General features: G+C 37.5%; 6 protein-coding genes and 1 long non-coding RNA gene across 19 annotated transcripts in view; 5 read left to right on the plus strand and 2 right to left on the minus strand.

Moving 5' to 3' along the window:
- The window catches only part of tnnt2a (troponin T type 2a (cardiac)), an 11,629-nt gene extending 7,790 nt beyond the window's left edge, over window positions 1-3,839 (plus strand). For all 3 annotated transcript variants that reach the window (XM_027016513.2, XM_027016512.2, XM_027016514.2), the window contains exons 14-15: window positions 3,069-3,109; window positions 3,750-3,839. In XM_027016513.2, coding sequence (XP_026872314.1) covers window positions 3,069-3,109; window positions 3,750-3,783 — 75 coding nt within the window. In that variant the 3' untranslated portion in view covers window positions 3,784-3,839. The remainder of the gene's footprint in view (window positions 1-3,068; window positions 3,110-3,749) is intronic.
- A 19,658-nt stretch (window positions 3,840-23,497) lies between these two features.
- LOC113581378 (C4b-binding protein alpha chain-like) lies at window positions 23,498-37,229 on the plus strand. Of its 9 annotated transcripts, none has more exons than XM_035521371.1 (13): window positions 23,498-23,950; window positions 24,334-24,470; window positions 26,441-26,623; window positions 27,061-27,160; window positions 28,507-28,580; window positions 28,687-28,869; window positions 30,091-30,267; window positions 31,061-31,123; window positions 31,275-31,334; window positions 32,264-32,311; window positions 36,133-36,169; window positions 36,668-36,740; window positions 36,821-37,229. In XM_035521371.1, the coding sequence occupies exons 2-12, from the start codon at window positions 24,413-24,415 to the stop codon at window positions 36,723-36,725; spliced, it is 1,041 nt and encodes a 346-aa protein (XP_035377264.1). In that variant the 5' UTR covers window positions 23,498-23,950; window positions 24,334-24,412; the 3' UTR covers window positions 36,726-36,740; window positions 36,821-37,229. The 9 variants fall into 9 exon arrangements, 8 of the variants coding, with proteins under 8 accessions (XP_035377264.1, XP_035377269.1, XP_035377266.1 ...); XM_035521376.1 differs by having other exon boundaries at window positions 26,444-26,623; XM_035521373.1 differs by having other exon boundaries at window positions 24,381-24,470.
- An 8,639-nt stretch (window positions 37,230-45,868) lies between these two features.
- On the minus strand, window positions 45,869-46,517 carry LOC113581401. Its single transcript, XR_003411066.1, has 2 exons — window positions 46,354-46,517; window positions 45,869-45,981 (listed from the first exon to the last, which is right to left on the minus strand). It is a non-coding gene; the product is annotated as an uncharacterized LOC113581401 (long non-coding RNA).
- Window positions 46,518-49,365: 2,848 nt separating this feature from the next.
- On the plus strand, window positions 49,366-61,759 carry atp6ap1b (ATPase H+ transporting accessory protein 1b). 2 transcript variants are annotated; one of them, XM_027016503.2, is made up of 10 exons: window positions 49,366-49,535; window positions 50,058-50,184; window positions 51,315-51,389; window positions 51,804-51,994; window positions 53,582-53,613; window positions 54,594-54,679; window positions 54,863-55,110; window positions 55,436-55,486; window positions 55,867-56,104; window positions 60,375-61,759. In XM_027016503.2, the coding sequence occupies exons 1-10, from the start codon at window positions 49,411-49,413 to the stop codon at window positions 60,579-60,581; spliced, it is 1,380 nt and encodes a 459-aa protein (XP_026872304.2). In that variant the 5' UTR covers window positions 49,366-49,410; the 3' UTR covers window positions 60,582-61,759. The 2 variants fall into 2 exon arrangements, with proteins under 2 accessions (XP_026872304.2, XP_026872305.2); XM_027016504.2 differs by having other exon boundaries at window positions 54,863-54,897.
- Window positions 61,760-67,750: 5,991 nt separating this feature from the next.
- On the plus strand, window positions 67,751-81,441 carry itih6 (inter-alpha-trypsin inhibitor heavy chain family member 6). Its single transcript, XM_027016520.2, has 17 exons — window positions 67,751-67,830; window positions 68,939-68,974; window positions 69,396-69,550; window positions 71,981-72,091; window positions 72,446-72,693; window positions 73,022-73,191; window positions 73,278-73,394; window positions 73,497-73,668; window positions 73,777-74,054; window positions 76,923-78,153; window positions 78,793-78,834; window positions 79,111-79,173; window positions 79,286-79,306; window positions 79,436-79,471; window positions 79,678-79,791; window positions 79,951-80,325; window positions 80,937-81,441. The coding sequence occupies exons 1-17, from the start codon at window positions 67,804-67,806 to the stop codon at window positions 81,203-81,205; spliced, it is 3,465 nt and encodes a 1,154-aa protein (XP_026872321.2). The 5' UTR covers window positions 67,751-67,803; the 3' UTR covers window positions 81,206-81,441.
- Window positions 81,442-90,510: 9,069 nt separating this feature from the next.
- Window positions 90,511-94,742, minus strand: ccn5 (cellular communication network factor 5). The gene is given in 6 exon segments (XM_027016498.2): window positions 90,511-91,124; window positions 91,127-91,373; window positions 91,561-91,781; window positions 92,822-93,070; window positions 93,487-93,703; window positions 94,602-94,742. Coding segments are annotated over 6 exon segments (1,020 nt in total). The 5' UTR covers window positions 94,668-94,742; the 3' UTR covers window positions 90,511-91,104.
- Window positions 94,743-103,281: 8,539 nt separating this feature from the next.
- ada (adenosine deaminase) lies at window positions 103,282-120,541 on the plus strand. 2 transcript variants are annotated; one of them, XM_027016495.2, is made up of 12 exons: window positions 103,282-103,588; window positions 111,023-111,104; window positions 111,410-111,471; window positions 111,930-112,052; window positions 115,285-115,428; window positions 115,668-115,783; window positions 116,502-116,626; window positions 117,786-117,857; window positions 118,217-118,318; window positions 119,079-119,146; window positions 119,772-119,901; window positions 120,160-120,541. In XM_027016495.2, exons 1-12 carry the CDS (start codon window positions 103,560-103,562, stop codon window positions 120,262-120,264), a joined length of 1,158 nt encoding a protein of 385 aa, XP_026872296.2. In that variant the 5' UTR covers window positions 103,282-103,559; the 3' UTR covers window positions 120,265-120,541. The 2 variants fall into 2 exon arrangements, with proteins under 2 accessions (XP_026872296.2, XP_026872297.2); XM_027016496.2 differs by lacking the exon at window positions 111,023-111,104 and having other exon boundaries at window positions 103,283-103,588.
- The last annotated feature ends 1,184 nt before the right edge of the window (window positions 120,542-121,725 follow it).

A 121,725-nucleotide genomic window follows, 5' to 3' on the forward strand; every position in this document is an offset into this window, starting at 1 on the left:
TATGAATATGTGAGAAGTAAGTTGGTAAAGGACTCCAGGTGTAATAAAAGTTTCTAATTGATCTTCTGATAGTGTATGTAATGTTCTCCAGATATAAGAACAGCATAAGATCTTGTAGTCATTGTACTGCTCTGGGTGGCCTGGGCGATTTTCGTTTTACAATGATCTGTCTGTGTGCTAATAATGATGAGAAAGGAATTATCTTTTGTTGTCTATGGGTAAGATTGTCCTCATACTCATCTCTGCACTTTGCTCAATCAAGGCTGCAAATTTCAGATATAATATCAAATATAATTAGTCAGCCATAGATGATGAGGACCCTGAATAGTAAAGCTACAAGTCATCTGCAAATAATGAAACATTTTGTTTAACTCCCCAGTGTGGTAGTACCCAAAATCATGGAGTAGATTTGCGAATTTCAGGTAATGGTTCTTTTCCGAGAGTGAACTGTATAGGGTGAGTCACAACACCAGTCAGTAGCCACCAGAGGCAGGCCACAAGCCGGGAGCTAATTAGGGCTTATAAGCTTGATCTCCCTCAGATGGCCACACCTTATAACACCTTTACAAATGCTGCTCTTTACAAGGCCTTGGTGTGTGACACGTGTGCTAAGCTTGCTGGTAATTAATATTGGCTTGGTCAGTGGTCTTCCCTCTCTGTATATGTGTCTAGTTGTTTTTTGGGGAGAGTTCCCTGTTCTATCAGTTATTTGTCTACCAGTAGTTCCAGCTGTGTGAGTGAGGTGGTTAAAGTGGCAGTTTTTGACTAGGGCAGACCCTGGTTTAAGCCCCACTAATCAATTGTGCTGTGGCACCAAGCACTCTCTTGATTTTTCTTGAGTTTCTTTCACTTTCCTAGGACTGTATTGGGCAGAGTAATGTGCTCAGGTGCCCAAATTCTGTCAGTTTTATCCACTTTCCTGTAGTGTTTACATCTTTTATTTGGTTTCTGCTGCTTTTCTGTACTCCCCTTTCCTTACACCACCTCATCAGAACTTGGGTTCATCTAGGAGGTCCCTCCCTCCTAGAGTATCTGCTAGGGGTATCTGCTAGTTTTGAATGTAACATTGAATTTAACTATTCAGTCCTTTTTACATTTCATGACATAAAATTAATAGCAGGCCGTTCTGCACTCTTCCCGCTACTTGGTGTATAGTTCATACCTGAATGACATAAGCTTTATGGACACATCATTACTGTCTACCACACCAGAGTTCCACTATTTTCAAAGACTAAAGCAAATCTTTAAGCAAAATAAAAACAAAACAAAACGTGCACACTTAATAACAACAGCACGGATATAGACTAAGGTTGAATTTTCCCATTCAATTTATTTTAAAAAGATCAAAATGTCAATCAACCACCCCAAGATGAGCCCACTTACTAATAGGATCCAAAATGGTGCAGGAGAAAAAGGCTAGATGAATTTATCATGTCCAGAGTAAATAATCTAAATAAAAGTTAAACTTGAGAAGCCTTCAAGAAAACAAAATTGATCTTGAACTGAAATCCTCTCTGCTTTAATTCTTTTGAAGGCTGCTCATTTCTTGGAAAGGCCAGCACTCAAATCAGAGTATATCCTCAAAGGCTGCCCTTTACACTGCAGCTGATGATGTCTGGCTCATCATTGTGCACGTTCCTATTCCTGGTAGTCATTGTAGTTTAGTTATGTTATCATGAGATTAAGCATGAGAGGGATTTTGGAAAAGAGGTTTTGGAAAAGGTTGTTAATAAATCAAGTAAATGAAACCGGATGGACTGCTTGTTTATGTAACACAACATTTATGGTGACAAGGATGTTTCATGAGTTACAGTGAGCATAGGAGCGACACCGAAATTTTTGTTCTTGTTCTTTTTACGTAAGCAAGTTGCAAAGTGAGGTAGTTGTGGCTAGAGGCATCAAGATAGATTCAACCACAGAAGCCGCACCAAATCTAGTGGCAGGACGTATGCACAATGCACAGCTCTCATCGCCCTCACTGTTGAACCTTGGTGCGTAGGATTTGTGCACTGAATTCATGCTGTGGACGGAATCATATACGCTTTTCAAAATAGCCAATGGAATAGTACATGCTCTGGATGTAGTACAAAGATCTACATTATTGTGTTGTATTGGAGCAGACCAAACATTTTAGTCCTGAATTGCCTAGCTTTCACTCAGAAATTTACCGTCAAACCAAAATAAGTTTAAAAAAAGTGATGTATGCTGCATATATGATCCATATATGTCTATGGGTATACATGTCTATGGGCTAAATGCATTTACCAGGGTTTTGTAAACTTGTTGCTATTTTTACCATCTGGAAACACTCCAAGAGGTGATAAAATGGATAAAGGAGTCAAAACGGTGCTATAAATTCCTCTGCTGCAAATACCAAAGAAGGTTCACTGCAATGAGAAGATGACATACATTTCCGATGCCTGTACTGAACTGTAATAGAAAAAACTTTTTGTTTTCAATGCCCTCTGTTCTATTGTGGCACATTAACAACAATCAAACTTTTATTTGCTGAAACATTGATGATGAAATGTTTTATTTCAATATTTTGATTAAATTCTTCTTGAAATTTCAATATAGAATAATCTAGAATCAACTCTTGAGAAAAGCTCAAGATACAGCCTTCCAAGATTTAGCATCTGTCCCAAAGCACAACACTGCACTTCATGCTGTTTATACACATCCCTGCTGTCTTTTCTTTTATCGTGACAAATTTCAATCTATAACCACTGAACATTTTAGTGACAACACTCATTTACCTGACTCTTCTGTCCTTTGTGTCATGTTCTGTTGTCCTATATAAATCATTTTAAAATTGAGCCATCAAAAGTGTTTAAAAATTCAGCATCTCACCTAAAGTAATAAGCTAACAGCACTCTTTAGGATGGTGTTAACCCTTCTATCCTATCCATCATCCTGCCACTGAAGCCAAATTTCAAGCAACTAGCAAAGCTACATATATATTACTGATAGACAATACCCACATCCATCGATGCCATGTTTTGGAATGGGCTTCAAAATACTCAACATTCACAACTTTAGATTCTACTTCATTTTGCTTTCTCCTTCAGATAAAGGTACTGAGGAACAGAGTGAGTGACCATCAGAAAATGTAAGTTTGTTAATTACATGTACATTACACGTTAAAGGTTTAGGCATGTGCACCTGTATTTTTATTTATGCATTGGTTTGCTTATTAATTTTTTAAGGTGTTTATGACATACATAGTAACAATTACTAAATTTCTACATTTTTCATAAAAATCTTATAGAAAAGTTGTATTCATCAGAATTTTCTTACACACTGCCCCCTTTAAGAGGGTACTAGTTAGTATTGTTTAAATTTGTCATAAACCATGTCACAATTTCTCCTAACCCTATATATTTTTGCAATGCATAATTTTTACGAAGAATACAAAGTTGCAGTGTCTGTCATTCTAAAAAAAAGGGAACAAAGGAGTGCAACATTTTTCATCTTTTTGAATTATAACATCAATGTTTAATTAAACACCTTTTAGCCATTTTCTATTCTGAAATACTAATACTGAAGGTGTATCATGTATCTGTTCTTTGTTTTTAAAATCAGTCAGAGCTAATTTAACCTCTTTAATTTCATTACTGATACACCTACATTATTGGCACATGGTACACAAACTCTTGTTTAGGTATCACTGTCATTTTTTGTTTTGTGTGATAGTTGATTCTGTTTTAAAATATTATAAATGCTAATACACTACATTTTTCCCTTTTTAGGTCAAAGAGAACCAAAAGAGGCCTTAGAAAGTGAAAACCATTATATGTTTATGCAAAAAAAAAAAAAAAAGTTTAATTAATTAAAATAAACAAAGCTGTGGAAGAAACATCACCAAAGTACAGGAGCATTATTTATAATGGAAATAAAAATACAGCAGAAAATGATTCTGTCATCCCTGAAAAAAAAAACACTGCATAGTGAAAAGTTATATTTGCATAAATATAACTGACTGTTCTAGATATTAGTGTTGATTGGTTGGTTGTTGGTTAAAATGATTTTATCTATAATATGCACAATTCTATGTAATATGATTGGTCCTGTCTGGTTTTCAGGCAGAAGGGTGCCAAGTGCAAATTCATAAGAAATGAGGGTTTTAATTCAATTCTGAATTCTAAAAACTCAGCAGGGCAAAACAGGACAGATGCAGATGAAGTCTAGGGGGAAAAAACAGAGTAATCCAAAAATTGGAAGAGCTGGGTCAATTCAGTAAACAGGGAAATCTGATCTGATTAGGTTACTTGGAGGATCATGGGAGTAGGAGTCCACAGAGGCAGTGAGAAGACATATCGCATCATTTGGCAAAAAAAAAAATTGAAATAATTTTGTTAAATGTATAGGGCTTGTTTGAAAATGTGTTTTTAAAATAAATGAATGACTGTAAATAACAGTAAGATTTATTAAATATTGCACTAAACAAAGTAGTTATCATTTTATCCCAACAGTACATGGACAAAAGGTCCATGACGAGTAGGTGAAGCATTTCAGAATTTCTCCTTAATTTGCAAGTTGAGATTTTATGCAAAATACTGCATTGGACAGTATTCCTATATGACCTGTGGTAAAAAAATAAAATAAAATAGTAATAATAAAAAATTAAAAATAATAATAATAATTGAAACAATTTGTCTTATATTTCAGTTAGTGTCTGTGCTACCTTAAAAGTTTAAATGAGAAAAAAAAACTATTATTAAAACTGAGTAAAAATGCAACCTTACTAAACTTTTGGGTGAAGTTTTTCATTACTTGAAAATAAGTTGTAGTAGCCAAGTTGTCTTTCAATTACAATTGCATTTTGCAGTTCTATGAGGTCGACAGATTAATTTCAGTTTCAGTTGTTTAGTCATAAATTCTTCTCCATGTCAACTTATTATAAGCAAATATTTGAGTAAACTGGACTTTCAAGGATAACATCTTTTTTTAAAAATACATTTTAAGTTAGTTTAAATTAGTTCACAAAACAAATAATTTTGTTCAAATATTGTATCATTAAAAGATTACACAGCACAGTAATGTTAGTTTGCAGAACAAATGCTGGGGTTACTTAGTCTGTCAAGTTGGTAAATCTTAAATTTTAAGCTAAATAGATCAAACTTTTTTTTAATCAAGAACCAATTGGATAAAATAGAAAGCAAGCTGCTCAGTAATTTATTAAAACAGGACGGGCTACAACAAAAATATTTCCAATTATAATTGCCTGGTATGATTCTACTTTGTAAGGTTGGCTCAAACCCAGGTCAGCTAGGTAATGACACCAACAGCCTACTGGGTGAGCAACCACGCTCTAACAATAGTGGGCCTGTGTGGAGAACAGTTAGATGTTGGATCAGGTAAAACAAAAGGAAAAAACTAAACACCACACCGAGCATAGAAAAAGGGAGAACAAAGGACGCCACAGGAAGAAATGGAACCCCCGATGCACTGGGGAAAACCAAACTAAAACTTCCCAAACAAAACAAGAAAATGGGGAGGAACTTGAATGGCTAAGGGAAGGCTTGGGAGACAGACTCGAGAGGGGACATGTAATAACACGAACACCCTTGCAGACAAGAAGTGAGGTGTAGCACAAGGGCTAGCAGACCTCGATACCCAGATTTACCAGCTATGAGCTTGGCTCAGAACTATGGAAAAGACCCAGCACTGAATGACTGGGTCACTGGGCTTATATAAGGTCTAGCCTAGCTGTTGGGTGTTAAGCCTGATTAGTGGTGTGCCTGACTTGAGGCCTCCCTCTGGCCGGATGGGGCCTTGGCCTGGCACCAACCCTTACAGATTTAAACCTTTGCTGAGAGGAATGTAAGGGTGTTAGCAACCTGAACTGCAGTTTGCTGAAAAACAGCAAACCTCAGTCAGGTTCAACATTTGAATAGGATGTAAAACCCTAAAAAATTAAAAAGCATTACAAAATACATCAGAGACATTTTTACACACATCCTGATTTCTTTATTGCTTGGATAAGATGTATTTGGAACTTGCACAAAACATAAACCTTGGCCAGAGTGCCTTAAGACAGCTTTGAAAGCCTCAAAGTATTATAGGATGTTTTACGAAAAATTAAATGGCTAATTATCTTCATATTTCTAGCAAATCAACTCTCAACAATGACAACTATAATAATATCTTCACATACATGTACTACTCTTAAAGAAGCCCAAAGCCCTGCAAAAGAATGTGGAATGATGTGGAGAGAAATGTTTTGGTATGTACCTAAATGAAATTGTAGAAGGGATAGTCAATATATTGTACTTCTGAAAAAGTGAACAACTGCATTTACAAAACATAACTTTCTGAGTTCTGAGAGAAAAAAATACAGTATTGTGTAAAAGTGTTAGACCACAATTCGATTTGTTGTTTTGTCACGGTGTGCTCTGCATCTAGAAGGAGGGACACTACCACTCATTCACACACACCACACCTGCTCCCAAGCACTTGATTACTAATCCTGTGCCACTGTCCTTAGTTTTTCCCCCTCTATATAAGATCGCAGGTTTTTGGTTATATTCTAATAAAGAGACTGAGAAATAAATATATGTGATAATTATACCATTAGTCAAATGTTAAATCTAATGGTGAGACTTTTGCACAGTACTGTGTATATCTTATGCCTAAACTGAAACACACAAAAAAAATAAACAACAACAAAAACCCTACAAACCTGCATATAGCAAAAATATTTTTGTAACATTGAGCGATCACGAAGCAGACGAAAATGCTGAGATTTATTATAGGCAAAGTCAGGGTTATAATAATAGTCTAGAGTCAATTTACCAGCATGAACAGTACCGGGAAACATGACACACAAGAAAAACAAGAACGCACAATAACAGAACAGGCTATAATGAGGAACACAAACTACACAACACAGAGACTAAGTACAATCAGAGGCTTAGACTAACAATGACCAGTGACAAGGAAGGAATAGATCCAAAACAAGGAAGCACATGGAAAAGAAAACGGGAAGTGAACAAAGACACAAGATAGGGTTGCCAAGGTGGCAGGGATGCTAGAGAGGGGGCCAAACATGACAGCTTTCAAGTATTGTACTGTCACTTGTTCTGTCAAATTGCCCATCCCTACATTATAATCATCTCCAAAACTTTAGTTTCTAAAAAGTAAAAGGCCATTCATCACATTTATCAAATAGATTCTGGTTCAGAAAATGCAGTGATGTGCACAGATAGTTGTAGTTTAGGGGAAAACCAGAAGAAGGCTAAAGTGATTTTAAGGTGGAGGGTTATAGAGCATTTGTCCAACTAGCTTTGTACTTTATCTATGTAGAGTTGAATTTTCAGAGACTGCACCCATGCAAAGGTGTACTTGGAGATTCATGCATATTCCATATTAACGGAATACAGGCGGCCAAACAGGTATGCAAATTCTAGTGGTAAATCTGCAATATTCTTAACAACAATGGCATCTAGGATTATTGCAATGTTTGTGACTTTTGTCCGAGTAAGGATTCCAATTTTTATATCTTTTGTGTATCATTCCTCAGCGTCCGTGTCCTGAGAGAGGGAGAGGGAGAGAGAAAGAACAAGCAAGAGAATGAACATTTAATGTATTTATATTGTGAATCCAAGAAATAAAGCATGCATAGATACTAATCAGATTCATCTGGTCATCTGGGGATGCATAAAATGGTACCTACTTACTGCTGTATCACACCTGAGACCTTAGATAAAGCAAAATAGATTTAGTAGGAAAAAGAACTTCCGTGCACAAGAAGGACCCAGTCTCAGTCACAGAGTAACTGAGAGTTGAGAGGCCTTGAACAGACTCTCACACACAACTTTATATCTCCCTCGCCATCCATGGTTGCATGTGTCAGAACTAGTTTCAACATTCCATATTTGGTAAGTACCGTTCTTACACAGATCATCTTTTTTAGTTTCAGTAACTTTCCACTTAGGACTTGGAGTTATTAATGATACTCTTTAGACTCATTCTATACAAACATAAAGTCTTAACTACTAAAATACAAATGCATAATACTGAAACAAATTTTCATCACACTGTCATGGCTGGCCCCTGTCATAGCTTCCATATGTAATATCCTAGCCCTTGTTTGTATTTCCTAGTTGTTCATGATTCCTAGCCTTGCATTAATTCTAGCTTTCATTTTCATAGCCCCTATTTGTTATCATTTGCTTTTTGTTTGTTTATTTATAATTTATTCCTGGACTCTACATGTTGGCTCTATGACTCTGGATTGTTACAACGACTACACCTCTAGATTTATCCATAATAAATCTCACTCTTCTCTGCACATGCATCCAGTCCTTACCACTCAACTTTACGCACACGTCCCCCCCATTTTTCTCATTTTTTTACAACTTCACTGCACAACAAATTTGTTTCAAGTATTGACAGAACTAAGCATCAGCAATGATAATACAAAATATGTTTCAAGTTATCACATCACAAATGTTCCTGGAAATAAGCTAAAGCTGTTTTTTATGACCATAGACACTCATATTGTAGCAAGCATAACTAAAAACATTTGTAAGCATATTGATGACATTTCATCTTCATTATGATAGGGTGGAACCCAATCAGTGGTCGGATATGAAAACAAATCAAATTTTATTTATATAGTGCTTTTTTACAACAGATATTGTCACAAAGCAGCTTTACAGATGTCTGAGTCCAAGCCTCCAATGAGCAAGCAAAGGGTGACAGTGACAAGGAAGGACCATGGTATGGCAGCTGAAATGGGTTGAGGCTCAGTAACAGCAAGACATCAGGAGTAGGTGTACCTCGGCAGAAAGACAGAAAACATTATTATTAGGCATGTCCAGGTACAAGGGTGTGTAAATTATGGAACTATAATGTGATCTAGCTATGCCAGCATAAAAGGATAGAGCCAGAAGGAACCACAGGCATGAGGGAAACCTGGAACATCAGCAGTCTGGTGCTGTCAGTCAACAAACTTGTGTGACAAAAGAGAGCTGCAGTGACAGCATCATAACATCTCAGTTTACCAGAACTCTCAATGCTCATGGACCCCCAGATCTACACCTTTACCTAAGATGGGAAATTGTTAATAAAATGCCTGACTGTACAGGTTTTCAGCCTAGCCAAAATTATTTAGAATGTGTCTAAATCTCGAACATTTATAGGAAATGTATTCCATAGTGTGGGAGCTTTATCTGTGGTAGATTTTCTTATTCTTGGTACTAGTAAAGAGCCTGCACATTTTGATCTAAGCAGGCGTGTTGGATCATAATGCACTAGGAGTTCTCCAAGGTACTGTGGGGCAAGACCATTGCTTTGTAGGTTATTAGAAGTATTTTATAATCAATACAAGATTTTACTGGGAGCCAATGTATCGTAGCTAAGATAGGAGTTGTAACGCTAAGTGGTATGAAGGCGGACGCATGTGCGGAGAAGAGCGAGATTTATTAAGGGCAAATCCAGAGTCATCAGAGTAGTGCAGGGTCATAGAGCCAATACGGAGAGTTTTAGAATACATAACAAAAACAAGGGCTAGGATAATCAAAGAAACACAAACCAAAAGCACTCGAAGGAAAACAGGGAAAGCAGGCTACAACAGAAGACGTTAGGGATAACGAAGGTTAGAATAACAAAACAGGCTAACAAACAAAGGCTTTGAAACAAAGACAGGCTTACATACATCCAGTATATTCAAACACAAACGTATGTATTCAAATAAACAATGAACAGCCAAGACACAGGGAACATGACAGGGTTTAAATACATGAACTTAACAAGACTAGAAACGAGGGACAGGTGTAGGAAATCAAAAAAGGGCTGGAGAAAACAAAGCTACAGCATGGAATTAAAATACACAAGACAGGGAAAACATGGAAGCTGGGAGGGACTAATCGTAACAGAAGTGATGTGTTCAAATTTTCTAGTTCTAATAAGAACTATGGCTGCTGCATTTTGAACGAGCTGGATCTTGTTTAGACACTTAATGGTACAGCCAGATAGTAAGGCATTTCAGTTCTCCAATCTTGAAGCATGGACTAGCTTTTCTGCATCATGTTAGAAAGTATGTTCCTAATCTTTGCAATGTTCCTAAGATGGAGAACGGCAATCCTAGAAATATTATTTCCATGAGCTTCAAACAAGAGACTGTGATACATATTTAACTCCAAGATCTTTAACTGTTAGAGATGTGATTGGGAGGCCATTGAGTTTCATTAAGTAATTAGAGAGCAAGGACCTAGCTGTCTCTGGACTTAAAAGAAGCACCTCTGTTTTGTCAGGATTAAGTGAGAGAAAGTTTCTCAACATGCAGTGTCTGACGTCCTTTATGCATTCCCCAATAATACTAAAATGTGAAGGTATTTTCCCTCATCTTGCGGTGCCTGCCTCATCTTCAAAAAAGAACCGTGAGTGGGAGAGAGCAAGTGATTGTGTAAGTAAACAGACATTTATATTCCCTCTGTGTGGCCGTTCGGGAGTTCTCCTCTAGCATAACAATATTTCAGAAGGACTCGAAATAGCTTTGTAACGACGGTGCAAATCAGTAGCCTGCTGATAGTGAGGCCCCTATTGCTCAGACGTGAGATTAGGGACGTCTAGGAGACAGAATAGGCCCAGACCTGGGAGGAGAATCAGTCCAAGAGCGAACGGAACATAAGATACATTAATGGGACTAAATTACAGCAGCGCATGCATTGAGAGAGTAATAAAATGGGATCCCAAAATACTAAATTAATGCAATATGACCCGTCCGAGTGGAACCAGCCCTTACATAATGACATGCAAAGGGACTACGAGGAGAGTGCCCTAAGGTGGTTGCCCATATGGGTATATTATTATGGATTCCCTCGAAATGGGAGCTTGAGTGTGAAACTGCTTAATAATATACTTAGACGTATGGAAAACCGACCAGGGGATTCTGGTCAGCGTAAGGTATGGGATAGACACCATGGGAATATTATAGCAAGTCTTAAAATGTGGATAACAGAAAAAAAAAAAAAAAAAAAAAAAAAATAATGGGAGGGGGGGGGGGGATCTAACTCCACTTCTCAGTGTGTGTCCTCCAGAGCCGATCCCGATCTCGACTCCGCTCCACCGCAACGGAAACCAGCAGCCGTGGTGCCTGATCCAGTGGCAGCGGAACGTCCACCCGCCTATGGACTGCCTCATGCGGGACTGCACACTGGTCTCATAAAAGAAGCCCAAGCCATAGAACGAAGGCATCACCCTCAGAGCGGTTAACCAGGAAATGGATGCTGACACCTCATTCGGACTCAGCAGACTGGCTGAAGACTAAGCCAGACATCATGAAGCTCAAATTCAAAGAACAGAGCAGACAACATGGATCAAGCCATGCTCACCATGATGCAACAAGTGGCTTCCAGGGGAGAGGACGAGAAAGGGAGCAAGATGCTCCAGGAGGGAGAGACGTCATGGAGAAATCGATGTTACAACTATGGAAAAGAAGGACATTCTTTCAGAGACTGTCCAGACCCAGACAGCCAAGCTGCGAGAAATGATCTGGAAGAGGTGGACTGACGGGCGGAGGAGAGGTGGGACGGCTGTAAGGGACCACCAACCCCATCAGAAAAAAAGGAAGTGCCAGATTTTTATTCTATGTATTCTCAGCAATTAAGTAAGGGACCCCTAGCATTACCCCAAGTAATTTTAACCATTAACGGTAAACAATTGAAGTTTTTAGTAGATAGCGGTGCAACGCACTCAGTAATTCAAGCCAATGGAATTAATGGAATTAAGCCAATGTCTATAATGGATGCGAGTGGAAAGGTGGTGCATGAGAGAATGTCTGCGCCTCTCCAATGTCAGGTGGGGGAACGAAAATTTCGACATGGGTTCCTTATTTCCTCTGTGTGCCCAATCAACCTGCTGGCTCTAGATTTGATGTGCAAATTGAGTTGTACTTTAGTAAGATCCCCAAAGGGACTCAGTGTTACCTTCACAGAAGGCAAAGCCAATGCACAGATGGTGCAGCTGGGAGAGGGGGAGCCGGGATATATCTACGAGTGGGGGTTGCAAGGTGGGTCAAGGAAAATAACCGAACACATGATCGAAACTGCCAGAAGGGCAACTAAGGGAAGATTTAACTATATGAATACTAAATGCTTGCATGTGACTGCATATGTTTTTGATGGTCCAGATGAGCAGTACGCGGAAGCTTTCTTCCATCATAAAAACCTAGAGACCATTAGAACTAAATATTTATATTGGGATGATGATTTTGTAGCTGCGCAAGCTGAACTGTACGGTGGTATGATGTTGAGTACTCCATCCCTCATGTCTCACTAGAAAGAAATAATCCTTTTAGACAATGGTGGGAGGTGGGACCGTGGATAAGGCGAATGAGTTATCTCCACAGATGGGAACCCACTGAACAACCCACTATTCACTATAATTCAGGAGCAGATGCATTCCGAATGACTCTGCCGTATGTAATTACTGCTAACAGAACTGTAGAGCTTACCTCACCTCATCAGAGTGTACCATTAACTAATTTTGCAGCATTAGAATTCGAGCATGATAATTTACTTGAGCAAGGTACCAGATATCTTATGGGCTAAAGAGAAAAATGATGTGGGATTAATCAAAGATTGTGAGCCAGTGCAGATTACACCAAAGGGCGTATACAGACTGAGACAACCCCAATACCCATTAAAAAAGGAGGCTATAGAAGGTATCCGACCTGTATTCCAATCCCTTCGAGATGCCGTACCACCATATTTCCTGTTAGGAAACCAGGGCGGAGTGGAGATTTGTACAAGATTTACAAGCAGTAAATGCAGCCATACAAGCGAGGGCGCCTGAAGTGCCAAATCCGCACACCATATTATCACAAATACCAGTCACAAATGACAGTCGATGGTTCACCGTTGTGGATCTGGCGAATGCTTTCTTTAGTGTACCGGTACATCCAGATAGCCAGTTTTGTTTTGCTTTTTCCTTTGAAGGAAAACCCTACACGTTTACGCACCTCTGTCAGGGCTATTGTGAATCACCAACCATTTATAATACAGCATTAAAACAAAGCTTAGAAGGTCTTACCCTTCCTGCCGGCACAACTCTGCTGCAATATGTAAATGATTTATTATTGGCAGCGCCAACAGAGGAGTTGTGCAAGCAAGCCAATTTATGCCTGTTGAAACATTTAGCTGCAGAAGGGCATAAAGATAGTAGAGCAAAATTACAGAACTGTAAACAGGAAGTAACTTTCTTGGGGCATATTATTAAGGGGAATACACACAGGCTGTCTCACAACTGAGCACAAGCTATAATTTCGCTACCTAATCCGACCACAAAGAAACAGGTGTTGTCTTTCCTGGGCATGTGTTCCTACTGCCGCATGTTTATTCCATCCTATGCAGAATTGGAGGGACCGTTACGAGCCATCATTCCCACTATAGCCAGGAATGCGATGCAGCTGGCCTGGACCCCAGAGGCGGAAAAGGCATTTGTAGAATTGAAACAAGCACTACAAAGCCTGCCTGCCCTAGGTTTAGCAGATCCCAACAAACCTTTCACTCAGATGGTAGATGAGAAAGGTGGCTATATGACATTGGTTCTATGCCAGAAACATGGAACACATCAAAGACCGGTAGCTTACTTTTCGGCAAAATTAGACGCACAAGGGCTACCAGCCTGCATCAGAGCAATAGCAGCTGCTGAGAAGGCTACTACTCCCATCTTACTGTTTTAGTCCCACACGCAGTACACCGAATACTGCAGGACCAAAGAGTGTCACACTTATCAGCCCAGCGGTGGCTGAGATACCACACTACCCTCTTAGACATGCCTAATATAACTGTCAAAAGGTGTATAACACTGAACCCAGCTACACTCCTTCCTACAGAGGAGGATGGAGATCCACATGACTGCACAGCAGTCTTAGCTGAAGTATGTACACTGCGGGTTGATCTCTTTGAAGAAGCCATAAGTAACCCACACCTATGCCTCTATGTGGATGGGTCAGCAAAAAAGGACGACACAGGGGTAAAGAGGGCAACATATGCTGTAGTAACAGATCATGAAATACTTAAAACAGAAGTATTACCATCCTCCTATTCAGCACAGGCTGCAAAACTAGTAGCACTGATGGAAGCATGCAAACTAGCTGCAGACAAAACTGTTAATGTCTATACTGATTCCAGATATGCTTGGGTGGTAGTTCACGATTTTGGAGCCATATGGAAACATAGGCAATTCCTAACAAGCTCAGGCAACTATATTAGACATCACCATCTTGTCAATACACTGCTAGAAGCCATTTTGCTGCCAAAAACAATTGCAGATGTTAAGTGTGCAGCGCATAGCACCACAGAAGACCAAATCAGCAAAGGGAATAATTTCGCAGACAAAGTAGCAAAGGCAACTGCAACTAAAACCGCTGTGCAAGCAGTACAGGAAACAGCTGCTACCCCGCAAGCCACATTACAGGAGATTCAGTCAGGGTCTACCGCCACCGAACGCACCAGGTGGAGACAACTAGACTGCACAGTGTCCGATGGTGTTTGGACACACACACCTACAGGCAAACCTTGCCTACCCAAATCATACATGCAGGGCCTAATTAGAATTGCTCATGGGTGTAGCCATATGAGCAAACGGGGAATCGTGGACAGCATATCAAAGTACTGATTTGCGCCAGGACTCACAACACTTGTGCCAAGACTCACAACGCTGTCTTGTTTGTGCGCAACACTCCCCAAAAGGAACCACCACACAGACCCCAGTAGTGGGGCACCCGCCAGCAACTGAACCATTTCAACATTGGCAGGTTGATTTTGTTGAATTAACCCAAGCAGAAGGTAAGAAGTATATGCTGGTGTGCGTGTGTATGTTTAGTAAGTGGGTAGAAGCATTTCCCACTACCAAGTAAGATACACAAACGGTAGCTAAAATGTTCCTAAGGGAAATCATTCCTAGGTGGGGCCTACCAAAGCGTATCTCAAGTGACAACGGCACACTGTTCGTACATCAAGGCCTCATAGAACTAACCAAACATCTAGGTATTGATATGAAGAAACACTGCAGTTACCACCCCGCTAGCGCAGGGGCGGTAGAGCTGGCTAACGGCACTCTGAAAGTGGGATTAGCAAAAATGTGTCAACAGACAGGACTTAACTGGGCTCAGTGTTTACCATTAGTCCTGTGGCAAATGCGAACTAGACCCCAAAAGAGCACGATGCTCAGTGCCTTTGAGACGGTTTTTGGCAGACCACCCAATACAGGTGTAGGGCCTCCACTGATGGATAACGTACTCCTAACCGATTCCATAGTACAGTACTGCATGTCATTGCACCATGCTCTGTCAGTTGTATCCAAACAGGTGCAAGTTGTCCTGCCAAGCCCTGCAGACAAGCACCTTCATGATATCATGACATCACACACACTGTAAGAAGACTCCGACACCAGCCCCAACTCCAAGCAGCAGTATCCCAACAGACTAGGTTGGAATTGTGCTGAGTAGGGTGTTGAAGGCAAGGCGTACCCTTTCGACACTCGGAACCGTCAAGAAACCTATAAGATGGGTGTGTCAGTGCTTGTGAGGTCTGGCATAGTGTCCACTTGAGTACATCTGAACGTATAACCTGGGATACCTCTTCCTCCCGTTATTGCACCAGGCTAAACAACGGATATTTTAGCACCTCTAACAAGGAATAAATCCCATGGTATCAAGCCTTCAATAAGCCATTGCAGCAGACGATTACACGTCATCTAGAAGAAAACATCACAAAGCAGTGTCAAATCATTAGGGTTCCGTCTGATTCTTATGATTATTCTGAAAACAGAAAATAAGCATGGGACATCAGAACCGATAGCGAAGTTAAACAATCAACCAATCTTACTAATGCCATTCAGATAATGTTATGAGGAAACTGGAATATGACTAATCCTAATGGTAGCTATCTGTGCTGTATAGAAAGGGTGGGAGCTGACATTTGTGTGCCACTGACACGCAGAGAAAATCACACACAGCTATCACAGTCAGAACACAGACTACATATTAATATGGACTGTAATTCCTCTGAGAAACACAGACGTAGGAGAAATGAACATGACACTCTCTATGTGCCAGGTTATTAACCAGACCTCAAACTGTTCCAGCCCCACTAACCCTGCACCACCAAAAATGATGCTGCATGTGGCAGCTAGAAAGGGTGAGATATGTTTATGCCAAATGAAGCAGCAGGTGCCGGTAGGTTGGTCCAGATGCGTCAACTATGTGCAGGTGCACAGCAATGGCACTTGCAGTGACTCCAATAGCAGTTCCCTGTGGAATTGCTCCATGACAACCCTGCAGGGATATCGGAATATAATGTGGGTCTGTGATTCGGTGGCCTATGGTGAATTACCACATAATTGGACTGGTTGTTGTTATCCAGCTATAGTGCGCCCAAGGACGCAGATGTAAACACTTCCCCATGCCAAGCAGCACAGGGCGAACAGAGACATAACCAGCACAGACTATCGTGGTAGAATTCTGAGGGACCCATGGACCACTCCGGATGAAACTATTGGCTGGTCCCTATTTCTGGGCGGTGGTACAGTAGCAGCCCTGCAAAAGATCAATGGCTTAGCTTATCAGTTACTGCAAGTAGTCAATGACACCTTAGCAGCCATAGTAGCTTTAAAACTAGAACAGCAAGCAATAAGGGCAGCTGTTTTGCAACATAGAATGGTATTAGATCTCCTAACCATGAAGGAAGGAGGGGTGTGCAAAATGATCAACATTTCTTGCTGTTTTTACATTCCAGATCTCAGCGCTAATATTACTGATTATATGAATCATATGTGATCTGCCATCACTCCACCGCCTGCAGTTCCAGGTGGATTCTGGGACTGGCTAACGGCTTGGTTGGGCAGTTGGGCAGCGAACCTAGCGGCTATAGCGTTGCCCATTCTGCTACCCCTTCTTCTTCTGTGTATCCCTCCTTTTTTGTCACTGTGTGTCAGACGTCTTTCTAGTGTGTTCACCACGCCAGCTCTCAGCGGTCATGCCAATGACCAACCCCACGTCTGTGAAGACATTTCGCTCCCCAAGATGGGTGGTGCTGGTGACCCACATGAAGACATCGTAGTGTTATTTGCTGAATAAATGTGTGATCATGTGTGATATAGAATCAAAGGGGGAGATGTCGTGGAAATTTACTTTGCTTTACTTTGCTTTATGTTTCTATAGTCACAGCATAACGGTCTGCAGATAAGAGTGTGAGTCAGGGACATCAGCGGCTCACATGCACGCACTGTTCTAACCATAGAGATAGAACATAGAGATAGAGGAATCCTTGAGCGCTCAGACTAATCAAAGCAAGAATTAGCAGATATACCGTAGGAGTCGTTTTTTTCTCTTTTCTATTCGCTTTGGGCATTACTGCCACTGTCTGTGTATAAGGGGAGGGGAACTGTACTGCGGTTCAGTTCTCTTTCTCTGTTATACAGGAGACAGAACTCAATAAAATTTTTACTACTCAATGCATAAAGCTGTCTGTGTTTGATGAGCTCTCATTTTTCCACCACACAGTGCAAACTAGCACAGTGTATAATGTCACCTAAAGGTAGCATATATAAAGAAAAAAGCAAATGCCCTAGAATGGATCCTTGTGGGACACCATAGCTAACCTTGCTGTGTGCTGAGAAGTCTGAATTTATGTTAACAAACTGGTAGCGACCGGTTAGATAAGATTTAAACCAGCAAAGGGCTATTCCCCTAATCCCAAACAACATCTAGTAAAATGCTGTGATCTATAGTGTCAAATGCTGCACTGAGATCAAGCAATATAAGCAAAGTGACATAACCCTAGTCAGAAGCCAACAAAATGTCAATAACTACTTTAATCAGTGCTGTCTCTGTACTATGATGAGTCCTAAACACTAACTGAAAAACTTCATGTATCTGGTTCTGATTAGGGTTGAGAGATAAGGTGTTCAAGTGGTAATAAGTGCCTTTCTATACTTGAGAATGCTCTCCTTCCATGCAAGCTGGCAGACTTTCAAGTGTTTTGTTTTAAATTGTGAATGTGATCATTATACCAATGTACAAATTTTTTGTCTCTAATTTTTTTATTCTTAAGTGAAGCAACAACATTGACTGTGCAATGAAATATTGATTCTAAGCATTAAGTCATTAAGTCCTGTGTGGTTTGAGGGAATCCTAGTCGCAAATGATAAGTCTGGGAGATTCGCAATTAACTTGGTCTGTCATAAGACTGGCTTATGTTACAGGAAAAAAGAGCAGTGACCTCCCTGGAAGGATGGATACCTTTCCACCCTAAAAGACCAGGCTTGCCCTTCGAATGTGTTCCAAATATCTATAAACCCCCCATTTTTTGGTGAGCACCACTTGGACATCCAGCATTCAGTTAAGATAACCAGCTGTCTATTATTTCACTGTGCCAGATTGAGATGGGACCAGAGCATACTAGAGCATCGGCCATTGCCTTCACTAATTGACACACCTCTGCAATATTATTTTTAGTAATCTCTGAATTGCAAAAGTGTATATCATTGGCTTCTACATGAATAACTTATCTTAGAGAATATCTTAGAGAAGATTACCTGTCCAGTGCTCTAGCCCCAGTATACAGCTAACTACTGCTGCTGGTGTCTCTAAAGGCCTAGCTAATTTCACATGTCACAAAATAAAGTCCCCTATATACCCTACGTGCACCTCCAGTTTAAGATCAACTTGTACTTGTTCATTTTAACACTAGTTATCTGTAACATCCAGGCTTATTTTTCCATCATATAGGTTCCATTTGATCTCATCAAATACAGAAGAAAATGTCAAAAAGAAAATTGTGGTTTACAATGTGTATTTTGATGCTGGAGATTCATTTTCAGTCATAATCTACCTTTCCTGATTCAGCAGGGTCTTGTCTAATAAACACTTTTGAGCATATACATCACCTTACTATGTTGCTACACTGTATTTTCCACTAGGTGTGCTGGACATCTCCAAAGTGTCCAAAAACCTCTCCAAATGCACACAAAGTTATCAGTCACTACACATCGAGAGTGCATGATTCTTTTTGCTAAAACTTCATGTTCAACAACTTACTAAAACACAATATTAGCTTTATAACTTCATTGTTAAAAAACAAGCTAAACAAGCTTCATTGCTATTAGGCTAAAAGGTTATGGTGGGGGAAATACTGTAATACTGTAAATACTGTAATACTGTAAAGAAATAGTATGCTTTCTCATTTATACTTACATTTTCTAGCAGGATTACAAATTTTTCCAGCAGTGAATGGAAACATCCAGTGATCTGCAATGCAAACATTGTAACTAGTCCATGCTAGAAGCCACTAAACCATATCTCAGCTTCCAGCTTATAATTACACCTAAACAACTCCACATAAACTTCAGCTAAAATATACCTCTTCCTTTCCATGATGTCCAATTGTATTGGCAATTAAATCATTCATTAAAACTATTTATATATCTGCATGTTTCACCAAACAGTGTCACACACATGCACTACACTTTATCTGTTTACAACGCACAAGAGTATGCAAGCTGTGTGCACGGCTGTAACTGGCTAAATGGGTAAACAAATAAGGCAAGTGAGGCATCTACATTTTCGTCTAAGCATCCTCTATTTGTTGAAACAGCTACAAATCACACTACTTGCGCCTGAAAAACACTTGTGAAGTAATTTGATAGACCCACCTCCTTTCCAATTCACACCTTGTCCGCTGTAGCTGTGAATTGCTGTCACTCAAAGAAAATGGCTCTTTATGACCCAACAGAAACCATAGAATCTAAGAAAGGAGAGTCTTCTATTCAGGATCACTGCTACATGAGTATCGTGCATTTTGTGGTAACCACAGGATTGCATATTTTGTCTTAGGTTATAAAGGAAAGAAACACGTTTTTGTACAAAGATGTGAACAAGCAAATAAATAACTTTACTAGCATTCTATATACTTTTTAATATGTCACGCAGTTGCTTTGATGATAATTTAATTTTGTATGACAAAATCTGAAGTTATATTATATTAGAAGCATGTTTTCAAAGCCCATTTAAAAGGACAGGCATGATTGTTGTGCAAATTTACCAAAAAGCAGAGTATTCAGCATGGGATTTCTGGTGAACGGTTGCCATGTAGACAGCTGAAAATCAGTAAGCAGGTACTTATAGTAGTCCTAAGAAATTTTGTGTTGATAGATATACTGTATTTTAAGAATATTTGATGCTATCAAGTGATTTATTTGAGTATGACAGATCAATTCTGCCCACAGGACTGCTAGAGGGCGCAGGTGCAGTAACCAGATAACCAGAGCTCTTTCAACAGGCTTTTCAGTGGGTATCTTGCTGAGTGGGGCAAACCTGTTAGACAGGTGAATGGGAGAGGTGTGCTGCTCCCATTGGAGGGTCGAAGCTTGGCTATTTCATTGTAATGTCACCAATTCACCCCGCTGCGAAGGCTGTAGTGCCAGAGTTGAGGGCTTGTTAACATTGCCTAAGGCATCCAGAAGTTGTACTTCTAATTCCTCGATAGGTCTCAAACTTTCCAAGGTCTGGATGCACACCTCTAGCGCTAGAATCTTTTTCATCAGACTTTTAATTAATCTATAGTTCTCACAAATAAAACTATCCCTAACGACAGACAAAGAATAGTGGCCATGAAAAGAAAAAGAAAAATGTAAACATTACTTACATTTTAGGTGGTTCTTTGGGTGTAGTTTTTGATGACAAAGTAGCTTTCGGTGTCTAGTGGAAATTGCCAGTTTCCAGGTAGAATGTAGTTATTTATAACTGCTAAACTGTTAGAGAGCAATAAAGGGGTAGTATGCCTAAACAGTGGTGTTGGCGCGAAACACCATGTTTCAAATGCAGGAAGCAGCATCCTGGACCAACACATAAGTATATAAATCCAACTGAGTGTCATAAGGATTATAATCAGTTGTCAACCATAGATAATTACTATTAACAAGGGTTTTCACCTGAGCTGAACAGTTACGCAGTCAGTAACACATCTTACAATACACAGGCTGATCAGCACACAGCCACTTTTATGAATAGCACATGTCCTGGATTATGTACCAGTACATTGGTCAGTCTCTGTTTGTCTTGGATTGGAATTGCCTGGGATGGAGGTGAGATCATTGCTGGGAATCCTCTGTTGTCCTCAACAGTGGGTGGTATTACTGAGAAGAAGGCATCCTCTGGATAGGTTCTAATCAGGAACCACCTTGACTCTGCCATCTACTGCTCGTCATCACTTGGGTGCATTGTAATCCCTAAGGGTTGATTGACTGGTATATTTTTCTACTTCTTGTCCCACCTCTCCTGCTGGAGTTTCAGCTTCTGCAGCCCATCAACAGTGGCTTGCATGGGCCCACATCATACAGCCCTCTCCACCAGGGTTGTCACCAGTTTTTCAACTGTTTGGTCCTTGACCACCACCCAATCTCCAGGCTTTAGGTCATGCATCCCCCCCCCTTTTGACATATGGTTTTTCCCATGTGACAATTTCACCATCTGTGGGAAATAGTGTCTGAGGAAAAAGGCCTTCCATCAGGGCTGACCTTAGTTTACAGCAATCATGAGCCCAACCTGCTTTTTCATCCTTGGTCGCAGTCATCTGAATTTCCTGTGGAGCAAGTGAGGGTGTAACAGAAGTGCTGAGTATAATTCTTACTTCATCATATGGTTGTTGAACCATTCTTTGGGCAGCTGTATCAGCATGTGTATTTCCTGCAGAAACTGAATTGTCCTTGTTAGTGTATGTCCCACATTTGCATACTGCATTGGCTTTTGGTAGCAGAAGTTCATCAAGCAGTTGAGACACGAGGTTATGGTGTGCTATATGGGCACCCGAGAAAGTGAGGAAATTCCGATGTTTCCAAATCACACCAAAGTCATGCACAACACCAAATGCATATCTGCTATCTATGTAGATTGTTACAGTTTTACCTTCAGCTAGTTTGCATGCTTTGGTCAAGGCCCATAAATCAGCTGTATGCACTGAGAAATGTTTCCCTTGTTCACTAGATACAAGATACCTAAAGCACTTTGAGATTTTGGCCACCAGATGCTGCTAATGTGCAATCTGTCAAAGTTTCGAGCAACAAACTTTATTTTGATACAGGTAAGAAATCTTCAGAAAGCTTTGTTTTGCCATAACTATACACAAATAAGAAAAGAAACAAAGAGACTAAACATAAAACAACAGGCAAGGAAAAAGCAGTCCAAAGCTAACATTAACATGGAAACAATCAACAAACCCAAGCATAGGGAGTCAGAACATGGCCCACAGAACACAAGCATTGTACAATGACCAGCAATAAAAACCAGGAAACACAAAGTTTAAATAGATAAAGTAACAAAGGAAACACACCTGAGAACTATCAAGGCCGGGAATTAATGATGAAACAAGAACAAATCCAGGAACCAAAACATAAGCAAGGAACACACGTCTTTGCGTTGCCATGGGAACGTTGAGCCTTGTGATTAATTTTCTGATAGAAAATTAAATCTAAATACTTTTTTGCATCATAGTTTAATTTTAGTTTAATTTTAATAATATGGTATATATTTTTACGAAGAAAATACATTGCTGTTGCTGTCACGGTACAGCCCCTCCTCCCAAACGTCGGCGTGCGTGCGTGCGTCAGTGTTTGCCATTCATAATAAAGGTGTTAATTTACTTATTGTACATAGTTCAGAAATGTCAGATACAGAGAGAGTTATTCAAATAAAAGAATGTGTAAAGAACAACATTTGACCACCCAACCAAGATGAACAATGTGTAAATGGATCCGAAGTTATGGCTCAAAAATCGTGACAAACATCCTTACAGAGTACAGTAGTAGCAACCTGTTCCTTTTTTCATAAAGGGGGCTGAGAGATGGGGGAGGTTGCCCTCTCCCTTACACACACCAAGTGTCTGTGCCTTATAGACACTTGTGCGTATGTAACTTGCCTCTGAGTCAAATTCACAGCACAGCAATTCCTGCAATCATTATATTGTTTCTCTAACCTATCCAGGAAGATTTGCACTACAATAGGGAGCCCATGTTGAGTATTCCTCTCAAGTTCCTCCCAATATACAGCTTTATATATTACATAATAAATGATGGTTTCAGGTGTGCATTACAAAAGGAGCAATTTGGGCTGATATCTCTTTTCAACTTAAATGGGATATGTGTAATGCTTATGTAATTCTTGTGAAATACTTGTGTAATATTTTTGAACGATTTCCTTTATTTTATTGGTTACTCTAAATTTGTAGGGTAAAGTCCAAATATTTGTCCTGTTCAGATCAGAAATATTACACAGTTCTAATCTTTCACAAATTTGTTCCAGTAAGACATAACAAAGGGAGTAAGACATGACAAATTTTTGAAATATGGCACGAATACCCTTTTGTTTTTGAAACCATAACAGAAGCATATTTTCCCAGCTGGGGTTTTCACTTGGTTAAGATTCTCAACATAAAACCTACAGCATTATTACCCCACGCTAGGTTCTGCCCATTACTCTTAAAATGGAAGCTATGACGCATAGCGACTTCGCCTCAGTGAATTGGAATGTACTAATCTTTTATACTTTTTAAAACGTATTAAGTGACGGTAGCTCCTTTAATGTAAGAGAGTTTATTGTTGGCGTTTTATGAGATTAAATATCAGAATGTTAGCGAGAGGACGTAAATAGAAAGAAGTAGCAGAAGCAAGATAAGGCAACCCTTGGACCAAATTTATTTTCTCTAGACGTTTGAAAGGAAGTTAAGCTTCCTGAATGGGTGTGGACATCTTCCGGGAATGATTAAGATCTACTTGTGAAGAATCGCGTAGGACCTAACCATAATTCAGTATCTAACACTTCTGATACGAAACACGGCTGTTATGTCTGTCAGTGGGAATACCTTTTTCTCATTTTACGTTTTTTGTTGTTAGCCGTACTTCTAACGTTAGCTATTAGCTACTGAGTTGGCTCATGATATATATGGTAGGTGGAGACGCTAGCTAGCTAGAACTGAGAATTGACTTGGTAGCTGGCTAAACTGAAACTGGTCAGCAAAGCAATGATAGGACTGTATACACTGTTTGGTTTATGTTAATGTGTAACGTTTATTTAAGTAGAAAATAGACAGATTTTCGTGTAATTTAGTAATCTAACTAGCTAGCTAATTAGCTAACCTACCTATTGTATAGTTAGCTGACTAGCTACATAGGATAGCAATCATAAACATGAACTGAACCTATAACTTTAGTAACTTATGTTATCCTAGCCATACGATGCCAGTCTGATTTGATAAACCACTTGTACTGTATTTTTGGTTTTGGCTAGCAAACCAACAAGCTCATTGTTTTTCGCCTTATCTAACCTAGTCATTCAACCAGACATTATTTATCCTGTGTTCGCATCATCGGATTAGAGAAATTTGTAGCTAAAATAAGGTGAAAGACCATGTCCCAACGAGTGATCGTCCTTTTCACATGTCTCATGGTGGTTACAGAAACCCGAGGTAAGGTCTGTTGAATCGTCTGTTTATTTCGTCATTTTAATTAAATGCTTAGCTTTAAACTGAGTAGGCATTCGGATTGTTTGAGTATTAGTTCCTCTCAAGTTCCTCCCAATATACAGCTTTATATATTACATAATAAATGATGGTTTCGGGTGTGCATTACAAAAGGAGCAATTTGGGCTGATATCTCTTCAACTTAAATGGGACATGTGTAATATTTGTGAAATACTTGTGTAATATTTTTGAACGACTATCTTTATTTTATTGGTTACTATAAATTTGTGGGGTAAAGTCCAAATATTTGTCCTGTTCAGATCAGAAATATTACACAGTTCAAATCTTTCAAAAATTTGTTCCTGTAAGACATAACAAAGGGAGTAAGACAACAAATTTTTGAAAAATGGCACGGATACCCTTTTGTTTTTGAAAGCATGACAAGCATATTTTGCCAGCTGGGGTTTTCACTTGGTTAAGATTCTTAACATAAAACCTACAGCATTACCCCACGCTAGGTTCTGCCCATTACTCTTAAAATGGAAGCTATGACGCATAGCGACTTCGCCTCAGTGAATTGGAATGTACTAATCTTTTATACTTTTTAAAACGTTTTAAGTGATGGTAGTTCCTTTAATGTAAGAGAGTTTATTGTTGGCGTTTTATGAGATTAAATATCAGAATGTTAGCGAGAGGACGTAAATAGAAAGAAGTGGCAGAAGCAAGATGGGGCAACCCTTGGACCAAATTTATTTTCTCCAGAAGACGTTTGAAAGGAAATTAAGATTCCTGAATGGGTGTGGACATCTTCCGGGAATGATTAAGATCTACTTGTGAAGAATCGCGTAGGATCTAACCTTAATTCGGTATCTAACACTTCTGATACGAAACACGGCTGTTATGTCTGTCAGTGGGAATACCTTTTTCTCATTTTACGTTTTTTGTTGTTAGCCGTACTTCTAACGTTAGCTATTAGCTACTGAGTTGGCTCATAATATATATGGTAGGTGGAGACGCTAGCTACGTTTGTCCAGGTAGCTAGCTAGCTAGAACTGAGAATTGACTTGGTAGCTGGCTAAACTAACACTGGTCAACAAAGCAATGACAGGACTGTATACACTGTTTGGTTTATGTTAATGTGTAACGTTTATTTAAGTAGAAAATAGACAGAATTTCGTGTAGTTTAGTAATTATTATCTAGCTAGCTAATTAGCTAACCTACCTATTGTATAGTTAGCTGACTAGCTACATAGGATAGCAATCATAAACATGTGAACTCAACCTATAACGTTAGTAACTTATGTTATCCTAGCCATACGATGCCAGTCTGATTTGGTAAACCACTTGTACTGTATTTTTGGTTTTGGCTAGCAAACCAACAAGCTCATTGTTTTTCGCCTTATCTAATCTAGTCATTCAACCAGACAATATTATTTATCCTGTGTTCGAATCATCGGATTAGAGAATTTATTTAGCTAAAATAAGGTGAAAGACCATGTCCCAACGAGTGATCGTCCTTTTCACATGTCTCGTGGTTACAGAAACCCGAAGTAATGTCTGTTCAATCGTCTGTTTATTTCGTCATTTTAATTAAATGCTTAGCTTTAAGCCGAGTAGGCATTCGGATTGGTTGTGATGTTTTATTAATGCTACTCAAATGGTGGTCATAAGAAAGCCCTTCCTTTTTTGCATTTGTGTAGAGTAACAATGTATCTGGCACTACATTCTTTCTAATGTTCAGATATAACAGGAGAAGTGAAACAGTTTTGTGGTCACTGAAATATTGTCCTCCTTTTCTCATAAATATGTTTAGAGTTTCATGCAGTACGAATTTGTTCTGGGTAAAAGTACAACTTGTGCAGCTTCTAATGTAGTGAGTCTAATATGGGTGACATTGAGTTCGACTTGAAATGCATCTTAGATTGTTTGTCATGGAAGTATTGTATTCAGGTCTTGGATTTTTTTTATCTCCTCAGCAGAATGTGAACGTCCCAGTGTTGGGGGAAACAGGATTTTGATTGAAGAGCCAACAAATTTCCCCAGTGGATATGAAGCAAAGTTCAAATGCGCAACTGGTTATAAACCAGTTAATCCAACATCTTCCAGTGTAATTACCTGCAATGGAACACAATGGACAGTCCTACAACTTGAATGCAAAAGTAATTCTTCTATAGAAAACTTCCTATTACATACTATCAGAATGGCTGTTTACCTGAAGTTTAGTATTTTTAGTCCTGTTGCGAGTGATTTGGTTTGTTAATTTATATGTGCAGTGTTGTCTCTTATTTTCAGCTCATTTATCTTATATTTACTAATTCTCAGGATTCCCTCTAAGAATTAGTTAACCAATACAAGTTGTGACATGCTAAATGCTTATTAAATGGATCAGGAAGTAAGGGCGTAATGGTTGAAGGGTTACAACTACTGCAGTTTTCCAGGTTTATGGAACTCATTTTAAATAAAAGGAAGTCATTGGCTAATTTAGAAATGGTAAATGGAGTTTCAAGACAAAGAAAGCATTTATATAACAGGTAAAAAATCTTCCATCTAACGGTTGTACAAAGTATATAATATTGTGATATTTTTATGTTTTTAGAAAAATCCTGTGGAAGCCTTGGTGAAATCCCCAATGGGATGTACATATATTCAGATGGACTTCAGTTTGGTTCAACTGCCACAGCGGAATGTAAGGTTGGGTGAGTGAAATCTTGTTTTATATTTATATATATATATATATATATATATATATATATATATATATATATATATATATATATATATATATATATATATATATATATATATATATATATATATATATATATATATATACACACACTTACACCATCAACATTAGTTCTAGCCAAAGGTTCTGTTAAAAAAACAACACAAAAACCCTGCATTGGCATTTGTTGCACTTCAAGGCTAGCATTATAGCTGGTGTGTTGGTCTGAACATTTACAACTGATGGAAAATTGCTTAGTAAAAGGGTGGAACTAGTTCAGGCAGCTAGTGGACTGGTTCGGTTCACAAACTCAAAATTGCTTTGTTAGTTTCCTTAACATTTTAAGAGTCGCAATACTAATCTATTTGTGCTAGCTAGGGACACTTTTCTGAGTAGACAAATAAAGCACTTTTGTAAGTCACTCTGGATAAGAGCATTTGCTGAATGCCATAAATAAAAACAATGCACTTAATGTGTATTTGTAAACTATTGTCTAAACATGTTTGGTGCAGTGTGCAGTGCAGTGCAGGTTTCTGAACCACAGTAGTGAATCAGATGAGAGCCCATAGCATGTACTGCTCATATAATTCTCATTTTAGCAAGCAAAGAAAAAGCTAACAAATCTGTTGTATTGAAAGCTGTTACTTTGTCTCTGCTTTTGACATATGCGTTAAGGGTCAGTTCTGAGATGCTGGTCTCTGTAGATATGCAGATAAAAGAAATTATTCCCAGCTAGTTTTATTTATTCCCATCAACACATTTTTCATGCAACAGTTCAGCATATAACTGCTGTGTTAAGAACAGAAATTTGTTAGTGTTTCATTGTTACCTAATTAAAAATTCTCCATACTTTTTATGAACTGGATTTACAGAATGTTTGTATACCTTGCATAAGGGACTGAAAAGAATGTGCAGTTTTAGGATATAAGATACATAAATTTCAGCATCATATGGAAAGAGCAAGTGTCCATTCCCTTTGTTGATTAATGAGAAGCTTCTTTACAAAGTATTTGCATTATATAATTATATTGTTCTGTTAAAAACTGTCCTTTAAATGGACAGATGTATATTTGAATGAATTCATTTTATAGCAAAATTTACTGTGGTATTATTAGTTGTGATATGGCATCATGGTTTTGTCAGGTGCAAAACAGCATTGTGACAACACAGTGAAAATTGGGGTAGTGTGTGGCTATGAAATTGTGCATATGTATTCTGTAATTATACCCTCTAAATGTACTATACACTAAATTCTATACATTTAACCTTAATGTGGTTTTGCATCTGGAACTGATTACAGTCGGCTTCTACTTGCAGCTATAAACTTGTTGGAGACAATACTAGAAATTGTTTCAGTGACGGATGGTCTGGCAGAAACCCTGTATGTGAAGGTTTGTAATTTTTCTAAGCTTTTTAAAAAACTATGCTAATCTTCAAAGAAACTATATTTTACCAGATTGTTTGAAGCAATATTTGTTTCAATATGTTTCTTCTTAGTGGTGAAATGTACAAAACCTCCTCACATAAAAAATGGAGAGCTTGAAGATCTAATTAAGGAGGAATATGAATATGGAGAAGCAGTCACCTACACCTGTGAATATGATTTTACCCCCTTTGGAAGTCTAACAATATCGTGTTCTGATGATGGCACCTTTCAGCCTTCTCCTCCTGAATGTTTGAGTAAGTGTGGATAAAATATACAAATATACAAAAAAGCACTTTTAGACAACATTTATTTAAATGTTCATTTTTTCCATTTATGTTTTGCAATTTCCTTTTGAAATATTTAGTTTTTGGAGTATTTTGAGTATGGTATATGAAATGCAGAATAAAATGGATATTTGAGTTTATAATGCGGCATATTTAGAGATGGCCAAGCAATATTTATATATCTGGGTTTTTTTAATATTGGCATCAGCCCATAAAGATGCTCATTATGGAACCCTGCATCTAAAATTAATCTTTGAAAATGCTAAGATGATTCATTGGTACCCACCTTTTAGTACACATCTCTCAGTAACTGAAATAGAATGAGTTAGTACCAGCTTTGCATTTACCAGAAAGCAAATGATTAAGCACTATAAAATTCTTTAGGTTTTATCTTTGCTGATCCTAAATAAGATGTAACTTCAGTTTTCGTAGTTGGAATGATTCGTCATCATCTTTGTATTTAAAGTTCTGAGAGACTTTATAAATAACCAAGTTGGCTGTACATAAAGCACCTGCTTGTTTGCTTGGATCTACCAAAACAAAGGTGTTTTAAGCCCAATATGCAATAAAGGTTTTGCAATCTCTGTAGTTGGTGACCTGTAACAAACAGCCATTTACTTGAGGAGTATAGCTATATGTGGTTTTATTGTTATTATAAACAACATGCATCTATTAATTTATCTGCCAAAAGAGTAACACTGACTTAACTCTATTTGTGGATTAAAGGTATATTAACTTGGCTAAGCATTTTCCCTCCAGTATTTTAAATTAATTATGGCAAAAAGCTAGCTGTGTGCCTTAACATTTGGCACATAAATCTTGATTCACAAGAGTCGTGAAGGTCCATGTGGCCAAAATGAGATCATGCAGACATGCACCTGCCTGATGGTGCTGCGCTACTGTCTCATGCTATATAGTCATAATTTAAGATAATTCCCATATAATGTTTTCTTTTGGGTAGTAAGTAGTAACACAGGTTAAAATGACTCCAAAGAAATAACAAATTTTTGAATGCACAAAAAAATGTAAATTATAAAGTGATGGGAACTTAAGTGACGTTATATTTTAGAAATTTGTAAAGCTTAGCCGTTTTTGTTATTTCTTAAAATATTCCTAATTATTGGCATTGACTCTTGGAAAACCCATATTGGCTGGCCAGTGTTTTCATTATTCATATTTCTCTTTATCCAGACGTGACCTGTAGTGAACCAGACATTCAAAATGGAAACAGAGTTCAGGGAGCACCACCACCCTACAGATATAAACAATTTGTCGAGTACCAGTGTAACAGTGGCTACAAAATGGAGGGGGCTGGTTACCTGACATGTGAGGAAAAAGGATGGAATCCACCACCCCCCAAATGCCGTCGTAAGATTAACCCATGTTTTATGTTGAGGCTTTGAATTAATCTAAAAGTTAGTATTTGGTTGTCTGTTTACAATATGTAGACTGGGTCTGTGACCCACTGAAATCACTGTCTGCTTATTTGGGGATATTTATTGGTTTTCAGGATTTTATTGTGGATATATACACAGCATTTTTTAGTCCCATGGTATCTCCCATACAACCCTCCCTTTACTGGATGAACTTTTCTTGTTGTGTCATTGGCTTGCTGCACAGTCATTGCTGAATGAATATGGAGGGCTTTTTTATAATAAATAAGGAGAAAACACTTTACATTTTATACACAGTCATTATACTTTGGCTCTCTATATCCCCAAATAAAGATGACTGATGCATGCATGGACTCTCATACCGTGTTGGTTTATTCAAAATGCACTTTTACTAACTTTGTCAAATGCAGCAACTTGGTGAAGGCAGTGGTTTGCAGGCTCATTGTATTTATGCACAGCAGATAAAATCTTTTATTCTACTAATTTTTCACAGTACTCATGCTAATGTAAACTGGCAAGAGTAACTTTTGTCACTTATCCTTGTGTATCTCAAGGAAATTACAAGTCATTGTCCTTTTGCTTACAAAAGTCTTTGTATTTTACATTTGGACTACTTAATATAGCAAAATTAATTTTCAAATGACTAATAGTATGGTTCTCCATGTATGTATTCTCTAGCCTTGTTTCTAGTAGTTTTGTGTATTTACAATTGCATGCTGTTAAATTTACTTACATTTCTGACTCTGCTATATCTTCATGGTTTTTAGCAATTGCAACCACAAAACCAAAACCAAGACCATCTCCTGGGACCTTAGAGACAATTCCTGGAGGTAGACATTAAAGAAGTAACAAACATCAAAATGTAACAAATAACTTGTAGTAATCAGTGACATGAGTGCTGTGAGAAATGTTTGTTTTGAAAAATTTGCCCCGTACAGTTTGTCATGGTTTTGGTTTTATGTTGTACTTCTTTTCTTCTAGGTTATGGCTCTCCAAGGCCACCCACAACAGGGCCACCCACCACCACACCACCATCAAGTGGTAAGTGCCCATGGATCACTTCTATAATGTGTAATAGTAAAGTTAAGGCAGTGGTAGCTGTGGGTATTTATATGGGCAGTGGTAGCTCAGTGGTTAAGGTACTTGACTTGTAATCGGAAGGTTGCTGATTAAAGCCCCATCACTGCTAAGTTGCCACTGCTGGGTCCTTGAGCAAGGCCCTTAACCCTCATTTGCTCAAATTGCTCAGTCATAATTGTAAGTCTCTCTGGATAAAAGTGTCAGCTAAATGCCATAAATGTAAATGTATAAGGCTGTTTTTATAGTGTTTAGTAAAATCTGCCAGTGGAGAATGCCATGCATATTAGAGTTTATTTCTACAATTAATTCATACCATTTTAAATCACTTAGTTAAATACAAGTATATTAGAAACTGGAATAACATTGGAATAACATTCAAAATGCATTGCTGATCCAGAAGCCAAAAGCCAGCCAGGGCTACAGTTAGAGTGCTAATACTATGCACAATATGCATTAGTCATCCTCCAGTTCATCAATGGTCAGTTTCAGGAAACATGACCACCATTGGTTAGATATTTTAGGATGGTGGGCCAGTCTCGGCTCAGTGATGACACACACACACACAATGCCAGCTACACTGCTGTACCTGACACACATCCCACAACACCCATGATCATGCCACTTCCACTGCAGTGTCACTCACATGTTGTCTGTGGTCCACCACCCAGGTCGTTTCTGTCAGCAATGCACCTGTGCTTAGGGACTGATCAGTAGTGCATTGGGTAAACGGAAGATGACAAAAAGCACATGGCAGTCAATTAGTTTGCTCCATTCACATATGACATCTACAAATAGACAATGTCTGTAGATGCAAGCTAGGCATACCCAGTGAAGTGTCTGTAAACAATTTGCTCAGCATTGTAATTAATTTTTTTTTTTTTTTTTTGTAGGCAGTGGTTTGAAACTTGCATTTGGACTTGGAATACCTATTTTGCTTGGTAAGTGTGCTGACTAGACATTTGCATGATCACACCTTTACAAAATCATGTTTTCTATTATTGTTTCTTTTTCAAATATATGTAGACAGTTTTCATAATGGTCTACATATTTTTATAATCCATGCAGTGAAACGCATTTGCCAAATACAAACATGACAGGTTACTGCTATGGTTACGACCAGAATCAAGTGACTTGGGTATTATATTTGCAGGATAATGTATTGGAATGTATATTGTATTGTTCCCCCATTATAACTTAAATTTAGTTTACAAAATCATGTTTTCTATTATTGTTTCTTTTTCAAATATATGTAGACAGTTTTCATAATGGTCTACATATTTTTATAATCCATGCAGTGAAACGCATTTGCCAAATACAAACATGACAGGTTACTGCTATGGTTACGACCAGAATCAAGTGACTTGGGTATTATATTTGCAGGATAATGTATTGGAATGTATATTGTATTGTTCCCCCATTATAACTTAAATTTAGTTTAAAAGATTATCCCCACATAGACGGAACACTACATAGGGTACCCATTAGGGAAACTACAGACAGAATTCAGACAACACTGGCTTGTGCCAGAAATGTATGATAGGGTCACAATCATCACGTATACTATCCAAAACATCAACAATAAGTAGACTAGGAGTACAGTCACAGCTATTGAGTGAAATACTGAAATGTTCATTGCTTTACGCAAGCTTAATTTATTCTGGTTCATTAATATTCTGTGACCATTACTTTTGGTTTCACCTGAAACAGTGGTGCCAAACCAGTCAACATATCTGTTTAAATGCTGGTCCTACTAAATACAACACTAACTTCTGATGTAGGAAATTGCTATGCTTTGTTGTACCTTTTCCTGTTAACAGTATACATCGGTTGTACACTACATTTAAGGTGCACTATGGGTAACAATATAGTGAACTATATAGAGAATCTGAATTGTCCACTTGGAATTTTGCAACACTACAAAATGGCTGACACTATAAATGGAACATTTGGGTGCAATTTCAGATTCGCCATGAATGACTGAGAGTGTAAACTCTGGCAGTACTGTGGTATTTTGGGACCATAGCTAATATTGAGGCAACAAGAGTAGCCAATTTTAGCATCATTAACACTTGCCAACCAGGTTGAGGATACCTATGCCAACATCAGTTCCTTGTCATCAAGCAATCATTACCTAGGAGAGTTCATAGCACAAATATTAGTGATTAGTGAATGTCTTTTCAAGCTAGTGTGAAGTAACTGATGAGCTTTATGCAGAAAAATGTAGGACGGCCAGATGACCTAGATGGCCAATGGTTAATATTCCTATTATGGAGAGAGTCTTATATTCTGCATGGCTACACCATTCCCACATTGCAGGGATGAGTTCATCAACTTGGGGCACACTCCCAATGGCCTCACTGCCATCCCACTTCTGACCCCATGTGTAACCCTACACAGGGCTCAAACCCAGGAGGTAAACATGAGCTCTGACCACCGGACCAAAGAGCCAGCTGTCTGGCTTAGCAGCCAGAGTACCCAAGTGGCAGTCTCTGTCACAGTTTGGCACTGCTTTTAGATGTGTGTCCAAAAGAAAGTCACACAGAATGCAATGCTAGCCAGAATAAACAAGGATTGTGCTCACGAAATAAGCTTTACAGAATTTAACTCAATAATTTTTTACTGATAAATGGGATTGTGGACGTAGCTATAGTTGGGCATTATTGAAGTTACAGAATAACAACTGAAACTATAAAGCATCGCTAAATTGTCTTATTTCAGTATGCTGTGATTGTATCTCTAGTCTACTTATTGTTGATATTCCAAGCAATTTACAAGATGAAAGGTAAAATGATGTACAGTATTTCTGGCACAAGTTCAAGTCAGTCAAATTTATTTATATAGCACTTTTTACATTATTGGATTGATAAAACATTTAACCAAACAGAATATTTTAACCAATTATTTGTAGGGTGCTGTAATCACACATTCAAGCCTTTAGCTCTCCATGTACACATTCCTTAGGCAACAAAGCCTAAAACAGTAAATGAGAAATTTGTTGTTAATATTTTTTTTACTATGATATCTGGTGATTAAACACTTAGCTAAGAGTATATTTTATAGTTAAATGCAGGCTCACATAGCTACCTAACTTATCATAGCTAATGTCACTTGGGTAATGCAGTCTTCACTTGGTGTATAACATTACAGGTTACATAGCTAAGTAAATTAATGAATGGTACAGTTTAATTTTTTACGCGGCATTATCCATCTAATTCACACAAATGCATTTTCCAAAGTATGAATACAAGTGTTATTTATGTCATCGGCAGCTTATGTAGTTTTTCCCCTCCCAGGTGGACAGCACTTTATCAACTACTATTTGTTATTATTATACTAAATGTATCAAGTTTTTGCATATTTTAAAATATCCTAATTTGAATTTAGACCTGTATGATGGTCTGAGCTCTTGGTTCCATTTAATGTGGCCTACAGGGATTTCCACTTGTCCACTTGTTAGGAATTTAGCTGCACAGGGGAGAGTAGCATATTTGACTATAAGCAAATCAGAAACTGCTAATGTAAAAGACAATTGTCTGGGCCATCAAACTCACGTTCACAAACTCGCTCATGTTCCCCCTCAATCTTTCTCTCATTCGCCATCAAGAATGCCCAAAAGAATGACTGTGTGTGACAGTATGACACTGACAGTAAAAGGTTTGATGGTGAGTGAGAGAGGGTGATTTTCAAACTGCCTAATGACCTAAAGGTCCTCTTATACATTTGTAATTGCATTTTAATTTTGGCAGACTTGGTGTGAGATGGTAAGGAAATGCAATTGCAAATAGATGATTGTTATTCCATGTTTAATGCCAGTCATACTGTTACAATAAAAATGAAAGGACTTTATTTTAAATTTGTTGGCCAGTGTACACAGAACATTTATTTTGAATTGTCTTTAATAAAATAATTCAACATGGGAATGCAATTGTACAAATACCACTTAAATAGCAAATTTGCATTTGGAATTTGCTTCAAGAATATGCTGCTATATACAAGTGTCAGTAAGAGAAAGCTATCATGCAGACTTAATGCATAAAGATTTTAGTATTTTCTGCATGAGACACACAGAGGTATGCAACCGTATTCTATCCTGTTTTTGTGACAAAATGAGGAGGCAGGATGCTGAGCCAAGTCTCCATAACAAAAACAGACGTTTATTGAAGCACACAAACTGAAACCAAAACACGATATATGACAGTAGACAAAAGGACACCACAAAGGGTAAAACAGATAGCACTCAATAGGTAAGATGGCTAAGTGTAAAGCACATCATGGATCGCATATACACAGGGTCAAACACTGATGAAGGACTAATACAAAACAGGGCCTTAAATATACACGTTAACAAGGACAATAAGTGAGGACAGGTGTACCAACCACCCAACTAACAAGGGAGGGGCATGGGGAAAGGCACAAACACACACACACCACGTGCCAAGAGGCTACGTGGGCTTGGTGGGCGGAGTTGAGGAGGGGGCCCTTCTACCCTGTTCTATTTTTATTCCATAAAGTTAGTCCTGTCCCTGTTGCCAGTCCAGCATAAATACACTGAAGAGCAGATTAATGTTATTACAAGCAATTTAACAGTATAGTGCAGTCCTTGTCAAATATTTTACTATTATTAATATAATATTAATTACATAGTTGTGAAATTATCTGATTGTCATTCGGCCCTTTCATATTCCTTTGAAAGAATTGTACCCATTCATTGTACCCATTCATGAGCCATTTGTTTGACATTCAAATCCTCTCTTTGCAGCAACTGTTGTATTGGTGTTTTTCATCAAAAAGAGAGCGTAAGTGTAATGTCACTTTCGGTTTTTAGAGGTACTCTCACCAAGCACATTATTACTCATGTTTTGACACCTGAAAAACACAATTTTATCTTGCCTATTCGCCAAAGCTGACCTTTGACATTTTTTTAAATATCTCCAAAAGAGGGCTAAAGTGCAACACCTTTCATTATATTTTATGATTGTTAAAGCCTCTGTTGCTTTCTGAATTTGTAGATCAATTGCATTGTATATTTATTTATATATTTGTTTGATTTTATTTTTCAATAAGCACACACCATGCTTAGTGCCCCAAAAAAACATAAACGCACCTAATAAAAGCAAGTTTCTTTGGAACTGACAAAAAACCCTTAAATTGTATATCCACCATTGGGTTATGCTGAGAAGATTTTAATGTAGTTGAACAAGGTGACTTGGGTTTTTATATTGGAGAAGTGTACTATATGTTCACAGGTATTCTGCCATGCTCTAAGTGACCATTAATGCACTTTTGGCTTGCAGCTCTAGGAACGAGCGCACTCTAAAGGTGTCCACAAAAAACGAAGATGCAGAGTATTAGCAGCCCCATTATCTGGTAAGAAAAGTAGAATATGAATCTTCTTTTTCAAATTGTTCTTTTTTTTTTCACTTAGTTTGTCCTAATACCTTTTCTAGGCCTCCTGACTCTTCTCTGAATGATCCCAAGCCTTTCGTAAAATGGAGGAATCCCTCATGAATAATTTCTCTGTATGTTCCTCCAGGATACCAAAAAACTCACCAGAAAAATATCTCCGTTCATGTGATGTGCAAGTTTTTTTTCAGCAGACTAGCACGACTGCAGTATTTCTGTATGTTGTTTAAACATGCATGTGATTTTTGGTTTTGATTAGAACTGTGCTTCATCTTTCCATAAAATTGTTTAGAAAGTTTAGCTGTATTGTTTAAACTGCAATCACCTCCAGCTGCACTAGAAGCCATGTCACCTGTATAGTTGGCAAAACAGTACGTGGATCAACATGGCTCAAATACCTGAATGACTGCTGACTTTGGACTATATTAATTTTGTAATGCTGTAAACATTATAGCCCAAATAATTTTTTACCATAATCATTAGTCAATGACTGAAATATCCCTTTAGGGCTTTGATTAGACTGTATTTATTATTTATTTTTTCCTTCCCACATTTCCCTGAGAAAACATCTCATAAAAATGTGGATAACAGCATCCTTAGAAGGTGAAACACCAAGTATTCCAATCATACTACATATAACAAGATCAAATATCAATAGTTTTACACAAAAAATTCCACTGATCCTTTTGTTATCTTTATCTGTGCTTTATTTGGGTACAGTGATGAGTGACATGTCTCAAATCCCCAAAGTGCTACAGAGAGCTACTACAGATTTCCCTCTCACTCGCTTACAAACACGCGCGCGCGCGCGCACACACACAAACAAACAAATGGGAAAAAAAACACCTTAGAAACCATATTTTAATGTGACGAATACATTAATTGATGTTGATCTTGGCTGTTTCAATTTTTGTCAGTTTATGTATAGATTTGTTTTGTTTTTTTAATGGGTAATGTTACCCATATTTAAATTAATTTTAATAAATTATTTTTCATAACCACCCAATAAAAAAAGAGCTTTTCAGATTTTTTTCTGATCTTTATTTCAAGGTTATGCTTGGGTGAAGTAAAGGCATTAGGTGACTTCCCTATTGTAACTCAGTTCATCTTTTCTCTTACAAGCAAACATAACACTGGCCATCAGACAGGTGGCATCTGAGCCAATTCAGGATAGTCCTAGAGAAACCTACCAAGTGCTCGGGTCTGTGTATTAAATAATGCTCCAATGTCAAGAATTAATGAGTGATCAGAATCAGCACTCTGCCACAGTAAGTTGCCAAAAACATTAGAGGTCAGGAAATTATCTGACTGAATAAAAACATTTTCTAAAATGTTTGTTCAGAAATATGAGGTTCACTATATTCCTGAGATTAAAATGGCTTGATGTGCTTTATTATGCAGTGGGCTAAACAAAGAGGGTGCAGAAGTTAGGAGTTAACAATAGCTAAAATATCACCCAAGATGAAGGAAAAATATTTTTTTATAAACTTTATCACCGATGAACGTCTCTTGTGTCCTTCAAATATAGTAATTGTGGGTCCGTTCGAAATCGCTTGCTATACTTAACGCAAAAGCAGTACGCGAGGTATTGTGTCCGAATACTTAGCATTCATTAAACAGTACGTGGAAAGTCCCCGGATGAGACACTGCATCAGGATACATTTTGGCTGTGCCCCAATTGCGTACTACACACTAATACTGTATGGTATATACTGATTTTAATAGTACAGGTTTAGCACGTTGGTACACTAAATGTACTACTTTATTTCTTACTAACTGGTAATGAAGTGTTGCTATGCCAACATGCATAATTGTAAGATACAAGTTGTTAGATTTTCTTTGATTAAAAAAATGGAAATTAATGATTATTTTTACCGTTCTTCTTTACGACGACAATGACGGTACTGTAAAACAGTGCTGCTTTATTTACTAACCTTGTGTGTAGTTTCCAGTTTTATTTTTAGAAAGTTGTTCTGTGAATTAAACCACAGCCTTCACAAGTTTACCACGGGAAATGGTGATATTTCACATGGTATACGCTGACAATAATATCCACCGGAGTACGTCCCCTCTGTGGGACTGAGTAGCGAAACATTTACAACACAGCTGTGTTTAAGGAAAACCAGCAAAACCGGAATGAAAGGCAGTTGGGCTCAACAGTGATCTGTCCAAATTACCAATAGAATCAATGGTCCGTGGACATCGGCATGTAGCCAGGAATCGGGTTTCCTGACGTTTATATGTAGCCTACCTGATTTCAATATCAGGACATATGCTAAGCAAAGCCTGAAGGCACACAAAACCTAGACACTTGGTTATACAATGGCTATTTGTATTTTAGTTGTTATTTTAAAAGTTGGAATTCAAATTAACAGTTACTAACACTATTAATAACTGCCTCAGGCTACTAATAGACAAGAAATTAATATCTTACCCAATAACGCAAAATCAGAGGCTAGAGTTGATTAAATGTGTGGGATTAATGGTGGTGTTGAATTTATACGCTTCTGTCCGAATGTAGCTGTGTGATTTTGTTTTTTTGCTTTTTAATTTCAGTAGCCATTAAGCACTGCTCAATTAGGCTTCATCGCTCATTCAGTCTGTATGAACTGTTGTGATCTGATCTGATCTGCGTTAAAGGCTAAGCACCACCTAATGGACCACCCTGAAGATTGCACATTATCATAGCTACTAAAAAAAATGGAATATGTGAATTAAATGAATATAACATGATGATAATTTCTTTTAAAATGATGAATTCAAGTAAATTGACGTAAAAACCCGAAGTCGCTCCAGCAATTCCAGAAAGTTGCCGAATAACATCACAATCAAACACCATTATGATTAACGTGGACTGCACATTTTCCAGTGCTGATTCTTCAGATTCTGAAGACATTTTTGAATTTGATAAATCTGCAATAACAGTGGGGGTGATTGAATTTCACTGTTGCTATACAATCATTTAGATTTGAGCCAGAGATCGAAGAAGCTGCACCAGAGAGCATTGAACAACCTAACCAGTAGTCGGAATTGGGAATTCTGACTGGTAAAAACTCTTTTATGATGGCTATTACACCCTTTTATGATAGCTATTAAACTGAAAATAATCCTAAAATTAAAATTATTACTGTCTGTTAACAACTACACTGGACAACAACAAAAATGCTTCTGAGTTAATAAGGTGCAGTTCTTAATGATTTCAACATCCTAAACGCAGATATAGCCATGAAAATCTGTTATTGGCTAACAATAACTCCATGTGATCCATAAGAGACATTGTATTAGGTACAGCTATAAGATAAACATTTTTAATATTTCAAAATACTGAGAAATATTGCATCATATTGTATCAGATCATGGTGATCATACCCAAGAAGGTCTATTGCATCACTGCCTGACGTAACATTACGCAATCGCTGATTTAAGATTAGGCAATAGGGAGATATATAAAGCAAGACACCATAGGACAAGTAATTTATTTGGTGCTTCTTGTGCTAAATGTCATGTTAGATGTAAATGCAGCTGCGTTAGGTTAAATGTAATTCCAGCTGCATTATAAACACTACTGAAGTGATACAGATAGTGTCAATCAACAAGTATCAATGCCTCGTAACTATCAATATTGCGGACAATTTTTTTTTACATTTGTGGGACTTTTGCAAATCAGCAGAAGGACATTGATCAAATGCAAAAGTGAAGAAGGCATATTATCTGTATTTCAGATGCAAGATCGGTGAGCAGGACAAGTCCTCGGCCCCACACATATGTTGTCGTACGTGTGCAACAAATCTGTCACAGTGGATGAATGGAAAAAGAAAGAAAAAGAAAGACGATGCCCTTTGCCATTCCGATGGTTTGGAGGGAGCCCAGCAATCACATAACTGACTGCTACTTCTGCATGGTGCCTCCTGGTTCTGGAGGCATTACAAAGAAGAAGAAGTGGGCAACAGCATATCCAAATATACATTCTGCTATCTGACCTGTTCTGCATGGCGAAGGACTTCCTGTTTCCGAACCTCAGACAGATGTTTCTAATGATCCTTTAGACCATGATGATGGAGACGAAATGACTCTGGAGTTTCCTGGACCTTCAACGTTGGATGATCATCAGGAAACGGATTCGGACTTCAGTCAAGGTGCATCATATGCGCCGCACAGAATAACGCCGGAAGAACTGAACGATCTTGCTCGTGATCTGGAGCTGTCCAAGAGCAAAGCAGAATTACTAGGCTCAAGACTTCAGCAATGGAATCTTCTTCAGGAAAATGTACAAGTGACATTGTATCGAAAGCGGCATCTGTAGTCAGAGCCTTTCTTCAGAAAGGTAGATAAGCTTGTGTTCTGCTCTGACGTCAACGGCTTGTTGAATGCCCTCGGAATCCAACATGACCCACAAGAACGTCTTCCATCTATCCCAGTCGGACATGCTGTGGATATGAAAGAGACATCTGACAGCAGCTGTGGATTGTCTTGAATACAGCAAGTATGGCTGGCATATCTGTTCTGACCTTAAGGTCAGCTCTGTTGATGGGTCTGCAGCTGGGATATACAAAGTACTGCTGTTTCCTATGTGAATGGGAGAGCAGAGCGCATTCTTTGCACTATGTGAAGAAACACTGGCCCCTGAGGAAGTCTCTGAAGATTGGAGAGAAGAATGTGCAGCACTCAGTACTGGCAGAACCGGACAAAATACTTCTACACCCCCCCCCCCCCCCACACACACACACACACAACACACATCAAACTCGGTTTGATGAAGAACTTGGTAAAAGCCATGGATCGGAATGGATCAGCATTTAAATACCTGTCTGAGAAATTCCCTTGGATCAGTGAAGCAAAAATTAAAGAGGGAATTTTTGTGGGTCCTCAGATCCATTAACTCTTCATAGACGAAAAGTTCGACTATCTGCTTAAGAGTGACGAGAAAAGGGATTGGGATGCATTTAGTCTGGTGTCAACTAACTTCCTCGGGAATGTCAGGGCTGGAAACTACAAGTACAGTAAACATAGGCAGGGTGAAACTATTGGGCTGTAATCATCAGGTGAAACTAGAAAGTTACGTTTGTGAATATACATCATGTTGGTTTGATAAAGTTTGATGAATATGTAGCGAATTTTCTACTTTTAATGAATTGTCAGTTACAGCTGTTAAACTTAATTGGGGCACCACCCTGTTTAACATGGAAAATGCATTAATTTTAATGAATGTATTAATGACTAATAATTCAGTCTCAACTCATGAAAGTTGCCAATTTGATACAAGATTATTTCTCGTCTACCAAACATAATATCACCCAGGCTCACAAACATAATAAACTAGGTAGGAGGATCAGGAGAGAAAGCCATTGTGAACAGTGAAGTGGGGAACTAATTAAGAGTTATGAGGCTGTGTTACAGGTGAGGGGAAAAATGAACTAATCTAATTTCATTAATAAATACTAAAGATAATAATGATACCAACTGGTAACAAGTAAATGTTGGCTCTTACAACTCGCTGGGGAACAGTCTGCAGATGCATGAGTGTGTTCCGTTGGATCAGCGTGGAAAGTGCAAGGGAGCATCCATTTGACTTCGGGCATCAAGTCAGCATGCCAGAGGATAAGACCAGTCTTTCATCCAACTGCCTGAATGGCAGTAAGAGTAGTGTCCTTTCTGTGAACAGTCTGCTGTACCTTGTAGTTCTTAACATTCCGTGACGATGTGGAGACCAGCGTTCTTAGACCAAGGAATTGGATTTTGGAATCTGGCTCTAGTGAAAGTCACATAGGCCTTCAGACACAACAGATTCCTCTGCTCACCTCTCAACTCCACTCACCAACCCAACTTCTCCACCCTACTCAACTGAGGGGGTCGAATTTGTTAGCTATCTTTTGGAAGAAACGAGGCCTGTCTAGGTCATGCATATTTAATAACCTCTGTTCACAATTGGGGGGTAAGAATTTAAGGGATATCGGAATACAGGAATACATAGGATCCACGACCAATCAATTATCCTCAACCTCCCTATCAGGTCTTCAAAGCCACTCTGTAAGAAAGTTTATTACTCTGCAAGGACACATGGCACAAACTTTACGACCCCAGATCTGGTCTGAGGAACTAAAGACCATAAAATACCCTGCTTGGAATTTAAGGATGACTACACAACCTGGAATACCTAGATTAGAAAAATTTAATAAAAGTCCATATTTATGATGGACTACTCAATTTTAACCTCTCCTAATCAAAAGGCCTTCCTGTGAGCATTACAAGAAGACAAAATTGAAATAATGTTTTTGTTGACTTCAGGGGATGCAAAAAGATTTCTTTGACTGCATGCACTATGAATCCACAGCACCCCTCAGTGTCTATACTAGGTTCCCCATCTTGACTGACTAACCATGTACAGCCCAACAATTAATTGTGATATAACAGTCCAGGTACACTTAATTCTGAATGAAATGTAACTAACCATCACCACTGAATTGAGACTTCCTCCCTCTAAACTCCCCTAAGTCTTGTTATCTCAGCTATTCATGAAATTATTATCCCCATGTTTGACCCTATTATTGTAGTATTTGCATATTAACCTGTACACTTGTAACAAAGGCTGAAGACAGCCACCATACTCAGGGCTCAAACCCAAGGCTGACAAGAGGTAAGCATGAGCTCTGACCACTGGACAATAGACAAAGGAAGATTATACAATCATGCTCTATATCTTTGTCTCTTTTCTATGCTCTTCTACCTCTCTAAGTCTCTGTCTAGTAGTGAATGTAACTGCTTTATTATTCTGTCCCCTTCGTGCATACTGGCAGGAATCGACAGATAGCTAAACAGTAAGATCTGGAAGGCTTGAATGAAGACAAGTACCAAAGTAAACTTTAGCGTTCTTTACTGAAGGTCTTGAGCAACATGAGCTTCCAGTGTTTTTTTCTTTGTAAAACTGAAATAAATATAAATGTATCATTTACTAATACAGCTCGTACTACCATATGCAAACCAAAATGCATTAATGGTTTAAACAGTACAAATGACAAATGTCTACTGCATATATAGGACTTACAATAAAAATGTAACAAGGGACAGCTTAACAGTATAGTAGGAAAGGTAAGCAATTTGCATGGGATAATGATAAACTACATTGTAATCACAAAATAATTATAATTATAAAATCTTAGTAGATAACATAAATAGGCAACATAACTTGCAGTAAAGCTTCTCCAAGGATCAACACAAAAGGCTTGTAATGGATAAGGAACTGCTCTGATGCGTGAGTCGCACCCTATATGCTGTCTGCATTATGGCTGTATTGAATTATGACCTCTAATTATATGACTGGAAATCACCCAATAGAAAAATAAGAAGAATAAATGAAGCCTTCCTTCCGCTGTTAACAAATGCCACATGATGGCGCCAAACATTATGAACTACATGTAAACATGGCACTTATATATAATTGTCTGCTTTATATTGCTTGTAAGAACATCCGCTTTCCATCTAGAAATACGTGGGCCAAAGGGCTCAGGTGAATTAGGATAACTGATCCCAACGGTTAGAGTTTAAAAGATATATATCTCATAAGCAAATACTACTACCTAGTTGTTTTATTCCCCTCTCTTCGTTTGGTTAATTTGTATTTTGTATTACTCCACCAAAGCCACATACGAGACAAAGAAAACATGAATATGAGCAACGATAGGGATAATTTCTCTCATGCCACTTCCCATAACTCAGGCTTATAAAAATCAACGCTCCAGAACAAAGTTTAGGTTTTTGTTTTAGTTAGATTAATTCAAGTAAAGAAGTCTGATCCTCTTGTGAGAAGAATCAAGTGCTTAGGATAGTGTCTCATTTTATCTTACCTGTCTGTCTTGTATCCAGTTTGTAAGTCTGTCTTAACTAATTTAGTTTGCTTTCCACTACTCTGTCAATGTAAAATCTTTTTGTGTGTGTGTGTGTGTGTGTGTGTGTGTGTGTGTGTGTGTGTGTGTGTGCTGTTTGTAGAATTAGGATTAACACTGTCTGGCCAACAGTAATTGGTACTTGTCTAGTCAGCCTTAGTTTAGTTCCAGGACACGTTACAGCAGTGGTCCACTTATGGGCTACACCTGTGGGAACATCTCCAGTCCAGCTCGGATTTCTCAGTGAATTTCAGCGTAGTCCTTAATAATTGGATCAACTTGCTCTGCCAACTCGGAACAACTTGGGCGATAGATCAGGGTCGCTGGCAGCTCAGAGAAAGTTTGAAACCCGGTGGTACACGCTCGGCCCGAGACCTGCATAGCCAAAGCTCACCAACACTCTTTAGCCCCTTATTAACACTTAAAGTAAGAGCTGTGGTTTCCATTCATATGCTAGCTCGGGGTGTCCGCAATTGAGCTGTATTTCCCATAGAAAATTTGGTCCAGATTATTGTTTCCTCCCCTTGTTAGGCTAGGCAGCAATAGAATCTCCTCTCTTGTCAGGCAACTCTCTGGTAGCTAGCTCTGTAAGATCTTTGGATAGGTGAGCATTAGCTCAACGGTTCCACAGCCTCGCTCCTCTGTCTTACGGACACATCCTGATGTATGTAGTTGCTATTGTAATGTCCATTGTCGACCAGAGAAGGATGCCGCCCCCTTGAGTCTTAGTTCCTCTCAAGGTTTCTTCCTCATGCTCTAGGGGGTTTTTCCTGGGGGCTTGGACTCAGACACGTGTAAAGCTGCTTTGTGACAATGTCTGTTGCAAAAAGCTCTGCATAAATAAATTTGACTTTGACTTTGCCGAAATTTCTAGTCCCACAGGTATAAGCTCCACAAATATGTATATATATAAGTTCTACAAAGTTCAATATGTTTATCATGGTGTTCATTATGACCTCAAATTGTAATAAGATGAAGTAATATGTAGTTATCTTCAAACCTAATCTTCAAATTGTGGTGTTTGTTTCTATTATTCTGGTAATTTGTCCATTGTTTTCTTTTCTTGTCCTATTCATTGTCATGTTGCTTACATCATGTTTATTGTAGACAAAATAGGAAAAGAATTAAAGTGCTTTTTTAATCACTTCGCATATTCTACATGTTTTTAATGCTTCACTGATTGCAAACTCCATTCAAGGACCACAAAGTATGAAATTGTCCAATTATTTTATTTTTGCTTTAATTTTGTTTGTGGTGAATCTCCTTAGAATGCCTTAAAGGAATTTCCCCTCTGTCGTTACGACAGGCGCATCCTGCCTTTTGACCTGTTAAAAATAGAAGGGTGAGAGGGTTAGTTAGGTTTGTAAATGACCTTGGAAGAATAAGCAAAGCTTGCATGAGAAGCTAAGGATTTTTATTTTTCCTTGAGAAAACAAGTCAGTAGCCTCTAGCTAAGCAAACTGTAACAAATTCAAAACTCATTTTACATTCTTGTTTATTTTCTCATCTTTTAGTATATGAGTATATGATATATATATATATATATATATATGTTCGCTCATCACAATTTTTTTCCCTTTTTTGTAACCTACACTGATTACGGAAACCTGTTTTTGTTTGTTGAACATACCGGTACAAATATTCTGGTCAAGTCATCTGGAAAGGCCTTCAATGCAAATGCAACTAAATCTCATTACCGAGCCAGTTTGAGAATCATGTCCACTGAAGCAGGAACAGCTGGGTCCTTTTGGTGTTCATGTTGCGCACACAGGTTTATAAGCCCAGCAGCGCAATCAGCTGTTCTTGTTTGAAACCATTGACGCATAAGGCCAGCCACTGTTTATACTGTCATATCGCCCGATTCCTTAGCACACTACAATACCTAGCAGGCTGTTCGTCACCCAACCCAGGACTCAACCAATCAGGAACGTCACGTCAGCTCACCATCACCCGAACATTGAATTTACCTGTGTGTCATTTAGAAACATGTATATAATCTCGTCTGGACGTTCGTTATGTTGCGAAGTATTGCCTCTAGTGTTTTCTAAGTATGCCGAGCTTTATTTATCTGATTTTTGCCTGTCCCTTTTGGATCGTCTTTCTGGTTTCGATACAGACTGTTTTCCCACTATTCGAGCTACTCCCAGCTTTGCCCATTTTGTTTCGAGCTTTTTCCACTACGTGGAACTACAAATAAAACCCTGTCTTTTATCCGAAAACGTCTGGTTTTTGTACGGCCCGTTACACATACATTCATTAGTTTAACAATGGTAAGGTTTCTGTGATTTCTTTCTCTTTTGATAAATTTGCTAAATCTCTGTTTTAGCCCCACTCAGTTCACCGCAAATCGTGTTTTGTTAATCTTGTTTTGTTAAGTTTGTTTTGCTATATCTCTATTTTAGTGAATTCAATAACTCTGGTGATTATTAATATATTCCTCACTTTTCTTCATGCATTTTTTCCCCATTTTTAAAATCTGATTACTCAATAAACTTACCATTTGCTGCAAAGCTTATGATTCATGGGTAGTTTTCCTAATATCAAGTAGATGAGAAATAACCACATTCGAACTTGTGGCTTTAATTTTTCCTGCTAATCATGGTGGTGCCCCAATTCATCTCAACAATTTTGCCAATTTATTGATGTGTACACATTTCTACATAAACCTTGCCTCTCTCACTTTGTTCGTTATGTTGCGAAGTATTGCCTCTAGTGTTTTCTGAGTATGCCGAGCTTTATTTATCTGATTTTTGCCTGTCCCTTTTGGATCGTCTTTCTGGTTTCGATACAGACTAATTCCTTGTTCTTAATGCCACTGCCTCCAAATCATACAATATAGCTCACCACCATCATGTAAGCCTTCCTTTTCCAGTACCCTTCTTTCACACATCACTCTTAAAATATTCTGTACTCACTTCATCTGGCCTGTACTTCATTCTTCATGTCCTTCTACTTTGGACAGTTGTTACTTTGGACTGTGGATCCCAAGTATTTAAACTCATCTGACTCCACTTGTATTCCTTATATCCTCACCATTCCACTGTCCTCATGCACGTGTATTCCATTGTGCTTCTACTAACTCCAGTTCCTCGTCTCTCATACCTTCACCCCTTCAGGCTCTACTCAGTCTTCTCCCTGATCTCACAGCATCTGCAGACATCTTAGTCCATGGAGATTCTTGTCTGATATCATCTTGATCTCATCAACCTGTCCATCACCACTGCAAACAAGAAAGAGCTGATCCTCCATATTCGTCATTCCTACCACACACCTCACCATTGTCACACTGCTTTAATACATATCTTACACTACTTTTAAATACGTCTCTGTTCCTGCCTCTTCTATAAATATGTATTCACCACAGACATTTGCAAAATCCACCACCATCTGTCCTTCCACATTTTCTTGACATCATCTCTTTTCCCTTTACCAACATGCCCATTGACATCCAATCACCACTCTTTCCTCCTTGGAGAGACTCAAAGAAATCATCTTTCATTTCCATCTTCAGCCCAACCTGCAGGGCCTATCCATTAACAACATTGAACTTGCAGGGTCTATGCATTAACAACACTGAATTGCAGGGCCTATGCACTGACAACATTGTCAACTTCAATTTCCAACTCTGTCCTACATTCTCCTTACCTCTGGCACACCTTTATCTTTTCTCAGTCTCACTAATATAGTTATTCACCCAAAATGACAGAATTGCCTTGTTTTTGACTTATTGTCTTGTACTGGATGCACTCCAAGATGTCCAAAGATCTATATTTTACCACAAAATTGCATTTTTAAAAAGGTTTTTTTTGATACTTAGTTACTTGAACACTAAAAAAAATGCATATATGAAGTTAAATATATTTCTCTTTGGAAAATACTAATTTTATAGGTCTTTTTTTTACTAAGCAAAAACAAATAATAAAAAAACTGAATTTTTTCTTATATAGTCTTGTGTCCTGACTATGACCATAGTGCCAGTGCAAAATTGTATTTCCCAGCCACACTAGTTGGTCTACTGAATGTACACACAAAATGACAGAAATGCCCTGTTTCTGACTCATCACCTAGTATTAGCTCTGCTCCCAGTTATCCAAAAACCTATAGTTTACTTCCAAATTGCATTATTCTTAAAGTGTAATATATCCTGACTATGACACTATCAATAAAGTATTAGTGCAAAACTGGATTTCCCCAAACACACTAGTTTGACTACAAGCTGTACACCCCATATAATAGAGATCTTCTTTTTGACACATTGCATCCTGTTGGTTATGATGATTTTTAAAATGTTCAAATTTTTTTCCTTGTTTTTTAATAATGTAAAAATAACACTCCATTGCAAAACACCATGTCCCAGAAAAACTAGTAAAGGCTCTATATTGTCAAAATTAATACTTGCGTTTATGTGTTTTATTAATGTAATGTTTATTATACTCATAATTTCTGCCTATTTAGCATTAGATTGACTAATATGTTCCATAAGTAAAATACCAAAAATGCGGTGTTTACCTTTAAACAGTAATGGTAAAACAGAATATTAACATACTTTGTCTCGCTTAAAATTCACAGCGTCCCTTAATTCGACTTATTTAAATTTCTTTCTTTCTTTTTTGTACAACCGTTTACAGATTTCCCGTGTGGGCTTTTATTTGGACGGAATGGTCATATGACTTTCCAGCACTCGTTGCTCATTTCACGCAGCTCTCACATGATATTCGGCGTTAGCAATAAGTTGCACGTGACATCTTAAGAGGATGGCGGAAGTTGGTTGTTTATCTGTTACTGTATCTTCCATGGCTTTTATTTCATTTGTTCTTGTTATTATTTCATTATGTCCTTGTAAAGCCCATGTGCCATTAATCATATGGACCAGCGAAGGGTATGTAACGTTAATGCGCTTTTCTGTTCACCTTTATTTTCCTTTTCCGAGTAAACTCAATAACTATAAAAGAATAGATGGCATAGCCTACATAGTTACTTAGCTTGTAATCATCTTCCTGCTATAGCTAACATAGTGGAATTTAGACTTCCAAGATGCAGTCAGTTTGAAACCTGTGATTTTCTCTTTACATCTATGTTTGTTTATTCAATATCCGTTTTGCCATGTCCCGCATACGATAAATCAACTTATATACGAGCGAGGATTTGAATGTCAGGCAAACATCCAATATTTGTAAGCAAAGTATTTGTACTGTGACTAATATAGTTAGCTAGTGTTACACGGTATAACTGTTAGGGAAGTGTGTTAGCCAGAGATGTAGCTGAAGCTGGTTATGCTAACTTTCAAACAACGTTCAGTTTCAGAGAAGTTGTCTCTGGTATGAAGTTGGTGTCCTATCTTCAAGCTGCCGTGACACCTTTGGCAAACTGAGTGTTTACTAAGTGCTGTTTTTTTATGTAGAGACAGTTTGCCAACCCTGACAGAACCAGCAGCTGGAGAAATTGTCTCTGGTATGAAGTTGGTGTCCAGTCTTCAATCTGCTTTGACAACTTTGCCAAACACGGTGTTGCTCTTTCTGCAAGACAAGGTGAGGACAGTCTTGCCAATTTATAAGCACAGATGTACCTTCATGGATATACCATCTATTACTCTCAGTGTCATATGACTCTGAGGCATCAACTTGCTTCCTCTTACTGTTTCCACAGGGTAGACTAGAATTGTGTTAAAACGTTGTTGGAGATTGGGGGAGGGGGTGTTTTATATGTGAACTAATCTTTTATTTGTGGAACAGTTAATTAGAACATTTTAAAAGTTATAGACTCAGAGTAAAATGCTGATAAATTAATGGGTCTTGCTAGTATATGGTGAGAAAAAGATAAACTTTTACAGTAGTATATAGTGGTTTTTCTGAGTATTAAAATAAATAATTTTTTTTAGTTTTCTGCAACTATTTTAAACTTGTGAAGGCCTTGTTAATTTGCTGATGAATTAAATGTAACAAGTGTCTCACAATGTCAGTTGTGAGCAACCACTAGAGTGAGGCCACAAGCCAGAAACTAACAAGGGCTCATTGGCCTGATCTTCCTGAGGTGGCCTCGCCTATATAACAGTGTGACATGCGCTAAGCTCATAAGTGGTATTGTTGGCACCAAGGACTCCCCCCCCCCCCCCCTTTTCCTTTGATTTTCCTTTTTTTTTTTTTGCCTTCTCAGGAGTGTAGTGGACAGAGCACTGTTCTCTAGTGCCCCCACTCTTTCAGTTGTATCCCTTTGCCTATAGTGATTATACATTTTTGGTTGACTTTTGCCACTTTTTGCTACCCTTCCTTGCACCACCATATCTGCACTTGGGTCCATCTGGGAGGTCCTTCCCTGCTAGAGTATTCAACAAGGGCACAGTCTGTCAGGGTGCTTCACCCCTGATCATCCCGACTGCCCTGTTCCCCTGAGGATCAAAACTAGGAAATGGTAGTGTGCAACCATGCTGGAATGTCCTATTATAGTTCTATGACTGTAATATCGTAAACATCTCCCATCTGCCCAAGGGTTCAGGAGTTTGCAAATGCATTAAAAAGATATATAAATCTAAAAATATATGAGCTATGTGAAATGTATATTGGTAGAAACTTTTTTTGTTTGTTTTTTGTACTCAAAAGGTAAGCAATTGAGAGCATATACTGACATATGTCAAACTGCCGATCTCTTCTTTTTTGTGCAGTTAAGCTTAGAGGATTTCACAGTATACGGTGGGGTGTTTGGAAATAAGCAAGACAGTGTTTTTTTACATTTAGAGGTGAGTGTTTTGTATAAATGTTTTACTTTATATGGTGAATGATATGTGAAAAAAATAGTACTAGTAATTGCATCGTAAATGGATACATCCTATGCTGTGGAAGAATTGCTGATCTGAACAGTTTGCACATTATGATCAATTTTAGCAAGCTGTGACATATTGCAAATAACCTGCACTTGTGCCGCTCATACCCAGCTTGGCCTGTAAATGTGTAATGCAATATGAATGTAATGTCTCCTTACCACTGAGTAACCCACCTTAATCCACTTACTAGGAAGAATATTATTTTAATATGTATGAGGAGAATAGGAGGATTTCTCTCTGTATGCATGTATGTATGTATGTATGTATGTATGTATGTATGTATTTATTTATTTAATAATTTATTTATTTAATAATTTATTTGTCTACCAGTCAGCATTACAGGCATCTACTCCTCTGGTACTGCCAGCCCTAGCCTTGTCTACAACTGATTCAGTGGAGGAACTTTTCCAGGAGGTACTTGGGATTCCGGCACTCCATATTGTACCATCAGCACTGAACCAGCTTCAGCTGAACACATCACAGCCTTCTTTTCTGGTCATCAGCCTCCCTTACACTCATGGGTAAAGAATGTCATTTGAAATAGACCTAATTATTTGGTATTATGTGTTATTTAGAATATACACAGTTATTTGGATGGTATAATATAAGATGAAACATTAATTTATTCAACCTTTATTTAAACTGGGAAATGCACTGAGGTAGATGCCTCATTTTCAGTATAACCAAGTAGAAAATTAAGACTCTAGTCAACAAATAATAAAAAATAAATTAACAAATTTGTAAAAAATAGTGAATAAAAATTGAATAATAAAACAACCAAATTGGTAAAATAAAAAAAGAATAATTACAAATGCAAAATGGTTTAACACATGTATAAATAAATTAATAAAGTAAATGAATCAGCTAAAACAAGGACAGAAGTGAAATGTGAAATTTTCTGTGCCATAAGTGAGGTAAAATGAGAAACCTTTAGATTGTTTTGCATGTTATTCCTGATTTCGGGCGCACAGTGAATAAAATTGCATTTTCCAAAGTCAGTAAAAATCAGTCTGCACCTGCAATAATAATATAATTCTAGCAAGGACCCACATTAAAAGACAACAATAAATTGTTAGGAGGCAGAAAACCGGTACAAGCATTTTAAATAAATATAGTGTCTGTCATGCCTTGTAGAAAGAAATGGCCACCCTAATTTGGCATGCAGCTCACATGGCAAGTATTATAATTATTGGCAATAATAGTTGTCGCATTCTATTTTGAGCATAAACCAACTGTGCAGATTGATAGAGTCCAAATCTTGAGAGTTGCAGCTAAAACATGCGTGTTTAAAATGTTTCCATTAATACAAAACAGGAAATGAAAGTTGCTTCAGTTAAGATTCTTCTAAAAAATAAACCTTTTTTTTCCCCTTAATTTGCACACAAGCTTAAGCTTAATTATATTCACCTTGAAATTCCAAGTTACTTGTACCGTTACTATTTAAATAATACTCAGTATCATAATTTTTTGCTCAAGTAAACATTAATTTAGATTTATCTGCATTAAGAACTAATAATGGTTAGTGAGTGCAACTTTAAAGCAAAGTAGTGCTGAACAGACCAAAAGAAAATGTTGTGGTGGTTTTTTGTTTTTTTGTTTTTTTTTTTCCTTCTTCCTGTAAAACCAGATTAGTATATGCTCAAAATGGAATGTGATGAGAGGAATGATTTAAGATGATTATTTAGTAGAGATTCATATATTCATTTTTATATACATTTTTAAAAAATAAGTTTTGAGGTCAGATGCCCCACCTACTTTTATGTAAAGAGTTACATAAATGGCTTCTCAGCTCTTGGGAACTGTGCCAGTTAAAACTGAAAAATTAAAAATATATGTAGACTATGATTGGAATGGCAAGCTTGAAAAGATAAACTTCATGCCTATCTTCCCCAAACAAGTTCATAATTTATAGCTAGTAATGTATTCACCAAGTCACCAGAGAGCAGTACAGCTGAAATGAGGCTTTGGCATTACGTGGATGTCAAGATCAGTAACGGACAGAGTGGATCCTGTGTAAACATCAGATAGGTTACCAGCGAATGCACAATAACGTATAGATCTGCAAATTGACAAAAATATTTGAAATGCAAATTTTGTTGCTTTGACAGTGTGCAGTCAAAGGAGCTTCTTAGGAAAAATGGTGAGTAGCTTCTATATTTTGTAACCGTGTGTGTGTGTAAAATTAAAAAATAAAATAAAATATATATATATATATATATATATATATATATATATATATATATATATATATATATATATATATATATATAATATAAATTTTCCAGCTGAGTATCTGTAGTAAGAGATGTACAGTTGTTGTGAAGTACACAGGACGATTTGGACAGAGGTCCTTCATCAGCTATGGAAGCAAAGTGCTTCTGAATTAATGGTACAAGGAGCCAGTTCATATATGAAAAAGTAGATGTTTAAATTCTAACATTAATTCCATGGGGTTCTAAAGTTCCAAGAGTGTAGATCAGTTTTCTATTTCATTGCTGCTATAGCGACAACTGACAATGCAAACAAATGTTATTAATGCAGTGCCCATTTGTATAAAAATGCCTCGACACTGGAAATGACAAATCCTTAATTCTGATGGTCCTAAGGTGTCCAAAGGCCTTCCCTAGGTTTCTCCAGTATAACGCTGATTACATCTCTTGCAAGTAATACAGTAGACAATTCCCTCAGTGATGCTTGAGGAGGAACGGCTGATGACAATTGATCCTTATGTATTAGGACCTCTGTCCAAAGCTCCCTGTGTGTAAGACCTGAGGTGGAGACTTCACAAGGCCTCAGATGGTATCTAGCCATCACTTGCCTATTTTTCCTGCTTTCCACACATCAACTTTAAGAAATGACAGGAAATGACTGTTCGCTTGTTGCGCACGCCATAACAAGTGCCATTGTAAAAAGATGATCAGTGTTATGGCTGATCGGTCTCTGTCACACAGATCAGAAATGCACACACAGCCTGTGCTCACTATAATGTCAGTTTTATTTGGTTTCACCTCCTAAAACTTCTGTCCAAATCTGTTTTTTCTGGAAACCTTGTGTGCTTCACCTATATCGATTTGTGTATGTGTATTACTGGTGTAGTTAATAATTGCCCTCTCTTGGCAGATGAGATCATTGGAGATGTCCTGACTGTCTTTACAGCTCATGGTGTACCTTACACTGCTGTTTACACTGGTCTGATGCCTTCCTATGTAAGACAACACCGGGTCATAATCTGACTTGTGACAGCAATGTTTACAAAGCGCATTTCACCTTTTAGGATCTCACTGTGTTGAAAGTATATGACGGATCCTCAGTACTGAGCACAACGATTTGTCATGCATTCAAGGCACCCATTAAGACTTTTTTTTAAAACTACTGTTCTTCCTTCATAGGTGACTCATGACACCGTCACATCTTTGACTCAGAGGTTTGTGGGACGTTCTCTGCTACAAGCACGGCGAGACCCAACTGTCAAACCACCAGTTACTTTTAACAGTACTTTGGGTCAGCCATGCATTTTGCTCTGGGCTGATCATTTAAATATCAGCCATGTGAAGGGACCCTGGTTTGATCTGGGCCCCTTTACTTTCATTAACTCTGTCTCTCTGGATGGTTCTTTCTGTAATGAAACATTTTCCAGGTAAGAAGATTTATAGAATATTTAGTTTTAAAATAAATGTTTCTAAAAAATTTCATACAAAGTGAATTGTAAAGTGTGTGTGTGTGTGTGTGTGTGTGTGTGTGTGTGTGTGTGTGTGTGTGTGTGTGTGTGTGTGTGTGTGTGTGTGTGTGTGTGTGTGTGTCAGTCACATCTTTAGTCCGAGTTACAGAAACTGAATATTTGTGCATCCTAAAACTACATATTGTAAATTAAGCTTCATTCTTGTTTTATATGAATATTACTTTAATATTTACTATATCTGCAATCAACAAATGATTTATTTTAAGGTTTTGTTTCCACCCAGACTTGTCCTGAATTACCAAAATGTTCTGAGTTTCAAGTCGTTCCAACTCACGTAAGTGTTCAGAAAGTTCACTGGTATTCATTATTGCATTAGTGTGCTGTGACATTTTAATTTTCATTAATGCTGTCATATCTCCAAAAACAAAGAAATCATGAAAATGTCACACCCCACTTGATCATGCACTCTCAATCTATGAATAAATAACACATTCTATAATATTGAAAAGCTCTCCATTGCAGCATAATCTTCACTTCACCTGTGCAGGCAGTGGATTTAACCAATGCCATCAGTAGTTATCATATAAAATCCAAAAATGTCCTTCACAGTGGACCTGGCAGGTTAGAACATGGTGTAGATTTTTGTCTTTTAGATAGCACAGGGAACTGATAAATTCTGAAAAAGGAGTGAAATATTTCTCCTTTAACCACCAGCTTTTTGATGCGCAAGATCTTCTTTCCTGTGTCTGCTCGAAACTGGACAGTCATAGAAAAGGTGGAGCTGAACTATGATGGCCAGAGGGCTGTTTTCAACAGTAGCCGTGGTATCTATTCTCCTGCTGAGTTTTCCTTCCACTGCCAAAGTGTGAGTAGCAGTGAAAGCCCACTGCTAGTCCCGAGCAATGCTAAAGACAATGCCTCCCAGTGGAACATCCTCTTCACAGACTTTCAGGTACCATCACACAAACTATTACAGTATATATGACATTATATACTGGATAACTGAACAGGCAACAGAAAGGTGGTTTTCACTGGGTGGTCTGAGAAGCTTATTTAGAGACAGTCCAACAGCAAAAAACACAAACATTGTAGTAGTTGCCATGACACCACAGAGACTCCTCATTAAAATCTTGGCCTTATTTTTTTCTCCTCACAGTCATTATCATTTTATTTTCCCAAATTTGAAGCTGACCTCCAGTGCAGGCTAACAGAAATGTTAGGCTGTTACATTATATAAGCTTAGTATATTTCTGTTTATGTTGGTTTGCTACATAGGCTGTCAAGAACAACAAAAATAATTGCATTTGCCTGCTATAATTGTAGGCACATACTCTTTGTGCATGGGCAACAAAATGCTGCTTTTTCCTGATTGGTCAGCGTGGCGAGGTTTGTAACACCTATCCCACAACCCCTTGCACTTATGGTTGCTCTTAGAGTACATTTCTTTAGAGGAAGTGTGTAAGCTGCCTTCCAAATCATGGTGTGCGCCAGACAAGCGGACCGAGACCCCCTGCGCAGGTCAGTCTTGGTCCAAAAGAGCTCCTGTGCAGTTCATTTCAGTTATGAATGCAATATGCACCAAAGTCTGGACCAAAGGCACAAAATGGACAGACCAAACACAGGATGCGATGTCACAAGGTATGGGCCTACAGTGTGAGGGCACAAAACAACACAATGAGCCCAGGCCAGACATGAACCAACAAAGAGGTAAAATGCTTCACTAACGTGTGAGGCAAGTGTGTTTGTACTGTAGTGGAAATAAATGCATAAAAGTAATTTTCTAGAAGGTTATTAACTTTACTTTCTGCAGGATTCACAATAACATTAACATTATTTTGTTGGTTGAAGGGCTGTAACACCTTAGCAACTCATAAATAACTTGAGAGTAAAAGTTAAGAAGTTACAGTTGTGTTCCATTAAGGAAATCTGGTGATGTTGGCATGTTGTGCTAGGGGAAAATGTGCTTTACCTCCATTGGTAAATTAAAAAAATGGGCAGGCTTTGTAGTATATAGGTGCTAGAAGCAGAGAGCTGACCTCTCTGGTCCATCCATCCACATATACTAGTTCTAAGAAAATGTAACAACCTGCATACCAGTTTTCAGCTGTCAACATGCAACTGCCAGAAATCCAACACTGAATACACCATGGTTTTTTTGTTTCCATAACAATCACGCCTCTCCTTTTAAATGGCCTTTTAGAAAATGCTTCCAGTATAAGAGAACTTCAGATGTTTTAATAGAAAATTCAGTTACAATCGTATTACTTCATAAGCATTTTCCAGATGCAGCAGGGATGATTGGCAGCAATTGGCAGGACAAATGGAGCTCACTTAGATGAAAATGTAGACACCTCACTTGCCTTGTATTGTCACCCACTGAGTGAGGTTGTGCAATGCGCATTTCAATACATTGCTGGTGCCCTCTAACCTGGTAAGTGGTAGCGCATGCTTGTGACAGTGTTTGGTAAAACTGAAGCGATCATGGATATATTTTTTTAGTGGATAATTTGATTGATTGCCAATATTTTTGGGCTTAAAGTAAGCCTATTCATTTCCATTAGCTTCAATTTTCCTGTCTTAAGGTTTTGAAAAACATTGTTGCCCAACAACAATGACAAGCATAGGGCTTTATTCTGGTTTCTAAAAGCACAATACACAAGCCGCGCTAGAGTGGGCAGTGATTTTTACTGCTTGCCATATGGCAAGCAGTAAAAATCACTGACCACTCTAGCTGAGCGTGCATCCTTGCAAACAAGTTGGTTTAGATACAGAAGGTTTTGATCCTACTCCCTATCAATTTGTTAAACAGGGTTTTTCAAAGCATGAAAGATTCAGTCCTTACCCCATATACAAAGTGTTGAGTAGCTAAAACTTTGGATGACCAGGCTCTTCCTTTTTGAACCTGATGTAAGGTTGTCAATATTATCCTAGATCTTAATGTTTTAATACTAAAGTTAAACTTGTAAGCCTTGATATAGGCCTGTTATTTATGACTCATATAAGTGACATCAATAAAAACTGCCTATTGTCATTTAAGAAATGTTGACCCCACATGATGACAGATTTTCATGCCTTTATAACGTCTAGATTAAATGACAGCAACATGTTGCCTACTACTGGTAATCCATGTGACCTCTTGCAGTTTATTTGATGGAAGATATTTGTTGTATAGCTCCTAAACTCTTAAATAGTGCTACCGAAAGTAGTAAAATGTGATACAAATAGTTTTATTATTATTATATTCACCTAACCTGTTAGATTTCTTATTCAGTTTTTGTACCCCAGATAGCACTAGCATGTATATTAAACATGCTATTCAGAAATTTGAGTTTCACTGTATAGGTTTATTTGAATGAATTTATTTACAGTGGTGCTTGAACATTTGTGAACCCTTTAGAAGTTTCCATATTTCTGCATACATTTGACATAAAACTTCATCAGATTGTCGCACAAAACCTAAAGGTAAAGTGAACAAAATGAAACAAATGAGACAAATATACACAGTCATTTATTTACTGAAGAAAATGATCTAATATTGCATATCTTTGAGTGGCAAAAGTGTCTGGTGTGACCCCCCCACACACCCCCACCCCATGTGCAGTAGTAACTGCAACTATACATTTCTGTTAATTGTGGATTAGTCCTGCACGTTGGCTTGGAGGAAGTTTATACCATCCTCCATACAAAACGGCTTCAGCCATTTCCTCCCATGAACTGCTTGCTTGAAGTCCTTCCACAACATTTCTATTCGATTAAAGACAGGACGTTGACTTGGCCATTCCAAAACTTTAATAATTTTTTTCTTCTTTAACTATTCTTTGGTAGAATTAATTGCATGCTTAGGGTTGTTCTCTTGCTGCATGACCCATGTTCTCTTGAGATTCAGCTGATGGACAGATGGCCTAATGTTTTTCCTTTAGAAACTGCCAGCACAATTCAGAATAAATCGTTCCATCAATGTCCAGATGCTGCAAAAAAGCCCCACATCCATATACTACTACTGAGTTGTTTTGAAGAAGGGTTGAGGTTTTATGCTTAACAAATTGCAGACGGGCAGTAATGTTCTTTTTGGGGAGCAGCAGATTTTTTCTTGCAGTCCTGGCATGTTGTTCTGTGTTCATCTGGTTGTGGACCTATGAACATTAACCTTAGCTAATGTGAAAGGCCTATATTTACAAGTTTACATGGGTTCCTTTGTGACCTTGCAGACTATTACACTCCTTGTTTTTGGCATGGTCTCTGTTGGTCGACCACTCCTAGGGAGGGTAATAATGGTCTTGAATTTCCTCCATTTGTGTAGTCTGTCTGTCTGTATTGGTGGAGTCCAAACTCTTTAGATATGATTTTGTAACCCTTTCCAACCTGGTGACCATCAACTCTTCTGAGGTCCTCTGAAATCTCCTTTGTTTATGCCATGATACAATTTCACAAACATGATTAAGATCAGACATTGCTAGATCCTTGTTCTTTAACCTGATACTGTGATAAAGCCCTCAGGCTTACTACATCAAATCATTTAATAGCATTGCATATTCTTAAAACACAGGGGGCACACACCAAATAAAATTTCTTAGAACTAGTATAACTACCTTCATACTGATTTTCAGACAGCTATATACAACCGTTGATCAGAAATCCCATAGTGAACGTAGTGTTTTTCCTCATTTGTTTATATGTTGACCACGCGTCTACTTTTAAATTGCCTTTTAAAAAAGTTTAAGTTCAGATTTTGTCATAGGAAATTCCCTTACCATCAAAGCAACTGTATGGTTGTAATTTTGTGGTTGCTGTTGGGCCATAACACTTCTTTGAGTGACGGCCATTCACACCTATGGATTGCATGGTATTATGGGGATGGGGGGTTATTAAATTACTTCACAAGTGTTCAGCCATCAAAGAGTTCAGACTTCAAGAAATTCTGTAGTCAAGTTGTTAAACCAGTCCTAAAATGAATTTTAGAACTCACAACTGGTTATACATAGTATGGTAGACTATTAGGTTTACTAAGGTAAATGACCTTAATGTTCTGCACACTGAATAAATATCACCTAGGTTTTTTTTTTATACATTTAGGATGGTTCCAACACTGGATGCATAGTTCTGGTTCAACAAAGTTTTTACTGAACTTTAAATAAATAAGAAAAATATGCATACCATGGCTTGTGTTGTTTGGTCCCATTTAACTAATTGACTTTTGATTTGGACATTTGATTTAAAAACAGATCCAGGGATTCAACGTGACTGGGAATTTCTCATACGCCAGTGACTGTGCAAGCTTCTTCACACCAGGTATCTGGATGGGGCTGCTCACCTCGCTGCTTATGGTCCTTATCCTCACATATGGCTTGCACATGATCATGCAACTACGGACCATGGATCGCTTTGATGATCCAAAAGGCCCAGGTATTTCTGTGCCTCTTAATGATTGACGCCAAAGATTTTCTCCTGGTCTTTTGGTTTTTACCAGTCTGTAGGTTTTTTTTGTTTTTTGTTTTTTTTTTGGGGGGGGGGGGGGGGTTGTTTTTGTTTGAGGTTTTTTTGCCATCCTATATGAGAAGCCTCTTTCTTCATTTGTGGTTGCTACCCAAGACTATACATTCAGGCCACTACTGTTGTTGTTTTGTTGTTGTTTTTTTGGGGGGGGGGGGGGGGGGGTGGTTGTTTGGTTTTTTTGTTTCTTTGTTTGTTTAATGCCAGAATGTTTTCATTATAGTTTTAATGGTAGTACTTTTCATTAATTCACAATTTTTGTAGGCACCTAGAGTACTGGATTATCAGCTCCAGTATCAGCTTTGTAATGTATGGTTTCCCTGATGATTTAAAAAATAAATAATTTTAAGCTGTTCTAGATCATGTTATTTTCTCAGATGCATTTACTTCTGCTGATTGACTTGATCTGTAGATCAAGAATTCTTTCAGATCTTTTTCCATCAAAAAGTGTTCTGATGATTTCAGATTTGTTTTTATTCATTCATTTAATGATAATACTGTCATCATTGTTTTTCCTTTGCCCATGTGTTTTTGATTATAAAATGTCTGACAGTGCCAAAACTGCCAATAATACTACAAATGTAATATTACCCCAAAATCTCCTGAAATGCCCTTTAATATTTTAAACCTAAAGGCAAAGTGAATAGCAACGGGCACTTTGTGTGTCTAAACCATAAAATAAATTCTTTATTTTGAACAGAAATCTAAGGTCTACACTCTCTAGGTAACTTCTTGGTGTAACAAAAAGGGGCACTGTCTTTGTTGTATATCTAAAATTGTTGGTGCCTTACACTGACACCTAGAGTAACTTGTAACTTAGTGTATGGTATTTAAGACTTTTATGTATATTTGTGCCATTTTAGAGGCTGCCTGTGAATTTGGACATTTTGTTAAAGTGAGAGTATACAAAAAGAAGTGTAGTTGTAGCCAAAGCTAATGCAGCACAATGAGTAAGGCTGATAAGTGTTTATAGATTACAAAACATTTTGGACATTCTACTAAATAGGAATTTACTGGACAATGAACATTAACAGACAGGCACAAAACAATCAAAACAAAAGTGCACCTGTTGTTGGTTGTGGAAAAATGATTTAAATAAACCTTGTTTCAAAGTTCATTTTGATCATTGTTTTGATGCTGCATAAGCCCAAATCAGTGGTGCTCCAGTGAAATTTGAAACCGAAATACTGAATTTAAATTAATTTAATAAAATACTACTCTAACAAAAAAAAATTAAAAACTAATTTCTGAACAAAATGATTGCACATTCCAAAAATAATACGTAATTGTTTGAATAAATTTGCACCAAAGAGGGTTGTCTGGTAAAGTTGATTTTAATGTGAATGTGAACATGGGCAGATGCCATACATGGAACACCAGTCATTGGTGAAGACTTCATAAGAGACGAAGATCACCCGTAGCAGGATATATTGGAGAAAATAGGAGAAAAGTGAGAGAAAACTAATGCAAAACACAAATGTGCCCATCTGGCAAGTAGCACACAAGCTAAAAAGGATGGACCTTTTATGCCGAACCTGAATCTGTTCAGATTCAATGCATGGTATAGAAATGACAGCAATTTTTACTTTAGTATATATAATTCATAAATAAGGTTGCTGCTACATTTAAAATATGTACCAATGTATGATTTTTGCCTATATTTGACTTCAGGAACATCCCTCTTCAGTGTCCAGCAGTAGTTGGTACCTCTTTTCCCTACTGCACATGACATGCATACACAGAAACCAAAAACTACAGGTGATGAAATTCATTATGAAAAAACCCCACAAAAATCGTAAATACATAAAAAGACATAATGCGTCGCTGGTGCAGCTGATACTTGAAGTCATTTAAATGAGACTGCTGAGGCAGTCTGTTTTTAAAGCAGACACTAGAGTTTGCTAGTCCAAGTTCCAGAAAACTCTGCATTTACCTTGGCTACTGTCATAGAAATCCAGTGGGAAAATCCCTGCAGAGGATCTCTTTGATCTACAATGGGACCTTGCACATGCAATATGCAATCACTATACCGCCGCATAACAGTATTGTTCTTTTTCTGCCAGATTTTTTGACTGCTAACTCATCCTGTTTCCTGTTTTTGAGGGAGGCTTCAGACAAACTCCAGAATGTTTGGTCTGATTGGGAAACACATGCTTGTATTCAGCTTTTTGATTGGACATTAATTTAAAAAAATGTTTTCCCACATAGGAAATGAATGGCAGAAACCTTTTTGAAACCTTCAAACGCACACACTCCCACACACACTTACTGGTTACACACTAACTGGTTGCACACTACTGGTTATCAGTTAGTAAGGACACCATGACAATCAGCTTACCATCTAGCAACACAATAGCAACCACCTGGAACGCAATAACCATCATCTACTAAGATTCTAGCAACCGCCTGGGACTCCCATTTTTCACCTAGCAACCAATTACTATAGCAACCAGACAGCATCTACTTGGGAATCACTTGCATCATCAATCTGCATTTTCTTCAGGAAATGCAATTTTCTAGTTGTTATTATTCTACCACTGTAAATTTTGGTCCTCTTTTTTTTGACAGCTTTTGAGATTGAGCCACCAATCTTTCTAGAAACCCATCCTCCTCTGGCCAACAATGGACACTATAATTAAACAATGAGCAAAATAAGTAGAGAGAGAGCGGAAAAATAAATAAATAATAAAAATGAAAAAATAAGTGATGAATGTCTAGTTTAGTTGTCTAGAAGTCACAGTCTGATCCTGACGGTGTGCACGTGTCTGAAACCCATCCCACACAAGAACGTTTATTAATAAAATGCATGACTAAACAAATAGGTTTTCATTCCAGCCTTAACTATTGAGACTGTGTCTGAATGGTCTGAAATGGCATTAGACCAGGCTAGGATGACTGTGTTCTCTATGTCTATACCATATGTCCACCAGAGTGTTTTCAATTAAACAATGAGCAGAGCTACATTGGTAGAAGCCAGTTGATTCTAGTATAGAACTAAAGGCCGATCTCAAAGGGTCTTGAGCACTAAAGTGAGAACTGAAATCACCAGTAATAATAGTTCTTTATACTGAGGTCATTTTTTCATGAAAAAGGCTTCAGCAGGCCTCTGTGTAAGACATATCATCTCTCTATCAGGCACAGGATGGTACAGAAAAGCAACCTTAAACTGCACAATTTTTAGGCAAGAGGGTATTTTGACCATATCATTTTTATGCATCTTTTCCAATTCCAAGCTGTATAAACTTGAATGCTTATTGGATTTAAGCATATCAGGTGAGGTGTATTTGTGTAATGAGGGAGGGTGTGGCCTAAGTAGATCAACACCCTATATGAAGGTGTGCATAAGTATTAGGCAGCTTCTTTTCCTCAGGCAAAATGGGCCAAAAAGATTTAACTGACTGAAATGGTTTTAAAAAGTCTTTCAGAGGGATGCAGCACTTGAAATTGCTAAGCTATTGGGGTGTGATCACAGAACCAACAAATGTATTCAACAGGATCCCAAGAAATGTGCTGAGAAAAAATTTGGAGTGCCCAGAAGTACAAGGTGTTCAGTATTCAGAGACATGGCCAAGGTAAGGAAGGCTGAAACCTGACCACCACTGAACAAGACACAAGGTGAAACATGACTGGGCCAAGAAATATCTGAAGACAGATTTTTCAAAGGGCTTATGGACTGATGAGACGAGTGAGTCTTGACGGACCAGGTGTATGGGCCTGTGGCTGGATCAGTAATGGGCACAGAGCTCCATTTTGACTCAGACGCCAGCAAGGTGGAGGTGGGGTACTGCTATAGGCTGGTGTTAAAGGTGAGCTAGTTGGACCTTTTTGGGTTGAAGATGGACTCAAAATCAACTCTGGAACATACTCCAAATTTTTTAGAAGACACTTTCTTCAAGCAGTGGTACAGGAAAAAGTCTGCATCTTTCAAGACAACTATGATTTTTATGCAGGACAATGTGATGGAGCATGTATTGAAGTACTCCACTTCATGGCTAGTCAGTAGCCTCAAAAATGAAAGAATAATGATATGGCCCCCTTCCTCACTTGACCTAAACCCCCTAAACTTGAGGGGGGGCTTCTTAAAATGGGAGACTTCCGGTGAAGGAAAACTATACAGCTCTGGGAGGTTGTGGGTGCTGCTGCACAAAAAGTTGAATGTCAACAGATTAAGAAACTGACAGACTTCATGAATAGAAGGCTTATGACTGTTATTGAAAAGAAGGGTTATATTGGTAACTTTTTTTTTTTTTTTTTTTTTTTGGTCAATGTTTATTTGTAAATGAAGTTGTTTATTATTCACACAGATGAAAATTAAACAAGGGGGAGGGGGGGAAAACCAGTTTTTCATTTAGTTCTATAATTCTGCACACTAATAGTTTCCCAATAATTATTCACACATGCATTCTCCTAAGAAAGCCAAAACCTAACTGTAGTTCAATAATAAAATGAATCCTCAGAAACACAACTTTGCTAATAATTGTGCACACAGTTTATTCTTGAATGTTTTGTCTCACTATGAACCATGGATCTTGCATTATATATGCTCCTACCATCTAATTCTGGCTTGGGTGGAGTGCCCCATGCATTGTAAAAAGTTTTCTGGTCGCCTTGTTTGTGGCATCCCGCTCTTCTCTTGACCATCTTATTGTGGCTGCTAGATATCTGATGACTCTGGTAGGCCATATATTTGTATGGCTGTGCTCTTATTGTTTCCATTCAACTGAGTCTTGAGGACCTGCCTTACCCTATGGATACCAATACATGACAAGGTGAACTCAAGACTCCCTTTTTAGTTTTCCTGTATTCTTCACAAGTCCTTAGTCTATACTCCAGCTTTCCTGGGGAAGTGATCAGTAGCTCAGTAGGAGATTCTGGGCTGCTGGTTTTGTGCCCCCACCAAAGCAGGCCTGTTTCATTTGCTAAATATTTGAGTTCTAGGTTTCTGCCTCTGATGTTCAGACATCCCACTCCACCCCAACAAATCTGAAAGTGGTGACTGCTTTTATAAAAGAAAATGTTGCTGTTCATTTTCAAGTTTTCCTCCAAGGTCAAACATTCATTTCTTAAATAAAACATACAATATTTTCTAGTATATTCAATATCCCATTTTTAATATACAGTCCTTGTAGCAACAAGGTTCTATGTTGGGACCCTAAGTCAGTATTTAATGTAATTTAGGAGATACGTTTTGTCCAAAGCAACTTCTTGTGAGTGAGTACAATTCAAGCAATTGTTGATTAAGGGCCTTGCTCAAGGGCTGAAAAGTGATATCAGTGGAGGGGCTTGAATTAGCAACCTTCTGATTGCTAGTCCAGTATCTTAACTGTTGAGCTTCTCAACTTCACCCTCAGCCATTCTTAGAATAGAGATTTCCACTTCATACACATGTTGTGAAATACTGCAACAATTAAGCACTTCTAGGGTGTTTTAACTATGCTCTCACTGAAGCATTTCTAATTTTTCTAGAGTGATTGGGGTTAACAATACCACAGTGGAAAGTAGTGCATTAATTTCTGTTAGTCCATTCAGATGTGCCCCAGTGAGTTGCACCAGGCTAACAAACACTTTCTTTGTGTGTTTTCTAAATAACTCTTTGATGTGTTCATGTATTCATGTTGGGGAACACATAGAAATATGTGGTTTTGATATGCAATTTCCACATCTTTACTGACTTCTAGAGACTGAATTCGTTTGTAGTGTCTGCAAAGAACTTAAAGGTTTTAGTTTTCTTCATTTAGGAAAACAAAATCAGCAAGGTGTGACACAGTTAAAAATAAATTTTCATCAATAAATTTGAAAGTGGTGATTGCTTTTCTAAGAAAAAAGTTGGTATTTCTTTGCTCATCTCCTTCAGGATCTCTTTTTTCTTTATTCTTTTGTATTTGGCTGGCTTTGAAGGAAAATTACTAGATTTGCTTAAGTTAACCCCTCCTCCAGGCAGGGTTGCAGCAATGTTCTAACTCAAAGTTCACACAAGGGAGCATTCATGTGCAGGTTTGTGTTCATGTTTGTCTTATATCTACAGAGTGATATTTGTGCATGTTTAAAAATCAGTTCATTTTTAGATATGAAGCAATTTATGGACCTGACTTGTATCTCAGTCTCTCACATTTAACATAATTTGCCACAAGTGAGTGCTGTTAGCACTATAACAGCTTTGGTGCTTCACATTAATGACACTGTGTCCTTGTTTTGAAGGATGTATCATTTTTTAAATTGAAACATCAAAATGGTCTTCAATCAGAGAAAAAAACCTGCAATGAGCAATAATGTTGACTTAATTTTGGACGTTTGTAGAAACACTGTAAAAATATTTGTAAGGTGACTCACCATGACAGTACTTAGGGCTACTATATTGTAAATGGGTATGACTAAAAGTAACTTGGACAACTACCAAATATATATTTGGAATATACCCAGATATATAATACCAGCAATAAAATCTCCCCGTGGGATTGTGTGAAATCCCTTTTTCAAGTTAATATTTAAAGTTCTATATTTTAAAAAAAAAATGTTTCAAAAGGTAGAGTCCTTTGTTTACTTCGAAAGTTGTACCAAAATCCATAGCACATGAACTCAGCTAAAGAAACACTTTTGTTATTCGTTTACTTTACTGTAGTTATATGTAAGTATGACAGTATCGAGATTGGTATAATCAGTAAACGAAGTACAGAATGGTAGACAGTCACGGGTTAAAATTTGTGGGTTGTTCGTACGTGGAATTAATGGCAGGACTCCGCGAAATTTCCAGTAGCAAACACGCATGGAAAGCTATACTTAAACAGACGCCACCAAACATCAACGTTCGTATACCGACGTTCATATTTTTATGTTTATAAATTAGCTTTACCTAACTTATTTAACTCTCCATTTCTCTCGTGTCATATTCTTGATATCAGAGCAATCTTGATGTTTTAAGTTGGAGGGGGAGTTTCATTCCAAAAACTGCTTCTGACAGAATGTGCGATATGTTGTAGAATGAGGTTAATGGTGGAACTGCACGTACAATAGTAAATTAATGATTCTGTAATTTAAAGCACGAACGAACTGAATGCAGTGGCGAACAAAAATATTATGAAAATGAGTATTCGTCTATTTGGAATTACTATAAAAATTTGGGCTTTTGTTTCAATTGGATGTGCGGCTGAACACATAGCACGTATGGATGCACAGAGCGTCTCTCTCAAGGTGAGTGTGGTACAAGTCATTAACAAACCAGCTTAGTCGAACTTTTGAAATAAAATGTTTGTTCTGTTTATAAACAAGTCTGTGCTCAAGCAACGTATATCATATGCGTCTCCAACATTTTAACCGAGACACGGAATTAAGAGTCGATAAAAAGCACGAATTATTGCTGCCAACAAAAACCAGTCTAAATGTAACAGGAGCTTGAGTATGTGTGTCGTTGAAAGACTAAAATTACTTGAGAGAAGGCTTCTTTAAAAAAAAAAGTAAGATCTGTATTAGAGACACGAGATATACCCCAAAATATTTTAATTTCCTACTCATCCTAGGTATTAAAGATTATATTTTCAAATTAGATGTTTGTTGTTGCAGAGCCATTTGGTCCATGTCAAAATGTTATTCACTGAAGGAATGCTCTTATTGCGTTTACTATATATTTCATTTTTCCTACTAAAAATGGAAGCACTGTACCAAGTGCCATAACAATTTTATTTCACAGAGAATGCCTAACTTGCGCCAGCACACACTCACCAACTTCCCCAGTTTAGCCTTTTATATGTTGCATTTACAACACCTTTCCAAGATATGTGCTTATAGATTGTCACAATTATGATCTGTGTATGATGTTTAATTATTTTTGCACCTGTCTGTTGAATGGCTTTGATTCAGTCTATTTCAGTACCTCATCAAACACAATCTAATTTTTGCTGACATACAAGAGCAAAATGAAAGATAATTTTACAATACTGGTTCATTTGTGTATATGACCACATTTACTTGACATTATGCTATATTTTTCCAGTGATGAGGCTTGTGAGATATTGGTGAGGTAAAGTATTAGAGATAACATTTTCTGACCTAGAGTATCTAACTCTATTTTAATATGGTTTGTATTAGTAATGTTACTTCAGTATGTGGTCAGATTTTCACCTTTAAGGCCAGGCAATTTATACTTGTGCTGAATACCAGTATAAGCAAAATGGCCAGATATATATCTTATATTTTTATATATAAAATAATATTTTGATATACTACTATATAAAATACTATTTTGTGAAAATAATCTTACTGTATTCCTAACAATCATTTTGTGGTGGTGTTTCCCCTCCAGAAGTTAAGGCATCAGAGCAAAATGGTTAAACCTTCCGTAAGTAAGAAATTTACAGACACATATTTTTATTATTAAGGAATAGCCTTGGGGCAATTTCACTATGTTTGTGTTTATGTTTTGCATCTCATATAGAAAAACACAATAGTTCAGTTGGTGTTGAAAACATTCTGTCCACATGGTCATTTAAGTCAGTGGGTTTAGGGACCAAAATCACCAGAGTTTACCTGAGATAAATGACCACTGACAATGCTTGCTTCTGTAACATATTTCCTGTCCAACTGGCTGATCTAATTTGAGTCCCTATGGTACTCAGAAATTACTTCTGTGACTTCTCTAAGTAAGTGAAGAACAGCTGTAGGCTTTTTGAATAGATGCAAACTTTACCAAACACACCAAATCTTCAATTAATTTAGAAAGGTTTTAAAATAAATAACAAAATGTATCCTTATGTCCTTAGCTGAAGATTACAGACTACCATGTCCACTGCACTGTGATGTCCCGCTATGCTCTTACCACTGTGGAGAGTACAGTATGGAACCAATTCCATCTCACCAAGGAGGCAGCCTTTGAAGTAGATTTACCTGCCTCTGCCTTCATTTCTAACTTCACCATGTGAGTCAGGAACGGCATACTTAACTCCACCTGATTTTGTTATTGCATCTCTTCCACATCTCAGTTGCTGGTGTTAAAGGTCCAGTCTCAGGTTTAAGAGCAATAAAGACCACTGAATTTAATTTGCTGTATGGGTAAAGGGTTTATGGATAGAGAGAGCACTATTACAGAGAGCGTAGTTGCAGCTTCAGTGGCATCATTGGATTCCTTAAGCAGAGTAATCTTTTTTCTGTGTTATATGGCAAAGCCATAACTGTTCAAGACAAAATTGTATTGTAATTAATCACTCTAGAAGTTATAAAAATGTCTCTCATTCTTCATATTTTACTTGTAAACAGCATGAGAAAGGAGAAGAATGAAAAATAGGAAAACTCATTCAGGGCCATAGGTGTAACTTAGACATGTATATATGAGCAAAGTCTGAAAACCACTTTTTCTTGAAAAAGATGGCTGCATGTAAGATGCTCACAAATAAGAAAATGACAGACTAATGGAAGAGCCAGGAGAATTTAGAGACAGAAGTGGTTGAGAAGTGTGGAACTTTCAGAGCCAATGAATAGTGCACTTTGTATTGTGAAGTCAGAGAATTAATAGAGAAAATGATACAAGCTAGCCATGTTCCACCTCCTGCTCTCACGCACTAGAGTTTACCAAGGCATATGGCCAAGGTATACATGCAGACATACATTTATGTGTGCAGAAATGCATACAGTAACAGCACCAGTACAGCATACCCACACACATGCCTGTGTAGGTTAGTTTACAAGCTGCCGGATAAATGTAGTTGCACACAATGCCTCACACACTCACAGAAAACAATATATACACTCACACATACTCATCAACACGTGCAGAAATTTTTGGGGAGTTTCCAGACCCAAATTAAGCTAAATCATACACTAAAAGAAGTTCCTATGGTTATTCACCATTTGTACAGCATTTTAGTCCAACATTAGATTTAATTGATGTATGGGAAAACTGGGCCTTGTTGTTTATCAGCTAAAATTTACACTCAAAATATGAGAGGAATTTAATAATTAATATACATGTGGCCTACATTTAGTTTTTCATTTATAATGCTGCCTGTATGCTGTTACAAGATAAATTGTAAAAATATGCAGAAAGCTGGCCTACTAACATATTCTATCATTTATATTGAGTTGTCTGAACTATTGTCTTATAAGAAGCAACTTAAGCCTTATCGGGGGTTACGTTTTCAAACGAAAAAGGTAAGTTATTTTGTAAAGACCCATGTAACATGATTGCTTTTGTTTTAATTTCAAAGAATATCATTTGTTTTGATAGACTAAGAAAATTTTTTATATATAATTTTAAGATTTTTCTGCCTACATTTGCAGTCTTATTTTAAAATATCAATAGATTCCTTGTTTTCCACCAATGCTACACACTCTCAGGGAAAATGTTTTAACAAGGAGCTACTAAGCTCTCTTTGCCAACAGACATCGACCTAACAAGTAGGCTGAATTTAGTGACTAAATCTGGTGACAGGGTACATTTACTTAATGGTAGAGACTTTTGTCAAGTTTTAATATCAGTGTTGTTTAAATGCCTCAGTACATTCGTACAAAAAGTCATTGTCCTTATGGCACTGGCCGTTTATATTTTTTATCTTTGCTTAATCTTAGCAATTTACAGGAGATTTTAATGTATTTTTGCTTATTTCTAGGGCATTTTTTGCAGTGAGTTCCATAATGGTTACAACTGAGAGCCCTGTGTTCATGTCACCCAGTCCTCTCACTCCCCAACATAGCACACATACAGCCAAGTTTTTTTCCACTGCTCCCTTACCTTCCTCATTCATCCTGCCTCTGTTTCAAACAAGCTCTATTTGAAGCCTGCTAGTTTACTTAGGTGGGTCTTTGTTTATTTTTATATAAATATGTTTAGTTAAATGGGTCAATCGTACATTTAGCTTCTTCTTTCCATTGCTTGTTGCAGGAAGGATACAGATCCGCTATAACTACCTTTGAGTTTGGAAAATTAGACAGCATTTTGTATGGGGAAATGCAGTGGTGTTGGTACATTAGGTGTCAAATGGTGTGTGTGAGCGTGTGTCTGCGTTTGGTGCTGGAGTTCTTTTCACTAATCATGTTTTCAGACGGGAATTTATTTTTCTCCTCACCGCTGTGTTAACCTCACTTCTTGTTTGTGTATACCTCTGGATATAATGAACCAGAGTAAACCAATTTGAAAAACAAAAACTTTGACCTATATTGTGAAAGTGTCAAGCTTAAAGAACTATTGTCCTAAGAAGACTGACCTTTGACAAAAGCAGTTGAACTGATTTTTTAAATGTAAAATATATTTACTTAATCTGAATCTTAATGCTTGTGAATGAAACATACCTCTAGATTTAACTATTCTCCATTTTAAAAAGTTATTTTGTTTCTCTTTCAATTAAATGCTCAGCACATCTGGAGGTAAAGTGTATGTGGCCCAAGTGAAGGAGAGAGCAGCTGCCAGGAAGTTCTATGACGCTGCAAAGAAGCATGGGAAGATAGCAGGACTTGTTGCCACCAAGTCAGTAAAAAAGCATATTTGATACCTTCTGTTGCCGGGAAATCTTTTGGTACTGACAGAGTGAACAAGCACCCACTTAAAACTAATGCCTCATATTAAAGGTTTATACCAAAATTGAAAGTCTGAAAAGACTTAATAATTTCTATATTTGTATAATAATCAATTGAACAGTTTTTACTTTTAAAATTAATCAACTAACATTAATACTTTTAGATTAAGGAAGTTCTTTAGAGTTTTATACAACTTTATCATACTCATTGTGAAATGGTAAAATGGGCCAGAATAAAAATTCCACAAAATGTGAATTGTTCATGCAACATATTGGATATTGCATGCTGTGCTTTTGTTTTGAAGGGAGCGGGAGACTGAGAAGTTTCGAGTGGTGGTCAGCATGCCTCCTGCAATACACATGTCCTTCTCAATTTCTTACGAGGAGTTGTTGACACGGCGACTAGGTCGCTATGAGCTTGCTTTGGGTCTGAGGCCTGGGCAGCCTGTGCAGAATCTTTCTGTGGATATCACAATAGCAGAACAATCAGGAATCAGCTTCATGAAAGTCCTACCACTCAGGACCAGCCGACTACTCAGTAGTACTGTTCAAGGTGTGCTTCAAATATGACCATCAATTATATATGAGCCTAGAAAAGTTATGTTGTAACTGTACTGAGCAATGACTATAAAATTTTATCTTATCTAGAATTACAGGCAGTCAATGCATGAATACATGTTGATATATGTTTTTTTGAAATCAAAGTGTTGGTATCTATTATATTTGTGCTTCCCAATTGTGGTTCTAGAGTAACTATACCATTTGCTAAGATTCCTGCAGTAACGCACTCTAATCAGTGCTCAGTCTGCAACGTCCAAAGCAGATGAACAAGAATGGGCTTTTGCTGTACTGAAACAATAAAATTCTTTGTATGTTTTCAGCTGAGGCCGAAGTGCCACCCTCCACTCAGGTGCAACAGAATCCGTACTGTGCTCACATTCATTACAGCCCCACATTGGAACAGCAGAGGAACCTCTCCCCCAAAGGCCTCAATGCAGATTTTGTCATCCAGTATGATGTGGAGCTAAAAGATCTTATGGGAGATATCCAGGTTATTGCACCACTATAATGACCCTTCTGTAACTAGCCACCAAATGAGAATATTTCCCAATGGCTTCAATTGTATCTTATGTCCAGGTGCTTGATGGCTACTTTGTTCATTACTTTGCCCCACGTGCACTACCGGTAGTTTCTAAAGATGTCATCTTTGTCATTGACATTAGTGGTTCCATGATTGGTAATAAGATCAAACAGGTAAGATTTTATTGAATTCATAACTATATATACATGGTAGCACACAAATGGAAATGTGGAATGAATGGTAAGTGAATCTTACACCTTTTAAATTTTACTCAGACCAAGGCAGCCATGTCTACTATTCTGGATGAACTACGTGAGGGTGACTACTTCAATCTTATAACATTTTCGGATAAAGTGCACACTTGGAAGAAAGGCCGCACTGTACAGGCCACAAAGCAGAACATACAGGAAGCAAAGGAATTTGTCAGGAAAATAAGTGCAGAGGGCTGTAGGTGTCTGATATATTCACAGTCATACAAATCTATTAGTCATACCAATCTGTTAGAAGACCCTTGATAACAATCTTTTCATTTTTCATTCTCTTTCTCTCCTCCAGGGACAAACATTAATGCAGCTCTCCTCTCCGCAGCCCATTTGGTGAACCCTTCCTCATCCTCATCTGCTAGCCATTCTTTATCACCACGACGAGTTCCCATGATCATCTTTCTGACTGATGGAGAAGCCACAATAGGAGTAACTGCGCAAGATGCCATTCTGCACAATGCGCAGAGTGCCCTTGGCTCAGTCTCACTGTTTGGACTGGCATTCGGTGATGACGCGGATTTCCCTTTGCTGAAACGTTTAGCCCTGGAGAACCGTGGGATAGCACGGATGGTAAACAGCAATACACCTCTTTTCAACATAAGGATGTCTTTATTTATTTTATTTTACCATAAAATTACAATAAACAAAGTTTAACATAACTACAATAGAAATGACCAGCCAAACATAATCATTTAACAGAAAAACAGGTACTGATATCAGTAAAAATGTCCTTTATTCTTAATTCTTAAACTTAAAATTGAGATAAAAGATCCCAGTTTTAATTTTTTTTTTTTTTTGTAGTGTGTTCCAATTTGTAGTGGCATACTGATGAAGAGCCATGAGAAGTGTCTGTTTTAGGAACTTTCAGTTGAATGTGAAGGAAAGACCTGGTGTTATATTTAGCAGATTCTGGATTTATCAGAGTTTGTAAATAGGGTAGCATCTGTGCCTATTTCAATGATATTCAATGGGGCTATTTCAGTGAAGAGTTAAGCGGGCCAATTGAGTAAAAGAGCAGTGATGGGTTCCAAAAGGGGCATTTGTAAGAAAATGGATAGAAGAATGATAAAGAAAATGAAGCTTCTGAAGTGCATTGTTATATGCCAGTCTGTAAACTGTATCATTGTAATCAAACAGAAGAAGAATAGTCATTAAACCACAGTAATTTTGTCAGCACAAATGAAGAAGGAGCGATTTTTAAACAAGCTTGGTCTTGACCTTGTCGGTATGGTTAGAGAAGAATAAAGAACTATTTAACCAAATGCCTAGGTAACTATACTTTGTGATCTGTTTGAGGATGGCACCCTCATTGGTAGTGAATTTTAAAATAGGGATGGTTACAGGATGTAGTCTTGGTTTTTGAGATGTTTCATGGCAATTCAAGGCTGGAAAAAGCATGGAGGAAGCTATCATGGAGCACTAACAGCACAGATTCAGGGGAAGAGGCAGTGGTATATAGTATCATCAGAATATAAATAAATTAAACCATTACCAACTGCATGGGGAATATAGGACCTAGTACTGATGCTTGCGGGACACCTTTAGTAACCAGACGGGGTGAGAACATTATCTAATTTACATAATGTGACCTAAGAAAACTATTTGGTTTGTGATCCAAGCTAAAAAATCATCTATAAACTCTATCATGTCCAGTCTATTTATTAGGATGTAATGATCAACAGAATCAGAGCCTTTAGCCAGGTCAATAAATATTGCAGTGCAATGTTGCTTGGCATCCAAGGCAAACAAAACATGTAAATCTTTTAAAATAGCCACAAAACAACCACAGCCTAGACAAAAAACTGACTGTATCCCAGAGAAAATTTAATTGTCTTGAAGATATTCATTTTGCTGCTTATTTTGTAGTTTCTACAGAACCTTGGAGATGCAAGGTAAGATGGAAATAAGCCTGAGCAGTTAGGATCATTAGTTTGGTCGCCACTCTTAAAAAGTGTTTGGACAATGACAGATTTCCAATGTGATGGTATTTGTACAGTGTGAATGGATAAATTAAAAATATATTAAACAGGAACAGCAATAAAGGGGCAGCCATGTTAAAGAATGGATCTAGCTGTGACAATGGCAAGCACAGAACAAGGTACAAGTGCAGCTCAGGAGTATCTTTACTGAACCCCATATGAGCAGGAAATGGCAAAGCAAACAAAATAATAAAGCAAACAAGCAGCTGGCAGGGATCTTCTCCATCATTAAATAGCCTGGAGAGAGAAACTATGACTGACCGTGTAGGACCGAGAGGGAACAGAATCCAAACCTGAAACTACAGGACAATAAAATATATTTTTAAAATTATTTAAAATGATAAAAAGACCTCTAAACAAATCTCTAATCTCTATGCTTCATTCACAGTGAGGAACAAACTAACTCTGTGCCATTTGACTTTGGCCATGTCATGTAAAAAATGTCTGAATATTCAAATGTTTGAAGTTTCTTTTTGACAGGCAATTTCACAGAGTGGTTCTTGTGTACACAAGCAATGAAACAATGGTCACTTAGATCATTGCACAAAACACCAGAATAGTGCATATTTGGAGAGTTTGTAAGTATCACATCAGAGTGGCCTTATCTGGAGTATTGTGATCAGGAAAGAAAAGTGATAATCTGATGAAGGTTCAAAGAGTCAACCTGGTCCAAATTATTTGATAACTTAATGTTAATAATTAATAACTTGAATTGTATGGGAACAGACTTGGCTAAGGTGAAAGAACATTGAAGGTGTTCTTTGGTATAAAATTACTCCAATCTCACCTTAGACAGCCTATCTTTTCTAAACAAATTGTAGCCCGACAGATTTATTTCAGGGCAAGCAACAGTCATACGTAACATGACTGATAAAAACTGATAAAATGTTAGGGTTAGAGTTAGAGCTTACAACCCACACTTCAAGATGGTCTATTATAGGTAATACACTTCTCGCATTGACATCCAAATTTAAAACATAGAATCCTCAAAACACAAATCATGTACAGCCGTATTAGCATTGTTGCAACAAAGCAAAGAGGACCAAGTTGGATATGAATATTGCTGGACATGATTAGTAGCAAAATAATTAGTGCATGACAGAAAATCAAAGAAATAGAATGTTGATGGGAAAGCCAAAGAGAGTGAAGTATGGTTGAGATGTACTTAAACATCTGATCTCCATGTGCTAGTGAACACACCTCCTTTGTTCTGTTGACAAAAGCTTGCTCTGTACATCACTGGTGACGCTGTCAAAGAATAAAACTGCAAAGAATAAAACTGGCGTATTGGTCCATGGCGTATTGTGAAATGTGTAAATATGAGAAGGACGGGAGAGCAAGTAAACCAAGAATAACATTAAAACATTCTAAACATCAAATAGGAAAAATAAAACAACATATTTAAAGTAAATTTAAATATTTATCTTATTCTATTCTGTTTCTGTTCTTGTTCTCTCAGGTATTTGAGGATGCTGATGCTGCACTCCAGTTGAAGGGTTTCTATGATGAAGTGGCTAGTCCACTGTTGTCAGACATCCAGCTTTCCTACCTTGAGGACCAAGCTTACGATGTCACACGTGTTCTTTTCCCTAACTATTTCCAGGGCTCAGAACTGGTGGTCACTGGGAAGATTAAGTCAGGTGTGCAAGAGATGCAAGTCTCACTCACAGCAAATGACTCAAAGCAGAAGTTGAAGGTAGAGAGCAAAGCTAGGTTGGCTAAGTCTAAGGGAAATGAGACAGCAACATTTCTGGATTGCAAAGGGAGTCTGGGAGGCATCTATAGCTTTGTGCAGCGCCTCTGGGCATATTTCACTATCAAGGAGCTCCTGCTAGCCAAAATCAACAGCACAGATTCACTGGCACAACAATTGCTAGCAGAGAAAGCAACCAATCTTTCACTTAAATACAACTTTGTTACTCCTGTTACCTCTTTGGTGGTGGTTAAACCGGACACTGACAAGTATCCAACATCTATATCTTCCATTCCAACCAGTCCTGTTACCACCACTACGGAAAGTGTAATGAGCACAGTGACACAGACTTTTAGTGCAAATCCTAAAACTGTCTCAATTGCTGCAGCAGGGACCAAAAAGTCCAAATCCATCTTGGCCCTGAAGATAGCTAAACGTCCTCTCACCAAATCTCCTCAACAACATGTGCCATCTCCAGGGCTGCACACCACAGGACACCCAGCAAACACTGTTTCTCCAGGCAAACACTTGCCACCTTCATCTCTGAAGAGCACCACAACTTTATTACCCAGCACAAATAAAACCATCTCTGCCAAAATCTCCAGTAAGGCTTCTACCACTATGAGCACAATGTTGAGCTTGCATAACTCCAGCAGTACAGCCACTCCACCCACCAAGGTTTTCACCACCCTTCCTAGCATTGCTGGAAGTACTACTTCTTTGCCTACTAAATCTATGACAACACCCAGCTCAGTGAGACCTCTAGTCCTCCCTGTGGGGAAATTCACCTCACCTGACAGTGAAAACTCCACAGCTGAAGTTCCTAGCCTCCAGGAACTAGGTCTCCCGGCGGTTTCTTTATACAAACCCCAACCTGCAGATCCTAACCTAGACATGAATGTGGATCTGGATATTCCCATCCTTGTGGCTGCCACTTTTGCCCCCATGCCAGGCATAACAGACGCACCTAAGCCATGGGAAGCTTCTGGAATTTTAGGCAAGTGCTGCTGTGAATCCAAAATTTGTTGATATTCTTAAAAGTCAGTGTTAGGCAACACAGCTTCAGTCCATAACAGCTGTGCTTTCATTTAAATATTTTAGTTATCTGTAGTAGTATTACTTATGGTATGCACCCATAAGGAAGTTCAGTCTTGAACCTTAGCTGACTGGTTAACATTAAAGCAATGTATTTTTAGTCTTTGGATTAACACATGATTGTGTTATTAATTAATACCACAGCTTGGAGTTGGAATATTTCTTGAAGGCTGTTTTGAGGTGATAAGTGAACTAAATAATGGATAAATGGAAAGTGATTGCCTAGTTTTCCTTTTAGCCATCTTCTAAAGTTTATTAAAGCAACAAAAAAAATTCTCTAACTGGCTAACTCAGCATTATAGTTTCTCATTTCATATGACTTCATCTTGAATACATAATTATACCAAAGCTAATGAACTATGAGCTAAAATCATAATACTACTTGTTTTATTTTAGATACTGTCCTTTTTACTTTTAGATCCTGTGTTTGTTGTTTTTTGGTGTGTGTGTGTGTGTGTGTGTGTGTGTGTGTGTGTGTGTGTGTGTGTGTGTGTGTGTGTGTGCGGCTTATTTAAATAAAAACAATTTGTCTGCCCACCAGATGTTTCTACAACCATCCAATTTGAGACAAAAGGTAAATCAGAAACTTTTGGGCTCTTCATTTTAGACATTAATCAATAGTGGTATTTGCAGGAATGAACTTTCTTCAGAAAATGCTATTTTGGACTAATTTTTTGGATCAATGATACTAATCAATATGGATCCACAAGGACTTGTTTTTTTGTTTAGTATTACATTTTTTGTCTATTTGTAACACCGAAAAAAACCTGAATCAGGTGTTCGAGTTGTGTAGTAGTTGGTAATTTTTTATGTGATTTTTGATGTGTTTCACATTATTGCAATTAACCTCTATTGTTCTTCAATCTGCTAGCAGAGTATGATGTCCCATATGACTACGACTACACCATTCTTTATGATTTGTGTAAGTTAAAATATAACACAAGCAGCATTGACAGCCTCAAAGACAATGTTTTTTCATAGTAATTTATAACATTATTATTACATGACAATCATGTGTCTAACTTTTTTTATAGATTCTGATACAGAGACAGCTGGTAGGTAGTAAATTTCCTGTACCACATACATACATCCATATACATGATTTCATATTGTTAAAGCTCTGTGTAGAATAGTGGAATATTTTCTCTCCATTGTTATATTCTCATTGATTTTGGCTGCTCCAGACAACCCCAGTACAAGTTCAGTGTTCTCTTCCTCAGGTAGGTCCTAGAAGTATTTAATGTCATCATAATCATCTATCATTTTTTACTGACAATGTTACCACAGATTTAGTTGAAATGTAAAAATGTGTGTACTGCATAATAAAACTGAGAATTTTGTTGTGTTGATACTAAAAAATTAGTAGTATGTCATTAGTGCAAAAGGAGCTTTTTCATGTCTGGAAATATGTACTTCTGTTTTTAAGTGGATGGAGACCCCCATTTTTTTGTAAAGTTGCCAAATTTGCAGCAGAATCTGTGTTTTACTGTTGATGGTAGGGCAAATGATGTCTTGCGTCTTCTGGAGGACCCAGAAAAAGGTATATATATACCAGTACCTTGTCAAAACCCAGTGTTGCATCAAACTGAATATGTGAAGCTAGCCCTAAATAAAATTAGGGGAGCAATTAGAGAGTAATCTCTAAAAGACATACTTTTATGTTTTAATGCTTTGCTACCTTACACTTTCTGTACTGCAGGCATTATAGTGGAGGGTCATTTGATTTTGGCGCCTACAAAACGTGGCGTAGAGGAGCATACCCGCACCTTTTTTGACAAGATAACCATCAAAATTGCAAAAGGTGGCATCAGTGTCACACTGATGATAGACTCTGTGGTAGTGAAGGGAGAGGGACTCCACAGTCTTCCCACCACTCAGCAGGGATCTGTGACATATTTAGACTTGAAGATTGTACTTGATGGACACCAGAGCTGTTGGATTGACTTTGGGAAAGGCATGCTGTTCCTGGTGGTCTTTCATCGCTATAGTCACCCCAGCTACTATCAGATGGAACACCTAGGATTCTATATTGCTGATGGCGAGGGGCTGTCTTCTCTCACACAAGGGCTACTAGGTATGTTACATTTCCTCATCTTCCTTGTTTGTTTTACTGTGTTTTAAACATTTGGCCAGAAATAATAGTCAGTGTAGTATTTCAAATTTTTATGTGGGAAGGTGATGTCTAGATGTCTACACAAGGAAACTAATCAAAGAAACACTCTGTATGCTTGGGAAATCCTAGAGGCAATACTTTGCAGTGATTGTGTGTTAGAAACAGTCTTATATACTTAAACTCTCTGAACACACATGTGAGTTCAATATTCCAGTGATGATCTGAATGAAAGTCTCTGATTGGCTGAGTTGTTGGCTGGGTGCTGAACAGGCTGCTGGGTAGTGTAGTCTGGTTGGGATTTGGGCGGTATGACAAATGTGCATCACAGCCATGCAAACATATGAACCACATTTAGTTGAGAGGGGCAATGTTGTATATACATTTTAACTGTATCGTTGTAAGAAAAATATGGAACCCATGTATATGGCATGTATCCCAGCATTAGCTAGAGAGTATATTGTATCTTTGCACTGAAATGTAACCCTTTTATCATATGTGTCCTCAAAATGTTACTCACACTGTAGATGTGACACATAATCCAATAACTCCTTCCTTCTATGGTGTCCTTGCAGGCCAGTTCCAGCACAGCCACATGGAGGTTGTGAGGATAATGGACAGCCATGGAGCTGGGTTCCACCATGCTCAGACCAGCAAGAACACTTCTCTGGCCATGGGCCTGCTGATGAAAGGAAACCAACACATTCCAGTGACTTTACAGGATAAGAACCTGAAGATCACGCCAAGTAAACGCCTCTTGGCCCAGTGCTGGGTTGTGCCCAAAGTGGAAGTGGAGCGTCTCTTGGGTCATTCCTATGAAAGCTATTTGGTGGATCACCTGTAAAATGTATCCTAGAAAGCAATCAAAAAATGCTAAGTTAATGGATACTATCACACTGCTGGACAGCTCATGACTTTACAGAATCATAGCACTTGTGAAGTATTGTACACAGTATTTTATATAGCAGGACTGAACGCTTGTTCAAAGTGGCTTAAAAGGAGAATTAAAACAGTAGAGTTCAATAGTTTTATTTAAAATTAAATAAAAATCATGTGCCTCATCATTGCCCACAATACTGATATATTATGTAAATATATAATATGAAAAAAGATTATTACATATTTCCAGAATGTTTATTTTTTAAAATGTATTGAAATGTTAATTTGCACAACTCAATATAACCCACCAAGTGTGGAAATATTTATAAGAAAAGCGTCATGATTAGTCCCTCCCAGCTTCCTTGTTCCATGTTTTCCCTGTTTTGTGTATTTCTCCGAGAAGCCCAACAAGGACGCAACGAGAGAGCGAGACTCTAGGAGGTGGTTGTTCTGCTGGGACAAAACTCTGGCTGTTTCTATACAGTACGAGTTCGTTATGTTCTCAGCGCCACCAAACCAGAGACAGCAAATCCCCTGGGTACCCGGGCATCTTGTCGTTCCTGACAATATATATATATATATATATATATATATATATATATATATATATATATATATATATATAAATTGTTTTTATTTTTTATTTTTATAATATACTGAAGTACCTTCATTCCACACCACTATTCAGTGGATACACATGCTCATCATCCAAATTGTTGCAGCAAGTATAAATTCCTAACTGTTCCTTAGTTACTTACAGAGGGTAGAATCTAACAAATGAGTGTCTCAAACTTGTAAGGATCTTGAAAACATTAACCATCTAAGCAGAAACTGCTAGATAGAGAGACCTATGAAAACCCACAAATATATGCTGAATATATAGCGACTGTGATCAATATCAAGATGTAATATTTGTGCATGGTTAACATTTAATGGCATTTAGCTGACATGTTTATCCAAAAAAAGCAATTATGACTGAGTACAACTTGAGGGTTAAGGGCCTTGCTCAGGGGCCCCAATAGTGGCAGAGCTTGAACAGCACCCTTCTGATTACAAGTCAAGTACCTTAACCACTGACCTACCACTAGCGTTTTGTTAACTGCTAGCATGAAGAACCATTAAATTTAGATTAATTTGACCCGCAGGCATGACACCTGATGCCTCTTCTTTGAAGACATTGAACATGAGAATCCATCATGTAGATAATGTAAACAGCCTGTGTATGAAATCCTTGGACACTGTAAGTTACCGAATACAACGGTCCAAATGATGCATCAGCAATAGGCCTTCACGTTTATTATCTTGAAGCATCTATTTACATGATGTGCATGCCATGTTCCAGATTGTGTGAAAGAAGAAAACAAGAAAGTCGTATTCTATTCATTTAGAATAAAAACTGATCTAAGTTCCTTTAAGAAACCCAGTTACAACTTTAAGGGCTGTACCCACTGTGAGCCCGGTGCCCAGTACAATCACATCATATTGTTCATCCATGTAATGTATATCCCTTTTAAATTTCCCTGGGTAATCTGTAAAAACTTCTAAAAATAAAGGAATTATATTATCTTTAATTAAGTTTGGTTTCTTGTGAGTTAAATGCGTATATCATTAAAGCCAACACTTTAATAAATCACTTTGGAATGCATTAGAATGTATTAGTGCTGCGAAACAGAGAGGTGAGGATGATTAAAGATGGACCTGGCCACAGCACTGTACTCTGTGTAGCTCTAGTACATTCGAGTTGTAATATGGATCTTTTCTATTGTTGAGTGGCATGGTATTCTTGTGATGAGTGAGTAACTTAAAAGTCTTTGATATGGATCATTTTAATAAGTCAAACTGCATTTCATATGATGATAGCTTTATACTTTCACAGGCACTTTCATTTTCCCAGCTCACTTCAATGCAGGATGCCTAAGATTCACTTATAAGAGAGAGCTGAACAAATTCCGCTTTATAGCATTTCTGAAAAGCATCTGTTGCAGAGTTGTATGGGAGCATATTCCAGACTTTTTTCCATGTTCCAATGTAAATTTAAAATTCTAATTAAATGGTGTATAAAATTGCATTTTCCATGTGAGTGGTATTGAAGACAATTAAAATTCAAATGCAAAATATGTATTTACATTTGCATCTTTATGTAAAATAGCCAACACATTTTCAATGAAAAAGCAAACTACTTTTGACCTTTAATTTGCATTGTTTTAACTCATTGCATTGTTATCTAACCATAATGCTCCAGCTCTGCCAAAATGAAAATTTATGTACTGAACATTATGTACTGAATAGTGCATACTGGTATGTGTAATAGTATAGTGTGCAGTATAGCATTCAGTATGCAGCAAACGCACATCATACTGTGGGTACCAGTCAAATGACTGTATGACAATTACATCCATTTGTGAAAAAAATTCCTCCACCGCAGTTTCGTGCCTCTTCTGAACACCCTAAACTATTAGGTACTTTTGCAAAGAAATGCATAGAGAACATGGCAAAGGAAGGCTGGGAGGAACTGCTACCACCGCTTTCATTTTGGAACAGGATTTTAATGTGAATACAAAACTGAATACAAAACTTCAGTGTTTCTGATTTTTGCTACACACGTGTGCATCTCGCTCTCTTTTTTTTTTTTTACTATTACCCATGAAATAAGTAAAGCTTATGTAGTAATGACATTTGATTTCAGTTGACTTCTTTAAAGTTACAAACATATTGACTTGTGAATGTATTTATATGATTTATGAATTTTATATGTTTTTTAAAAAAACATGTTGTGGGACCCACCACCCTTTCACCAACTCAGACTCAAAAGAAAATAATTTTCAAATATGAACAAGAATGAGATGAGTATTTTTAATTGTTTTAATTTTTTAATTGTTTGATTGTCATAAAGAGTAATGAATTCAAGCAAGACAAAATAATTTCAAACACGTAATTTAATGATCATGCAAAGATTACATTTGTATGAGATGATTTTGTTAGTATGGAAGGATGTTCTGATAAATCAGCAGCATCAGGGATGAAAGCGGGGCAGAAGTGGAATCCGCGAACAGCAGTGCAGTTGGCTAAGAGTTCGTTAGAGTGAAGGGATGTCATGCCATGGTTCAGTTGACTAAAAATGTATTTAATAAGGAGAGCAATTAATAAGTTCATGTTGCCAGAAAGAAGGTGAATGATGGTGAGTTTTATCTGTGAGCAGGAAGAGGATGCTCGTCATGCAGCAGCAGTGTCACAAGGAAAGGAAGGCCAGTGGCTTTGCAGGAGAAGAGGAAAATCATCTGGCAAGAGCTGTGGGCAATTGATGCAAGTTGCATCAGGTTTTTACTTGGAGTGACTTATGACGTCCTTCCAACTCCACAAAACTTTGAAGAGTGGGGAGTCAAAGACTCTTAAGTGTAAATTATGCACAGGAGTTGGCATGCTAAAGCATATTATATTAGCATGCAAGGTTAGTTCGTCACAGGGTCATTACAGGGAGACAAGTGTTCAGAGCAAGGCAATAGCCATTAACAATAGCCATTAACATTGGGGGGACCAAATATTTCAGTGGGGCAGGGAATTCAATAACTCATGAGAGGAAATAATAATAATAATAATAATAATAATAATAATAACAACAAAATAACAAAAGTAACTTAAAAATTCTAAACTTAAAAAAATATTCAAGGTCATTAACCTGTATCAGGTCAACTGCACAGATATTTCCACACAATATATTTTATTTACTGTATTTTGTAAATAAAACCCTAAGTTGGAAGAAAACATTTAAGTATTTAAGTATGTTTGTCTTTGTACCATGTTTCTCAGATTTGCCAAAATTACACATACTTCAAGCAAAAACAGATCACACAACCCATTTCATTTCAAAACCAGGCAGTAAGCTCTGCAGTCCTGCCACAGTGGGGACCTGATGAATTTTTTTCTTTCCTCAGTGTGCAGATCCAATCTGCATGAGTGTGTTCTGCTGAGACAGTACTAGAAGAAACCAATGGACCTCTAACCCTCATCTTCATCATTAATGAGGTAGAGGATGAAGATCACCTACCTTTCTCATCTCTCCCAGAAAGACCCCAGCATCAGGGTGAAGTTCTGAAAGAGGAAGTGGTGGAACAGTGTGAAGAGTCTGAGGAAGAGAGTGATGATGATGATGATTGCACACTTCAGTACACGATGTTGCATATCTTTGCCTCTGAGAGCAATATCAACCTTTAGCTTCCAGTAGCTTCCACTGAGGGAGAGGTACAGTTTGTCAGAGATTCAGCTCTGGACAGCCTGCAAAGTACAGACAGAAACACACAGGTAAATCCATCCACTACTGGCCTTCCAGGAGAAGGGCAATCAACTAGCACTACCTGCACAGGCAGCAGCTTCAGTGTGTCAAATGCTAATGTAGAAGAAGATGAAGAAATGAGGTTCATTTTTGCTATTCGCAGTACCCAAGAAAAGAGGCCCAAAAGGCACCTGAGGTGTCCCCAGCCCTTTGATTATATGGTGCCGGAATATGGCAAGGACCACCCTGGCAAGGTTACACACCTGGATGGTATTCAATTTACAATATGCCACCATCTACTGATGCCTCCCGGACACCTTACCCTGATTTCTCAGTGACGGCATAGAATGACCAAGCTCAGCAAAGCTCCTGGCCTGGAAACACTCTCACAGCTCCAGTGCTGCTCTTGCCATGGGCCAGAGCTGGAGAAGCCAGATGGAGCAAAGTAGCTCCAGGAAGAGGAGGAGAGAGAAACTCCCAGACCTCCTCTCACAGCTACGAGAGATATGGCAACCCCAGTAGAAGTAGTAAAGATAAAACAAAATTTAATAATTGTGTACCACAGCCTGTTTTTTTTAAAGGTCCAGCTCATCGTTAAGTTTATTTCACATACAATACAGTCCAAAGTCTTAGTTTATTACCAAGAACTTCATGTTTATTCCATGATTTATTCAAAACTAATATAAAAGTTTATTTACCGATACAGAATATTCTGAAATATATTATTTACACATGAAACACATGAAGTTTTGATCTTCTTGAGAGATCCTTCAATAAATTTAAATATATCTGAATATCTTGTATGGATAAATTTTTTTTTCTCCAATTTTTAAAACTTGCTACATCGTATATTGCTTTCATGTTTAATTCATATTTCAAGTATAATCTATGTGGGCTTCCAACTGTTATGTCCTTGTGACGTTACGAGTTTGTTTTTCATGCTGTGGCGTTTTAAGATTTGTTTTACAGGTTACCCACGTGAGGGCACACAATAATTAAACCATTGAGCTGCAGAGATGATTCATCCTTACAACACGGATGACCTGAGTGGCCAGTGGGATAATCAATTTCTCTTTAAATACCTGTGCTACTTATGTGTTTGTGCCCCGTGGTGCCTTTGTCAGAAGTCAGCACGCATGCCACGGTAGACAGTGCTCTGTAAGGCTCTGAGTTTGTACAATCACTGTCAGTTGTAGGCTCTCTTTGAAATTGGGATGTTGAGTTTGAATGTTCCCTTTTTCTGTACCGGGTTCTTTGAATAGGGCCTTAGGAGTTAGTACTTTGATGTCTAGCTAGGTTCTTAGAGCCTTATGAGTGTACTTGATCTTTAGATGATTTATGTACAGGGCCTCGAGTGGTTAGATGCGATGCTTCTTATATAAGAGTTTCGAGCTGTTTCGACAGTGGATGTGTAATGCTTCTCAATTTGGAGTTTCAAGTTGATAGTTTCAAAAGAAATATATATCTTTGATTGACAGAAACATTGTGAGTATTGTTCTTTTGTTTCTTTATTTGGAGTTGTAAGGGTTGGTGCCATGTTCTTTTTGCCTTTGTTGTATATAGGTTTGTGATAGGGAGTTAAAGTAGGAGTGATGTATTTTATTATTTTTTTAGGGAAGTTAGTGGTTGAGTTGGCTTTTTTTGTTTTGTTTGTTGTGTTGCCATAAAGCCCACCCTGAAGAAACACTCTTGTTGTTTATATATATATATATATATATATATATATAGTATGTGTGTTTTTGTTACAGTATTTAAGAAAACAATAACAATACATAACTGTTAACCCCGTAAATGTGCATTTGTGCAATTGTGTTTTTTTTCTTTAATGTTGTGCCCTTTTTGGTCCTAGAATTCGAGCTCACAAAAGGTGTAGGTAATAGGGCGGTAACACCAACACACACTGTCAGCTATTAGTGCAACTCTAAGCATATTTTGAAACGTGACATTTCAAGGGTCCTCTATATTTTAGTCTGGCACCAAAAGTAAGAGTTCTTATTGAAGGACCCAAATCACAGAGAACTTCATTGTTATACTTTATTTAGTCCCTTAATAATAATAGTAATAATAATTTCATCTCATGAGTTGAATTCCCTGCACCCTGGGTAGGTTTGTTCATGGCTACGGCCTTGCATGGCTACAGCTTTGCATGACTATGGCCTTGCATGACTATGGCTTGCATGGAGTAAGCTTTACTCCCTAAGGGAGCCAGGATGGATTTATGTTGGAGAATGTTTGTAGGTAATATCCATGTGGAACTGGTGGCACTGAGCATACATTAACAGTGCCAGTGGGGCTGGGTACAGCTGTAGTCACTGGGAAGCCATCATGGATGTTATGGTTGTGGTTGCTAGTGGCATAGTGCCTAAGAAGAGTGGCTTGGTTTAAAGTAAGTTCGGAGAGGTGTGAGGCTGGGACACCAGACCTCACTGATGAGCCTCCTGGAGGTATCATAGGCTGAATTAAATAAAACACAGACAAAGGGAAGTTCCTACCTGATGATGCCTGAGAAGATCCCACAATGCTGTGGTTGACTGGAGTTAAGAGAGTAAGCAGGTTCCGAGGTCAAGTTCTCATGTTCTTCTACTGGCATAGGATAATCAACATCTTATCCTGTACATATACAATTAAACATATATTACTCGTTACTGGTGGACAGCAAGGGATAATACAGTCAACTTAATATCAGAATCCCTGTCGTTCATCTGTACCTCAGTGATGGAGAGCTGAAAGGTGCTCAAGGAATGTAAACACTGGCTAAAATAAAGCACACAGTTCCAGTTATGCTGTCTACCGTGTCTATGATTTTACACAGTTTCAGAAGTGTGTCAAGAACCAAACACTAAGTAGTAGTGGTCTACTCCACAGCTGAGCACCCTAAAATAGACTGGGATTCAGCTGACTTATATCAGGAGTTCAAAAGGTTTTGAAGTCATGTAACATTTTTTAATTTGATGGTGCCCTTTCTGAGCTAACAGCTAACCAGCACGCAGGCTGGTTAGGCACATGGATTGGTGAGCAATACAGAGAAATATACAAAACACTCAAATGGACTGACAGAGAAAAGGAAGACCCATTCAGACCCTGACAACATGCTTAGTGACACCATTATAGTGAGGTCAGAGAAAAGCATGTGCAAGAAAGGCTGCTAGACAAAGGTGATGAACTGACATTAGCCAAAGCAATAGAAATTGCTCAGAAGCACCCACAACACAAGTGGAGCCAATGAAAGTGTCCTAAAGGTACTGTTTACTCATACTGTAATATTCGTATTTTGGACATCGATGTGACACAGACAGATGATGAAAAAGCAGCAGCTCTTAATGGTAAATGGGCAGTTTTGTCAAAATGTTATTTTAAGATTTAAAATTCAGAATAGACAAAAGAATCAAGAGTAATACACAAACTGTAACACAATATAAGTACTGGTGAGATGAAGCATTCATCCATAGTGCTTTACGCTTACTCAAATCCCAAGCTGAAGCCAGTGGAAGTAAAGGATCTTAAGGTGCAATACAAGAACTATGAAACAATACCAGAGTTTGAAGTTGTAAACATTACCCAAGAGAATGTGCTCAGTAGTAACACGGACGCTTAAGGTGAAGTCATTCATATTAACTCATTACAAAATATCTTGGAAAAAGGTAGTGTTAGTGGAACTTCAGCAGTGCAAATTATACCAGTAGGACTGGACTTTTTTCCCGAGCTGGCGCATACCACCAGAACACTGCCAGGCAAGTATACAATTAAAATTGACCCAGACGCAAATGGAGTGGTTCAACCCATATGCTGCCAGCATGCAGCACTTAAAACAAAAAGAGGACAAAAACTCCAGGAGATGGTAGAGACCGGCTACATCACCAAAGTGAATCAGCCAACTGAATGGGTCAGTGGTCATTGACCCATTCATGGGTCAGTTTCTCCAAATTAAAATAGATCTCTTAACCCCCGGACTGAGCTAGTATCATTCTATCTCACAACATTCAACACTCCATTTGGGAGATTCAGGTGACTAAGACTGGATTAAAACATGCCCCAGAAATCTTTCAGTGGATCATAGACACGATGCTGAAAGGCACTGACGGTGCTACAGGAATTATGGATGACATTTTCATACTCACACCTATAAAGGAGCAGCATGACAAAATTCTCCATATGGTGAGTCTCATATTGTATCTGTAGAACATTTACTTCTCTACACATAAAAACCCTGACTTTCAACCAAAGAGTGAATGACATCTTCATATTAGTCAAAGGCAGAAATCAGATGCAAACACAGAACATGAATATCACCAAACTCACTAAGCCAGAGGGATCAAGTGATCGAGTGACTTGTGGTAACGTAGCCAGTAGTATTTTAACCTCAGTGGGATGTAAATTAGTTTATAATGAAATCTACAATATTCCATTGGCTTGTTTATATTGATTATACTTACTTTATTTCAAACTTTATTAATCATTCATGAATACTGTCTCTCAGTCTGATCAACCAGTAAGAAATCAATTCTGTATCCCCCCGCTCTCATAGGTCCAAAATCCAAACATGGAAAATCAGAAAACTGACCAAGGAGTCATTTCTTTCTAAAATTCATATTCAAAGGAGCACAAATTAAACTCCAGGAAAATTGAAAAACTAATTTTTATTTATTCTATCAAAGGAAAAATTCCATAATTAAGCATTACATCCAATTCTTCATTCTCTATTTTTTGCCTCAAGTCTGAAAATTAAACTGATAAATGTTACACAGACCCTGTGGCCTCCATGTATGGTGCTCTAAAACACATGAAATGTTTATTTTATTTATCAAAAAGAAGGAGACTAATACTTGGATAATGTAAAACACTGTAAGATACATGCCAGGAAATTAATTCCAGAGTGCTAAAAAGGTTATTTTTAAGGGTTGAGAACTCTAGGTGCTGTTTGTTGTATATATTACCTAATTCAGTTTTATTTTCTGGATTGTATGAAATATCTGAAACATGAAATGAAATAACCCTTTTTATTTTTATTTTTTATTTAATCCAGACCATAAGTAAAAATACAACAGAACATTTGTAAAATGTGCAGTAAGCAGGTCCTTACTGTCCTTTGTCAGTTTTAGGGACAGTAAGTGACAGCAACATTCATGCAGGTAGCATCAAACTTCAATAAAATACCAAGAGGTACTAGTCTATATGGTAGCTGTAGGCAGTAATTCAAAGTAATAGTCGCTATCATAAAAATCAACAGAACAAACAAATAAAATATCTTTATAAGCTACCATGTCATTGTTCTTTCATATTCTTGGCAAAATAAGTTTCAACCACATGAAAGGGCTAATTTTATATACATAGGCGTTAAGTGCAGGATGGGCCAGACAGTCTTAAGAAGCCTATCCTGTCTAAATGAACCCATATCCCAACCTGTATGCTAGATCTTCATGGTGAAGATTATTTTACAGTCAATTCATAAAAAAAGGGTGGTATGTGTAAAGTGCTATTCTTCTATTGCTTAAAACAAAACTTGCAACCTGTCCTAACTGCATGAGGAAACTAAACTACTCATCTGGCAGAAGTAGGAAATGGGGCTATGCGTAAAATCAGTGCATGATGAGTCTCTAGCCCCAGAGAGCAGTTATGATGGAGAGTAGGGGCAGTTATGATGGCAGATGCAAGAGTCAATCATCATGACATCCTGGCGGAGCAGCCATCCCCCCTGGCAACGGAAGGTGACTGCGACAGTGCGGGTGCGGTGTGGGGTACAGCAGCGCGCATCGGTACATGTGCCACAGTAGCGTGGGCGGTAGAAATGCATGCTGTAGCAGCCCCAGTACAGCAGCCGCACAGGAATCTCTGACTTGTAGCTCGACTGGCATCTCCTCAGCCACTGGAACATAAAAAATCAGGGTGAACCAGAATAACAGTTAGTCATAGTAATTTAGGAATTATACTATACCACATTTTGAACATGTCAAGTCTCTTTAGGGCCAATATAAAAAAGATGAAAGCAAGAAATTATGAGGTGATTCTCTAGTGCTAAACTGATCTGTATTGGACTGGACTGAATGGCTCACCTTAAAAGTGAGACGAGGAAAGGTGTGGCAGGGGCGGGCCTTACAGAGCCTGATCTGCATTTCTTGCCTGCAGGCTGGGTTCTTGTTGGACATGCGTGTGGATAGGCCCTGACCACAGGTATGTGAGCAGGCGCTCCACTCTGTGCTTTGTTCTATGCAGTTTGAGCTAGGGCTGGCTTGGTAATCCAGGCGGGAAGCCAATGGTTGGTCAATGCTGTAAACTGTTGACATGCAATATAATACACATTCACTGAAATTGTACACATTTAGTGAAGTTATCTAATGCTTTTGTCATCTCTTGAGCAGTTTTTTTAATACTGCACCAAGAAAATGTGAGATGCCCTAATATAAATATGTGCTACTATTGTTTAATGGTTTAAAAAAATACTCCACTAAATCCTAAAAAGTTATATTTGTAGCTGTTCTAAGATACTCACAAATGGAAAATTTCTAGTCACACTGATGACAATCAGTCATTTGTTGGCAGAATTCTGTCTTGGTAAATCAGTTACTTGTTAAAATGTTAAAGCTACTCTGGGTAAGACCGTTGTTTTGCATACCAAAATACAAAGAATAAAATATACAGCTGCTTTTGACATAACTCAAGTGACATCTCTCAAATGTTAACGTTTTCTATTCCCCCATAGTTACTCTATAGCCTGCCTGTTTTGAACATTAATTGCTGTGTTGCATAGTCATGACTCATGGAAAGTGCCTTGAAGCAGTTACTATTTGGGCTGCATTGGCAATACATGTTCAATGAAATGCTTAAGTAAAAAGTTTTTAAAAAAGTACTTTTTTAAGTAAAACGCCTCAGATGGGAATGCCACAGACAGCCATTAGATAAACCCTGCCTGCATCCGCCTGCCCAGTGGCTAGGACAACAAACAACATTTTTCTGATTTTTGAAAAATCCTATAATAAGTAGGGAAGATCCGCCTGCCCAGTGGCTAGGACAACAAACAACATTTTTCTGATTTTTGAAAAATCCTATAATAAGTAGGGAAGATAACTTTGTCTCCAACTGTTTGTGAAAATTATTATACTATAAACAGGGATGAAGACATTATCTCCAAAGCCCCTTTATGTATGAGTAAAGTAACCACATTTTGAACATGCAATACAGCATATTCTAAACTTATAAGAAACTGCTATGTCAATGGTTTTAATATAAACGATCAGCAAGACTTGACCCTTTTAAATTGTCTACTGATAATACATTTTAAAATCATCTATTACTCCCTATTTGAACGTTATTCACCTGTTTGTGCATCCTGAAGCACATTGATGTCCAAGTTGTCACACACCCACTCCTTACAGCACTTTCCTGGCAGCTGGACTCTCTGAGGATGAGGGCAGTCTGGGGTGGGCAAAAGGATGTCCTCACTGCACCTGGGCACACAGGTCATGCCGCCACCCACACAGCGGCACTGTATGGCACAAGACGGGAGAAACACCTCACCCTCCTGATAGGAAACTCCATCCAGCTCACAGCCCAGCTCCTCTTGACCTTGAACAGCAGACATAAAGGATTTGGAAATCAAAGACCAATAGGATGCAAACAGGCAGCAAATGTACAAACAAGAAAAAATATGATGGAACAGGGAAGTCAAGAGTAAACTGAGAAACAGTACCACAGTGCTTAAGCTTGATTTTCAGCACACTGTGATGTTTCACACAGTTACAGAAATAAACATATGGTAACAGTGCAAGTCCTGTCAGTTTGCCTAAATTCCTACTTTAGTTTCTCACAGCAAATGAAGGCAGAGCAAGCATGTCAACACTGGTGAGGCCAACAGCTGTTAGGACATTTTTGGTGAGGGACCAAGGAGCAGCAAGGCCTCAGCTTTCTAGATCTCTTTTTACTGACATTGCCTTGATAAGGCAGACTGCTTAATGCTGAGAAAAGAAATACTCTGAACTCACTAACACACTCTCCTGGGTCTCCGGGAAAGCTAGTGCTGTAGTCACACTGCAAGCCACGCTGCTGATCACACAGGTGCACATGGGTGCATGCCTCACCCTTCTGCCTGGCACACACCTGGCAGCACCCACACCCATCTAGCACAAGAGGGATGCCATCAGGGCAGCTGGCTGCCAAGCTGGGGCATAGGCATGGGCTGTTACATTGCTGACAGTACACCTGTGGTGGCAGAAAGGGAAAAAAAGCATGAAAGCTTTAGCATGGCAGTTACTTTGTCCTCATTACACAGGCCCATTTGGACTAATGTGGGGAAAGTCCTCAAAGGACAGATTCTCTTTCTGCCATAACTAAGGTTTACATGTAGGAAATCAGCCTTTGTAAAATCTGTGAAATGGACAACAGGTGACAGCAGCTTTTACGTCAGTTTTTAGCAAATACTTGGTACAACCAAATTTAGCTGGAGTAAAAATGCATTAGATTACATCACAATCTTGATGTCTATTGTCAGCTTTCTAAAAACGTCGGTTGGATCATTTTGATCATAAGAGTGTTCAAAGAGATGATCATCAATGATTACTATTAAACTGTTGGGAAATTCACATCTGATTGACGGAAAGACTAACTGATTTACTTTCACATTAGCAGTTATGCTTCGACTCACTCCAGTCATAAGTCTGCGGGATCTCTTGTGAATCATTCATTGTGATAGTTCCCAGATTTTTAAATATGCTTTCTGTTACAAATGGAACATTAAGCCAAAAAACACTATGAAGAAAGATCTAATTATAGTTAACAGGCATGTATGTTTGTTCAGAAAACACTCAATAGGATTATATTTCTCTTTCAATAGTCAAAATATTCTAAATTAGAAAAAAATACTCTGGATACACTGTGTCACAAAAAAAAACCTGTTCTTCATATTTACAGTACAAAAATTGTATATAAAACAAACTACATGTTGCTTAGCTTGTATCCATCATCCAGCCTTAAATTCTAACCATGAAAATATAAACAAATATCCTTCCAACATTTCCAACTTCCCTTAGCAGTAGGAATTAGTTACCTAAATAACTCGGATCCCCCAGATAGTGAATCAAGTAGAGGAAAAGCTGCTCACCTTGGAGCATAGGAACATCAGTGCCCATGGTAGTAGAGCATGTTTGCTTTGCACTCTGGTTTCCATCCCACCCAAGATGGTGTTCCACTTCAAGTGTGCTGAGCTAGTGGGGCCTCTGTTCACTGGGCAGGCCTGAGCATGCGCTCTTTTATAAAGTCTCAACTCTGACGTCACAGCCCGTCTGCCATGTAAACAGTATGTGGCCAGCGATTGGAGATATTTGGAATTCCACATCCCTGGCCCTCCTCCCAACCCGCACTGCTCCTTTCCTCTGATGTTCTATGGTTCAGCATTAAAACAGTTTTATCATTTGTAGAAGAAAAGCGCAGCAGCAGATGTGTTCCTCGCCACTGCCCCATGCTCTTGGTAAGCAGAAATATGTGGCTAATAACATGGAATGGAATGTCTGAGCAAAGCTTCTGTTGATTTCTCATTGATGAACAAGGAACATGGCAGTTAGGTTGGATGGTAAATTCAAGACATTCTAACATTATTTTAACACAACTTATTTTAACTTTTGTGGAGTGGAAAACTGAAAATGAAAAAGAACATCAGATAAGCTAACAAAAGCAATTTGGAAAAGAAAACATACAATTTCTCAGTAATGACACTCATTATAGAGAAGCAATAAACATACTAGAGGTATGCTGTATAGAAAGCACACAACAAAGAGAACATATAATGAGTTACATTTTTTGGGTACATTTTTGAACTAAAGTGATTTCCTTTACATAGTACTAAAAAAGGCTATGGTCTCATACCATACCAGAAAGCCCTCTTGCATATTTTGTTTTCATCAGGTGCATAGACCAAAAACTATTAAAATGCAGACTAACTAGGTAGAAGAGCTGGTTTAAAAATAGACAGACAGAGGCAAATTCACTTTAACAAATATTGCAGATCATGCTAATTCATATGGGACTCAAATTGCCTGCCAGATAGAGCAAACATTGAGAAGACATTAGTTTTGACTCAATTCAGACCTGCCACTCTTGTGTTTATTTTGACACACTTTTAAAATAAACCACCAACTTGGAATGTTCTAGTACAACTCAGTGTTACTCTGAAGAGCATGGCCATCGTTTTTTGGGGGGTTTTTTTTAATTCAAGAAAGCGGCTCTTTCAGAAGGAAACATACTGTACTGTGTTGTAATGGTAAGCAATTAGGAGGAGGACGCAGAGGTGGAGAAGAGAGATTTATTAGAGGCAAATCCAAAATTGTAATAATTTGGAACATTCCAGGGTCATAGAGCCAACACTTAGAGTCCGGGAATACATCTTAAGAACCAAAAAAAAGTACACCATGACACAAAGGGAGCAGGCTATAAACAATGATACAAGCAACAAAAAGAACTAACACCAAACACTAGAGAATACAAAACAGGCAGAGAAAACACAAGGCTTAGAATAAAAACAGCTAGGATTAACACACAGGTTAGGATATCACAAACAGCAGCAAGGACACAACACACAAAGGCTTGCCCTGACAAATATAATATGTAAACACTACAGTAACATCAATTCTCAATTACCAACAACAAGACAGCGCAAACACAGGGATTAAATACATGGGCTAATGAGCACTTAACAAGACACAGGTGCAACTCATGAGGAGTGGAGAAACGAAACTAAGGAACGGAACCACAACAAGGAGGCAAAACAAAGACACAAGACAGGGAAACTCTAGAGACAGGGAGGGGCCAACTGTGACACATGTCAAAGGGTTTGTTTTTTTTAACTTTTGCTCTAAAAGACACAATGTGCTAGTCAAATAAATAAGTCCAAATATTATTTGTCCTATACCTATTCTAAGATAAATGGCAAACAAAATCAAAAAGTGATTTTTTCATTGGGGAACTGTGATAAAGTTCAGCCTCATCACCAGGACTATTAAGAGTTCCACAACCAGACTTTATATGGACATTTACACTGTTGAGGCTATATAATAAAATAATGTACATATTTTAAAGAAGGAATTATGTGCATATTTATCTAATCACTTTTAGGAATGTTGGTGCTGACATGTGCCTCCTCTTGTAAGAGCCAGAATGATCTACAGTAAGAGAGTGCCACCAGAACTGTGAATCATTGGAATATTACAGTAACTAACTAGCTTGAGGTAGAAGTCAAGAGTCAAAAGGTTTTTTATTGTCATTTCAGCTATATACAGACATAAAGTGAAACAAAATAACATTCATGACACACAATAAACCTCACATGACAATCATAGCATGATTTATTACACATGCCATAGATGGAGGTTATCAAATAGTGTTATGAGAAGACTCCTAGACTAAGACAAACTATTTTGTATAATATTTTAATTTTTAATACATTTTGGATGTTATAAACTGCATACTATATAAATGTTAATACACTTGTTGCTAGGAGGATCCTGCATTTATCCGAGTGGCAGTCTTGGTATAGGCCTGTTGTGTTTTTGAAGTCTCATTTTCTCATTTTCCCGTTTCATTAATTTAATACCCCACGAGAACTAGATTTCCCACATTGTCTGATTAATTAACTGGCATGGCAAAATTAAATTGAGCTCTCTCTAGACACTAGCTCCTAGCTCACTCCTAAAGTAATATAGCCAAGATCCTTTCTTTGCCTGTAAGGACTGAAGATCCAAAGTCAATAAGAGGGGGGAGTTGAATCAGACTGATTTTCAATGTGCCTTTATATTCCACACTGATATCACAGAGTTTTCACTTACATTAGTGTCATTATTTTCTAATAAGAATGGAATCCTATCTCTAGAATGATAGAACAAAGGTGCACATAACCTGGAAGAGAATACCTCAGGGGGTGACTAGAGCACACAGGTGTTTTGTTTTGTTTTGTTTTTCTGAAGGAGTGGAATAAAGTTATTCAACTTCTGAAGACATCTCATGTAAAGATAATTTTGGGGATTGTATGTGTCTGGAAAGACTTTGTGAAGATTATATACTGTTAAGAGTAAACAGCATGCTGTTAATAGTACATCAGTGATGGTAGTGCTGTGCGGCAACACTGCTCTACAATGTTATTAATCTTTTGTCACAATGGAGAACAAACAGAGGAACCCATTCTTAGTCATGGTTTGTTAACAGTTATATACAATTGAAAGCTTAATTAATCAAAAGCAATAAGTAATATGTACACATTAAGTTTTCACAGTAATTTCTGTTTCTACATAAACCCTAATGGTTTTTATGCATTTAATTCCAGCTCCACCCTAGATGTGCACAGATATGTGGACACTCTGTATTCCAGCAGTGAGGACATCCATCACCAGGTTGTTTTTTGTAGTGAGGAATTGGTACCTGGATTCCTTGCATTCAATCTGAGTGTGTGAAAATCCCACAGAAGCGTCACAGGAAAGCCCTGCGTCTGCAATAAGGATTGTGTCCCAGCAAGGGTCAGATAGTGACGCAGGCAAGAACACATAGCTGTTCTTGAAGGCTAGCTCACACCCACCTGCAGTGACAGCTTTATGGATGTGGTATGGTTGTAATCTGAAAATGTATTAGAAAGATGTCACTATTCATGTAGATGATATCCTGTAGTGTTGAGAGTATAATGTAAACATGTAAAGTGTAAAATCCACCCTATCCCCCTCCATGCTGCGATTTTCTACACTTGCCTTACTGAATGTGTTCAGTTGCCCAAGATAGTTGCCCTGCTACATTATTAAAGTAGCCCAAAATAAAATTGAAAAGGTCTAGAATCCATGTTTTTTTCACAGAAAGTAAAAAACTATTTCCATTTAAAGGCTATATATATATATATATATATATATATATATATATATATATATATATATATATATATATATATATATATATATATATATATTTAAAAAAAAAAAATTATTTATTTATTTTTTCTCTATACAAGCCTGCTGGATATAATTGCCTCTGCTACTCAGTACATTTTAAATTTCTGGAACTTCCACAAAGAATAGATTGTCAGACATTGTCTTCAGCTATTTAAAGTACCCTGGTGTCTCAATAAAACACAAAACTAATAACAACTCTTATCCTTTTTAAAAATAAAAGTTGTATAATAATATCCGTTTTAAAATAAGGAGAACAAATAAACAAGCGACAAGGGCTGTATACACTTTGTTAGCTCCTTCCTAACTTGTAGCTGGTATGTCAATATTTTAAACGGGTAATTTGCAGTTATGCAACACAGGAAGCACTTTTGATACACACAGCACAGTAGCTTTCTGAATTCTGAATTAAGAATGGGTTAAATATTTGACATATAATAATGGCATAGATTAAAGTGATAGTATGATAACACCAGGATAGAAAATCAACGTAGGTTAGAAATCTCAGGACCTACATTAGATCCTTGCAAATTTTCACAACCTACACATCACCAAAAGTGTCTCACTTGGTTAGCGTGATTTATTTTTGATGACAGACTAGATAACAGATACCAAATACCAGATATCAAATACCAAAGATTTAAAAGAGAGAGATGCTGTAAGGAACCACACACCAAGGGAAAAACATATAAAAACATGCATTGTAACAATTTATGTCTACATTTGTCCTCAAAACCTTTATGTAACCTACATTTCAAATCTGTATCTTAATAGGGCCAATAGGTTAGCACGGGGCTTCTCGAGACACATTAACTGCCGCAGTCTAAAGGGATATTCCCGTAGACTGATGTATGACATTTAACATGTTAATGTTATTGTAGGTTGAGCAAGAGAAAACGCTCATTTAAGTTTTACATGAACTGATCGGTGCCAAAATAAACAAAACCCTTTCTTTAGGAACTATACTGCTGTATCTGAAAAGAAAGTACAGAAAGCTTAACCTGCTATAGACATAGCCTAAAGAATGAGGAACACAGAAATACAAACCGGGCTAAGACGAATGAAGGGGATCCATAATTACATAAGGAAACAAAGAAAACCAAAACACAATAAGCACAACCAAAAGAGACATAACGAGAGGCTGAGAGAATCCTTTAATGAAAGAAAGAAGAGGGGGAAGAAAAACCACATAGGATGCTAAGGGAGGACCTAAGAGAATGACCAAGAAAGACAGGAGACACACAAGGGGTTTTTCAAGTATAAGTGGAACTATGGAAGCTTTGTTGGTTCTATTGGCCTTTAGATACACAATCTTTCTGCTAAACTTATCAATACCTATGCAGATTACAATCATAAATAGATTCAATAAATAAAAAGCTTTAAGCAAAAATAGTTTTTTTTATATATATATATATATATATATATATATATATATATATAAAATGTGATTGGTGTTCATGACCCTTACTGAATTACCTTTTCATTGCCATCAACGTAATGCTGAAGGAGGCTATATGTCCTCTTCTTTGGACAGTATTAATTGGTAAGTCCCAATGGGATCAACAGTCCTTAAAGCCTTGCATATCCTTTTCTGCTGTACTCTTATCTAAAAGGAATGCACAGTGATATCAAAGAGTGGAATTTTTTCTCAGTGAAAATATTAAACATTGGACTGAGGACTTATTGTGCTTGCATCATAAGGACCGTTGAGGTGTCCACTTGATTTTAAAAGACAAATCTATTTGAATAAGTGTTGAAAGGATGAAGGTTCAAAAATAGTGTACCTTCATCCTTTCAACACTAATATGAGAAACATCCCAAAAAAGGAAACAAAAAGATTTTTGCAAAAAGATTCATGGTAATTATTACCTTAATAAACAATTAGCTCACTCATATACTGCAAAGAAAACCAGTAAAGTTTTTATAGCCTGAATCTGGAAATTCTGTATAGATTCTATGAGAAGTGTAGCTTAATTGCTAGTCTGATGGAGAAGATTCTAGCACTAGAAGTGCGCATCCACGACCATAGAAAGTGTTAGACCTGTCGAGGAACTAGAAGTACAAGCTCTGGATGCCTTAGGGAAGTTAGCAAGCCCTCAGCTCCGGCACTACAGCCCTCTTCAGTGGTGCGAATGGGTGACGTTATGACGAAATATCAAATCAAATCAAAACTTATTTATATAGCACTTTTTACAATAGATGTTGTCACAAAGCAGCTTTACAAATGTCCAAGCCCAAGCTCCCGGTGAGCAAGCCAAGGAAAAGCCCCCTAGAGCATGAGGAAGAAACCCTGAGAGGAACCAAGACTCAAAGGGAGGCCCATCCTCCTCTGGCCGACAAAGAAAAGACAGAGAGAGAGAAATAATATTAAAAATAAAGAAATAAGCATCAATGTCTATGCCAGTTTTCTAGAAGACCTAGCCTGGTCTCAACGGTGTGCACATGCTATGGCAGCAAAGCTAAAAGGACAGAGCCAGAAGGAAACACAGGCACAAGGGCACCCTGAAACAACAGCACTCTGTCACTCTTAGTCAACAAACCTGAGTGACAAAAGAGAGGTGAAGTGAAAGCATCATAACATCCCAGTTTACCATAACTCTCAATGCCCATGGACCCCCAGATCGATACCTTTACCTAAGATGGGAAGTGTTTAATAAAATGCAGGGAAGGGAGCATTTTAAGAGCTGGCTCACTGTTCCAGAGAACCAGAAAGGACAAGGGTCCTAGGGGTGGAAGGAGAACCAGGCACTGAAAGAGGGAACTGGACCTGGAACAGGCCCAACACTACATGCAACACACATAGAACACAGTACATAATATATACTGAGAATAATAAGGAACCCAGTAGTGCTCATTGTGGAACATAATATTTTACTTTTGTAAGCTGAGAGTATTCATTATGTGCAAGGTGGAACTGATAGCAATCTGCCAAATAGAATTGATCCAGGAGATTGCTTTTCCTAAGGCCAATGAGTGTTTCCAGCTTGTCCAGTAAAATGTTGCTGTCTATGGTATTGAACACAGAACTAAGGCCTAAGACTACTTGAGATACAAGGGATGCATGTTTTATCAAAGGATATTAAAAGATCAATATCTAAAATGGTTATCATTGGTTTCAATGCAGTAATGTCTAAATCCGTACTGAAATAACTAATGGACATTATCTGCCTGCAAATACTTATAATTGCAAGGAAACTGCTTTTTCTTATACTTTGGAAATAAAGAGCAGGTTCGAAACTGGACAGCTCATGAGGATTAACAATAGATTTTAAAGTTAATGGCTTAATAACTGCAACTTTGAATGATTTGCAAATGTAACACATGCTAACAGAAAGATTATTTATAGTAAGTATAGGTCCTGGGCTAATGAGCACTTGGGCAGAAATTCTTTAAGTAAAATAATAGGAACTGGATCGAGTAATGCAATGAGCAGTGAGGATTTCGAAGTATTTATCATAGGAATTAGCTTTTTTTCCCATAGGAATTAGGCTTGGGGCGGGGGGGGGGGGGGGGGGGGGAGGGGGAGGGGGGGGGGCAATTACACAAAAAAATCACCAGTTGACAAAATTACCTTCAAATTCCTGTTATAGTCAGTTATTAATTAGGTGCAGCAAAATGCAGTCTGGAGGGATCCACCATGTCCATGACCAATTACCATGCCTTGATACATTACTCATGCAGTGTTCTCATACAGTGTGTAGGTCAGTATTTCTAGAGGGAGTATTCTCACTATGTCCTTATACTTATCGTTCAATGTTAAGGCATCCTCTGAAATCCAGTATTTGAGAATTTCTTGCTATATATAAGAGTGTTTCAATCAATTTAGCATTGTGATTGTTCCTTGCACTGTTCACTTTAGTTGCCAAAACACACTGAAGAGCTCCAAATCACATCTAATCAAGGTAACCATCCCATTCTTCACTTATTTGTAAGATTTTTGTATTGTTGTACATTTCCACAACATATAATCATAGATACCTATTTCTAAATTACATTTAATACATTTAGGAGCATGTAAACCAAGCTTGCCTCTCAAAAATAGTGTATAATGTAATATTTTACATTGTACCTCTCTGTTAGTATTACAGCTCAGAATAGCAAGTGTATTTTTTATAACTAATACCCAGACATTTTCTTATATTTTACATTTTCTTTAGACATTATATCAATCTGCCATTGCTTTTGGATGTGTTCAGTTGAGTTTAAACCAAAGGTTTCATAAACATAAGAAATATTTATTTTTGGCCTTTTCTCACTAATTGTTTTTATCTGAGATAGCACAACATTGTCTAAGGGTCAAGTCCTTCTAGGTCTTGAGGTAGATAAATGATAAATCTGCTAGGTTATCAATAAATGCAGCTGATGATATATACACATCTCTATACTTAGACAGAGGTCACATTCATACAGGACAATTTAGAGTATCCAGTCAACATAAGCTCCATGTTTGGAAGCAAACCAGACCCCAGAGGAAACCTACACAGACATGGGGAGAACATGGAAAGTCCACCTAGGCAGAGACTCAAACCCTAGTGCTGAGAGGCAAATGTGCTAACCACCAAGCCACTGGATGCTTGAGGGGTAACTTCTAAGCTGTCTATGTCAGTATCAAAAGATATGTTTACAGTGTATGGTTACAGTTTAGTTCGTTTAGTTATTTGCTTTATTTGTTACTATTTTGTTTGTGCAGAGTAGGCCATCCATAGGGGCTACAAGGTAGTCCTCTGTCATCAATGTCCACATGAGGGCGCCAAAGCATTATGTTGACAAACAATACACGTGCGTGCGTGCGTGCGTGTGTGTGTGTGTGTGTGTGTGTGTGTGTATGCATGCGGATGCGGTTCCCGTATACGTTTCTGTCTTACACTGGCGAAATATAAGTTTGGCTGATAGAACGATTTGGACTCGTCGAGAGTGTTTAGTTAATGAAGAGGCGTGGTTGAAAAGTGGTTGCGCCTAAAGTCGACGGTAGAACGTAAGCCGTTCAGTTTCCTAGATAAACTAAGCAGTTTAATGTTTAATGTTCCTAGATAAACTAAGCTTCCCGATTCGGTTAGTGTTCTGAAGCTCTTTGTTTAGAGTGGTTTCATAAGTACAGTAGACTTGTAGACTAACCACGATGGCTGAACATCACTTGAACAATGAAAAACCAATATTTGACAAACCGAAGGTAAGCTTTCTTTTGTAGTCTATCGAGAAGTAGGATATATTTCACTGAAAGACAGATATAGCTATATGGCTAAACGTGTTTTCAATACGTTTTCATTCACTGATTTTTTCTTAAGAACTGTAACAAAAAAAAACATTAAAATAAGGCTGCCATGTTAGTGGGGTTGGTATAGAACGCTTGTTAGGTAACCTTATTACGCTTTTATTTTGGAGCCTTTTGCTCAAGGACTTAAGAAGAAGAAGAATCACAGATTTTTAGATTAAAAATAGATTTAGATTAAAGCAATAGAGCTTTTGGGTGGTTCCTGGTGCATTCATGAAAATATTTATGTATGTATGTGTGTGTGTGTGTGTGTGTGTGTGTGTGTGTGTATGTGTGTGTGTGTATGTGTATGTATGTATATGTATATATATGTGTATATATATATATATATATATATATATATATATATATATATATATATATATGCTGTTTTATTGGTCTAAAAATCTTAGTGCTAAATTGATCTTGGAGTCTATGACTTGCAGCAAGATGTTCAGAACCACACAGAGAAAAAAACAAAAATGAGACTTTTCAAAAAACATGGCACCAGGAATTTTGGGCCCCATGAAAAGATATTACAGTGTGCCCCTTGAAGAAAAAAAAAAGGCCTAATGTTGTAATATTTTTTAGGGTCAGTGTCAGACCTTTAGAATCTCCTAACTCCCCCACCCATACAGTGCCCCAGTTTACACCCGTTTTACACAGATAGTCATGCCCTTCGGAATCATTAGACTGACAGTGAAGGCAATGCAGTGGACTGATAAAGCAACTCAACTGATAAGCACAACCTCTGAGATGGCCTCCATCTGAGAAACATGAGTGTGTCCATACACCTTAGGCTCCACTGATCATATAATACTGATTGTGGAAGACAGGAGGTCTCGCTCTGAGATCAGGCCGCACATCCGTTAACCCAAACTAAATATTGCTTGTGCAGTTGAATTGTTCTTATAAGCCATATGGTGCCAGCTTCTTGGGGTGAGTTCCAAAAGACAACACTTTTATCATTTTACACTAACCATGTGGCAAAATTACATAGATGAGCTCTTAAAAGCATATTGTTTTCAGCTTCTGAAGGATGTTTCCTGCTGTGGAACTGCTCATAGTCCCTTGAGGTCACTAGCATAATATAAAGAATATACAAGGTGTTGATTAATGCTTCATACCATGGAGCTTCTTTTGAAGTAAGTTCCCTTACTGCTGTTGCTTGTTGTTACTTCTGGCTGTTATTTAATCTACATGGTTAATTTCTGAAGACTGCACACCACATATTTGTGCACTGCCATAATACACTTATCTAGTCTGTCTCTTAGGCTAGTGCCCTGCATATTCTATTGCGTTGCACTGTCATGTTTAAATGCATATTTATATTTGTGTTGTAATGTATTGTATCATTGTAAAGAGAAGTTGAAAGTGAAAGTGAAAGGGCTCAACTTTCCTGTGAAATTTTAGTATTTATGAAAAGGTTTAGCTTTAGGCCAGTCATTCCAATATAAGGCTACATTCACATAGCTGGTAAAAGTTGCCCAAATCAACCATTTTCCACATATGTGACAGATGTGTGAGCCTATTTACACTTTGCATTAACATGTATCATTGTTGACGATCACATTTGTATTTCACTTGATCGCATGATTGCAAGCCAGGAACACACCCAACTTACAAAACCACATTTGGAGGTAGTCAAAGACACAGGTCTTGACCACATTTAGTACATGTGTAAATTAAATGTGTCTTCTGTATTCATATACAATTACGCAATCAGAATTATGTCTGCAGGCTGACTGCAGAAATTACAGCATCTGCTTTCTCCTGCAACAAAGCATATGTGTGTTGCCTTTTGTACATTGTATCTGCCCATATTTCACTGTGTATAATACACTGACATAATAACAATCTGTATGTCCAATGCTATAATTACGTTGTTTCTTATAGGTCATGCTGGTATCCTTTCTCTGGATAAACCCTTTTCAACCTTTTTCAAGACATGTAGCTGTCAAAATAGTACACAGGTGTTTATTTAATTAGGATACTTTATTAATTTTTAAAATGTATATTATTGATGTGCTTGTTAGGTTTTTGCTAATGTAAATACTCCAAAAATAGTCTATTTTAAAATGGTTTATTTCAGTTTCTCGTGATCTACTTTTAGCTTGGCTAAATAATATTAGCTGTGGATATTAATTAATTCATATTAACAAATTAACACTGGGAGCAAAACGACAATTATCTGTTCATTACAGGTTTATTCTACACAGGCTAATTTATTTGATAATTTTGATTTTTCCTATGTAGCAAGCAGACAGATTGGCTGATATTAGCTTGCTAGCTAGGGTTTGCCAAAAGAAAAAGATTGGACAAGATGAATGCAATTTTTTTTATTTCAATATAAATTTGTATTCAATCTAAAATGACTGATTGCACATAGTAAAACAAGCCAATGGCTTAGCTAGCTACTTTACTATTTCCAGCGGAGTCGTTCCAACAACGTTTCCAAAAGCATAATTAGCTAGCTAGCATCAAGGATAACCGCAAAAACAGCTAGCTATATCTTCTCATGTTTTCAACCAAATACCAGCAAAATTAATAAATTTAAAAATTAATAAACAAAATAAAATTCGCTGCTAAATTAATTACATGACGTTATACTTTGTCAGATGGATCAGGTAGTTTTTATAATGGGTGGAAGAGTGGTATGTTGCAGTAAGAATTGAATCTTTCATATGGTAATTATTATTATTATTATTATTATTATTATTGCTATTAGTAGTGGTAGTAGTACTAATTATTGGCCTACCAGCATGGTGGTGCGGTGGTTTCAAGATTAGCATTCCAAGTCTATATTATTGATGAGTTCAACAAACCCAAAGAAACATTGAATGTAATGACATAACCACAAAGCTGTCCAATGCTAACTACTCCTCTCTGGCTCTTTTTTTTTATCCATATTGCAGTATTAGCAGATGGTGAAAATGTGTCATTAAGCATTTGATTTGTATCTGCCAGGCAGTTAAGGTGGTATTAATAGTGTTGTATTTATAGCAATGATGAGTTTTCATGGTTTTGTTCATAAAAGGGATGTTTTTAATATTTAGCTCCTGATTTAATGGGTCCTCGATCCCTAACCAAGGTGTATTTAAATTATAAAACATGTTGGATGTATAGTAATTGGTACAACAAAAAGAAGATGCTTCCATTCCCCCTAGATGTTTTGGTTTTGGCATAATAGTTTATTTGGGTATTTTTATTTTTCCAGTAAAATTTGGTAAATGCAGTTTCGAGAACAGAGAATCAGTTAGATCATGGGATAACAGAGATCATTAAAAGAAAGGAATAATAAGAATTTGATTGTGGATATTTGGCAAATTATTGATATTGCTAATTGCTAATTTTCAATTTGTTTAGATTGTTTGTTTGTTTTTTATTTCTTGTAGTAAAGGGATCAAATTTAATTTGTATTAATCCTTTATATTTAGTGGGATATGGATTCCAAAATACTTCATGGAATATTTCACATTTATGGCATTTAGCTGATGCGTTTATCCAAAGCAACTTACAATTTTGAGTGAACACAACTTGAGCGTTAAGGGCCTTGCTCAGGGGCCCAACAGTGGCAATGGTGGGGCTTGAACTGGCAACCTTCTGATTACAAGTGAAGTACATTAGATTAGTGGTGAACCTTGGATTAGTGGTGCAAGAAGGGGCTAGAAATGTTTGTAAGATTGTGCTGAGGATCCTAACAGAGCTGGTGATTTAGTAATTTCTTCCAAACAAAGGTTTATCTGTTGATTTAGTTAGTTTAGGTAGGGAGACACTTCTCATAAATACTTGATACTTGAATGGCGAAGTTGCTTTGTCTGATTAATATAATTTTCATTGAAGTGCCTACATGAATCATGAAGTGCCTAAATGATCACCCGATGGGACAGTGATCCATGTGTTTTCCAGTTCCCAAAAATGGTTAAAATGGTGTTGTATAAGCTGGCGAGGGGTTTATTCAATTTTCTCATTGGGTGTACTGTTGAGTTCATGTTTTATCTTAAGCTGTTCTTTGATAGTTGACTCTGTGAATGTTTGAGAGTTCAGAAGGTCTAGTTTCTCCAGCATCTTTGGTCATTTTTGTTCTTTTCAATTTTTTTGTTCTGCAGTATGACATTATCTTTCTCCTCATAACACCCTTTGCTGTTTCCCAAGCATATACATGCTTTTATACTTAGCAGCTGATTGGTCTTGATGAAGGATACCCAGTCTTGTTTAAAATAACTAGAAAACTCAACTTATTCCTATAGGATTCTCTGATATTTTGGTATCTTTTTTACAGGAAACTATCTGGATTAAAGGCAAAATTTAATGAATGTCCCTGTTTTTTTCAGTTGTTAAATGCAAAACACATTTTATTGTGCCCAGAAAAAAATCATTGCTGGAACACAAGTGAAATATTGTTACACAACATCAGGATTGCATTCGCTTTTCTGTGGTCAACACAAGGGCTTATTTTGTCCTGCAGAGAGAGGAACACCTACTGGTGTAACTCCAACTCACATTAATCTTACATGTTTACTCCCACAACAAGGAGACAGGATGTATGTTATGTCCTTGAAAGATATGAGAGGAATTTTAATGATGAGACAAGCTGTCGAACAGTGCAATCCACAGCACTAAACAAGATTGTGCATTAAGCAGACATTTGTTGGTTTTTCTTCAGTGAGTCTTAGAATTTTAGTGAGTCTTATGTAACTTGTACTTATGTCTTATATTTAGGTTTTTTAAAGCATTTGTGGAGTACAATAAATATAAATAAATTGGATGATTATAGTACACAAGTCCAAATTATAAAAACAAGCAATAATGTTTGACAGAGGAAAAAAACAGAATCAATGTGAACAGTGTTTTATCAGCATTCATACAGTAAGCCTTCATTTTCACCAGCACACATACAGCGGAAGATGTGTTTACGCTGATTTGGAGCACAGACAGCTGTTTTTATATGAGGTGTTTACAGACTACAGTGGAATAAGCTGTACTGATGCACTTGAACTGGTCTGATCTCTGACTTGAGAGATCTAGTAGTGGGCAATATGAAGATATTCTATCACTGCTGTGCTACATTGCATCACCATATACTTTTTCTGAAGATACTGTGTGTATTGTCATCTGCCTGTTTCTAAAAAAAAACAGATTTAGACCAATTGTAGAGAATCTGTAAACATCAATCAGTGCTGTAACACTATCAAATTCAAACTCCTTTGCAATAAAGGGCACACTGAATTTTAGACTTACATCAGTATCTTTTTTAGTTATTTTCTATTACAAATATGTTTCTTTTTCTATTGATTTTAAAACTAATGATAAAAAATTATAAAAATGATCATGTCTGCTTTTTCCTAACATTTTACAGTGTTGCACAACTGATTCATTGGTGTTATGTTATGCCAACACTGGAGCAACTTTCAGAAAAACCTGTTTTCTGTATTGTGAAACAAGGCATTAAAATAACAAATTAGGCAGCTCACTGAGTACAGACATGTATGAAGAACAGACTTTCTCACTCTAAAACATTCAAAAGTCAAGTGAATCCATGTACTGCCTTAACTCACTTTTCTATTGATGGACACTGAAATGGGGACTAGGCCATATTTGTCCAAAATGCTGACCATTGTAAGACAGAAATAATGACGGAAATAAATAATAACCTTGAACAAGATTGTGCATTAAGCAGACATTTGTTGGTTTTTTTTCAGTGAGTCTTAGAATTTTAGTGAGTCTTATATAACTTGTACTTATGTCTTATATTTAGGTTTTTTAAAGCATTTGTGGAGTACAATAAATATAAATAAATTGGATGATTATAGTACACAAGTCCAAATTATAAAAACAAGCAATAATGTTTGACAGAGGAAAAAAACAGAATCAATGTGAACAGTGTTTTATCAGCATTCATACAGTAAGCCTTCATTTTCACCAGCACACATACAGTGGAAGATGTGTTTACGCTGATTTGGAGCACAGACAGCTGTTTTTATATGAGGTGTTTACAGACTACAGTCGAATAAGCTGTACTGATGCACTTGAACTGGTCTGATCTCTGACTTGAGAAATCTAGTAGTGGGCAATATGAAGATATTCTATCACTGCTGTGCTACATTGCATCACCATATACTTTTTCTGAAGATACTGTGTGTATTGTCATCTGCCTGTTTCTAAAAAAAACAGATTTAGACCAATTGTAGAGAATCTGTAAACATCAATCAGTGCTGTAACACTATCAAATTCAAACTCCTTTGCAATAAAGGGCACACTGAATTTTAGACTTACATCAGTATCTTTTTTAGTTTTTTTCTATTACAAATATGTTTCTTTTTCTATTGATTTCAAAACTAATGATAAAAAATTATAAAAATGATCATGTCTACTTTTTCCTAACATTTTACAGTGTTGCACAACTGATTCGTTGGTGTTATGTTATGCCAACACTGGAGCAACTTTCAGAAAAACCTGTTTTCTGTATTGTGAAACAAGGCATTAAAATAACAAATTAGGCAGCTCACTGAGTACAGACATGTATGAAGAACAGACTTTCTCACTCTAAAACATTCAAAAGTCAAGTGAATCCATGTACTGCCTTAACTTACTTTTCTATTGATGGACACTGAAATGGGGACTAGGCCATATTTGTCCAAAATGCTGACCATTGTAAGACAGAAATAATGACGGAAATAAATAATAAGAACCTTGCATATGGTTTTAGCACTAGCAGTTTCGCAGCTGTCTTGTCATGTTTTGCTGTTATTAAAATAGACTCATGACATATTTTTTGACAAATGTAACGGCTTCTTCCCCTATATAGATATTTCTGTTTAAATTCCATCTCTGACCTTGCACTGCCTCTTAATTGTGTGTTATATGGTATTGCAATGTGGTCTTCTATCTATATCACATTTATTGAAATGATAAAACCACTTGTGATGTGATATGCATTTTGAATCTCTCTTACTGAAATAAAGAAATCATATCCATTTTTTTCTGAAGCACATTATCCATGCAGTTTTACATGGAACATACAGATCGCTGAACTTTGATCAAAACCCATGGTTATTAATACAGAACTAATGTCATTTATGTTCCTCAAAGTTAGTTTGTTCAGATAACACTGTCAACATGAAGGTTTCACTGAAGGCTTCTTGGTGGATGAATATTGCCCTCATTTATTTCATGATGTGCATGTGCAGAGAAGCCTGGTAATATGTTGACTGCACAATGTGAGGCAGGGTGCAAACAGCCTTGCATCAGCTTGTGTGAAGGCCTTGTTTGCAGCTTATACTTCCTGTTCTCCACAGTCTTACGTTGACTTCATCTTTATTTAACTTTTTCCTGTTCATTTCTATTCTCCAGCTCCAGTTCTATTTATGAGGCTCTTCCTCTTTTACATGAGAGGACACCAAAGAAGAAAAAGGATCATTTTCACATTTGTTGTGTAAGGTGATTTGATTAGGAAAGGAAAGTTGGAACTGAGTTATGAGTCCTTTAAAAAAAAAAAACAGGGCTGTGAAATCACCTAAGGGTCATTATTGCTGGTCACACAATAAGATCTGCCTTTCGGCTATGTCGAGGGCATATCTGCAGTAGGTTGCTTGATTTAAAACCAACTTTATTTGCATGTTTTTTTCTCTGTTGTATAGTAGATTCTGGCTATACTGTGCTATACTAGCAGGTCTTGAAATACTATATGGATTTGGATCAGTATGTTTTATGGTTATTGTGTCCTGTGTTAAACTGTAGGTGGAGCTACATGTGCATCTTGATGGTGCAGTTCGAATAGAGACCATCATAGATGTGGCCAAGTAAGTAATACTTTATTTGTATGGTCTTTACTCTTCTTACCTAACCTCAAAGACGATTTCTCTCTCTCTCTCTCTCTCTCTCTCTCTCTCTCTCTCTCTCTCTCTCTATCTAACTGTCTGTCCTGTTTTCCCACAAAAAAAACCAACATGCTTAACTTCTTGACTAGAATTACAGCTACCAATTAATTATGTAATTTCAGTTCCTCAGAGCAAAAGTGTTGGCAACAAAGAAAACCTTCAAAATCTTACTTTTTTCTTATCAACAATTTAAATGTGTGAAATTTTCTTCAAAGTTTAAGGCAGAGTATCTAACAAAGAAAAACCTCTACTAAAGTAAAGAAACCCTCTACTAAAGAATGTCAAAAAAAAAACATCTACTAAAGTAATTAGCATTCTATTATTATGCCATGTGAGTACCATTTCTTCAGATTCCCCTCTTTCTCTTGGCTGTGTTTCAGGAGACGGGGTATTAAACTTCCTGCAGCCACAGTGGTCGAGATGACCCACCTGTGCACACTGCGTGAACCGGCAACCCTCACGCAGTTCCTGGATAAGTTTAAACAATACATGCATGTCATTGCGTAAGTACTGTCTCATGCTAAGAAGGAAGAAAAATGTTTTTTGTTTTGTAGAGACTGGATGGCTGACAATTACTAAGAAATCTCCTTAGATGCCATCTGCAAAGTTTATTTAATTGTGCAGTAGTGGAAAGCCAACATCTCCCCTGCTGCCCAGAAGCAATTTAAAATGCAGGGCACACATGCCTGAGACGTCATACACATATTACACATTTGTATTACAAAAAGTCCGTGCAGCTTTATAAAAGAGAATTCCATATAGGAGTCCTGTGTAAAGATGAACACTTTGCTGTTTACGCGACCCTTTCAGTTAAAGCGCCTTTTAGCGCTAGACCAGCAAGGCCAAAAGCAGGATCTAAAGCAAGCTTTTGTGTGGTAAGTAGATACAGCCTTTGTCGCAATTGTGAATGTTTTTTCGACTGGAAATAGGGCACACACTCGCTGAACATGTCCATGCTGGATTTTCTTTTGTTTTGACTCTACAGTCATGGCCAAATGTTTTGAGACTAGCACAAATTTTGGTTTTCACAAAGTTTGTTGTTTCAGTTTTTATGGTGGCAGTTTGCATTAACTCAAGATTGTGAAGAGTGATCAGATGAATTGCAATTCATTGCAAGGTCATTCTTTGCCATGAAAATTAACTTGATCACAAAAATTACTGCATTTCAGCCCTGCCACCAAATGGTCTGCTAACATAATTCCAGTGATCTTCTTGTTAGTTCAGGAGAAAGTGTTAACGAGGACATGGCAGCTGATTTAATTCAACCATTTATTGAATCATCAAGAACTTCAAGTTGAGAGGTTCAGTTGCAACGAAGAAGGCTTCAGGGAACCCAAGAAAGTCAAGCAAGTGCCAGGACTGTCTCCTAAAGAGGATGCAGCTATGGGATCGGGTCACCAATGCAGAACATGCTCAGGAATGGCAGAAGGCATGTGTGAGTGCATCTGCACGCTTTTGGGGGATGGCTTGCTATCAAGAAGAGCAGCAAAGAAGCCACTTCTCGCCAAGAAAGACATCAAGGACAGACTTAATTTCTTCAGGAAGTATAGGGATTGGACTGCAGAGGTGTGGGGTAAAGTTATTTTCTCTGATGAAGCCCCCTTCAGACTGTTTGGGACATCTGGACAAATAATTATCCGGAGAGGAAAAGGTGAGCGCTATCATGAGTCCTGTGTCATGCCAACAGTGAGGCATCCTGAGACCATTCATGTGTGGGGTTGCTTCTCATCCAAGGGAGTGGGTTTGCTCAAAATTTTGTCTAAGAACACTGCCATGAATAAGGAATGGTATCAAAAGATCCTCCAAGAGCAACTTCTCCCAATGATCCAGGAGCAATCTGGTGATTAACAATACTTTTTGCAGCATGGCGGCGCACCATGTCACAAGGCAAAAGTGATAAAGTGGCTTAGTGAACAAAATATTGAAACTTTGGGTCCATAGCCAGGAAACTCCCCCAGATCTCAATTCCATTGAGAACATTGGTCAATCCACAAAAAGAGGGTGGACAAACAAAAACACAGAAACTCTGAAACTCCAAGCACTGATTTGGCAAGAATGGGTTGCTATCAGTCAATTTTTTGCCCAGAAGCTGATATCCAGCATGCCAAGGCGAATTGCAGAAGTCTTAAAAAAGAAGAGTCAACACTGTAAATATTAAGTCTTTGCTTAAACTGGATGTATTTGTCAATAAAAAGTTAAAACACTTATGAAATGCTTATAATTGTACATCACTATACCATATAAACATCTGACAAAAGCATCTAAAAAGAATTAGGCAGTAAACTTTTTTAAAACCAAAATTTGTGTTGGTCTCAAAACCTTTGGCCACGATTGTACATAAAATGTCATTGTGGATGTAATTGTTTTTTTCCCAATCTTGTGCTGTCAGCTGGTGCTTTTAAAAGTGTTATACTTTGAGAGAGGAAGTAAAAGAGGGAAGCATAGCAGTCCTTTGTCAGCAAATGCATAAGAACCAAAGATATGTTTGGTGTTTAGTGTGGAAACCAATTTCAACTAAATTATTTTTTTATCTTTAAGTGAATTGCTATGTCATTATTTTGAGATTCAGTCAGATTATTAAAATCTACTAATAATTATATATACTAGTAATTATTTTGAAATATGAAGACATTATCTTGACATACTAAGCTATTTTAAGATGATGTGATTATACTATCATTATTTTGAGTTATTATTCTGATAGCAAATTACTATTCTGAGCTACAAAGTCATTATTTTAAGATATTATTTTGAGATACAAAGTTATTATTTTGGGAAACTCATGTTTTGAGGTAGAAAGTCATTATTTTGAGATACTATTACTTTTTAGATAGCAAGTCATTTAGAGATTACAGTATTGTCTGCTATTGTCTCATAGCACAACAGAAGCAGGTAAGACAAACAGAACTATGTCAAAAACGGCCAGTGAGTATGGGCAGAAAATAGGTGGACACAATAAACTGGCAACTCAGTGTGCACAATAGATCAGTTGCTACCCAGCCCTGCTTCTGGAATATAAGTGCAGATTTTAGTCTTCCTTGTTTCCTTTCTGAGTTGAAGTGGATGTGGGGAATGCATTGAAATGACAGTGCAGGGCAGGTCTGTTTCAGAGGCAGGCTTGGGAACTAGTGCCGTACATATATAACATTATCTTACATCCACTCACCTTTGTTATAATGCAAAAAAATTATAAAAAGACAAACTCCATCTCTGCTTACTGTTTGAGAACTGTGATTCTGCAAAATAATTATAGTGTTGTTGGATGTGTTTTAAATGACATGAAAGAAAAAGATCTCACAAAATGAAGCAGACTGCACAATGCAATACTAGAACTTTACGGATTAGAAGAACAGTGTTCTAATATTAAGTGTGTTTAAATGTTCACAAAAATTCAGTTCCTTGGACACAGATCAATTTATTTAGAAATAAAGCATAGTTTCTATTTAACAGTTTTTTAAACTATTTTTTTCGGCCTGATTCCAATTAGCTTTAATTTTCTCGAAGCCTTGAATACTGGTGAAGGGATTATTAAACAATCTGCTTTCAAAGATCTCTTTCCAAAGCTGTTTCCAGAGTACTCTTTGTGAAGGGTCTTTACTAGAAATCAGTGAAGTGTTCATTGACAGTTGCTCCAGGCTTCAGTAACATGGAGTTAAGCTTAAAGCAAAATCATCAACAATTAGTAATTGGGAGAATTTGTGACTCCTTGTTGTATGATTCATGTTGTTATTGCAGAGGTGACAGAAAGGCCATTAAGAGAATAGCCTATGAGTTTGTGGAGACCAAAGCCAAAGAAGGAGTAATCTATGTGGAGGTGAGGTACAGCCCCCACTTATTAGCCAACAGAAATGTGGACCCGATACCATGGAACCAGAAAGAGTGAGTCTTTTGCCGTTCCATTCAGCAATGAAAAATGTGGAAATATGTGAAATAATAATTTGATTTTGTTAATTATCTAATTGTGTGTCATTACAATCATAGCAGGATGACAAGACTCGGATGTGTTCTTTATTATGATTAGGTTTTCATTTGAGTTTCCTGGCTACCCTGAGGCCTGATAGTATAGCTATTTTTAACCTTGTACTCCGGCTCTTTGCTGTATCTGATCCGGTTGCCAGAGGCGATGTGACACCAGATGAAGTTGTGAAGCTCGTGAACCAGGGTTTGAAGGAGGGTGAGAAGGCATTCAAGACCAAAGCCAGGTCCATTCTGTGCTGCATGAGGCACATGCCAAGTAATGTAACCTTAACCCCCTCCCCTGATCAATCTCTTGCTCTCTATCTGTTTATCTTTCTCTTTTGTTCTTGTGTGTACACCATATCATGAATCCTTGCTGTTGGCCTTTGAACGCCATGAGGAGATCACAGATCCCTATGAGGAATGTTTCTGCTATCTCTTAATTCTGGCTTTTGCTGCCTGTTGCATTTCAGCACATGTTCTGTACACACTTTGTAATAAATGTAATTGAGCTTGCCTGCTAATATAAAGACTGGTAAGTGAGACAAGGAGTCTGGAAGAGATTTAGGGGGGCTTGAACCTTGCAGTTTCCTTCCTAGGTCACGAAACAGGAAAGATTGATTTCCTGTATGTGTAGTCTTGTATTGAGTCTGGATTTTGTGAAGCACTTATTTAATTACTAGTGGATTACTAGTGTGACCACCAATCCTTATTTGCAAACAATTTGTCATTTATTTAAGATTTTAGCAATATGCATTACACTGAGATTGCACCATAAATAGCATGTGGGGGTGTTATCCATATTGCGCTATGGGCATCTATAGATGTTCTTAATCTTCAGAGAGTCATTTGCATGTCATGACATATTCATGAAAGTATAGAGTGATGCCTGAGGCTAAGGTCCCTATACACTATACAGTACACTGTGTTCTAATGAACTGTGTGTGTATTGGGTGTGTGTGTGTGTGTGTGTTCTGTTTGTGTGGACTATACAGACTGGTCTATGGATGTGGTGGAACTGTGTAAGAAGTATCGGAATGAAGGTGTTGTGGCCATCGATTTAGCAGGAGATGAGTCTCTGAACTGTGAAAATTATCCAGGGCACGTAAAAGCATATGAGGTACAAGCTACCCTTTCCAGTGTTCACCATGGAAATATATCCAATGCCTGTTTTTCAGGATGCTGATTAAATATAATCCTTGAATAATCTTGGAAGGTAAAAGGTGTTCCTTCTTCATGGATGAGGGCCATAACAATTCTTGCTATGACCAAACATTTAACCTCCCTTGCTGATGTGTCAATTATTAGAGAAAACCTTTAAAAGACACTAATTAATCTTTATTAGGACTATTATAAAACCACAAGGCAATGTATTGAGTCTTGTTAGCTAAGGAAAACATTGTTATTGCAATTTCTTATCTGCCACTTGTTGATTTATTCAAGGTCTCCTTAAGGGACTACATTCTTACATATGTAAGACTGACTCTGCAGTCCTAAAGGTGCCACACAGTCATTTTTAAATCCACAATGTTTGCAGTCATCCACAAATTTTTGTTTTGTTAAAATAAGAATTTGGTTTTGTTCTTCATAACATTTAGACAAGTACTTATTCAAAAGGTTAACGTCTTCTAATATCTCACTAGTCTGCCATGTACTCACATAAAAGTTGCTGTGCTTTGTGCTACTTGATGTTGTATTGATTGATGTGCTCATCTGGGTAGCATAGTCATTCCAAATGTTTAAGCTTCAGATATTATCTGTGACACACAATTGACCAGCTAAGCTGGGAAGTGTATGCAGTAAAATCAGAAGGGAAGATATTAGAACTTGAGGAAAATAAGGAATTTTAGGGGAATAGGTCTGGGAATTGTGATATGATACTTAAGACCACAGAGGGACACAATGACATCTGTTTATGACATTAGTTTGAATCTCTACACAAACAGTACTTCTTTATTATTTCAGGATCCTGCATATTTTAAAGTATAAAACACCCATATATCCTTTGCTATTAAAAAAGCAGTCATATTGTACATCAGAAGTAACAGTGTTGCATGTGGTTAGTTCATTTCATTTGTTTAGTCTTTATTTAACTTTCCTTGAAAGTTCTAATGCACTCAAGTGGATATCTTAATTAGTTATTTTAAATGTACCACCTTGTTATATAATGATCAAGAAAGAAAGCTGTGGATATATTTAGTCAGGGTGGGCCCTCAACACAGATCATGCTCTTTTTAACCTTTACTGCATGTGTGATTAACACATTCTATTATCAATAGGAAGCAATTCGAAGTGGCATCCACAGAACAGTACATGCAGGAGAGGTGGGCTTACCATCTGTGGTGAGAGAGGTGAATTATTGTTCTACTCTGGAACAATATTTACTGTTTCCTGTACTCCAAGCACACTGAGAACGTCACATATGAGCAAGAAGAAAAAAAACAAACAAAAGCACACCATGTCAACCTCAGCTACTCCCAATGTGTCAATATAAAAATGTAGAGGTCCAGCATGCTGTAAAACATGGAGTAAACATGAAGTAATCTCCCAACCTTGAGTTGGAAGTGTTTTAATCTTATACGTCATTGTACCATCCTATCCTAAGAGAACTTTTTGACCATTCAAGTAATGTTGAATTATTGCAAGCTGGTGCATTTTTAAAGGGGGTGCATGCTGTGCCTGTGATGCTTCCTCTGTGTTCTTTCCACAGGCTGTGGAGGTTCTTAAAGCTGAGCGCATCGGACATGGATATCACACAGTTAAGGACCAAGCTCTGTACAGTGAGCTCCTGAAAAAGAATATGCATTTTGAGGTAAGAATGCTGATTCCTGATGCTGATTAAAGCAGTATGGTGTTCTCTGGTCTGGAGTTCTAATGTAGGTCTATACCCACATTATGCTTAAATAGTTTATAAATGTAGGTGCAAGCTTAAGTAAAGCACAGTCAGAAGATAAAGGGAAATGCTTGTGATCTAGCCATACTGCCCTCAGGTGGTGAGCTGCAAATGCCTTTTATACACTGTACACTGCCCAAAGTCATATGTCAGTGAAAAAGGTATAAATGACATGTTTTAGTGTTTAACTGCACATTGGAATGGGCAAAATAAGTGACCTTGTTGATGAAAATGAGGGACTATTTGATAGGTCTTGCAAGGCTCATCTTAATTTAAGACTCGTTAAGGGCATGTGCTACCACTTAATGGTTCCAGGAACAGATTGTGAATTTCCTTTGTTTCTGTAGCCTTCACAGATCACAACTCTATTATGAAGCATTTTTGGTATGAGGAGGAAAAGACTGTTCACAGTACAACACATACAGCTGTTCAGTTTGCAGCAACGATTCATGCAGAGGCAAATTATACTGTTCGAAAGGCCAGAAGAGGCACAGCATGCTACTAGATAGATTTACCTAAAAACTGGCAATGCGGTGTAATTATGTTATCTATCCGTTTAATAATGTATTAACATTTTATAAAACATAGATTCTAATTTTAAATGTTAAATCACAAGACTACCATACCACAGTATGGTACCTAAACTGTGAGCTCATATAAAATATATGTTTTGTTTTAGACATGTCCAATCTCCAGTAAACTGACAGGAGCCTGTGATCCTGACTTCTGTAAGCACCCAGTCATCAGGTAAGGATTTGACCCATACTGACTCATATAAATTGTGGAGCACCAGTAACCTGACTAACAAACATATCAGTTACAATGATGATGATGATGATTAATAGTAATAATAATTATAATAACCTTTATTTATATAATACTTGATGGCTATAATTGCATTAAATTTGTTCAGAGGAAAATTCAGTCAATGGAAAAAACTTATGAAACATGTGACAGAATTTTCACTACAGCATGCCTTTTTAATGTCCTTAAATGCTTAACAACAGCAATCCATTTCCATTTAAATTAATTTCGGATTTATTTATCTGCTTAATTGGCCTGCAAATAGTGACTGCGGTCTACAGCAGGTACTCCCAAAGATCTGGTCAAGTTTTGCTTAGCAACTGTGACAGATAGTGGAGATGATCTCAGACTTAACTGAGATTAGTCATTATTTCTGAACTTTATTAATGAATACATGAAGTGTGAATGACATGGGAAGCAGGCTATATCCTTTGAAAATGTTATGTAAATGTAAGATCAAAAGTTTACATTGACGTTTGGATTCAAGTTCTTTACTTCTGACCTGCTTTAGATGTTGTGTATGTAATTGGGAAATCTCTCTAGTTCATCTTGCCTTTTGTCTGTGCAGGTTCAAGGAAGACAAGGCTAACTACTCCCTGAACACAGATGATCCATTGATCTTCAACTCCACTTTAGAAACAGATTACCAGACTGTGAAGATGTACATGGGCTTCACTGAGGCTGAGTTTATTAGGGTGGTGAGAAAAGGTTTTTCTCTTTTTACAAAGAGACCATGTATTGTGTCACACATCCCCCAGGCATTAAGGTCCAAAATTCTAGCTTGTCAGTGAAACTGTTGCATTCATTAATATAGCATTTATTACAGTATATCTAAAGGAATAAGGATAATAAATAATTAATAACTTGTTTTATAGCAAATTAAAGTACCTAACATTGCACCCATTCTTAATTATCTTTATAAAGAGTGTTTAATTAATGAACTGACTGTTTGACAGAACATAAATGCAGCCACGTCCTGCTTCCTGCCTGAGAAGGAGAAGAAGGACCTTCTGAATGAGCTGTACGGGGCGTATGGCATGGTGCAGAACACCAGCTTCTAGAAACAGTCAAGACAACCTCTTTCAAACAACTATGGGAAAGCGAATCTTACAGCATACCTCAACTAAAAGAACACCTCTCAACTGAGCCCACACTCAGAATGAATAAGGCTCCTTCTTTCAAAGTTTACCATACAATACTTGAGTACAGTTTTTATTTTCTTAGCAAAGCAGCATTTGTAAATCATATAGCGAAATTTGTGCCTGAATAAATTGCTGAATAATGGATCACTGCTTATGTATGAAAGGGACCCAGCAAGTAATCAATTTGATGTGGGCATAAATATGAAATTTGGGCATCTTCAGTGTCTTTATTTAGGACTGAGCAAAACAATTTCTGCCAAATTCAGCACTTACCAGTCATTATCTTTTTGCCTTTTAACTGCAGTCCCAACACCATTGTACTTCCAAGGAACTGAATAAAATACTGAACAAAAACATCATATTATAATAAAGGCTTCATTTAGCAAGATAAATTAAAAATGAAAAGGCAATATACACTTAGTAAAATGCAATTTGTAATATGCAAATTAAGCCATGTTATTAGGCATGCTTGCACTTAGCTGAAATGTTTCTTTAAGTTAAATATGTTAAGTGAACTTTCCAAATGGGTAAATACTGCAAATTTTACATCAGTTTACCAGCCTACTGTGAGATAGTCTGGAGTTAATAGTAATACTTTTACTTGAGCTTCCTGTAAATAAATAACCTTAAGCAGAGCAGAAATCACACTGACTAAAATTACATTGACTAGTTACATCATTAGCAACACCTACTTTGACCGTTGTCACAAAGCAACTATACACATGTCTGCGTCCAAGCCCCCAGTGAGTAAGCCAAAGGTGACAGTGGCAAGGAAAAACTTCAGTATTAATTATTAATTAAGTATTATTATTAAGTACATATATGTTGCATTTTTATCATTTATTTGCAATTTCTAAATATATAATTACAAATTATAGCCCATATGTTGACATGCACATTTTTATCCAAACCTCTACCCCTTTCATTACTGGTAATTTTCTTACAAGACCACTGCAGATATTATTTGACTATATGATATGAATATTATTATTTATGCGTCGTATATGGTACAAACATTGCTTGACAACAAATCAGCTATAGGTGCTAACATTACCATTATGAGATGTACTAATGAGGTAGCAATTTCTAATAGTCACTAGTGGGGTTTTATTTCAGTTTAAGAAAATTGCAATTCAGTGAGTCAAGTATGACATATAGAGTGCCTATGTAAAACTTAAAATCACCTTTGTATGTATACCACTTTCAGCTGCTCGCGTTTGCAGTCCTATATAAAATACTTTGGTTTTTCAAAAAGTATAAATACTACAAAATACTACAAAAACTGTCTTTGTAATTGCATTATTGTTCTACCTTGTCTCAACAGCAGGAGGCACACTGTGCAGAGAATTTAATATGTAACTGAGCATATTACACTTCGGG

The sequence above is a fragment of the Electrophorus electricus genome, chromosome 22 (assembly GCF_013358815.1).
Source record: "Electrophorus electricus isolate fEleEle1 chromosome 22, fEleEle1.pri, whole genome shotgun sequence".
NCBI lineage: Eukaryota > Metazoa > Chordata > Actinopteri > Gymnotiformes > Gymnotidae > Electrophorus > Electrophorus electricus.

Excerpts from the sequence above, each read along its gene's own strand:
- LOC113581378 (XM_035521371.1), top strand. The coding sequence starts at position 24,413 with ATGTCCCAACGAGTGATCGTCCTTTTCACATGTCTCATGGTGGTTACA. Across the intron at positions 24,471-26,440 it reads GGTGGTTACAGAAACCCGAG|CAGAATGTGAACGTCCCAGT; the intron begins GTAAGGTCTGTT and ends TTATCTCCTCAG. Across the intron at positions 27,161-28,506 it reads ACAGCGGAATGTAAGGTTGG|CTATAAACTTGTTGGAGACA; the intron begins GTGAGTGAAATC and ends TTCTACTTGCAG.
- atp6ap1b (XM_027016503.2), top strand. The coding sequence starts at position 49,411 with ATGGCGGAAGTTGGTTGTTTATCTGTTACTGTATCTTCCATGGCTTTT. Across the intron at positions 51,390-51,803 it reads GTGTTTTTTTACATTTAGAG|TCAGCATTACAGGCATCTAC; the intron begins GTGAGTGTTTTG and ends TTTGTCTACCAG. Across the intron at positions 54,680-54,862 it reads CTGGTCTGATGCCTTCCTAT|GTGACTCATGACACCGTCAC; the intron begins GTAAGACAACAC and ends CTTCCTTCATAG.
- itih6 (XM_027016520.2), top strand. The coding sequence starts at position 67,804 with ATGGATGCACAGAGCGTCTCTCTCAAG. Across the intron at positions 67,831-68,938 it reads CACAGAGCGTCTCTCTCAAG|AAGTTAAGGCATCAGAGCAA; the intron begins GTGAGTGTGGTA and ends TTTCCCCTCCAG. Across the intron at positions 69,551-71,980 it reads TTCATTTCTAACTTCACCAT|CACATCTGGAGGTAAAGTGT; the intron begins GTGAGTCAGGAA and ends TTAAATGCTCAG.
- ada (XM_027016495.2), top strand. The coding sequence starts at position 103,560 with ATGAAAAACCAATATTTGACAAACCGAAG. Across the intron at positions 103,589-111,022 it reads CAATATTTGACAAACCGAAG|CTCCAGTTCTATTTATGAGG; the intron begins GTAAGCTTTCTT and ends TCTATTCTCCAG. Across the intron at positions 115,429-115,667 it reads ATACCATGGAACCAGAAAGA|AGGCGATGTGACACCAGATG; the intron begins GTGAGTCTTTTG and ends TCCGGTTGCCAG.